Source organism: Lissotriton helveticus, chromosome 12 (genome assembly GCF_964261635.1).
Source record: "Lissotriton helveticus chromosome 12, aLisHel1.1, whole genome shotgun sequence".
NCBI lineage: Eukaryota > Metazoa > Chordata > Amphibia > Caudata > Salamandridae > Lissotriton > Lissotriton helveticus.
This window is the reverse complement of record NC_136073.1, coordinates 24,336,036-24,476,461: the sequence shown is the minus strand read 5'-3', so window position 1 is coordinate 24,476,461 and position 140,426 is coordinate 24,336,036. Positions and strand designations below refer to the sequence as shown.

The 140,426-nt window shown below is 47.4% G+C and overlaps 4 protein-coding genes across 5 annotated transcripts; 2 read left to right on the top strand and 2 right to left on the bottom strand.

Annotated features, from left to right (window-relative positions):
• Positions 1-19,413: 19,413 nt before the first annotated feature.
• On the top strand, positions 19,414-32,689 carry LOC144799904 (transmembrane protein 221-like). The gene is made up of 3 exons (XM_078671517.1): positions 19,414-19,694; positions 25,834-25,919; positions 32,136-32,689. Exons 1-3 carry the CDS (start codon positions 19,414-19,416, stop codon positions 32,687-32,689), a joined length of 921 nt encoding a protein of 306 aa, XP_078527643.1.
• Positions 32,690-40,276: 7,587 nt separating this feature from the next.
• Positions 40,277-61,979, bottom strand: LOC144799905 (BLOC-1-related complex subunit 8-like). The gene is made up of 4 exons (XM_078671519.1): positions 61,851-61,979; positions 47,946-48,058; positions 47,522-47,586; positions 40,277-41,085 (listed from the first exon to the last, which is right to left on the bottom strand). The coding sequence occupies exons 1-4, from the start codon at positions 61,885-61,887 to the stop codon at positions 40,974-40,976; spliced, it is 327 nt and encodes a 108-aa protein (XP_078527645.1). The 5' UTR covers positions 61,888-61,979; the 3' UTR covers positions 40,277-40,973.
• A 3,666-nt stretch (positions 61,980-65,645) lies between these two features.
• RFXANK (regulatory factor X associated ankyrin containing protein) lies at positions 65,646-90,141 on the top strand. Of its 2 annotated transcripts, none has more exons than XM_078669001.1 (9): positions 65,646-65,866; positions 69,939-70,166; positions 71,294-71,374; positions 71,989-72,054; positions 73,160-73,260; positions 84,990-85,115; positions 86,123-86,189; positions 87,928-88,008; positions 89,163-90,141. In XM_078669001.1, exons 2-9 carry the CDS (start codon positions 69,950-69,952, stop codon positions 89,213-89,215), a joined length of 792 nt encoding a protein of 263 aa, XP_078525127.1. In that variant the 5' UTR covers positions 65,646-65,866; positions 69,939-69,949; the 3' UTR covers positions 89,216-90,141. The 2 variants fall into 2 exon arrangements, with proteins under 2 accessions (XP_078525127.1, XP_078525126.1); XM_078669000.1 differs by having other exon boundaries at positions 65,648-65,866; positions 71,291-71,374; positions 89,163-90,138.
• Positions 90,142-99,956: 9,815 nt separating this feature from the next.
• Positions 99,957-113,052, bottom strand: NR2C2AP (nuclear receptor 2C2 associated protein). Its single transcript, XM_078671516.1, has 5 exons — positions 113,015-113,052; positions 108,110-108,200; positions 105,297-105,402; positions 104,715-104,782; positions 99,957-101,134 (listed from the first exon to the last, which is right to left on the bottom strand). The coding sequence occupies exons 1-5, from the start codon at positions 113,050-113,052 to the stop codon at positions 101,018-101,020; spliced, it is 420 nt and encodes a 139-aa protein (XP_078527642.1). The 3' UTR covers positions 99,957-101,017.
• Between the last annotated feature and the right edge of the window lie 27,374 nt (positions 113,053-140,426).

Genomic DNA, 140,426 nt, shown 5'->3' with positions numbered 1-140,426 from the left:
CCACCACGTCCACCACCAACACCACCACATCCACCACCACCACGTCCTTCACCACCATGCCCACCACCTCCACATCCACCACCACCACGTCCACCACCACCGCCTCTACCACCACCGCGTCCACCACCGTCACATCCACCACCACCATGACCAACACCACCATGTACACCACCAATACCACCACATCCACCCCAACCACCACATCCACCCCCACCACGTCCACAACCACCATGTCCACAACCACCACTACCACGTCCATCACTACCACATCCACCACCACTACGTCCACCACCACTTCGTCCACCACTACCATGTCCACCAATACTACATCCACCTCCACCACCATGCCCACCACCACAATGTCCACCACCACCATGTCCACCACCACCACCATGTCCACCACCAACACCACAACATCCATCACCACCACCACATCCATCACCACATCCACCACCACCACGTCCACCACCACTACGTCCACCACCACCATGTCCACTGCATCCACCACCACGTCCAACATGTCCACCACCACCACATCCACCACCACCAGATCCACCACATCCACCACATCCACCACCACGTCCATCACCACTACATCCACCAACACCGTGCCCATGTCCACCACCACCACCCCACCCACCTCCACCACCACATCCATCACATCCACCACCATATCCACCACATCCACGACCATGTCCACTACCACCACCATGTCCACCACCATGTCCACCATCACAGCCACCACTACGTCCATCACAAGGCTACTACCACGTCCACCACCATGTCTACCTCCACCATCACCACATCCACTACTACCACTACGTCCACCACCACCATGTCCACCACCAACATGTCCATCACCATGTCCACCACCACGTCCTCCACCACCACTTCCACCACCACTTCATCCACCACCACCACATCCACCACCACCACCAGGTCCACCACCACCACGTCCACCACCATCACGTCCACCCCCACCATGTCCACCTTCACATCCACCATCACCACGTCCACCACCACGTCCACCACAACCACATCAACCACGTCCACCACCACCATGTCCACCACCGACACCACCACATCCACCACTGCGTCCACCACCACCGCGTCCACCACGTCCACCACCACCACATCGACCACCACACCAACCACGTCCACCACCACATCTACCACCACCACGTCTACCACCACCACATCCACCACATCCACCACCACTACGTCCACCACCACCATGTCCACCAACACCATGTCCACCCCCACCATGTCCACCTTCATGTCCACCACCACCACGTCCACCACCACGTCCACCACCACCACCACCACGTCCACCACCACCACGTCCACCACCACCACGTCCACCACCACCACATCCACCACCACCACCATGTCCACCACCAACACCACCACATCCACCACCACATCCACCACCACCACATCCACCACCACCACGTCCACCACCATGTCCACCACCATGTCCAACACCACCACATCCACCACCGTGTCCACCACCACTGCATCCACCACATCCTCCACCACCACATCCACCACCACATCCACCACCACACCCACCACCTCCACCACCACGTCCACCACCACTACGTCCACCACCACCACGTCCACCACCAACACCACCACATCCACCACCACCACATCCACCACCACCACGTCCACCACCATGTCCACCACCACCACATCCACCACCACCACATCCACCACCGTGTCCACCACCACTGCATCCACCACATCCTCCACCACCACATCCACCACCACATCCACCACCACACCCACCACCTCCACCACCACGTCCACCACCACCACGTCCACCACCACCACATCCACCACCACTATGTCCACCACCACCATGTCCACCACCACCACGTCCACCACCACCACGTCCACCACAACCACATCCACCACCACTATGTCCACCACCACCATGTCCACCACCACCACGTCCTCCACCACCACACCCACCTCCATCACCACCACCACCACATCCACCACCACCACGTCCACCACCACCACATCCACCACATCCACCACCACCATGTCCACCACCACTACCACCATATCATCCACCACATCCACCACCACCACGTCCACCACTGCGTCCACCACCATCATGTCCACCACCACCACATCCACCACCACCACATCCACCACCACCACATCCACCACTACCACGTCAACCACTACCACGTCCACAACCACCACCATGTCCACCACCACGTCCACCACCAGCACATCCACCACCGCCACCATGTCCAACACCACCACATCCACCACCACCACCACATCCACCACCACATCCACCACCACCACGTCCACAACCACCACCTCCACCACCACCACATCCATCACCACCATGTCCACCACCACCACGTCCACAACCACCACCTCCACCACACCACCTCCACCACCACGTGCACCACCACCTCCACCACCACCATGTCCACCACCACCACGTTCACCACTACCACACCCACCACCACGTCCACCACCACCATGGGCACACTGTGTGATCTTGGGCATACCAATTTGTTTGCCTGTCTTAGTTCTAATATCAGCAAACATTAACGAGCATTTAGAAATGGCCTACACAAACAACTGAATATTTTCATTACTGCATGGTACCCACACATCCACCCCCACCACATCCACCACCACCACATCCACCACCACCACATCCACCACCACTACGTCCACCACCACTACGTCCACCACCACCATGTCCAGCACCACCACGTCCACCACCACCTCGTCCACCACATCCACCACCACCACCACGACCACCACCACTACCACCACATCATCCACCACCACCACATCCACCACCACCACGTCTACCACTACGTCCACCACCATCACGTCCACCACGTCCACCACCACCACATCCACCACTACCACATCCACCACTACCACGTCAACCACTACCACGTCCACAATCACCACCATGTCCACCACCCCCACCATGTCCACCACCAACACCTCCACGTCCACAATCACCACCTCCACCACCACCACCACCACATCCACCACCACGACGTCCACCACCACTAAGTCCACCACCACCATGTCCACCACCACCACGTCCACCTTCACCACACCACCTCCACCACCACGTCCACCACCACGTCCACCACCACCATGTCCACCACCACCATCTCCACCACCACCATGTCCACCACCACCACACCCACCACCACGTCCACCACCACCATGTCCCTCACATCCACCACCACATCCACCACCACCATGTCCACCACCACCATGTGCACCACCACGGCCACCATCACGTCCACCACGAGTACACCACCATGTCCACCACCAAGTCCACCACCACATCCACCACCACATCCACCACCACCACGTCCTTCACCATCATGTCCTTCACCATCACGTCCACCACCGCATCCACCGTCACGTCCACCACCACCGCGTCTACCACCGCCACATCCACCATCACCACCACCATGACCACCACCCGCATGTACACCACCACCACCACCACCACCACATCCACAACCACCACCATGTCCACCACCACGTCCACCACCAGCACATCCACCACCGCCACCATGTCCAACACCACCACATCCACCACCACCACCACATCCACCACCACATCCACCACCACCACGTCCACAACCACCACCTCCACCACCACCACATCCATCACCACCATGTCCACCACCACCACGTCCACAACCACCACCTCCACCACACCACCTCCACCACCACGTGCACCACCACCTCCACCACCACCATGTCCACCACCACCACGTTCACCACTACCACACCCACCACCACGTCCACCACCACCATGGGCACACTGTGTGATCTTGGGCATACCAATTTGTTTGCCTGTCTTAGTTCTAATATCAGCAAACATTAACGAGCATTTAGAAATGGCCTACACAAACAACTGAATATTTTCATTACTGCATGGTACCCACACATCCACCCCCACCACATCCACCCCCACCACATCCACCACCACCACATCCACCACCACTACGTCCACCACCACTACGTCCACCACCACCATGTCCAGCACCACCACGTCCACCACCACCTCGTCCACCACATCCACCACCACCACCACGACCACCACCACTACCACCACATCATCCACCACCACCACATCCACCACCACCACGTCTACCACTACGTCCACCACCATCACGTCCACCACGTCCACCACCACCACATCCACCACTACCACATCCACCACTACCACGTCAACCACTACCACGTCCACAATCACCACCATGTCCACCACCCCCACCATGTCCACCACCAACACCTCCACGTCCACAATCACCACCTCCACCACCACCACCACCACATCCACCACCACGACGTCCACCACCACTAAGTCCACCACCACCATGTCCACCACCACCACGTCCACCTTCACCACACCACCTCCACCACCACGTCCACCACCACGTCCACCACCACCATGTCCACCACCACCATCTCCACCACCACCATGTCCACCACCACCACACCCACCACCACGTCCACCACCACCATGTCCCTCACATCCACCACCACATCCACCACCACCATGTCCACCACCACCATGTGCACCACCACGGCCACCATCACGTCCACCACGAGTACACCACCATGTCCACCACCAAGTCCACCACCACATCCACCACCACATCCACCACCACCACGTCCTTCACCATCATGTCCTTCACCATCACGTCCACCACCGCATCCACCGTCACGTCCACCACCACCGCGTCTACCACCGCCACATCCACCATCACCACCACCATGACCACCACCCGCATGTACACCACCACCACCACCACCACCACATCCACCACCACCACATCCACCCCTACCACGTCCACCCCTACCACGTCCACCACCACCACGTCCACCAGCACCACCACATCCACCACCACTACCACCACTACCACCACCACGTCTACCACCACCATGTCAACCACCACCACCATGTCCACCACCAACACCACCACATCCACCACGTCCACCACCACCACATCCACCACCATGTCCACCACATCCACCACCACATCCACCACCACCACCATGTTCACCACCCCCACACCCACCACCACATCCACCACATCCACCACCACGTCCACCACCACAAGCACCATGTCCACCACCACCACACCCACCACCACGTCCACCACCACCACCACCATATCATCCACCACATCCAACACCACCACATCTACCACGTCAACCACCACATCCACCACCACCACTTCCACCACAACCACCAGCACATCCACCACTACCACGTCCACCACTACCACGTCCACCACCACCACCATGTCCACCACCACATCCACCACCACCATGACCACCACCATGTCCACCACAACACCACCATATCCACCACCACCACCACATCCACCACCACCACGTCCACCACCACCACATCCACCACCATCACCTCCACAACTACCACCTCCACCACCACCACATCCACCACCACTACGTCCACCACCACTACACCCACCACCACCATGTCCTCCACCTCCACCACACCACCTCCACCACCACCACCTCCACCACCACGTCCACCACCACTATGTCCACCACCACCACACTCACCACCACCATGTCCACCACCACCAAGTCCACCACATCCATCACCACATCCATCACATCCACCACCACCATGTCCACCACCACCACCACCATGTCCACCACCACCACCATGTCCACCACCACCACCACCACATCCACCACCACCACGTCCTTCACCACCATGCCCACCACCTCCATGTCCACCACCACCGCATCCACCACCACCGCCTCTACCACCACCGCGTCCACCACCGTCACATCCACCACCACCACCACCAAGACCAACACCACCATGTACACCACCAACACCACCACATCCACCCCAACCACCACATCCACCCCACCACGTCCACAACCACCATGTCCACAACCTCCACTACCACGTCCATCACTACCACATCCACCACCACTACGTCCACCACCCCTTCATCCACCACCACCATGTCCACCAATACCACATCCACCACCACCACCATGCCCACCACCACCATGTCCACCACCACCATGTCCACCACCACCACCATGTCCACCACCAACACCACAACATCCATCACCACCACCACATCCATCACCACCACCACATCCACCACCACCACCACATCCACCACCACCATGTCCACCACCACTACGTCCACCACCACCATGTCCACCGCATCCACCACCACGTCCACCACCACCACATCCACAACCACCACCACCACATCTACCACATCCACCACATCCACCACTACGTCCACCACCACTACATCCACCAACACCATGCCCATGTCCACCACCACCACCCCACCCACCTCCACCATCACATCCATCACATCCACCACATCCACCACCATGTCTACTACCACCACCATGTCCACCACCATGTCCACCATCACGGCCACCACTACGTCCATCACAAGGCTACTACCACGTCCACCACCACGTCTACCTCCACCATCACCAAATCCACTACCACCACTACGTCCACCACCACCATGTCCACTACCAACATGTCCACCACCATGTCCACCACCACATCCTCCACCACCACTTCCACCACCACTACATCCACCACCACCACGCCCACCATCACCATGTCCACCACCACATCCACCACCACCACCAGGTCTACCACCACCACGTCCACCACCACCACGTCCACTGCCACCATGTCCACCTTCACATCCACCATCACCACATCCACCACCACGTCCACCACTACCACATCCACCACGTCCACCACCACCATGTCCACCACCACATCCACCACTGCGTCCACCACCACATTCACCACCACACCCACCACGTCCACCACCACATCTACCACCACCACGTCCACCACCACCACATCCACCACATCCACCACTACATCCACCACCACCATGTCCACCACCACCACGTCCACCACCACCACGTCCACCCCCACCATGTCCACCTTCATGTCCACCACCACGTCCACCACCACATCCACCACCACGTCAACTACCACGTCCACCACCACATCCACCTCTACCACATCCACCACGTCCACCACCACCGCATCCACCACCACCACCATGTCCACCACCAACACCACCACATCCACCACCACATCCACCACCACCACGTCCACATCCACCACCAGCGCATCCACCACCACCACCATGTCCACCACCATGTCCAACACCACCACATCCACCACGGTGTCCACCACCACTGCATCCACCACGTCCTCCACCACCACATCCACCACCACCACCACACCTCCACCACCACACCTCCACCACCACGTCCACCACCACCACGTCCACCACCACCACATCCACCACATCCACCACCACTATGTCCACCACCACCATGTCCACCACCACGTCCTCCACCACCACACCCACCTCCATCACCACCACATCCACCACCACCACGTCCACCACCACCACATCCACCACGTCCACCACCACCATGTCCATCACCATTTCCACCACATCCACCACCACGTCCACCACCACCATGTCCACCACCATGTCCACCACCACGGCCACCACCACGGCCACCACCACGTCCACTACGAGGCCACCTCACTCTATCTATCTTTCGCCCTCACTCTATCTATCGCCCTCAATTTATCTATCTATCACCCTCAATCTATCTATCGCCCTCACTCTGTCTTTCGCCCTCACTCTATTTATCTATCACCCTCACTCACTCTATCTGTCTATTTATCTATCGCTAGCAGACTCCTGCAGGATTACCACCACACCCACCACGTCCACGTCCACCACCACCACCACATCCACCACTACATCCACCACCACTACGTCCATCACCACCACGTCCACCACCACTTCATCCACCACCACCATGTCCACCACCACCAAGTCCACCACCACCACCACACCCACCTCCAACACGTCCATCACCACCACACCCACCGCCACCATCACATCAACCACCACTACCACCACCACATCCACCACCACCACGTCCACCTCCACCATATCCACCACATCCACCACACATCCACCACCACCGTGTCCACCACAACCACTTCCACCACCACTATGTCCACCACCACCACCATGTCCACCACCACCACCACCTCAACCAGCACATCCACCACCACCACGTCCACCACCACTACGTCCACCACCACCACTTCCACCACCACTACCACCACCACCACATCCACCACTTCTACCACCACCACGTACACCACCACCACCACGTCCACCACCACCATGTCCACAATCACCACCTCCACCACCACCACATCCACCACCACTACATCCACCACCACTACATCCACCACCACCACGTCCACCACCACCACGTTCACCACCACCACCATGTCCACTACCATCACCACATCCACCACCACCACATCCACCACCACATCCACCACCACCACCACCATGTCCCCCACCACTACGTCCACCACCACCACGTCCACCACCACACCCACCTCTTCCACCACCACGTCCACCACCACCACCACGTCCACCACCACCACACCCAACACCACCACACCCACCACCACCACCACCACCACTTCCACCACCACCACTTCCACCACCACTACCACCACCACCACTTCTACCACCACCACGTACACCACCACCACCACGTTCACCAACACCATGTACACCACATCCACCACCACATACACCACATCCACCACCACGTCCACCACCATGTCCACCACATCCACCACCACCACATCCACCACCACCATGTCCACCTTCACATCCACCACACCCACCTCCATCACCACCACGTCCACCACCACCACGTCCACCACCACCACCACATTCACGACCACCACATCCACCACCACCGTGTCCACCACCATTTCCACCACATCCACCACCAAGTCCACCACCACCATGTCCACCACCACCACCACGTCCACTACGAGGCCACCTCACTCTATCTATCTTTCGCCCTCACTCTATCGCCCTCACTCTATCTATCTATCGCCCTCAATCTATCTATCGCCCTCACTCTGTCTTTCGCCCTCACTCTATTTATCTATCACCCTCACTCACTCTATCTATCTATTTATTTATCGCTAGCAGACTCCTGCAGGATTACCACCACACCCACCACCATGTCCACTACCACCACCACTACCACCACCATGTCCACTACCACCACCACCACTACCACCACCACCAGCACTACATCCATCACCACCATGTCCACCACCACTACATCCACCACCACCATTTCCACCACCACCATTTCCACCACCACCAAGTCCACCACCACCACCACCACACCCGCCTCCAACACATCCACCACCACCACACCCACCGCTACCATCACGTCAACCACCACTACCACCACCACATCCACCACCACCACATCCACTCCACCATGTCCACCACGTCCACCACATCCACCACACATCCACCACCACCTTGTCCACCACAACCACTTCCACCACCACTATGTCCACCACCACCACCATGTCCACCACCACCACGTCCACCAGCACATCCACCACCACATCCACCACCACCACGTCCACCACCACTATGTCCACCACCACCATGTCCACCACACCCACCACAACCACATCCACCACTACCACAACATCCACCACCACCACATCCACAACCACCACGTCCACCACCACCATGTCCAACACCACCACATCCACCACCACTACATCCACCACCACCACGTCCACCACCACCACGTTCACCACCACCACCATGTCCACTACCATCTCCACATCCACCACAACCACATCCACCACCACATTCACCACCACCATGTCCCCCACCACTACGTCTACCACCACCACGTCCACCACCACACCCACCTCTTCCACCACCATGTCCACCGCCACCACACCCAACACCACCACACCCACCACCACCACTTCCACCACCACCACTTCCCCCACCACCACTTCCACCACCACCACTTCCACTACCACCACCACCACCACATCCACCACTTCTACCACCACCACGTACACCATCACCACCACGTTCACCAACACCATGTACACCACATCCACCACCACATCCACCACATCCACCACCACGTCCACCACCATGTCCACCACATCCACCACCACCACGTCCACCACCACCACGTCCACCACCACCATGTCCACCTTCACATCCACCACCACCACATCCAACATCACCACATCCACCACCACCATGTCCACCACCACATCAACCACCATGTCCACCACTACCACATCCACCACCACCACATCCACCACCACCACGTCCACCACCACCACGCCCACCACGTCCACCACCACCATGTCCATCACTACCATGTCCATCACCACCACACCCACCACCACCACGTCCACCACCCACCACCACCACCACCACATTCACTACCACATCCACCACCACCACATCCACCACCACCACCACGTCCACCACCACATCCACCACCACTACTTCCACCACCACTACGTCCACTATCACCATGTCCAGCACCACCACGTCCACCACCACCACCTCCACCACCACCACCACCTCCACCACCACACCCACCTCCACCACCACACCCACCACCACATCCACCACCACGTCGACCACCACCATGTCCACAATCACCACCTCCACCACATCCACCACCACCACGTCCACCACGTCCACCACCACCACATCACCACCACCACAACCACCACCACCACGTCCACGACCACCACGTCCACCACATCCACCACCACTACGTCCACAACCTACCAGCACCACCACCACACACACCTCCACCACCACCACGTCCACCACCACTACCATAACCACCACATCCACCACCACCAAGTCCACCTCCACCATGTCCACCACATCCACCACCACGTCCACCACCACCATGTCCACCATAACCACCACCACATCCACAACCACCACATCCACCACCACTATGTCCACCACCATGTCCTCCACCACCATGTCCACCACCACATCCACCACCACCATGTCCACCACCACATCCACCACCAACATGTCCACCACCACTACATCCAGCACCACTACGTCCAGCACCACCATGTCCACCACACCCACCACCACCACACCCACCACCACCACACCCACCAACACCACCACATCCACAACCACCATGTCCACCACCACATCAACCATGTCCACCACTACCACATCCACCACCACCACCACGTCCACCACCACCACGTCCACCACCACCATGTCCATCACTACCATGTCCATCACCACCACACCCACCACCACCACCCACCACCACATTCACTACCACATCCACCACCACCACATCCACCACCACCACCACCACGTCCACCACCACATCCACCACCACTACTTCCACCACCACCATGTCCACCACCACTACGTCCACTATCACCATGTCCAGCACCACCAGGTCCCCCACCACACCCACCTCCACCACCACACCCACCACCACATCCACCACCACGTCGACCACCACCACGTCCACAACCACCACCTCCACCACATCCACCACCACCACCACGTCCACCACCACCACGTCCACCACCACCACATCACCACCACCACATCCACCACCACCACGTCCACCACCACCACGTCCACGACCACCACGTCCACCACATCCACCACCACTACGTCCACCACCTACCAGCACCACCACCACACCCACCACCACCACCATGTCCACCACCACTACCATAATCACCACATCCACCACCACCAAGTCCACCTCCACCATAACCACCACCACATCCAAAACCACCACATCCACCACCACTATGTCCACCACCATGTCCACCACCACCATGTCCACCACCACATCCACCACCACCATGTCCACCACCACATCCACCACCAACATGTCCACCACCACTACGTCCAGCACCACTACGTCCAGCACCACCATGTCCACCACACCCACCACCACCACACCCACCACCACCACACCCACCACCACAACATCCACCAACACCACCACATCCACAACCACCATATCCACAACACCACCACATCCAACACCACCACGTCCACCACCACCACGTCCACAATCGCCACCTCCACCACCACCATGTCCACTACCACCACCACATCCACCACTACATCCACTACCACCACCACCATATCCACCACCACTACGTCCACCACCACCACGTCCACCACCACACCCACCTCTTCCACCACGTCCACCACCACCACCACACCCACCACCTCCACCACCACGTCCACCACAACCATGTCCACCACCACCACATTCACCACCACTACGTCCACCACCACCATGTCCACCACCACGTCCTCCACCACCAAACCCATCTCCATCACCACCACGTACACCACCACCACCACCACGTCCACCACCACTACGTCCACCACCACTGCCACCACCACCACCACTTCTACCACCACCACCACATCCACCACTTACACCACCACCACTACCACCACCACGTCCACCACCACTACCACCACGACAACTACCACCACCACCACCATGTCCATGTCCACCACCATGTCCACCACCACCACGTCCACCACCACCACATACACCACCACCATGTCCACCTTCACGTCCACCACCACCATGTCCACCTTCACGTCCACCACGTCCACCACCACCACTCCCACCACCACCACTACCATGTCCACGTCCACCACCACCACGTCCACCACCACCACCACCACCACTTCCACCACCACCACATCCACCACATCCACCACCACACCCACCACCACCACCACATCCACCACCACCACGTCCACAACCACTGCGTCCACCACCACCGTGTCCACCACCACGTCCACCACCACCACATCCACCACATCCACCACCACCACATCCACCACATCCCCCACCACTACGTCCACCACCACCATGTCCACCACATCCTCCACCACCACACCCACGTCCATCACCACCACGTACAACACCACCATGTCCACCACCACGACATCCACCACCACGACATCTACCACCACCACGTCCACCACCACCACACCCACCACCTCCACCACCACGTCCACCACAACCATGTCCACCACCACCACATTCACCACCACTACGTCCACCACCACCATGTCCACCACCACGTCCTCCACCACCAAACCCATCTCCATCACCACCACGTACACCACCACCACCACCACGTCCACCACCACTACGTCCACCACCACTGCCACCACCACCACTTCTACTACTACCACCACATCCACCACTTACACCACCACCACTACCACCACCACGTCCACCACCACTACCACCACGACAACTACCACCACCACCACCATGTCCATGTCCACCACCATGTCCACCACCACCACGTCCACCACCACCACATACACCACCACCATGTCCACCTTCACGTCCACCACCACCATGTCCACCTTCACGTCCACCACGTCCACCACCACCACTCCCACCACCACCACTTCCACCACCATGTCCACGTCCACCACCACCACGTCCACCACCACCACGTCCACCACCACCACCACCACTTCCACCACCACCACATCCACCACATCCACCACCACACCCACCACCACCACGACCACCACCACATCCACCACCACCACGTCCACAACCACTGCGTCCACCACCACCGTGTCCACCACCACGTCCACCACCACCACATCCACCACATCCACCACCACCACATCCACCACATCCCCCACCACTACGTCCACCACCACCACGTCCACCACCACCATGTCCACCACCACCACGTCCTCCACCACCACACCCACGTCCATCACCACCACGTACACCACCACCATGTCCACCACCACGACATCCACCACCACGACATCTACCACCACCACGTCCACCACCACCACGTCCACCACCACCACGTCCACCACCACCATGTCTACCGCCATTTCCACCACATCCACCACCACCATGTCCACCACCACCAAGGCCACCACCACGTCCACCACGAGGCTACCTCACTGTCTCTATCTATCGCCCTCACTCTATCTGTCGCCCTCACTCTATCTGTCGCCCTCACTCTATCTATCTGTCGCCCTCACTCTATCTATCTGTCGCCCTCAATCTATCTATCGCCCTCACTCTATCTATCTCTCACCCTCACTCTATTTATCTATCTATCACCCTTACTCAATCTATCTATCTATCTATCTATCTATCTATCTATCTATCTATCTATCTATCGCTAGCAGACTCCTGCAGGATTACCACCACACCCACCTCCACCACCACGTCCACCACCACCACCACATGCACCACCACATGCACCACATCCACCACATCCCCACCACGTCTACATCCATGACCACCACCACATCCACCACCAGTACGTCCACCACCACCATGTCCACCACCACTACGTCCACCACCACAATGTCCACCACCACACCCACATCCACCACCACATTCACCACCACCACACCCACCACCACCACACCCACCACCACCTCCACCACGTCCACCACCACTACCAGCACCCCCACATCCACCACCACCACGTCCACCTCCACCATGTCCACCACATCCACCACCACGTCCACCACCACCATGTCCACCACAACCACATCCACCACTACGTCCACCATCACCATGTCCACCATCACCACACCCACCACCACAACATCCACCACCACATCCACAACCACCACATCCACAACCACCACGTCCACCACCACCACGTCCACAATCACCACCTCCACCATGTCCACCACCACCACGTCCACCACCACGTCCACCACCACCACGTTCACCACCACCACGTCCACCACCACCACATCCACCATGTCCACCACCACTAAGCCCACCACGTCCACCACCACACCCACCTCTTCCACCACCACCACATCCACCACTTCCACCACGTACTCCACCACCACCACGTCCACCACCACTACTACCACCACCACCACGTCCACCACCACGTCCACCACCATGTCCACCACATCCACAACCACAATGTCCACCACCACTGCCACCACCACATGCACCATGAGGCCACTACCACGTCGTCCACCACCACCATGTCTACCTCCACCACTACCACCACCACGTCCACCACCACGTCCACCACCAAGTCCACCACCACATCCACCATGTCCTCCACCACAACATCCACCACGTCCACCACTACCACGTCCACCACCTCCACTTCCACCACGTCCACCACCACCACGTCCACTACCACCATATCGACCACCACCCCGTCCACCACCATGTCCACCACCACATCCACCACCACACCCATCACCACCTCCACCACTACGTCCACAACCACCACCATGTCCACCACTACCACATCCACCACCACTACGTCCACCACCACCACCATGTCCACCACCACCACGTCCTCCACCACCACCATGTCCACCACCACCATGTCCACCACCACCACACCCATCTCCACCACCACCACATCCACCACCACCAGTTCCACCACCACCACCACGGCCGCCACCACGAGGCCACCTCACTCTATCTATCTATCTATTGCCCTCACTCTATCTATCTGTCGCCCTCACTCTATCTATCGCTCTCACTCTATCTATCTCTCTATCTATCTATCTATCTATCTATCTATCTATCTATCTTTCTATCGCCATCACTCTATCTATCTATCGCCCCTCACTCTATCTATCTATCGCCGTCACTCTATCTATCTATCGCCCATACTCTATCTATCTATCGCCCTCACTCTATCTGTCGCCCTCACTCTATCTATCACCCTCACTCTATCTATCTATCGCCCTCACTCTATCTGTTGCCCTCACTCTATCTATCTATCTATTTATCGCCCTCACTCTTTCTAACGCCATCATTCTATCTATCTGTTTATCTATCGCCCTCCCTCTATCTATCGCCCTCCCTCTATCTATCGCCATCTATCTACCTATCTATCGCACTCATTCTGTGCATCACCACGGCATCACTCAGCACCACCACAGCATCACTCAGGGGCACCACAACATCACTATGCGCTACCACAGCATCACTGAACGCCACAGCATCACTCGTCGCCACTACATCACTCAGCGCCACCACTGCATCAATCTGTGCAACCATTCAACAACAACTGGTTCAAATATGTTTTCTCAATGTTTCAAGCTTTATTAAAAATGTCACAAAAAGATATTAATATTTCACTTCTGTTCTTGGATTTTCATCACAATAAAATACACTGAACATAATCTTCACAAAAGTTATTTACAAAAGTTTAAGCTATTGCCATTATAAATTACAATCACTTTTATTTAAGTATTAATTTAAAAAAAAAAGCCATTGTTATTTGTAATATCAATACATCTAAGTCACGTAAATACAACACATATTGCATTACAAATGCTATAGGTGTCACATTTGCAAAAGTTAAAACTATTGGCATTGTAAATGACAAAGCTATTAATGTAGCTATTTTCAAAACCAACACATAAATAAAAAATGTGTCAATTACAATACCAATAGCTCAAACTTTCCTAATGCGAGACCTATTGCATTGCAAATGCTTGTGTTAGGAGGATATGTGCTAATGTGATCTATGTGGTGCTAGGAAATGTGATTTCTCTGCTATAATTTATGCACCCTGTTTTACGCCTCTAAATGTGGTTTTATGATTATGAGGTTTTGCATACTATGTTTATGTTTGAGTTATTGTCTACTGTGGTTTAGGTATTTAGGGCCATATGTATCATTGAAATTCACATTCGCAAAGGCCGAAATTCACAGAATTTCGGCCTTTGTGAATGCGAATTCTCAATATGGTATGTGTCATGCAAATGTGGTGCACAATAAGGAATCGCCCAATTTGCGATTGCATTTAAGGAATCGCAAAAATTGTGATTCCTTAAATGCAATGTATGAAGCAAAAAAAATTGCAAATTGACCCTAAGGATTCGCAAATTACCACCAACTTCAAGTTGGTGGTAAGTTGCAAATTCCTTTGAAAAAGCATTTTTTTTTTTAAAACAAAAGGTGCCATGTGACGCTCATACATGCCCTTAGGGCATGTATGTGCGCCATATACGCACACATGTCATTTACAGGGGTGCAGCTGGGTGTCCTTTGGACACCCCTGCACCCTTGAAAATATTTCCCATTTGCGATTAGCTAATAGAAATGAATGGGAAATTATTCCTTAATTGCGATTAGCAATTTGCTAATCGCAATGAAGGAATTGTAAGAAATCGCTAAAAAGAAGCCGATTTCTACATACATACCATTTTGCGATTTCTAAATAGCGATTCCTTAAAAATCACTATTTAGAAAGCGCAAATGGTGATGATGATACATATGGCTCTTGGTTATTTGGCTACTGTGGTTTATGCTAGTGAGATTATTCCCTAATGTGAGTTATGCTTAGGAGGTTATGGTCTAATGCGTTTAGATTTATGAGATGATTGTATAATAGGTTTAGATTTATGAGGATGGCGTGGGATGTATTTCACGCCAAAATGTGATACTGTGCATAATATGATTTATGGTACAGGATTATGCTGAGTACAGTGTTTGCCAGTAAATACTCGTTGTGTTCTACGTCTATTATATGTTCTACATTTACTATCTTTACTAAGTGATAGTGCTGACAGTGGTCCAAGTTGCCCTGTCAGGTGTATATAACCCCCTGTAAATATTGCCCGTGCCAGGTGGCACACTGTATATTGTGTGATTACTATTCTGTTGTGTTTTATTATAATACAAAGGCTATTTTTGATCTAACCTTGTGTGGTGTTCCTTTTGTGGTGCGCCTAGTATGTTGTTGCTGCTGTGTGTGTGTTGGGCAAACGCTTTACACATTGCCTCCGGGATAAGCCTGACTGCTCGTGCCAAGCTACCAAGGGGGTGAGCAGGGGTTATCTGTGGCGTGTAACTCCCTTGCCCTGACTAGAGTAGTGGCTTCTTCCTGGCTTAGGCGCAAGCCTTAGCCAACCAGAGATCCCATTTATAACACTCCTCCAGTGGCCTTAGTTATGGCGGATGAGTGCACTAAAGACCCTGACCTGTCCTTCTGGGAGCTAGGTTAAAGCTCCTCACTTTTCATTTGTGGATTTTAGGCATCTGGTTAGTTCTTCTGCCTGCGCCTAGGCTCGCACCGGTGCCCCGCACTCAGTTATTTATTAAACTTTAAATGAGATGCAGTGAGTCCTGGATTAGTTGAAGTCTCTGGCGCATCACCCATATTTTTTTGCACCCACCCCTCCACCCTCCTGCTGTTGTAACCCCCCCCCCCCCCCCCCCATGTTCAGCTTCCTCCACCCTTTGGGTTGACCTTTGACTGAGACGCCTTTGCCCCCCTGTGCTAAGTCCCTCGTTACCAGGCACAGATGCCCTTAAGTGCGTTAAAAAATGGGTCACTATTGGATGAAAAAATGCTTATTTTCAAATGCACCTGCCGCTGGGGAGAGAGGCTTCGAGCGTCCAGGGCCCCCCTCCCTTGCTTTCAGTTTCCCTTGTGCTACTGAAAGGCTGAGCCCCTGCCCCCCCTCCCCGGAGCCCCCACCGCCTGCTCCCACATTCCAGAGAACAAAAGTGCCGTGGGGGCGGCGGTAATCCCCCCTCGGAGGGTCACATGGGCTCGGCCGGGCACCAGGAGGAGGCAGGACATCCACCCGGGAGCAGCACGGCGCCGGGGCCCGCTCTGCCTGCTCGACCCCCGGAGGATGAGGAGGGGAGAGGCCCGCACGGCCCGGAGAGAGGGGCAGCCGGAGCGAGAAGAGGAGGCGGGGTCTGAAATCAAGACACGGTGTTAGAAGAACCTGAAATCAGGACACGGTGTTAGAAGAACCTGGCGACGGTCCTCGGAAGAGAGCGAACTTGGACAGCGCGGAATTCATAACTTTGCGAACTTTGAGCGGTCGTTTCGCGAACTTTTACGCATCCTTCCTGCCCTGTGATATCTTTCAATCGGTGGTACATCTGATGCGCAGACTTTGGGCTCTTAACGGCGAATACAGTGGCGTCAGTGTGCCCCACAGCCCCCGTGTGCCCAGGCATTGAAACATCTGTGCCTGGGGGGCTGTCACATGTCCTCCGAGGAGGGCACCCCCGCGCCGGTGCTCGCTGCAGGACTTTCCCGCGCCCCGGCCTTTGTCCTGCCGGCGGACTCTGAGTGGACACTGGCCCTGGAGTGAGGGGCCCGGGGCCTGCAGCTGGGGGGTTGATGCCCTCTTAGCACCTCCCACCTCTGCTCTCCTAGGACTGGACCCTGCCCTGACCCCCTGGCCTTGGCACCGGAGTGACCCTGCAGGACTAACCTGTAGAGAGCCATCAGTCTGCAACACTTGTGCACTTTCCAGAACCTGTGACTGTGCTATTTTCCGCATCTCCTGGACCCGTGACCGAAAGGAGTGTTTCTGTGGCTGGAGTTTGGCACCCTGGTCTGTGTGCCCCCGCCCCCAGTGCTCCCCAGTCCGCACTGGTCCCCGTGCCACCATGCCCCCGGGGTACAGCCAGCGCTCCCTGACCGTGCTGCTGCTCCTGGGGGTGCTGGCCGCCATCATGTCGGTGCTGGCCGCCACCCTGGTCTTCCAGATCCAGGCGCAGCAGGGGGCGGTGAAGGAGGCGCCCCCGCTGCCCCCCGGGGTGCTGCTGCCCGCCTGCACCGGCCTGGCCGCCCTCTGCCTGACGCTCAACGCCTGCTGCGTCATCGTCTGCCTGCTGCATGCCTACTTCAGCACCGAGGTGTGCCGGGAGCAGGGCCCGGGGCCCGAGAGGTGAACACTGCGACCGCACTGCGGCGGGCCGAGCCGAGCCGAGCCAGTGTACTCATAGGGGGTGCAGCGACCCGGGGTGACAGCCAGGGACAACTGAGCTGGGCCCAGCGCCTGCTCAGGGGGTTACACAGGGAGTGGAGAAATGCATAGGGAGGAAAGTCACATACAACATACTGCAGGTGTAGAGTTACACAGGGAGTGAAGAAATACATAGGGAGGAAAGTCACATACAACATACTGCAGGTGTAGAGTTACACAGGGAGTGGAGAAATGCATAGGGAGTAAAGTCACATACAACATACTACAGGTGAAGAGTTACATAGGGATTGATGAAATATATAGGGAGTAAAGTCACATACTACAGGTGTAAAGTTACACAGGGAGCGGAGAAATGCATAGAGCAGATCACAACATGATAGTACATGCGTACAGTACACAGGTGGTTTACATACCATTCTTCTCCCTGTAGTAAAACACAGTGCTGGATTTTACAGTAGGCCAGACAGGAGTACAGGTACATAGGGAGTGGTGAAATGCATAGGGAGTAAAAAAGTCACATTACAATATAGAACAGGCCTACAGTTACACACACCATCCTTCTACCTGTAGTGAAACAGTGCTGAATTTGACCGTAGGCCATCCAGGTCTACAGTTACATAGGCAGTCGTGAAATGCATAGGGAGTAAAGTCACATTACAGCATTCTACAGCTGTACAGTTACACAGGTGATTTACACACCATCCTTCTACCTGTAGTAAAACACAGTGCTCATTTTTACCATAGGCCAGCTAGGTCTACAGTTACATAGGTAGTGGTGTAAGGCATAGGTAGTAAAGTCAAATTACAACATAGTACATGCGTAGAGTTACACAGGTGGTTTACATACCACCATTCAACCGGTAGTAAATCCCAGTGCTGGATTTTGCCGTAGGCCAGACAGGTGAACAGTTACATAGGCGGTGTACAATGTATCTTTCTATCTATAGTAGAACACACAACACAGTCGCATGTGAAGTTTGTATAGGCATAGCTAGAGGAGCTTGGGGTACAACTGTACTCACTGTATATATAGGGAGGCTTTGGGTACCGCTCTACTCCCTATATATAGGGAGAACTGGGGTACCGCTGTACTCCCTAGATATAGGGGGGCTTGGGGTACTAACGTAGTGTCTATTTATAGAGGGGCTTGGGGGTACAGCTGTAGTTCCTTTAGGTTGGGGGTACAACTGTACTCCCTAGGGAGTCTTGGGGATCCACTGTTCTCTCTATATATAGGGATGCTTGGGGTACCATACTCAATAACCTTCCCTGGATCCCATTGGCCAGCTCCTCCTTTGGGGGTTCTGCTAAGCAGATGGAAGTAGTTACTATAAACACATCCACCTTCGATGACGAAGAAGGTGCTTTGGTTGCTCCTCAAGGAGAATTTAGGAGTGGACTCAACACTGAGTTTGCGGTGGTCTTGGCACTGGGTGGGTCAGAGGGGCTGGGTCAGAGGGGGTCTCTCCTCCTGGGGTTCATGGACCTTTAGTTGATCGTTCCATGTTTGTCGATTGGCTATCTGCTGTAGGTATCGGAGATAAAGCGCTATATTGGCATGCCTCGTATGGGCTAGCGCTTGTAGGATGGCGGAACTGTTGTCTGAATGGTTGAATGTGCATGATGTGGTGGTCAGGAGGGGGTTCATGGGGACGCCTGTGTGATCTGTCCAGTCCAGGGGTGGGGGTTGGGTGGGAGTAATGTTAATTACACCAGAGTAATCAGAGTAACTTTGGCAAATAATTTACCGTTATTAATGTAATTACACCTACTCGCATAATTAAGAGTAATTTGGGGGAAAAATCCTATATTGAGAGCACATTTATCGAATGTGAGTGGCTACTCACACTGCTGTTTATGTCCTGTTGCATTTATTGCTATTTTCTTATTGCAAAATGCAACCTCACATTCATTTTGTGCGCTACAGAGTATTTTGCACTAAGAAACTTGGGCTAAATGCCGGGAGTAAGTTGGGGAAAAATCCTAACCACATGCACATTTATCGACAGCAATCGCCTGCGCGCGCTGCTATTCATGTGCTATAGCATTTAGCGCTATTTCTTAGTGCAAAATGCATCATCATGTAGGTAAAGCCGCGTGACTGCACTACATGGAATTACGAGATTTACGCCCACCCCTAGTACTGGGAGGCAGCAGGATATGAAGGTGAATACGAAGCTATGGGTCCTGGGCGAGACATGCTACCTGATATCTTTGGGTACTGGCAGGCCCCCTGGAAGTATACAATTGTGCGGCTGCAGCGATGTACGCATACTTATAGATTTGCCGATTTCCAACATAATTCATCATCTCCTGCATAATCTGCTGATTTTAACAAAAAAAAAATTCTACCTCAAACAGTTCAAAAGTTACAAAAAATGTAGCAACACGTGTTGCAGCGCAGAGGAAGTCCTTTTAGCAAATGTACCCTGGCCACCTTTCTGTTGCTTAATGCTATATTTGTGTTAAACGGGCACTAAAGAGGTGCAATTTATACCCAGTCAGTGTTACCAATTTAAAAAATGCTGAAAAAATGAAGTAATACTGTTACAAAATTATGCAGCATATTGGCTTTTTCTGGCTGCATAATTTACTCAGTCCTGCCGCATAATTTGGCCCTACCCTGCCACATAATTCCAGTGGCCCTGGCAGTCGATGAGTGCTTCTAGGTGCCAACAATGCATTTGGAGACTGTGGGTCACCTCACCCCACACCTGACACTGAGGGTTCACTGGCACTGAAGGCGGGGTGGACAGGCCTGCTTGAAGTTACTCAGAGACAGTAACACATTCCAAAGCTGTGATGCATACTGCTGTCACACTCGACGGGGGAGTTGTTAAAATTCTGCAGCTGCAGGTGTGGCATTCGCACCTGGGTGGTGTGACGTCACACTGCCTTCTGGAGGCGCTGGCACCAGGTTCTTGATAATACCATATATTTGGCAAAGAGGTTCGGCTGAGATTCTCAACTCCTGAGATGTGGGACACACACAGGTATGTTGTGCATGAATGTGCCCTCAACAGGTGTGTGGGAAGATGGAGCCGCCTCTAGGCGCTTTCCTGCAGAGCCGCCAGTCTCTGCCAGCTTCGGGGTGCATGTATTTACTTTACCGGGACGCCCCTTTGCTGGGGCAGCTGTGCGCTATACAAGTCCTGATAACATAACATACATAGATTTTGGTGCTAATGCAGCTGGGTTCTGGTTCACCTGTCTCTCCAGTGGTTCTGGTTCACCTGTCTCTCCAGTGGTTCTGGTTCACCTGTCTCTCCAGTGGTTCTGGTTCACCTGTCTCTCCAGTGGTTCTGGTTCACCTGTCTCTCCAGTGGTTCTGGTTCACCTGTCTCTCCAGTGGTTGTGGTGTTGCCTGGCTCCTACACTTACGTGCGAAGTCAGACAGGGGTGTGTGAGGGCACACTCATGGGTGAGCAGACCAGAGTCTGGGATGCACTCTTCCCTTTCAGAAGCTGGCTGAGTTTTTAGGACCCGACCCAGTCCTCTCCACGGGCACCCAGCGAGCTCTTCACCCAGCCTTGCATCCCTAACAATCCTCAGCCATAGGCATTCTAGAATGCTGCTCTCTTCAATGACGCCTGGTTGGGTTTGATAGCTGTAGTGACATCATTCACCTGATGGACTGTTTAAAAGTTAATATCTGTTATCAAGTTTTCTCCAATATCTTTCTCGTCATCTGGTTGACTGCAGCACTACTCGCCAGGTTCAGAAGCCAGTTATATATGTTGCAAGGTTACATCAATGCTATTTCTATAGTACATGTTCTTATTTATTTATTTAGAAAGTTTTATATAGCGCGAACATGACCACCGAGGGTATCAGAGCACTTTACAGATTATGCATCATAAGGGTATAATACAGATTATGCATCAAACGGTATAAACCTACAAAACACTAGGGATGTATGACGTTACAGCGCACACTTTTACAACGCATACCTTTACAACGCATTTTTTACAACGCAACATCCATTACAACGCATTCCATTACAACGCATGCTATTACAACGAAATTTTAAAAACTACATTTACAACGCATTCCATTACAACGCATAATACCTTTACAATGCACACCATTACAACACATAACATTACATTGCATGTTTGGTAAGTGTTGGATAGTGTAGGGGTAAAAATTACTATTCTAACTCCAGGGGGTGCAACAGTAGGGTAAATGTTGGATAGTGTAGGGGTAAAAATTACTATTCTAACTCCAGGGGGTGCAACAGGAGGGTAAGTTTTGGATGGTAATGTTATGCGTTGTAATGGTATGCGTTGTAATGACTGAGTTGTAATGACACGCGTTGTAGTGGTGTGCGTTGTAATTGCATGCGTTGTAATGGATGTTGCGTTGTAAAAGTTTTGTTGTAATGGTAGTGCATTCTAAAAGTTGCGTTGTAAAGGTTGTTTCCCAAACACAAGCATTGCTTCAGTGAGGTTGGGTAAGGCCCGGGAGACTGCATTCAGTCTTCTGATTTTGGACATTATTTCTTCCATATGTTGGACTTATGTTCGTTACATGGCCTCCATATAGGGGGTTTTGTATTGTCACCCTGTGGTGCCCTGGACAGTTTTAGAGGGACTCACCCCTACTTGCTTCATGGCATGGATTTCCCTCTGTTTCCACAGTGTGGCAAAAACTGCACCAGCTCTAATGCAAGAGCCAAGGGGCAATATAAAACACATGCGTTATTGTAATGGTAAGAAAGTGAAACACTGACTTTAGAAGCACCAGGAGAGAAGCCTCCCCCACTCTCTCATCCAAAGGCCCTTCAATGGGCCTGTCAGCGGCAAGTGACTACCCATAAATCTGCATACATTACCCTTTTGCTCCATTGTGTCGGCCATGTTTGAGTGGTGTCTTTCTGGAGAGGCCTGCTCTCGCGGGCTCATTAGCCTCGCCGCTCACGTCGGCCCTGTCGTTCCCACGTCCCCTGTCTGTCACACTGAATTACTGGCCTACATTTCTGTGGCTTTGGTGAATATACTGGGTAGAGAGTTGCACAAAAGCTGATCGCTGTTCGATTGTGCGACACCGCAACAAAACAAGCTGCTGCTCCGCTGTCCTAGGCAGTGGTGCCAGAAACTACAGCTGATGCAGAAGGGGTTCAGAATTCCCAAAAGTGTATTTCATTGGAAACCCCTTCATACACAGGTGTTAGTAAAAATATTCTGTGTGCAATAGTTTCATGAGAATTTTTAATCTTTGTCTAATGTTGACACCTTTTACGCAGGTCTGACCTGGAGAAAAACAAGTCTTTTTTTTTTTTAATATCACATCATGTGGTTAGTAATGAAAAGAACTGGTTTGGGGGCCACTGTCTTAAATAGTTATTTTATTGGTGGTAAGGATGCACGCACCAATTTCCGTTGAGATGGTACAAACCTGTTTTAAAAAGGAAGCGTGGAGTGTGGCCATCCCAGGAATTGGCTACTTTTAAGATTGCATGATCTTTTTTGCACCTGCAGTTTCTTACAAACATATCTCCTGTAAAGCACAGGATTTCGAGTCAGGTTCTAGTCCCATGGGTCCAGGTGACGCTACGTTACCATAGATACCAGTTGATGGACCTTTGGTGGATGGGGTTGGACGTCTCGCTAATGATGCACCACGATATGTTCTTGAAACAGCAAATGTTTTCTCTAATCTCTGACTCGTTAGTTATTCCTTCCTCCTGAAGAGAGTGCAGTCTCTGTCGGATGGTTGTCGGCCCATCTTCTGATGGTTGAGCGCCGGACCAACAACATTGTCCTTGGCATCATCTTCAGGGCTCCACGAAAACTTCAACGGACCATTTCTTGGCCAAGAAATAGTTGTACTATCTTACAGTCAAATATGTAGCTGCCTTATCCATTCTATAGGGGGTGCTGTGGTCCCTAATGTGGTTAGAATGGAGCGGTGACATTTGTAAAACAGGGACCCTCCACGCCGCTGCATAGTCCACCGGCACCACCTCCCCACAGCGACCAGTTCCAAGTATATGCCACAGACCACTTAGTTTTTAGCTTTATCATTATATCTGAGAAGGGAAACAGAACTAAAAAAAACAAAAATAATTATGTTTTTCTTCTTTGTTTCAATGTTTTAGGGGCGACTGGTTCCTTTTGGACACTCGTATTATTCGACACGTAGCGGTTGGTCTCTTCTGCTTCGGCGTGGCTGTGTATTTGGCAGGTAAAAGTTTGTTCATTTCAAAGACTTGCACTGTACAATCCCTTTCAAACCAAACAAGAGATGTCTGAGTGGTACTGGGCATGGAGAAAGATGTCCACGTTTACCGGTGGAGAAAGACGGCCACTCTTTGAGACTGACCTCAAGAAAGCAGGATGAGACATCGTTCCATTTACTCCGATGAAACACAGTTGTCCGTTTAGAAATACCGGATTGAGGCATATCCACCGGTGTCCCTACATATAAGCCCATATCTCGATGAACACCAAGGAACCTATTTCCTTTATTGCTTATAGTTTCTAAATTCCAAAGATTCTTCTGCACAACATCAATTAAAGGAGCCTTTCAGTGAAGAGAAAAAAAGGCAGTTCCATTTAGCCACTCCTACACCACCCACAATTCCTAAGAGAAGGGATTCTAGAGTTTGTCTTTTATTGACGATGTCTGCTTGGGTTCTGGACCGACTGAAGCATTACTCTTCCGTTAAAGGCCATTTACACCTGTCTCATTAGTTTGTTACTGATCTTGTAAAATTTATCAAAGAATGACCAACTTAATTGGAAATTTCCCCCAGTAGAAAATTCACATCTTCAAAATTTTGTATCCGCTAAATCGTAAAGGTACATTTTTCAAAAAATCTCTTTCCTTCCTTTAGTAATATATTAGATAACATCCTACACTGTTCACACCCCGGGTAGCTAGAAATATACATTCTTTGGGATTTCTATGTTCTAATGATCTCTGAGGTTTCATTGTAAGATTTGCCCTTCTAGAGATAAGCAACATTCTCAAAAATTGCTTCCTCTGTCTCCATGAAGATTAGGACACAACGTCTTGAAGTTAGTGAAATTGCAAATTTTCATTGCATACATTTGCCAGATAATACAATACAAAAAATTGGATTTGCAAATTTAGTATTCATAAAAAACTACTACTAAATAAATGTAAAGTTAAAGTTACTTAGTAGTTGCTAGATAAATTTGGCCACCTATCCTGTTGGGCAATATTTTGTTTTGCCGGATAGTAAATGCTGTACGTCATCTCCTCGTCTCAACGTATTAACTCTTCAACTGGTCCCCCCTATGGTGATCTTCCAAGGCCATCTTGAGCACATGGTGGCCATTTTCAGATCTTGAAATCCCTATGCTTTGTTTTTTGCTGTAGATGGTGTCAAGAATAAACCACAAAAGTTAACTACTGAACCCACCGCCTCGTCTGAAATGTATGTGCACCCAGATTAAATCTGGTCAGAACTGCATTCTGTAACACTGCTTTTTATTTAGCAGTGCTGATCAAAAACCCTTTTATGTCTCTAAAATACTTCCAAACTGTGTAAATTGAGGTGCGCTCACACTCTAAGCTCACATAATACAGGCAAAAATCCTAGTAATAAGCTCTGCTTTTGGTTTGGTTTTTAATACCTTTTTTTAAAAGTTAAGGCCTCTGTTTCCAGTTATCGTTGCATACTTTTCTACTCCGTTCTTGCTGGCCGTATTGTGAGGGTCAGCTGCTTTCCGCTATTCTATGCTGATCTTAGAGGGGAGCAGAAATTTAGCAGGCCATTGCTTATTTGTAGAATTTTGTAGATTCAGGCTTTCAGGTTGAATAACATAAACCCGGGGCAAGGTGCACGATGAAAGTGGCCACTTTAAGAGATTGCAAAAACAACATTTGATGGACAGAATGCAGAACAATCATACATTCACCCCAGTACAGAGATCTGGGCCTAAATCCATGGTTTTTTTGCACCCCACACCACCCAGTTCAGACATGGCCATATGCAAATCAGCTCTGACCCTGTGCCTCATGGGAACAGTCCAGCCCGAACTGCCAAGCCATGTCTTTCCTGGACCGGAATCAAGCATCCTAGGACCGGTTTCTGGCTATCAGCCCTCATCAGCCTGGATAGCTTAACTCCAGTGGTGTGAAGAAGTGTGAAGATCTTGTTTGTTTCCCTTGAAGAGATTGCACATTGCGGACCGACTTTTGCGGCCAATATTTTCTATTGTAAATTAACCTACGTGTTAATAGGTCAGTTCACATAATAACACCTTCCAAGGTGTCGCAGAATGACCTGCCTTTTTAATATTCATTATGGAGGCCACAATTTGAGACCCTGTGCATTTTGCTACAATCAGAGGTATGGTGGCCTGCATGGGACAGAATACCATCACCCATGCAATTGCATTCCCTTGAGAAAGTCAGGCTGCTTTAAAAAAAAAAAAAAAAATCCATTTTGGAAAACCTCAGTGAGGGCAGGCAGGGCTCCTGTGGCCCCCCTAGAAGATGCCACCCAGATTATAAAAGGTGAAAGGGTGCAACAGGTTCTCCTCCCCTTTGTAAATCAGTCACCACATCCACTCATGAATCGGTGAGTGATCAGTCGTTTGTGACTCAAATGACAGTCAGAAACCATTAATTCATAGGTTACCGATTAGCAATTTGGAAAGAACGCCAATAACATCCTAAATTGCGATTTGATAATTATTCCGAAACGCATTTTGCGATTTGGAAATACTTCTCTGAATCGCTCTCCTTATATTGATTCCAAGCCCCACACATCCAGTGCACGTGGCTCCAGTGCTTGATACTGGCTGTTTATGTACCTGAAGCCCCTCCTACTGACTGTCCACATGCCCAAAGCCCCTCCCCCTGCCTGAGCTACAAGCTCACCCACACTAACAGTGTTTGTTCATCGGCGACTACCTCCTACGTTGCCGGCCAATGTGCCCCAGGCCCTCACACTGCCTGTTCATGTGTCAAAAGCGCTCACAGACCTGTACATGTGACCCAAGCCCTCACAGTCCCTGTATATGTGACCCAAGAGCTTAACACTCCAAGTACAAGTTCAAAGTGAAGGACACTGCCTGGACACAGGCACCAAGTCCTCACTGCACCTCTCAATGTGCCCCAAGTGCTCACACTGCCTGTACACATGCCGCAAGCCCTCACACTGCCTGTACACATGCCGCAAGCCCTCACACTGCCTGTACACATGCCGCAAGCCCTCACACTGCCTGTACACATGCCGCAAGCCCTCACACTGCTTGTCCATGTGCCGCAAGCCCTCACACTGCTTGTCCATGTGCCGCAAGCCCTCACACTGCCTGTCCATGTGCTGCAAGCCCTCACACTGCCTGTCCATGTGCCGCAAGCCCTCACACTGCTTGTCCATGTGCCGCAAGCCCTCACACTGCCTGTCCATGTGCTGCAAGCCCTCACACTGCCTGTCCATGTGCCGCAAGCCCTCACACTGCCTGTCCATATGTTACAAGCCCTCACACTGCCTGTCCATGTGCCGCAAGCCCTCACACTGCTTGTCCATATGTTACAAGCCCTCACACTGCCTGTCCATGTGCTGCAAGCCCTCACACTGCCTGTCCATATGTTACAAGCCCTCACACTGCCTGTCCATGTGTTACAAGCCCTCACACTGCATGTCCATGTGTTACAAGCCCTCACACTGCCTGTCCATGTGTTACAAGCCCTCACACTGCATGTCCATGTGCCGCAAGCGCTCACACTGCCTGTCCATGTGTTACAAGCCCTCGCACTGCTTGTCCATGTGCCGCAAACGCTCACGCTGCTTGTCCATGTGCCACAAGCCCTCACACTGCATGTCCATGTGCCACAAGCGCTCACGCGGCTTGTCCATGTGCCACAAGCGCTCACGCTGCTTGTCCATGTGTTACAAGCCCTCACACTGCTTGTCCATGTGCTGCAAGCCCTCACACTGCTTGTCCATGTGCCACAAGCCCTCACACTGCTTGTCCATGTGCTGCAAGCCCTCACACTGCCTATCCATGTGTTACAAGCCCTCACACTGCTTGTCCATGTGTTACAAGCCCTCACACTGCTTGTCCATGTGCCACAAGCCCTCACACTGCTTGTCCATGTGCCACAAGCCCTCACATTGCTTGTCCATGTGCCACAAGCGCTCACACTGCTTGTCCATGTGCCACAAGCGCTCACGCTGCCTGTCCATGTGCCACAAGCCCTCACACTGCTTGTCCATGTGCCGCAAGCCCTCACACTGCTTGTCCATGTGCCACAAGCGCTCACACTGCTTGTCCATGTGCCACAAGCGCTCACGCTGCCTGTCCATGTGCCACAAGCCCTCACACTGCTTGTCCATGTGCCGCAAGCCCTCACACTGCTTGTCCATGTGCCACAAGCGCTCACGCTGCCTGTCCATGTGCTGCAAGCCCTCACGCTGCCTGTCCATGTGCCACAAGCCCTCACACTGCTTGTCCATGTGCCGCAAGCCTTCACACTGCTTGTCCATGTGCCGCAAGCCCTCACACTGCTTGTCCATGTGCCACAAGCGCTCACGCTGCCTGTCCATGTGCCGCAAACGCTCACGCTGCCTGTCCATGTGTTACAAGCCCTCACACTGCCTGTCCATGTGCCGCAAATGCTCACGCTGCCTGTCCATGTGTTACAAGCCCTCGCACTGCATGTCCATGTGCCGCAAACGCTCACGCTGACTGTCCATGTGCCTAAAGCACTCACGCTGCCTGTCCATGTGCCACAAGCGCTCACACTGCCTGTCCATGTGTTACAAGCCCTCACACTGCTTGTCCATGTGCTGCAAGCCCTCACACTGCCTGTCCATGTGTTACAAGCCCTCACACTGCCTGTCCATGTGCCGCAAGCGCTCACGCTGCCTGTCCATGTGTTACAAGCCCTCACACTGCCTGTCCATGTGTTACAAGCCCTCACACTGCTTGTCCATGTGCTGCAAGCCCTCACACTGCCTGTCCATGTGTTACAAGCCCTCACACTGCCTGTCCATGTGTTACAAGCCCTCACACTGCTTGTCCATGTGCTGCAAGCCCTCACACTGCCTGTCCATGTGTTACAAGCCCTCACACTGCATGTCCATGTGCCGCAAGCCCTCAGGATGTCTGTCCATGTGTTACAAGCCCTCACGCTGCCTGTCCATGTGCCGCAAGCGCTCACGCTGCCTGTCCATGTGTTACAAGCCCTCACACTGCATGTCCATGTGCCGCAAGCCCTCAGGATGTCTGTCCATGTGTTACAAGCCCTCACGCTGCCTGTCCATGTGTTACAAGCCCTCACGCTGCCTGTCCATGTGCTGCAAGCACTCACGCTGCCTGTCCATATGTTACAAGCCCTCACGCTGCCTGTCCATGTGCCACAAGCGCTCACGCTGCCTGTCCATGTGCCGCAAGCGCTCACACTGCCTGTACATGTGCCGAAAGCGCTCACGCTGCCTGTCCATGTGCCGCAAGCGCTCACGCGGCCTGTCCATGTGCCACAAGCGCTCACGCTGCTTGTCCATGTGCCACAAGCGCTCACACTGCTTGTCCATGTGCCACAAGCGCTCACACTGCTTGTCCATGTGCCACAAGCGCTCACGCTGCCTGTCCATGTGCCGCAAGCACTCGCGCTGCCTGTCCATGTGTTACAAGCGCTCACACTGCTTGTCCATGTGCCACAAGTGCTCACACTGCCTGTCCATGTGCCGAAAGGGCTCACGCTGCCTGTATACATGCCACAAGCCCTCACATTGCCTGTCCATGTGCCGTAAGCACTTACACTGCCTGTCCATGTGCTGCAAGCGCTTGCACTGCCTGTCTGTGCCTCAAGCGCTCACACTGCCTGTCCCTGTGCCGCTAGCGCTGCCTGTACATGTGTTACAAGCCCTCACACTACCTCTTTATGTGTCTGTAGTGCTTGACACTGCTCGTCCATGTGCCCCTTTCCGTCACACTGCCTGTCCATGTGCCACAAGCGCTCACGCTGCTTGTCCATGTGTTACAAGCCCTCACACTGCTTGTCCATGTGCTGCAAGCCCTCACACTGCCTATCCATGTGTTACAAGCCCTCACACTGCTTGTCCATGTGTTACAAGCCCTCACACTGCTTGTCCATGTGTCACAAATTCTCACACTGCCTTTCCGTATGCCCTAAGCCCTGACGTTGCCTTCACGTGTGCCACAAACCCTGAAACTGGCTATCCTTGTGCCCTAAGCCCTCACACTGCCCCCATGTGAAAACAGCCCTCAGACGGCCTCTCAATGTTTCTCTAGTGCTTGTCACTGTTTGCTCATGTGCCCACATCTCCTCCCATGACCAGTCCATGTTTTGAATGCACGTACAGCTAGTAAGGACTGTGTACAGTCACGTTATGCAGGACATAAAACGCACCCCCTTGGCCTCTAGAGAACTGATGCTGTTTTTTTTGTCTTCCAGCCCTGTCCATCTACATGTTACTTCTCTTCGAGATGGAGACTGGCGTCACCAGTGCCTGCATCCTGTCCTCCGGGATACTCGTCCTTATGCTCACGGTCACCCACGCCATCTTTAAGGCCTCCCAGGCTCGGCGGCGAGGACACAATCAACTGGCCAACACTATGTACGAGAACGACTCTGCACACGGAAGCGAGACCCCGGCCAATGGCCTCAACAACATAAAAGAAACCCCAAAGCCGAGACCTCGCCCGGAGATCCACAGAGAATTCTCCTATCCACCATACATCGAGAAGGCACAGCCCACCTCACCCGTACTCAGCGACGTGACATCCGCAAGTAGCCACGGGACGGTCCCCCATGGGACGGTCCCTCGCCACCAAAGCAGCATGACTGAGAAAGATGGCTACACCATCCCACGCATGCACCGCACTTTGTCGGCCGAGTCGGGGCTGCTGCAGTCCCACAGTATGCCCTGGAATGGGATCACCCAAGAGATGCGGACCATGGTAGGGCGTAAACAGGGCGCCACAGCCAAGGACTCAACTTTAGTCTAACGAATAGCAGCGTTCCCCTCGATCACCTGGTCGAAGGACCGGACAGAAGACTTGAGCCTGAAGCAGAACTCTATATGCTCCTATGTTCCAACAGCACCAGGTCGTCTTACGACAATAACATTGTGGGGTGCTTGCATTTACTGCAAGTGTACCTTTAGTACAAGTGCAAGACTTCTGGCTTAAACAAGCTGCACAAAATATCCTATAAGTCCATGGACATGTAAATCCGCCACGTTCGTTGCAGATGTACAAAACACCGGTGTTCGAATATAGTTGAGCGAAACTGCATTCTTGTATATACAAGTGCAAAAATCCCTAATAGTAGTCAGATGAGCAAAAACTGCCTGCTTGTGCACACAGGTGCAAACACCCTGTAAGGACATGGAGGTGTAAAACTGCTTGCTTCTACAAAGACTTGATAAAAACATCCTATTAGTACATAGATGAGCAAAACTGCCCGATTATACCTGGATGCGTAAAACTCCCTATTAGAACTTTGATGAGCAAAACTGACCACCTGCACACTGGAATGCAGTGCAGGCTGTTACTAGGTAGATAAATTCAACCACCTGCTGCCAGATAATCTGCAAAACATCCTGTGAGGACGGAAAATCTAACACTATAGTTAATAGATTTAAATCTACTACATCTACAGCAATTGATGAGCAAAGCAGACTTAATACACAGACCTGAGAGCATCTTAAGAGTATCGAAACCTGCAGAACACCCACCTTGAACTCCGACGGACAAGCCCATTGGCTGATTTAAATGGGGTGAACGGTGGAAGTCGGCTGCAGAAGCGGGTTCCAGGAGGCTCTGTCCACCTCCGCTCCAAGCAGCCTGTACCAGAGCTTTTGACTTATGGCAGTAAAGAATCGTGAGCTAAGGCATCAGTGATTGGTTGCTTAATAGAAATCTTTCAATAAACGGGTCTTCTGCTAATTTCCTGTTTGTGAAGTTTATTGGAGGAGGCCTTATAGAAAACAAAGTAACTTGGAACACTTCAGAAAAGTGATTTCAGTCGCACAGATAAAGCAATCGTTATCGACATAAACATCTGATCTATTTCTTAACACATTTATTATAGCCCTGAGTGGAACAGGGTGATCCCATTTTTTAGAAGGAGTAATCAAGTTTCTTTGAATGCAGTAATCCGGTTTCTTTGAATGCAGTAATCCTGTTTCTTTGAATGCAGTAATCCGGTTTCTTTGAATGCAGTAATCCGGTTTCTTTGAATGCAGTAATCCGGTTTCTTTGAATGCAGTAATCCGGTTTCTTTGAATCCAGTAATCCGGTTTCTTAGAATGCAGTAACCAGAATTCCTAGAATGAGGTAGCCAGGTTTTATTATGCAGTAACAAGGTCTTAGAAAGCAGCAATCAGATTTCTTAGGAAGCAGTAGTTGGGTTTCTTAGAATGCATTATTCAAGTTAATTAGAATGTAGTAATCAGATTTCTGAACATGAAGTAATCCGGTTTCTCATAATGCAGTAACCAGGTCTTAGAATGCAGGGACCAGGTTTCAGTAATTGGTTTTCTTAGAATGCACTAATCAGGTTTCTTAGAATGCATTTATCAGGTGACTTTCTTTGAACTCAGTAATTAGGTTTCTTAGAATGCAGTAACCGGGTATCTTAAAATGCAGCAATCTGGTTTCTTAGAACTCAGATTTAAGATTTCTAAAAATGCAGTAATCCGGTTTCTTACAATGCAGTAAACATGTTTCCCGGAGTGCCGTAATTTAGTTTCTTGCAATGTGACAAACAGGTTTCTTAGAATGCAGGCACCAGCTTTCTTAGAGTGCAGAAATCTGGTACAGTAATCGGGTTTTTTAGAAGGCAGTAACTGGGTTGCTTAGAATGCAGTAACACTGATCCAGTTTCTTACAATGCAGTAACCGGATTTCATAGAAAGCAATAATCAGGTTTCTTAGAGTGCAGTAAACAGCTGTCTTTATACTCAATAATTTGGTTTCTTAGAATGCAGTAACTGGGATTTTTAGAATGCTGTAACCGGGTTTCTTAAATACAGAAAACAGGTTGATCAGAATGCAGTAACCAGGTCCCTTCGAATACAGTTACCCAGTTTCTTTGAATGCAGTAATCAGCTTTATTAAAATGCAGTAAACATGTTTCATTAAAATGCAGTAAACTTGTTTCTTTCAACTTAGTAATGTGGTTTCTTAGAATGTAACAACCAGGGTTCTTAGAATGCAGTAAACCGCTTTCTTTGAACTTAGTAATTGGGTTTCTTAGAATGCAGGAACTGGGTTTCTTAGGACCCAGTTACTCGATTTCCTGGAATGCAGTTACCAGGTTTCTTAGAATGCAGTAATCAGTTTTCTTACAATGGAATACCAGGTTTCCTTTTATTCAGTAATCAGACTTCTTAGAATGCAATGATCAGGATTTGAGAATACAGTATTCGGATTTCTTAAAATGCAATAAACATGTAATTTGTTTTCTTAGAGTGTAGGAACCAGGTTTCTTAAAAAGCAGTAATCAGGTACAGTAATTGGGCTCCTTAAAATACATTAACGAGGTTTCTTAAAATGCAGTAATCTGGTTTCTTAGAATGCTGCAACCGAGTTTCTTAGAATGCTGCAACCAGTTTCCTAAAACGCAGTAACTGGGTTTCTTAGAATACAGTGACCGGGATTCTCAAAATGCTGTAAACCACTTTCTTTGAATTTAGTAACCCCCTTTCATAGAATGCAGTTACCAAGTTTCTTAGAATGCAGTAATCGTGTTAAAAAAAATGCAGTGACGGGTTTCCTAGAATACAACAATGGTGTTTCTTACCTTTCTTTTAACTTAGTAATTAGGTTTCTTAAAATACGGGAACCAGGTTTCTTACAATGCAGTAATCAACGTTCTTACAATACAGTAACCAGGTGACACAGAATGCAATAATCAGGTTTTGAGAATGCAGTAATCAGGTTTCTTAAAATGCAATAAAATATTCTTTGAGCTTGGTAATTTGGTTTCTTAGAGTGCAGAAACAACGTTTCTTATTAAGCAGTAATCTGGTACAGGAACCACGTTTCTTAGAACGTACTAATCATGTTTCTCAGAATGCAGTAACTGGGTTTCTTATTACACGGTGACCAGGATTCTCAGAATGCTGTAAACAGATTTCTAGAATTAAGTAATTTGTTTCTTAAAATGCAGTAACCCGGTTTCATAAAATGCAGTAATCTGGTTTCCTAGAATGCAGTTACCAAGTTTCTTAAAATGCAGTAGCCAGGGTTCTTCGAATTCAGTAATTGTTTTCTTTTAGAGTGAAGTAACGAGGTTCCTTAGAACACAATAAGCATGTTTCTTAGAATGCAGTAAACAGCTTTCTTTGAACTTAAAAATGAGGTATATTAGATTGCAGGAAACAGATTTCGTAGAACGCAGTTACCAGTTTTCTTACAATGGAATACCGGGTTTCCTTTTATGCAGTAATCAGGTTTCTCAGAATGCAATTATAGGGGTTTGAGAATACAGTAATGAGATTTCTTAAAATGCAATAAACATTTAATTTGATTTCTTAGAGTGCAGGAACCAGGGTTCTTAAAAATGCAGTAATCTAGTACAGTAACCAGGCTCCTTAGAATAATTAGCGAGGTTTCTTAGAATGCAGTAACCAGGTTTCTTAGAATGCTGCAACCAGTTTCCTAGAACGTCCTAATCATGTTTCTTAGAACTCAGTAACTGGGTTACTTAGAAAACTGTGACTGGGATTCTCAAAATGCTGTAAACCGCTTTCTTTGAATTTAGTAACCTCGTTTCATAGAATGCAGTAATCCGGTTTCTCAGAATGCAATTATCGGGGTTTGAGAATTCAGAAATCAGATTTCTTAATATGCAATAAACATGTAATTTGAGTGCAGGAACCAGGTTTCTTAAAACTGCAGTAATCTACTACAGTAACCAGGCTCCTTAGAATAGATTAACGAGGTTTCTAGGAATACAGTAACCAGGTTTCTTAGAATGCAGTAATCTGTTTTCTTAGAATGCAATGTCCGGCTTTCTTGACCGGCTTTCTTAGAATGCTGTAATCAGTTTCCTAGAACGTCCTAATCATGTTTCTCAGAATGCAGTAATTGGGTTTCTTAAAGAAGTGACCAGGATTCTCAAAATGCAGTAAACCGCTTTCTTTGAATTTAGTAACCCCATTTCACAGAATGAAGTAATCGGGTTTCCTAGAATGCAGGTACCAAGTTTCTTAAAATGCAGTACTGGATTTCTTATAATGCAGTAATCGGGTTGATTAAAATGAGGTGCCGGGTTTCCTAGAATACAATAATACGGTTTCTTCCCTTTCTTCAGACGAGTAATTAGGTTTCTTAGAATGCATTAAACAGCTTTCTTTGAACTCAGTAATTAGGTTTCTTAGAATGCGGAAACCAGGTTACTTACAATGCAGTAATCAACTTTCTTACAATGCAGTAACCAGGTGTCTCAGAATGCAATAATCTGGGTTTGAGCATGCAGTAATCAGGTTTCTTAAAATGCAATAAACATGTTTCTTTGAGTTTAGTAATTTGGTTTCCTAGAGTGTAGATACCAAGTTTCTTATTAAGCAGTAATCTGGTACAGTAACCAGGTTTCTTAGAACGACCTAATCATGTTTCTTACAACACGCTGACCAGGATTCTCAGAATTCTGTAAACCGCTTTCTAGAACTTAGTAATTTGTTTCTTAACATGCAGTAACCCAGTTTCATAGAATGCAGTAATCGGGTTTCATAAAATGCGGTTACCAAGTTTCTTAAAATGCAGTACCAGGTTTCTTAGAATGCAGTAATCAGGCTTCTTAAAAAAGCAGTGCCGGGTTTCATTGAATACAATAATCAGGTTTCTTACCTTTCTTTGAACTCAGTCATTTGTTTTCTTGGAATGCAGTAAACAGCTTTATTTGAACTCTGTAGTTAAATTTCTAGGAGTGCAGTAATGGGGTTTCTTGGAATGCAATATCAGGCTTCTATGAATGCGTAATCGGATTTCTTAGAGTAAAGTCACCAGGTTTCTTAGAAAGCAATAATCAGGTTTCTTAGAATGCAGTAAACAGCTTTCTCTGAATTCAGTCATTTGGTTTCTAGGAAAGCATTAACCAGGCTTGTCAGAATGCAGTTACCAAGTTTCTTAGACTGCAGTAGCCATGGTTCTTAGAATTCAGTAATTGCGGTTCTTAGAGTGAAGTAACAAGGTTTCTTAGAACACTCTAATCATGTTTCTTAGAATGCAGTAAATAGCTTTCTTTGAATTCAGAAATGTAGGTTCTTGGAACGCATTAACCAGGCTTCTTAGAATGTAGGTACCAAGTTTCTCAGAAAGCAGTTATCCGCTATCTTAGTATGCAATACTAGGTTTCTTCCAGTAACCGGGGTTCTAAGAATGCAATAATTGGGGTTCTTAGAGTGAAATAACAAAGTTTCTTAGAACGCAATAAAGATGTTTCTTAGAATGCAGTAACCAACTTTCTCTGAATACAGTAATTAGGATTCTTGGTATGCAATACCAGGTTTCTTACAATGCAGTAATCAGCTTTCCTACAATGCAGCATCAGGTTTCTTAGAGTGCAGTAACCGGGTTTCCTAGAATGCAATAATTAGTGTTCTTAAAGCGAAAGAACAAGATTTCTTAGAACACACAAATCATGTGTTTTTTTAGAATGCAATAAACTTTAAAAAAAAAATTATTTAGTAATTAGTTTTCTTGGAATGCAGTTACCAGGTTTCTTAGAGTGCATCAGCCAGGGTACTTAGAATGCAGGAATCCGCTTTCCTACAATGCAGCGCCAGGTTTCTTAGAGTGCAGTAACCGGGTTTCTAAGAATACAGTAACCAGGCGTTTTAGAATGAAATAATTAGGGTTCTTTAAGCGAAGAAACAAGATGTCTTATAACACACTAATCGTGTTTTTTTAGAATGCAGTAAACCGTTTTTAAAATTTTATTTAGTAATTAGGCTTCTTGGAATGCAGTTACCAAGTTTCTAAGGCACACCGGCCAGGGTTCTTAAAATGCAGTAATCAGCTTTCTTACAATGCAGCACTGGGTTACTTAAGAGTTCAGTAACCGGGGTTCTAAGTATTTAAATTGAGGTTTCTATAGTGAAGTAACAAGGTTTCTTAGAACACAGTAATCATGTTTCTCAAAATGCAGGAAACCTGTTTCGTTGAGCTCAGTAATTTGGTTTCATAGAGCGGAGGAGCCCAGTTTCTTAGCGCGCAGGAATCCGGTTTCGAAGAGCACAGGAGCCAGGCTTCCTAGAATGCAGTAATCTGGGACAGTAACCATGTTTCTTCGAATGCAGATATTGTGTTTTTTAAATGTTCCAACAACCAGGTTTCTTAGAATGCAGTAATCCGTTTTCTTAAGATCGAGTTACCAGTTTTCATGCAATGCAGTAATCAGGTTTCTTAGAGTGCAGTGAACATGTTTATTTGAGCTCAATATTTTGGTTTCTAAGAATGCAGGAACCAGGTTTCTTCGAGTGCAGGAACCAGGTTTCTTCGAGTTCAGGAACCAGGTTTCTTAGAATGCAGTAATGTGGTAGAGTAAACAAGCTTCTTAGAATCCAGAAGTTTTAGAAGCCATTAACCTGGGACAGAGGGAGGTAGGTGACAGTGACAGTGAGACAGGAAACTGGACACGAGAGACAGGTGCCAGTGACAGAGAGACCGCTAAGGAGGCACCAGGGACCTAGAGAGAGGGAGACGAGGAGCACCACGGACACCAGAGGGGAACAGTTATAGCTTCTACCATTGGGTTTGAACCCAATGCTTTGGGCTAATTGATAATAGCAAGTCCCAAACTTTGGTGCACAGTCTGAGTCATTTGACGTGAATCTCAGTTCTTGCAGCCTTAGATCACAGTCTCACTCCTGGCCATTCATAACAGTCTGAATGTAAACGTGCACCGGGGTTTTGGTCAAGCACCCTCAAATCTTATTCAATGGGCCCCTGTCTTAAAATCTCTGCATTGGCTTGTCCTAGGTGGCCATGGGTCTACCTGTGGAGTGGAAAGAAGTACAGCAGCTACAAGGACAGAAATAAAAAACACTCCTGCCAAGAAGGGTGGTTTCGGTATGCAGGACCCGCCATGAACAGCCTATGCAGAGGCGAAAGGTGGCTAGGGGAGTCACAGACGAGAAGAGGCAGTGGGTATCTGAGGAAATATATGGAAAGAAAAAAAGCAATAGAGCGAGGACAACCTGCAGGAGGGCCCACTGACCACAGAACCTCTAGTCTGCGGTAGAGCAAGCGTGCCAGAGACGATAATGCCCTAAGGAAAATGGGCTCCCCCAATATTCTGGTTGGGAAATAAAAGACAGACATTACTGGGGTGCAGTGGGCTCCCAGTGTCCTCAGCCCCCAGTGCCACTGCACCGGCTTCACTAAAGATAGCCAGGCCTCTGGACCCAGCACGCCGGATGCCAGGCCGCCGGGGAGCCCCGCCAGATGGAGTGTGGAAAAATGATAAGTAGGTGGTCATCAAGTTTACAAACCAAATTGTGTAATGCAAGCAAAGCTGTCCTGGGCTTCTCGGCTCTATGTTCACAGTCGGTCAGCCACACATCAACAGCTTTAGAAACGGACTCAAATCCCCAGGTTTATTGGTTAAAGTCATAAAATCAACAGGCGCCTGAGTTAGCAATTCAAAGTAAACCGTGACAAATACAGTTATACAGCTTTATACACTTCAGTGAGCTAAGCTAGGATAAAACCTACCCTCGTGGTCAACACGGTCACCCAAGAGCCGAAGACCAGGTCGCGTTGTGCAGAAATGGCACTTTTATGAAGTGTAGCAGAACGGACTGCGGTCTACCAAGACCTTACTGTTTATTACTCATGCTGAACGTTGAACATGTTACCTACACTTGCAAACAGTTACTCCCACTGTGTGGGCCAGCTGCGCACTGTTCTCTCTCTGTTGTTCAATGCCTTTTGTTAAGCGACCAGACAGTAAGCGCATATTCCATGGAAATGAAAAATATAAAAAGCTTGCAACAGCATGACAGCACAGGGACGTTTGAACCAGACCCCGATCGAGGTAAAAACACTGGGAATATCCACATACAAAAGGGATGGTTTTTGTTACTGCGCATTAACAGATGATAAAGAACTTGTTTGTTCTTCAGATCTTCACACTCCCTTCTCAGAGCACGTCACCACTGTGCATTTTAGGCAAGCCTTTCATTGTGCATTGCACATTCATGAGGTAACAGGAATTTATATGCAGTCTGCCATAATCAAGGCCTCCGCTCTAACAGGCGACAGGTGAGTTCCACGTGGTCTACCTGTGGCCGGGTGTCGAGCCCATACGGTCCTTGAGGCTTATGGCTTGCTTGAGTAGACCCTCGATGCTCCTGAAGTACGCGCCGCTGTAGGTCATGCTGCGGATGGCGCTGCAACGAAGAAAGAGTCTGAGTCAGATGCGACGAGCATCACAGAGAGAACAAAAGTAGTACACATTTTCTCTCTAACCTTCAGCATCAGAGACCTGAGTTACTTTATCCTGCCACTGACCCAAGAAGTCTAAAAACAGCTTCTCTTCCTCTCTTAAAGGCTTTCTATTGCAAATGATTTCACCCCAAGTGCCATAACAGTGAAAATAATCGTGGCGTAATTAAACATGTTATTTTGAACAAGTGTATTATTAAAAAAAGCTTCCAACATGTATTATTACAGTGCAAAGGTCAAATTCCATGTTAATGCCACAGTAGAGCTGCATCTTCGGAACCAGAATCATACGCTAGAACTTCTCCGAGGCATGGAAGGGGCATGACAACTCAATCGACGTTTCGCCTCACTTTCGTCATTACCCTTCCTCAGGCTCAAAAAAGGTTACAAACAGCATGTTGCGCTCTGTGCATCTGCTTATAGCCTCTAAATGAATAAATATATATATTTATGTGCTTATACTGAAACACAGTTAACAGTTAGTTATGGTTCAGCAACCCAAACCAAAAAAACCTACGAAATGACGTTTGTGGCTTGCAACGCACAGCACAATTCACAATGTTTTGCTCTTCGTAGGCAGCTTCTTCTTCCTATGTCACTGGCCAAGTGGTCTAATGAGCGTGCTTGCCAAAATGTTGTGCGTTGCCTACCATAACTTGAATTTCACTGTTTTTGTTCTTTGTGTCTCAGAACCATAACTAACCTTTAACTAGGTTTTTTCTGGTTTTTTAAGGTGTACTGTATGCACCTAACATGCACCTATTTGGCGCTGCTCCCAGCCTTTGGCCTAAGGTTAGCTCTGTGCTGGACTTTTGTTTTGATGCGTGAGGTGGGATTTGTTAGTGCATGTGATTGGTTGTGTGGAGTTGCCCTGGGGGTCCTTGGGTTTACCTATGATGATGGGTGACTTGGTGCATGATGTTGCTTGTGTTTACTTATGATGGTGGGTGTGCTGGCGTATGATGTTGGTTGTATAAAACTTATGATGGTGGGTGTCTTGGGATATGATGTGGGTGTGCAGGTGTATGTGCTCCCACCTCCTTGAAGTCAGTCTACGGGCCATCCGGCCCTACCACTGATTATTCGCCGTCTCTCCCACCCTGTGCAGCGGGCTCTCGCTGCTGCCATGGCCTCACTCCTGCAGCCCCTCAGTCAGAAGCAGACTTCTGCGTCACCAGTCCTCGTCTGTGCAGTCGCTCTGCGTGCGGTTATATCTGCCCTGCATCGGCCTACACCCCACTTGCAGCTCCTGTGTGTGTCCATCACCTACTCTACATACCCTCTTTGTGCTCCCAGACACTCTGCAGCACCTCTGCACCCCACCCTACCTGCAGCCAATGTTTGCTGCTCTGATTGATTGATTGTGGGTTTCTAAAGCGCTAGAATCAACTCCCGAAGGAGTATCTCTGCACTGTAGACCGCTGCGGAACCCGTCCTGGCTTTCCCTGTGAGATGGTCCCTACTGGGTATCTCCAAGGTGAAACCAGGCATCCCCGGCGTCTGTGGGGGGCCGTTGTGGAGATGAGGCAAGCTAATGCCCAGAGTAGCCGAGTGTGATCCCTGGTTAGAGTAGGCACCGAGGCGAGAATTATCGAGTCCGTAGACCCTGGTCCAAGACCCTGCCGCGTTGGGAATTGAACCCTGGTCCCGGGCCATCCTCTGCTCCCGGGTCTGCCGCCTCTCACCAGTGAGCCGCACCACTCTGCTCCATCTCAGCTCCCTTCGGTGGGCTTCTCCTCCTCCCTTCAGCCATAATACACGCCATGACTGCCAACCGCCCCTCTGAGTGCTGTTCTGCTTCTTCCTTCCACCTCACTTTGTACCCAGTCTCCTAGGAAATTAAGGATTCTGCTGCCCCTCTGTGCCTCCCCTACACGCCCTCTTTGTGCCCCCTGGCCCAGCAGCCCATTAGTGAGCTCCACTCCCCGTATACCCGGTCTTCTTGCAGCCCCTCTATGTGGCACCCTTCCTCACACCGGATGCCCTCCGCGCTGCCATGCCTTTCCCCTACATCCCCTCTAGGTGTGCTAGGCACCACTACAACTTCTCTTTGTGCCCCATCCCCCTGAACTGCCTCTTTCTCCACTGCATCCTCTCTGTGCTCTCCTGACTACCTCCATTTTGTGTCCCTTGCAGGCATTTTTAGGCCACCGTCTCCCTACAGCCCCCGTGGGTTCCTTTGTTCGCTCTGCAGCCCCCTTGTACTGCCGTGTCCCTCATAGCCATCCACGTGTGTTCGTTTACCCCTCTACAAACCTTGTTTGCCCGCCTTCCTGCCGCCCCTCTTTGTAGCCTTTTCTTGCCCCTGACCGCCTGCAGCCGCCTCACCCCATGTCTCCCCTCTATGTGCCCCTGCAGCTCAAGTGCTCCATCATGCCCACCCACCCAACACTCTGCACCCTCTCTGCCTGCAGCTCTGCCGTCCCTCTGCAGACCCTTACGGTTCCCATAGCATGCAACATTCACAAAGCCTAAAGGCTGAGCTTCCAACTTAGCATGATGCAACCCTGCACCAAACATTAGTCTTTGCTTTTTTTTAAAAATAAAACCTGAAACAGAATTTTCTTTCCGAAAATAAAACAAGTAATGTTGCCCTTACCCACTGGAGTCATCTCTTGTGTCAGGGGGAGCATTATTTGGTTTTTACTGTCCCTCCGCTGTGACAGGAAGTAAAACAAGCATTTGCAATGCAATAGGTCTCACATTCCTGAAAGTTTGAGCTATTGGCGCTGCAAATAATAATGCAACGCCAATAGCTCAAACTTTCAGTAATGCGAGACCTATTGCATTGCAAATGCTTTTTTTTTTCTTTTTTAGGCCCCGAATCAAAGGACGTCTAGCATCCCTGCCGAGACTCAAAGCTGGTTCCCAGGCATCGAAGACGACCGCTCTAGCCGTTAGGCCACATCCTCTCCTACAACTTCAAAGATATTCTAAAACAAACAACCCTTTAGCTCCATGTTCAAAACCGGTTAGATGCTTATCAACATATAGGTGATCTTTGACGCACCAGCTGAAATTCAATTTTAAAGCAACCATGTTATAATCAATAACATAGGCCTGCTTTTTAAAATATCACAATCACGTTGATTCAACAATTAAAAGGGGGAGTCACGGGTTTTAGATGCAGATCACGTTCTACTGCTCTAGCGACACCTACAATGGCTTAAAAATTACGTATTTGTGAATTTTTTACACCTACAATGACTTAAAAATGGTCGGGAAGCAAATTGTGAAACGTGAGGAGTATTTCTAATGACCCCAGCAGAAACGCAAATAACGGTGGGCCGCCGTATAGCAATAAAAAAAAAAAGATAACTAATTGTCACATATCAAATGTAAGTTTACACATGGGAAAATAAGCAGCTGCGCCATATGCCGATCCGACCCGCATAATAAAAAAAATAAAGCAGCAGGCAGTAATTCACCACGTTGCGAGATTGTTGCTGGCGATAGCCCTTAAAGGCTTGAAAGTTTCGCGGTTTCTTCCAGTCTCGTTGCCAAGAATGTTTTGTCATTTGTGAGACTGCCTGCATTAGTGCAATTTGTCTGGTTTTAAAGTGGCTCCCTGCTAGAATGGGCCTTTTTTCCTGTTTACATCAGACTGAAAATATTTTAGCCCCATTTATGGTTGCTCTGCAAATAAATAAAAAAAATTAAAAAGCGGATGCCATTACTGAAGCTAGCGTCCCACCAGTTCTCTTTAGATAAAGTGAGCAAAGAGTTCTAAGAAGAGCTAATAAGTGAAGGACAAGGTAAAAGGTCCAGTCCTCAAGGGTGGTTACAAATGCAGACGAGGAGGGAGTGACAAGCCTGGTAACAAATCAGAAGCAACCATTTGGAAACGACAGCAACAGGAGCCAATTGAAAAGATGGGCGGAGAGTGGGCAGAGCTTCAAGTCCATACCAGAGTGCATGCGCTGCCCAGACTCGACCTAAAAAGGCTTATATGTCCCCCATCCTGATTGGGCAGGCAAACATGTAGCCATTTCTCGGACGGACTGTCGGAGAGGTTTGGCTTTGGTACTGACAGAATAGTCGCCGCCATAGCCAAACCGATTTTCTGCCCACATTTAAAATCGGGTGGGTGGACCTTAATGCTGGCGGTAAGTATACACTGTTGCGACAAAGAATACATACAGCCAACATATAAATGAGGCCCTATGTTTCCGCAGTAAGTGCTCTCAACATTGGCTCATGGTCAAAAAGTGAGTCCTGATCAAAGCACTAATAATTGTGTGTAAATCAACTGTATTTAAATCTATCACCCCAAGACCCCGGACTTTAGGAAAGCAAGTCCCTGCCTGACAGAAGTGAGGTCAGCTCACCTGACACAGATTTAGCAACCTGTCATTCAGTCAGCAAGAATGGGGAATTTGGCATATTTTTTGTGGTATTGGAAAGGACGTGACCCTGTGGTCCAAACCTATACGAATATAATTGAGAAATGAATGTCATATTGGCAGTTCATTTGGGCTCCATGAAACATCAGTAAAAGTGTGTTCAATAAATAAATTAACACAACGTAATATCATTTTAATTTTTTTTTTGGGGGGGGGGGGGTGGCAACACCCAATATGCAGGGCCTTGCAGGTTTTTTTTTAATGTATCAGAAGGAAACGGGGAGCTTTCTTCGATGACATAAGGGGATACAAAAGTTCTCTTAAATGTGAAACGCGTCCTAATTTGGAGGGGTGGAATCTGATGGAAGATAACTGCTAATTATCCCACCAGTCTTCACGGTTACCTCTTACACATCGTAAATGGCCTCCTGCTTTCTCCATATCAGTTTACCTTTGCATCCGTCCTTCTTTTTAGGACTTGTCTAAGACACTGCATGCGCGGTCTGCAGGTAACATTGGAAGCATAAAGCCTGCTCATTGCTTACCATTGGCTGGCATCGTTGTCACTCTCATTTGCTTGCCTCTTATTTGCTAGCTCTGTGGGTTTTCCTGCCTCTGTGTCTGTTTGTTCCGCCCCTGGAGCATGCACCCATTATTGTCCTCCCACTGCTTTTTTTTCAGGCGCTACTTTTTCCTTTTTGTCTAAGCAGCCTACGAGATCGCATAGGTTTCCTTTCTGTCTCCCTCATATGATCCTCCCCCACATCCCTACTGCGGTCTGCTTTCCTCTCGCTCATTCATGTGCTTCTCCACTCCCCCAAGTTACCATCTCACCTCCGCTTTAAAAAAATATATAGCCTTCCCATCAAAACTGTTTGATAATATTTCAACAGTGCAGTTAACAAACACTTTAATTCAGGAGTGAGGTGCAGAGCAACAGAGGCCTACAAGAAACACAGCTACATGACATTAGGGGCAATGCCTGGGCCAAAATGAAAGCCATTTGAAGCAATTGAATATGTTGTAATACAAGTGTCATACCAGCAAGTGAGTTTTATTATCTGCGTGAGCTATTTGGGGAGGGGGAGAGGCGGTTTTCACAGCAAGCCCATTGTGAAAGAAATGTTGAACAACAATACAAAATCTAAGCAATATTATCAATGAATACAACTAGTACAAAAAGAAAGTAACACCATTGTTTAAAAATAAAAAAATATACAATCTGGCTTGCCTTTTCAACCTATTGGCTTTTCCAGAGCTGGTTGCTGAGGCTGTGAAACAGCAAAAATAAAAAAGCACTTGGTGACAACCCAGCATGCACGTGCTCATAAATGGGATGACGCAGCTATAATTTTGTTTTTTTAAACTATGTAGGCTGACAGCAAATGGCAGCTGTAGGGCTCTCCCAAAGAATTGAAACCCCAACCCCACCCCCCTTTTTTTACGGGTGTGTGTCATGGGGTTTAAGGAGGAGAGAGCAACACAGGAGCAGGTGGAGGGAGAAGTGTAGCAACCGGGAGTAGGCGGGGAGCAACAATGGAGTTTGAGGTAGGGGAGAAGAGAAATCAAACAAACGAAAGAAAATTAACTAGCCGAGTTGAGGTAAGCAATGGACGAGCTGGGGCGGGAGGAGGGAGCAATATGGATTTCGTGGGATTGGTCATTTGAGAGGAGAAGCAGGGACAGAACAAGACAACATATGCACTGTCGTGGAGGACTGAATCTAAATGAAAAAGAAAACACAGCAGTTCCCTGAAAGTGAAGAGTGGAAAGATGCAAGTCATCCAAACCAATAGGATGGTAGGGAAACTATGACCCAAGGTAGGGGCAAACACGAGTAGAGGAAAGAACGCCATCAAATAAGAAGCAAGCAATTTATACTGACAAGAAACCCAACCAATTGTAAGCAGAGATCTGGCTATACACCCACTGTAGGTTTTGGTGTGGTCCACAAAAAGCCTATTTGATGGTCTCTGTAGGCAAGACATAAAAAACAAAGGACCATGCAAATAAATTCCTTCCATGCCATTAGTTGTACCTGCAGGCGTACTCCACCGAGTAGATCGCTCCCTGGGTCTGCTCCTCCCAGCTCTGCATATCGGCCTGCAGCGAGACAAGAGATCAGAAATACACTGGATTATAAAATGTCTTTACTACTTGAACACATAAATGAAGGGGGAACTTTATATCTACCCTCTAAAACAGGGCCCCATGTATCTTGCTGTGGTGATCAGGTACCCTTTATGTGTCAACATGACCTCTAGTTAAGCAAAATTAAAATGTGGTCAATTAAAATCTATGATTGCGTCTCGGTCAACGAAAAACATTGTGCAATCAAGAACCCTGTCCATGCTTTAGTCAATCAAGATTCTATACTATGTTTTCATCAATCTGGTTATCCATAGACAGAAGCAGTCGACCTAAATCCAAGATGTAACACACGGGTACCAAAGTGCACTTACCTTGTGCTGTGCCAGCTCTGGGAGGGATCGGCGGACATGCTCCTGAAGGCGATACAAAGCAACCGATGGTTCGTTTGCCAACACGTACATGCTTTCCGTGAACTTATCTGTAACTAAATTCGAAGACAGAGGTATGAAGCAAAGTGCGTTCTGAAAACTCTACCAAGAAAACCATCAATCAGTAACAGTTACAAGAACGATAGATTAGGGAAAAAAAGTCCACCACACTAGCAGCAACAGCTCAGGTAGAGATAAATCATAAGAGTAAAGAGAGAATTAATTGAGGCATAGAAACTGCAAAGCCAGTGGTTGTATGACAACATGATTTGTACCACATCCCACTCATACTGTTGCTATGTCCAACTTTGTTCCTTGTCACATAGATGGACCATCCTGTTTCACGTCCCAATTGGAAAGACCCTCGCCTGTAATATGCCGAATATAAATATAATCAATGAGTAGCCTCACTACGTGGCAATAAGGGGCGGGAACTGGATTTCTTATTAGCACTTGGGCAACATGATGAACCTTTGTCATTAATCTGCTTGGGGAGGGACAAACTGAACAAGCTCAATCATTTGGCTAGATGAGACTAGTTAAATTACCTCTAAGACACCTGGGAAGGAGAAACACTCTTCCATTTAGTTCTGAACAACAGGCCAAGCCATTTAATCGAAGAGGAGTGAGCCGTACTGTTTCACTTCACAGGAGAGTACAGGACCTACTTTTTGGACAGTTCTCTCATTTGGATTCTGCATCAAGATCTTCTGATTTTCACATTCCGATCCTGAAGTCGCACAGAAAGTATCTCCATTTTACGGTGGGTTCGCATAGTTCGCATAGATGCCATCCTTCTTGGGGATCAGGAAATACCGGGAGTAGCATCCCTGACCCCTTTCCTGCTCCGGAACCACCTCTATTGCACCCTTTCTGAAAAGAGCCAGGACTTCTTCCTGCAAGAGAAGCAGGTGGGCCTCTGAACAATAACCTTGACATCTACTTCTCCTCCATCATGGCGACGAGCACATGGATTGTGCTGCACGGGGCAGGCGCAACCTTTTGGCCATACAGGCCTGCCACCAATACTATAACAACACACATGATTTATTTGGTTGACATAAAGACAAATGTTCAAATGTAGAGGCGCGAGTATGACGTGAATGAGAGCTAAGAAAATAAGATGGGGGTAGGAAAATTAGTAAGGGAAATGCCCAAGGGTTTCCATTAGTTTGGGGTGCCTGCTCTTCTTAGCGAAGGCATTTAATGGGGTCACTATCGTGTTGGGACCCACCAGATTTGATCCACGCCCACGCCGTGGTGCATGCACGAGGGCCTGTGCCAGGTGCAGTCTCCACAAGCCAACACTTGCACTATACTCGCCAGTCTCACATCCCGCATTGGCAGCCCCCGTACTCGAAGCTCATTTCTGCCAATGTCCTTGGAAGGATTTAGGTCTGGGCAGGGATTAGGCTCGGAGGGAAGCGGTGCCCACGCTGAAGGCTGAATAGAGGCCTTTGTCACTTGCAGGTTACATGCTCCAAGCTCAAGCAGATAGCTCAGGGGCTGAGTGTTTGCAGCAGTGATCTGTGGCTGGTCACGTTCCAATGCCATGCGATGGCTTGGTTAGTTAAATCACCTATTAAAAGAGAGAACAAACCTCCACCTCAAATTTATTCTATTTCATAGGCTGCGTTTTTTGGATGTGAATTGAAGAAATAAATCTGTTGTGAACAAGAAGGTCTGGCATACTGGACCAATATATGGACCTTGGATTTCTGTGACTGTGTCATCTTGATTATTTTGTTCATTTTGAATTTAATGTTGACAGACAGTATGAATATATAATTGAGTGCTCGGGGAGAACGGTGTATGTTTTGAATTCACTTTGGTGAATCGAGGTGGGTGTTGTATGGTAACCACACCTTCCCCCTTAGTAGCACCTGGAGTGTTGAGCTATTCTAAAAAAGATTGTTTCCCTATAAATTGCTGAGCGCCCGTTTGCCTGTTGGTTACCATCTAGTATTATTTTCATTCTATTTCATGCTTCAAATTCTATATTACATCATGTGGCAAAAAAAGACGCCAGGAAAGCAAAATATATCCCTTATTCAAGTGTTTCACTGAATGAAAATATTCAGTTTAAATGACCCTCGAATCTGATTGTAGACAAAAAGTAAAAAAAGTTTTTTACAAAAATAACGTGATTCACACATGTGACACTATATTAATGTGTGAGAGGCAATGAGGCCAGGAGTGAGAGGGTTCAGAGGTGTCAGGTTCAGCTCCCCAGAGAGATGATAGAGTTATTGTGTGCATCTGTATCTACAGGCATCAGAAAGGGTTAAATATTCTACTCATATATTTCTTAGATTCTGCTAATCCTTTCAACCAGTCTTTAAAACCACTACTGACATTCCAAGTGCTCTACAACTATAAAATTAATAACTGCATCCCCTGCCTCCAACCCGCCAGCTTATCACCCCTTAGCAGAAACTTGCAGGCTCCTGTGCTCATCGATGAAATTCAGTCAACCCAGCAAACACCAATGTCCACCCCCTCAATTAAACTGGGATGCTCTAAGGACAGGGGTGATAGTGACTGTTTGCTTAATTTGAACGGGTGGTTTCCGGTGCTCGGCACCAGCACTCAATTGTCAGCCCTAGTACATAGGACAGTCTGCCACGTGGTGGCACTGTTTGTTTAATTTAGAGATGAGCACAACAACGGTTGTTTATTAATTCAATGTACATTAAGAATGACTAATGCCTGCTGCCAAAGCCATTCGTTTTACTTTGGGGTCCTGAAATTGTCAGAATTGTAACACTTGTAGGAGTGTAACTTATTAGTAATGCTGTTACTGTGATTGACAGCGGCAATGGGGAGTGCAAGCGGATGTGGGCTGCTGACTAGAGCCCTGGCACTTAATTTTTAACAAAGTAAGCTATTTTCAGAGGTTGCACTGTCGTTTAGATCCGTATGCTATGGCTGCTACGTTTTACAATGATACGAAAAAATAAATATAAAACTTTATAACACATAAAGATCACGAGTACTCCGAGTCTTCCACTCTTTGTGAAAGGTATGACTGTATTCGAGGAGTCTTTTTATTCCACCTTTTCCTTATTTTTAATACTTAATTACATTTTTTATAGAGCTACAAACCCAAAACTTAGGCAGTGATCTCAACTGTGTTGCTTTAGCATTGAAGCAAGTATGAACAATTGAGAACATGGCAGGAGAGGGCAGGTTTTAGGTTTCTCTGTAAGAGAAGAGTGGGGGGTAGATACAGAGGATCAAAGTATGATAATTCCAGTTTTGAAAGGATGCAACTGGATAGCACTGGTTTGAAGCTTTCATACTTCAGAGATGATGGTTTAGAACACAGGGAATGTTTTGCTGCGGATCTTCCAGCATGCTGGGCAGGTTCAGAGTTTCAGTGATCTTAGGGTTTCCCTGTTCTAGCTCATCTAATACATGTTTTCTTTCTTTACATCCTGTGGCCTGTAGTCCTGACTTTGCATTGGGCTGAAAAAAGAATACGAAATTCAGGATGCAAAGAAAGAACCTGGACTGAAAGGGCTGTCACACCTGGAACTTGTGAATTTGAGAGCTGCATGCATGGTAAAATGCAAGTGATGTGGCTTAGTTTGAAATTAGTTCTGGTCTCAAAAGAGAGATAATGAAAATCTTTAAAGATGGGGGTTGTCACATTATTGGTATTTGTGGAAAACCCGGCAACTTATCGGAAGACTGCACTAAGAATAGTAGAGGTAGATCAGGGCTCGAAAATTCCACTCGACCACTTGCATAGTCGAGCTAAATTTAACACGGTCGAGCTGGTTTTAGGTCCTACTCGCCCTTTCTGGCGAGTAGGAAAAGAAACCAACTTTTGTCCTCCATATGTGAAAACGGAGCAAATGTGACTAAATAAGATTTAAAGGCATTTTTATTGCTCACAAAGTTAATGAGCAATAAAGAAGCCTTTAAATCTTGTTATCTTGTCACATTTGCTCCGCTTTCAGAGACGGAGGTCAAGTAGGTTGCAGTTAGGTCGAGGACATTTTTTAAGGTACTAGTCCTGCAGGACTAGCACCATTTTTTTGATTTTTCGAGCCCTGTAGATTTGGGAAGGTCTGAAACGAGAGCAAGAGCAATGTTCATGCTGGACATGAACAGTTATGGCATCCCGTCGTTTGTGCCAAACCAACTTCAGTCCCCTTTCCAATACAATTCATCCTCTTTTTCATCTCTCATCTTCTACTGCTGCCACACCTTTTTCCTTCACTTTTTTAATTAATTTCCCACTCCTACTTCATCTCCTGGCCCTGCCAACTTATGCTTCCCTTATCTCTTCTTGAGCCGTCTTTGGGCCTGCCCTAAACTCAGACACACCTTTTTGGGCACTGGGTGCCTTGTTATTTACAGCTGCCTCTTTTGGCTAGTTGTTTGTTTTTGGGAAGTACTACCCATCCTCCTTGGTGTACTGACAAAGACTAGTGTTTTAGTATGTTTATGTACTTTGTATACGTTTCCTTTTTAAACTATGGGATTACTTTTAGTGTGTATTTTTAATGATCTTTGTGTTGAGATCGAATAAAAACAGAATTGAATCGACAAAGACTTTCATATACCGCCCCTCTTTAGGATTCACTGCAGCTTTTTAGGTCGAGCCCAGCGCAGCGAGCATGCGCTGCACTAGAAAATGACCTCCTGGAATCACTTCAGATTTTCAGCACACTCGTGTGTGTGGCTAAAAAAAACCACACGCACAAGTTTGCTGAAAAGATGAAAAGTGATTGGCCATTGCATGTGGCTTTCAGAAATTGAAATCTCGCAATTGGCCAAAGGCGGTTGCATGTGATGCCTTCTCTCGAAAAACGTTAACTCCCCTGGCCTAGGGAGCTCGAGAGCGAGCAGCAGCGCAGCCGGGTGCCAGCTGCATTCCTGACATTCCTTGTGTAATTAGCGCAGTAGCTTTAACTTTCCCGGCTGCGTTTTTTTGCTGAATCGCGCGCGCGCGCATAGGAGAGGTGTCGCAGTTCTTGTTTACTTAGCAATGACATGCGATGTTGAGCATCCCGCAGAGACTTGTACCAGGTTAGTTCACAATACATGCTGGTGTTTCGTGCTTGTTATCCATGCTCCTTGTTACTAGCATTTCTGTGTTTTATTGATAGTTTTTTTCTTTAATTTAACATCACTCTTTCCTCGAGGCATCTTCAGCAGGATGCCAGATACCTTTCTAAACAAAAAAAGAATTCTCTGGAACTGCACAAACACAAAGGGGCCGATTTACAAGCCTTTTCGCACCCTAAATGGCTGGGTTTACTGCTATGTCATATCTACTATGGATGTCTCGTGCCGGAAGTGACAGCATTTACTCCTCCATAATTGCAGAACTCTCCAATTACACAAGTCCACGAGCAACCGCGTAACTCTACCTTGTGTAGCAGCTTGATGGGTGAGGCTCTTAATGCTAGAGGGAGTCCCTCAAACTATTTTTAACTAAGAATGACCCTATTTTACCTGTCGATCTTCTCTTTTCACCCTCATATTTAGAACCTTGGTGGCTAGTATACACGGATTACAAGGTGTGTTGGGTGTTTAATTTGTAAAAGCACACGTGCCGTGGCTGTGCAGCCCACGGCCGGCGCTACTGAAGGTCAGGATGTCAATCAAACACGAAGGCGGTTTAGTGATGATTCCACCTCGTGACACTCTGACCCAGCATCAGCCCCTCCCTGCCCTCTAGCTCACTCTTGCAGACTCCTGATTTCTCCTTTGCCACTGATTTTGTGTTTTTCTCTTCCTTGTTCCTTTTCTTTGTTTCTTTCTCCCTTGGGGTCAAAGTCTGATGGGAAAAAAAATGTCCTGGTCCCCATAGATGAGTGTCAGTGGGCTCACCTGCAACCACCGCCTCAAATTAAGCAGGGACTACGTCAAATGTAGAAGAGTGGTGTTAATTCTGACCATGTCTCTGTCTGTTACCCTCAGCTTCCAGCTGTAAAACTGCAGGATTCAGATATGGCTACATGACATGAACCTTTGGGAAGCATTCCCACACCTTCCCTAAAGTAGCAGTACATCTGTTTTACTTCCTGTGACATGCTATGTACAGAGCAAGTTATTGGAGTCAGTGGCACCCATCAGCAAGGCAGATGAGGAAGGGATGCTGGTGGGTGCAAGGCCCCAGGGAAGGTGAGCTGAGAGGCGTGTGTGAGCAAGTCATCCAGTGTACGTCCTTTGCTTTGTGGTCTCTGACTCATTTCCTGAATTTATGCTTCAATTAACAAGACTACAAGACCCAGAATGCAAAACAGAAAACCTGTACTGGATCAGCTACTCACACGTGGGCTTGGAAACCTCTGGGAGCTCTGTAATGCACTCCACAATGGGGTACAATGTTCATGAGTAACCTCTGGTTCCTGGCAGACTGTGTGTAAAGCTGTCACTAGCTCCGGTGTCCAGGCACACCACTGGGAGAGGCTGAAAGTTACAAAAGGTAGTAAATCTGCCTCCGTCCGTAGGCATATTACTAAGAGTGCAGATTTAATCGTTTTTGTAAATCACACCCAATGTCCACGTATTTCCTCCCTACACGGACACCCTAATAGGCAGCAGGACTTTATGCTAGCGAGTAAGATTCAGGAACTGTGTCTTTGCCGTCTCCTTGTGTTTTACGACAATAACTGCAGTATCACTGGCTCTAAATAGATTTGTGAGTTGAGGACATGTAACACAAACTGCCATCTTCAGGTTACAGCCTCTAATTCCAATAGTATAAATCAGGAGGTTGAGCGCCTGCTGCAGTGATGTGTGTGTGCAACCCGAAGCTCACAGTTGCCATTGTCAGTGTGATAGCTCAGTGGTTTAATACACCTGCTGTAGTCTTGTGGGTTTGCCTGAATGTTTGTGCTCTAAGTGTTATTTGGTTTAATGTTACATATTCGATATTAACATGAACCTAATTCGAAGGAGCAGCAGGGTGCTTTACAGAAAACATTTTAATGTCAGCGGGAGTTTCTCAAACTAGAAATGCTATACATAGAACAGGATTGTGTGTAGGTGTGTGTGTGTGTGTGTGTGTGTGTGGGGGGGGTTAATGGGGAGGATTACAGACCAGATCAGCCGTTTCCAAGGTCCGAATGAGGACAAGTGAACATGGAAACAGTTAAAGCCGTTTCTCAAACGGATAGGTAGAGAGTGTTAGTCTGCTCACATTACTCGTTCACAGATCTGCTCTACAACAGTAAAAAATAAGTGATGTTTGGCACTATCAACAGATGTTTGAATGGCTTCAAAAACACTCGATATGTCCCTTGCATACACAGAGAGATGTTTTCCACTTTAATTCTAATGTTACTCTCCACTTTTCACCCCCTTCCCCTCCCCAAAAGGAGAAGAGCTGTCAAACAGTTGACTAACAGTATTTCTTCTCACTCCCCCTTCCCATCACACAGACAACAAATTAATCTTAATAGATGTCTTCCTTGATGTGACTGATCAAAAGAAAACAATCCCACTCAGACTAGCATCCCAGTCTGTAGGAAGGGCTGAAAGTTGTGTAGTTTGAATGATTGACAATGGCACATTTAGAGTCTAGTGGGTTCATTTCAAGTGCCAGGCAACCTGCCTGCCTGCCTGGTCGACGGGCACGCTGGCATCCAGCACTGGTATAGAAACACCTGTCACTTTTAGAGATATGCCTGACAGAGATCTCTGTGCCTTCAGGGCCTCAGATGCTTGAAGGCATAACTAAAAGCCAAGGGCAAACCATGTTTGGCTGATTTGCATTTAGTAGGCAAAACATTTTTTTTAAATGGTCTTGCCTTGCAGGGAGTTTTTTCGCTGTCCATCATCCCACTGTACCCTCCCAGGTCTGCCATGCCTCGCCTGGCAGACCCGACCAGGGAAATTTGCATTGAGCGAGATGGCGAGTAAATTTCTTTAGCGCCTGTCCGGAACAAATGACCGAAAGCAATTTCCAAAGCGAATAGGTCCCAAAGGCGAGACCTATTGGGCATGCCAATGCTTGTTAAGGTCAGCTGCTGCTCTACTACTAGGTTTACCTCTCTTTTCTCTGCTCCCACTGCCCAGAGTACTTGAGCATATAATATAGTCCAATCAAGCCTCATCTGGAGTTTGTCACCCTCTTTTCAATGATACCGAATAATGATATAAACCTGCACTAATGATGTAAAACTGCTACATTCGTGTATCAAGAGAGAGAGAGAGGACCAGAAAGCTAGTCCATATCCCCCGGTTTATATGTAGTTAATCAAAAAGAGACTTGCTCGAAATAGGTAAAGATAACAAAAATTAAATTTAATTTTTAGTTCAAGGACTCTAGTATGCTTTGTCACGGGTTAGTGGCACCTGGTAGGTGTGCTCATGAAGCCCTCACCCACCAACCTAGTTGGTGGCATGCTTCATCAAACGGCTTGACTGGGATCCCCGCCAAGCCGTTTTAAACTCACTTTCCATAACACTCTTCACCGCACACTCAGCGACATACCTGCTCCGCTGTAATCAGGCGTCGAAGCACACCCGGGACACGCTAGGTGTCACTGGGTGGGCCCGATGATGAAGCATGCCACCAACTAGGTTGGTGGGTGAGGGCTTCATGAGCACACCTACCAGGTGCCACTAACCCGTGACAAAGCATACTTGAGTCCTTGAACTAAAAATTAAATTTAATTTTTGTTATCTTTACCTATTTTGAGCTAGTCTCTTTTTGATTAACTACATATAAACCGGGGGATATGGACTAGCTTTCTGGTCCTCTCTCTCTCTCTTGATACACGAATATATTGGCAGCGCGCAGCTGTGAGAGTATATACTCAACCATGGCCGAAAACCATGGCCTAACCTTTTCTGAAAGTGACGTGACGGATATATTATCTGACCCGTCCTTCCAAGTGGACTTCAGCATCGCTAACACCATCGCACAAACCAATGACTGGGAGACCTTAACAGAGAGAAAACGCAACAGAATACGGACCATCCTGCATGGGACAATCCTGGCCCAGTACCTTAGAACCAACACAGCTCCGAGGGGACTTCTAGTAACCAACGCACCCAGAATATTCCTTGATAACCCAACCTTCAGGAAGGACTGGGCCCAGATCGCCTGGCATTGCACCAGGGACTGGATGATACTAATCATAAAAACCTCAAAACGACTATCTGATGCCATCATGATCGAAATCCAGACCACAGAAAGCCACTTCAAAGCTACCATCACTGCGTTTAAGAAAAAATTGGATGACCAAAACAGAGACATTAATGAGTATAAAGAGTACCTAACTCAAGCGAAAATCAAAAAATTTGATAAAGACTTGAAGAAATTTAATTACGCCAAAGTGTACCCTTACTCAGAAGAGGACTACACACCACAAACCAACAACACTAAGATGTCAAACTCTTCTGGTGATGACAGCTCCGTTTCCAGCAATTCAAGCAACGGCTCACAAAAACGAGGAGGAGGAGGTAGAGGAAGAAGAGGACAACACTGGCCAAACAATTGGCAAGGAGGACAACAGGGCAATTTCTTTGGTTTTCCACCAAACCTGGGTCACATGCAGAATCCCTACTATGGCTTCCCTCCCATGTACCCCCCGGGACCAATGCCTCTATTTGCGGGCAACCAGGGCCCACACATTCCTTTTTTAGGACAGGGCCGAAGAGCTCGGGCCGACGAAGACCAAACCAACAACACACACAGGTCCAGTGGGCCGGGGAAGAGAACCCAGTGAGCTCGAACACACGCCAGAAGGCGAAGGAAGCAACCCCAGGACCGAGCAAACCCTAAACCATACCAACCGACCATCGCTGGTATTCAACCTATCCAGCACCCCATTGTCCCACAGAGAACAGTCTGTCCTAGAGAAGGGACTGTCGTTCGTGCCGACCACCAGACTCGACAAATTCCAATTACATGTTGAATTGGCACAGTTTTTTAGAAAGCTCAAATTGAAGTCCTTCTTTGAAAAACCAACCCCAGAAAACGAACAACCTCACCAAAACCCCAACGTCACCGGTCTTAGAACCAAATCTACATTTGTCCCTCCTCCCTCCACCATCCCTCCCGAGATCACAACGTTCGAACAAGCTGTGTACCATGACATTGAGAATCTGAACCCAACCAACCATTTCAACAACCTGTCCTGGGAAGACAGACAAACAATACAGCGCCTACAAAACAACCCCACACTTGTCATTAAACCTGCAGACAAGGGGGGAGGCATTGTCCTACAGGACAAGAAAGATTATGACACCGAATGTCGCAGACTCTTAAGCGATAATAGGAACTATCGCAGATTGGAACAGGACCCATACGAAGAACTACGGACAACTATCCATGAACTTGTCAAGAGGGCAGCGGATGCAGAACACATTTCCAAACAGGAAGCCGAATACCTATGTCCTGAACACACGAGGACCCCGTACTTTTACACAGTACCCAAGGTACATAAGGGAAAAATTCCCCCTCCTGGCAGACCCATCGTGTCAGGCATAAACTCCCTTTTGGAACCATTGTCACGATACTGTGACTTTTTCTTAAACCCCTTGGTGCAAAAAACACCCACGTACATAAAAGACACCAAACATTTGTTACAGGTCATAGACAAAATGGACTTCAACCCTGACACGCAACTCCTGGTGGGGTTAGATGTGGAGAGCCTATACACCAGTCTCCCACAGGACGCCACTTTGAAAGTTCTTCACGACGTCCTAATGGCATCCCCCTGGCCCTACCACACCCCTAGGGATTTCATACTGGCGTGTGCCACCCTGGCCCTTAAACGAAACTATTTCGAATACGAAGGCAACTTCTATTTACAAACGAATGGAACGTCCATGGGCAGCGTTTTTGCCCCCAGCGTGGCAGGATTGTATGTACACCACTTTGAAAGCACCAACATCGCTGCGGCCACTAACCCGTTCAACCATCATATCCTGAAATGGCACAGGTACATTGATGATATCCTGGTTATTTGGCAGGCTTCACAGATTGACCTTGACAGATTCATGATCTGGCTCAACACCAGGGATCAATATCTGAATTTTACAGGGACAGCTAGCAATGAACTACTGCCCTTCCTGGATTTGGACATCAGAGCAAAAGATGGGACCCTGATCACGACAACATACTACAAACCAAGCGCAAGGAATGCTTTGCTTCATTTCACAAGCTTCCACCCCCGTCCTCTCAAGGAAAACTTACCGTTTGGCCAGTTCCTAAGAATCCGGAGAAACTGCACCAACGTGAGTGACTACAAATCACAATCAGCCGATCTGGCCACAAAACTAGAAAACCGTGGCTATCCCAAAACCATCGTCCGTAAAACCCAGAAAAGGGCGAGAAATCAGAACCGTGATGCCCTTCTCGAGACCCACGTAAAGGAGGATCAGGAACAACCAATCACTTGTGTCACCACCTACAATACGGCGTCAAACGAAGTAGCGAAAATCATTAAAAAACATTGGAGGATAATCAACTCTGGCCATAGGAAATGGGACACACCAAGATTTGCCTACAAGAGGAACAAGAACCTCAAGGACCAACTGGTGAGCACCCGACCCAGACCACCGCCCAAACAACCTACGAACACCGTTCTGAATGCGTGGGGACTGCCCAAAGTCATCGGACACTACCCCTGCAACGACTGCAGTGTATGTCACCTGACCTCACACACCAAAACCCTGAACCATGAGCCCAATAAAATCTGGACCCAGCTCAACCACACCAATTGCAACTCACGCAATGTAATATACCTTCTAACCTGCACGTGTGGCCTCCGTTACGTGGGGATGACCACACGCAAAATCAAAACCAGAATCACTGAGCATCGAAGTACCATAAGATGCAAGAAGAATGTGAGCAAACTAACTAACCACTTCATCACCCACTGCCACACACCCAATGACTTAAACTGGACAGTGATTGAGCAAATCCCCGAAAGTACCATTGAGAATGACAAGAAGCTCCTGGGCAAAGAACAGCGATGGATATATCGCCTTTCAACAGCTACCAATGGCCTTAACGATGCCATCCCCTGGAACTCCCTGGCATATACGTGACCTTTGGACCGTGTTGCCAACTTCCTGACCCAACTAGAAACCACTTGTATGGTTCCCCTCAAAATACTGTTGTTACAAATCCCACCTTAATCTAGGGCCCTGACTCTGTGCCACCAATGTCTGAACATATCATGATATGTACCAAGGCGGCACTCATTAGATACTTAGACACTTGCGAATGCCTTAGCCACCTCCCTACATATGCGCGAATGCGGCACACATTAGATAATTGTGATCGCGCATGCGCGAATAAATAGCGCACGCACGCTCAATGAGGCGCACATGCGCAGAGATAACACTTTTCCGCGCATGCGCGATGCTAGCGCATTGTACCACTCATGCGCGAAGCCCCACCACTGCTCCTCGCACACCTGAGCGCTCGCGAGCGCGATGACTCGGCAGATCGAGTCTCTCTACCCTTTCCCCTACTATGCAGGTGATAACAATCATACAATCAACAACAGTATAAAACCTCCACCACTATGGCCATTACTCACCGGTTCTGCGAAGGAGGCACTACAGGTCCAAAGCAGGCTCTGGCCAACAATTCTGTGAGTATCATGATCGACCATCCTCATCACTGGTAAGCGCTTTTCTCTCCCACAGGTTTCCTCTTAATCTAAGTGGCAAAACCCTTGTTTTTTACCCCACCGGGTCAATCCTTGCCACTTCTCAACCTTGAAGTAGCACATTTCTAAAACTAGCGTAAGAAAGAATTCTTGTGTTTTCCTTTTCTAGCACTATGCACTATTTATGTACATACCGTGTTTTAGCCACTTCACCTTCGAAATCCAGTGGGAACCCCGCAATAATGGTATCACCAATACCATTACACTATAGCCGCTTATAGCCAGCACCAACAACGCTATAAAGTCGGCAACCAGATGTATACATTGCTATACAGTCAAGTGACTCTATTTTCTCCTTGTATGTTTTGTCCTTGTTTATATGTTATATGTACAGGTGTTTTGAGATGGGAATCCCCCTCTCACACATAGAAAAACACTTTAGGGCGTGTATACACATAGTCTGAAATATACACCCACTAGTTTTAATCACACACACGTATTTTATCCGTCCTGAAGAAAGCCAGCTTAGTCATAAGGCACTGGCTGAAACATGTTGACATATCCCAGGATGTGGGAGGTCGTAACCCGCCTCTAACATCCAACAGCCTTATTTTTAACCGCTGACGGTGACCCAGCTATTAAAGTATAATTTGCCCCCGGGCACTGGGATCCCCGCCAAGCCGTTTTAAACTCACTTTCCATAACACTCTTCACCGCACACTAAGCGACATACCTGCTCCGCTGTAATCAGGCGTCGAAGCACACCCGGGACACGCTAGGTGTCACTGGGTGGGCCCGATGATGAAGCATGCCACCAACTAGGTTGGTGGGTGAGGGCTTCATGAGCACACCTACCAGGTGCCACTAACCCGTGACAAAGCATACTTGAGTCCTTGAACTAAAAATTAAATTTAATTTTTGTTATCTTTACCTATTTCGAGCTAGTCTCTTTTTGATTAACTACGTAAAACTGCTACACCCATAACGGTTTTATCCTCCATTCACTTATCGGGATCACCCTCTTACATATTGGAATGCCACCCCCTCACCCACGAGCCAGCATCTGGAAAGACAGGTGTGCTATATTTACAATCACTTTCTCTGATTTTCTGCCCTTCTATTTAGGCCTGATGTCCTTACTCCAGGCAAACTAGTTTACTGCCTCCTCTTATGTTTTTAAGTACCCGCCCTGCCTGGGTTTACTGCTCGCCTCCTACGTGTCTTTATTTGTCCCTGCTTCTTGCCCCCTCACCTCTCTTCACTTTCAGCTGCATCTCTTGCTCCTCCATGGCTGCTCCGGGAAGCTGGGATAAAGGCTGATACTGTGCACTGGATACAGTGTCCACTGATGGGAGCAGGAGCTGCTACCAGCACTGACAGCCTGATGCACGTCACTCACGCGCGGAGGGAGCCAGCGCCACCGCCATCTTGGAACGGAGCCGTGTCTGTGAAAATACTGCGAGAATTCAGTAACAAGACCACAAAGGTCCTCGAGTGCTCGTTATTTGTATTATTTTGATAAGTTACGTAATTCTATGTAGTAATGCGTCAGTTAAACAATGAGAACTGTTTAGCAGATAGATGCTTTTCAATCACCAGTATTTTTTAGTTATTTAGACTTTTTATTCGGTAAATAGTAGCGTGTTAGCTTAGGTTTATGTTTTAGTCTTACGTTGTGGCTCCGTTCGAGGCAAAATCCACGCCTTCTTGCTGTTGTTCACACGACCCTTTCCCATTCTAAGATGGGCGCCAGAACAGCGGAGGTCCAGGCAGGTCACGTCGGTTATCTTTCCCGGCAGCCTCCGCCAGAGTCCGGCGGCCATCTTGAAATGGGCATTCTTAAGGGTTTTCTCTGATAGTGCGAACTTCTGCCTACAGCAGTCGTTCTTGTCTGCCAACGCTTATATTTATGTCCTTTAGGACTTTGCTGCAACCAAAGGCGGCGCTTTAGTTTACAACCCTTCGCATGTGCTATTTTATGTGCATAATACTCATAACCATAGTACCCATATGATTGCTTTACTGATGCTAAATGTACCTTGTCCTCTTGTCAGCTCTCCACTTGTGAAGTAGTTCATCTCTGTGTCAGTGCATGAAGTTGACATACAGAAGTGCTGGTGCATACATTGCAACATTTTAGAAGAGGAAAGAAAGAGAGTGTAATAAAATAATCAGGAGAATGTATTTCCCCCTTTTACTTCTATTGAAGTAGAGGCAATTGCAGGCGGGAGACAGCCAAAACGAAGTCATTTTTTGCTTTAAAAATTCGGATTATCCCGCATGAATCGGTCTATTGGCATGTATGTTGTACTTACAATTCAGTACACCTGTCTGCGCCCATGAAGTACCACTACTGTCCCATCGAAATGAATTGCAGCAGAGCTGAAAAGTGCAGATACTCTCTCTTTCAATTTAAAGAATTGAGTGTACTTAGTATCAACAGAATTGGCCCATATAAAGCACAGCGGTACACAGTCTTATCTTTTTCAGACCACACGTGCAGAAAAAGGCACCTTTGGACAGACAACTTGAGCCTACAGTTAGAGACAACAGCCACACAAACAGTAGCTATCTTATAAATCATTTTTTTAATGATCTCAGCTGATGTCTTGCAGTGATCTCCAACAGTAAACTGAAGTAACGTTTTAGCCTTTGGGCTGAAAGGTTGACGCTCTATAAGTTGAAATACCGTTAATTTATAAACTGTGTATTTTCCTGAGTAGGGTAGCCATCTTTCTTAGAAAAAAATACCGGCCATTTAATTACATTTTGCTATTCTGGAACAGGCAAGCGGTAGCAGGTGAAAAATGATTTGTGTAAAATCATTTGGATTATTTATTAAGATAATATTGATTCCTCTGTTTGCTCTAATAAACATTCTGAAACCATGAAGACAGCTGTAAAAATACTTTCTAAAAGATTTAATCATGTGTTTGCTATTTTAGGTTTATGTTTCAGATGGGTAAAAGCACCAGATTTCACTGCTTATCTCAATATTTTACCAGCCTGGAGTTAAAAAATAATGGCTAGGCGAGTAAAAAAAAACAACCAGGTGGCAACCCTTTTCCTGGATGAAACCTTCAGTAAGGTTATCAGCTAACGCCATGTCAACAGTGACAGTGTTTCAGTCCTGGGCTTACCTATTAGAAATCTTTGTTTTAAGCTGCATTCGTCAACTGGTGCAGTTGAAATGAGCCAAGACAACAACTACCAGAATGCACCATGTTGTTGACAAATTCCTATGACTGGGAATTGTTGTGCCTTGTGAAATGGGGTCATATGATTTATCTTCAATCCATTATGGCTTTTATCAAATAGCACTTTGCTCTCCAGATCAGGAGAGACATGGCTGTCATGGGAAATAAGAGCCTTGCATTTGATTCGCATTCACCAACCTGGGATGCATACATTTCACTAGATTGGTGTGTGAACAGGGATGTAATTTATGATGCGACCCAAGTACTAACAGGTTGCTATGAAAATTGACCATTCACAAGGGGACTGGAAAAGAAACTGCCTAATGAAATGGGCTGCTTCCTGTGATTGGTTGTAATTGCGAGGATGGAGGCCTGCACGGACAGCATACCTATGTCCCTGTACGTGCATTATTTAATGGGAAACTTTTGTTTTTAAAGCAAGATGTGTTCATTAAAGTGATACAGCCTGCTTTAATAAAAAAAAATGTGTCCATTTGGTACGAAAGCACCCATCTGAGGCTACCCCCTGTGATTCCCAAATGGAGAGCTGTCCAATGGGGACAGTCTCCCCTTAGTGAATCAGTTACCTCCTGCTGTGGGTCAGTCCCCGGTAATGGTTTGCCACTGCAATTGCGATCACACACTGTAGATACATACTTTCTGACTTGCAAAAAGGGGGCTGCCTCTTTCATGCCCCATCTAGTTCCTACTTGGAAAGAGTTGCAAACTCCCTTTTACAAGTCAAAAATACTTCTCTGACTCATAAAATCACTTTTGTTCATTTTAAAAAGCCATTTAGCAGTTGCAATCCTGTGATTTAGCAAATTGTAAGATTTGCAACTGCAATGGGGCTTTCAAGTGGACCTCTGAAACTACATTACTCGGGAAAAACAGGTCCAGTCAATGGTGTTGCACGTGTCAAGGGCTGTTCACTAACTATGTTAATTGAACCAACAACAGTTATCACACAGATATTTCTATAAGCTTTCAGGATCTCAGAAGTAAGTTCTTCGGGAAAGAAGTGCTGATATTTCATTTTATGTGGAAAAAGTTAATGTACCACCAGAAAAAATGGCAATCCCCATGTGCGAGACTCCTAAAAGTTCCAAAGGCCACAACTGACGTTGGCCACGAGCCAGACTGCGACACAAATAAGGCTCACATTCAATGAGCGAGACTCTAAGTATGCAGACGTGAGTAGCTCACAAAATCCGCTCTTTTGATTTGTATTCTGTAATATGGATGTTTGTCCCTCTACCATTCAGAACTAAAAGTACAAAGACGCACAGAAAAAAAAAATCAGCCTTGCATTGGCACCTAACCACTACCTATTGAGGTTGGAGGTATATGGTTTATTTATTTAATGCATTTTTATATAGCGCAGACTTTAACCAATGGTGTCAGAGGGCTTCACAATAGAACCAAGTACATTACATGAGGAGAATTTTACACATTACAGATACAAAGGAGAAGCAAGAAAAAGTAAAATAAAACAATAGATGGCAGTCACACAAAAAAACACATACTGTAACGTATTGATGGCTATTTTACAACAAATAATGGCTTTATCCACTCTCAGATGTCTGTCACATGTCATGTTCGCTTCAATGAACATTATTAAACTCTACAGTACTTCCATTCAAACACTAGCAGGAGAAATGTGTAACTAAAACAGACAACATTGATTTTTATATGCAGCCAATCAGAGCGCTCGTGACCCTCTATTAGGCATAAGAGCAGCCAATAGCAACTACGGGACGCAGTCACAATCCCATCGCCGCTGGCGGCGGCCAATCAGAAGACGGGCTGCCAGGGCAGGGGGCTGCCCTTTAAACTTCAGCAGCCAGACCTGCGTGGACGGATGCCTGTCCCTTTAAACAAGGCGCGCGCCCATTGGCTGCATCCGCTGGCGGCCATTGGCTGGAGGCTGCCCCAAGTCAGGAGGGTCGGATAGAGTTGGGGTCCTGCGGCACCCATGGGACCAGGGGCCCTTGGTGGGTGCGCCCCTGCATCCTAGGGCAGGCACTGCTGCTGCAACCCCAGCTGCACAGCGCCTAGAAGGCTCTCTCGGGTAGGTGGGCGCTAGATGGCTACAGGGAAGGAGGTGCATTGTGGGAATCCAGCCGGAAGAAGTTATTTATTCTGCAGTTATGAGTTTGTAGCATGCACAGCTGAGAACCAAATGTCCCCCTGGGGGTCTGTGGACAGAGCGATCGAGGTGGGAGGGGGGCTGGCCTATCCGGACCGGCCTCTGGGAGTGTCAGCCAGGCACCTGGAAGGGATGGGGCAGAGTCAGTCACAGCCTCATAAGACTGACTCCTCCCCAGCTCTGCATGTTTATCATGAGCTTTAGGTCGTCTAAATTCCATATTTTCCAGGCAGTCCTAATTTAGAACTATGTTCCCTCTTTGTTGATGCACCACACAGGGGCACAGCGTGAACGTTTAGTAGTAAAACCTGAGCAGAGAGGGTGTTCTGTCCGTGCACAGATCCAGTTGTGCACAAGTGCGCCTGGAGGCAGTGCTGGCGCTAGGGGGAGGGGCCTCTGACACGCATATGGCCAGTGCTCCAGCACTTACTTGCATCCTTCGTGGGCCAGCAAAGTGGCCAGCTGTCAGTCACCAGAGAACCACTGTGTGTTTTTTGCACAACCTTTTATTCTGACGTCACAGGGCGCACTTTTAAGCCCTGGGCAGTTTCATCTGCCGTTGTCCACTCCCAGAAATAATTCTTAGAGACATTACTGGCTGCAGGCGCATTAAAATACGCAAAACATCGCCCTAACTCGCCTCGACAGTCTACCTGAACCAAAGCCTGCAGTCCCCAAACCACAGTCCCAGACACGAGCATAAAACATACTGTCTCTGGCCTGTCAGAAGGCCCTCAGCCCAGGGCCTGGTCACCCCCACAAAACCTCCCTAAACACCCTCGAGCGGCGGAAAGTCACCCAGGGGCGCAGCCTCGCCAAGTCCCAGAGGCTAGAACCCGAAGGGACTGCTGGAGAGAGCCCAGTTCTGAACACTTATAATCCTGCCTCATCGCTTCCCTTGCCTCACTCTGTGTGATCTGCGTCTCATCGCTGGACTTCTTCCGTGGATGCACCTGAACCTCTTGCACTAACCGCCATATGTATCATCAAACTATTTTGCATTTCCTAAATAGCGAATTTTAAGGAATCGCTATTTAGGAAATGCAAAAACGGTATGTATGTACAAAATCGCTATTAAATAGCGATTCTTTACCATTCCTAATTTGCGATGAGCAAATTGCTAATTGCAAATTACCCATTCATTTCCATGGGCCAGGAGGCCCATAGGAATGAAGGTGCAATTTGTGATTAGCAATTAGCTAATCGCAAATTAGGAATTTTTCCAAGGGTGCAGGGGTGTCTCAAGAACACCCTGCTGCACCCCTGAAAAAGAAATTTGGGGGCATATGGCGCACATACATGCCCTAAGGGCATGCATGGGCGTCATATGGCACCTTTTGTTTTTTGGAAAAATGCTTTTTGAAAAGAATTCGCAAATTACCACCAACTAGAAGTTGGTGGTAATTTGCAAATCCTTAATGGCATTTTTTGCATATTTTTTGTTTGATACATTGCATTTAAGGAATCGCAAAATTTGCAATTCCTTAAGTGCAATCGCAAAATAAGGAATAGCAAATTTTGCAATTCCTTATTTTGCATCAAACATGTTTGATACATACCATTTATCTAATTAGCATTTGCAAAGGCCGAAATTCGCAGAATTTCGGCCTTTGCGAATGCTAATTAGCTTGATACATATGGCCCATAGTGCCATTCTTATCTGCTAATTGTGAATGCTACGTTGATTGCCACCTGCAGCTACTAAAACTCTTGCGCCCCATTTCTTCTATGCACTGTTTTTTTTCTCCTCGCCTCAAACGTGGCAAAGGCCTACTCACGGGCACCATATTGCAACCCTCACTGGTACAACAAAATCCCACCTAGCTCCCCTCAAAACAACACTCAACGCAGCAGCCAGAATGGTCACTGGAATTAAGAAATACGATCACATTTCACCAGCACTCATAGAACTAAAATGGCTCCCAGTCGAACTGCATGCCAGCTTCAGAACTGCCTGTCTCTCGCACAAAGCCCTACACACAGGAAAACCCGACTACCTGGCCGCCAAACTCAAGAGGGCTGGTCAGACAAGAAACCTCAGGGGCTCCAATACCCTACCTCTCATCCCTATGAAAACACGCAAACAAAAAACCGCTGAACGGTCCTTCGCCGTAAACGCGCCCAAAATCTGGAACTCATTCCCAGCAGATATCAGAACTATCTCGTCCTTCACAAAATTAAAAAAACACCTAAAAGTCCTCTTCCTCGACCGCTCCCTCCCGAAAGGATAGCCGCCGCCTTAACGCAAATCCCTACTCCCCGTTGCTCCCTGACATTGTATCACAAAGACCTACCTCCTCCCTGCTCTTTGACTACCTCCTGTTCCTCCCCCCTTCCTAAACGATTATCCCAAGACAAAGTTCACTAATCAAGGTTATCTCAGGACTCCCGTACTACCTCAATAATGCATAGCACACTCGGACTTCTGAACCAATATGTGTAACACTGCTCTATTCTATGACTCTCGCGAAAAACTTCTGTAAATCGCTAAGATACCCCCGGGTCCGGCCTGCGCTATATACAACTCCTTAAATAATATGATTGCTGTTAGTGCAACACTCTGTACTGCTCATGAAGCGCTCTTCTGTTTATCCAAGGATTCTGATCACCCCAGCCCTCTGCTCATACACACCACACATAAGGCCACCAACTGGAAACTCGTTGCTCTCCAAGCCACACTTTTATTCCCTGCCATCGTAGGGTTACCCACCTTTCACAGAGCCCAATTCTGTGCGAACCCCCTTTCTAAAGGCCACTCTCCATACACATGTACACCAGCATGTAATCGCTGTTACTCTAAAAACATACTAACTGACGCACCCCAACCCCTGGACTCCGACTTCTAAACCTCCCGACCTGTCTTGGCAATGTGCAGTCAAGTGTCCCATAAATGCGAGGTAAAGCACGTTTTGGGTGCCATTAACCCGTGCATCTCTACAGATCACGAGTGCCCAGAAGCCATTCGACTGGCTTGTGCGCTATACAGGGGCGTAACGCAGCCCCCTGCAGTGCAATGAGGCCCTCTCCTTTCAAGGGGGGCCCTCATTCATCCTCAGGATCAGAAATCTGTGACAGGGAGACTTAGGGGCTTATCAGCACATTCTGCAGGGGGGGGGGGGGGTACCATTTTCCATTACGCCATAGGCACTATACAAACTACAGAGGCGTAAGTCACCAGAGTCATTAGCAGAAGGGATGTCTCATGAGGGTTCTGACACCAATCCACCTTCTACACTATTTATTTGGTTCTATTAGTGCCTGGATTCTATTGTGGATTTTCCAGCTAGAGATACACAAGGGGTTCTGCCTTCCCTACTGTTCTTTAATTAAAGCTTTCCCTGTATTTTTAGGTCTGGCGTTAGCCAACACTTTATGGAAAAAAAATTGTACTAAAGCTACATATTTAACATAGTTACTTATAGGAGCTTTCAGCCAGCTCTGTACGTCCATTGGTTAATTATTGCTTCATTCACATGTTCCTTTCACCCACTACAACGTACAACATGAGGCAGTGGGTCTGCCCACTTCAGCCATTGGCTAACTTCAGTGTGAGTGACAGTATTCTTCCCTTTCACAAGCACATCCCCAGACAAAGTAGTTCCATGAAGTTCAAGGGACTACTAAACCAAAGTGTGCTTGGAAGACCTACAAATATGTTTGGTTTTCGCCATTATTTTCACGATTGAGGGCCTGGCGGCCTTTTTGAGAAACAACATCTTGCAAAAACCATGGCAAAACAAGCACTGGCAAATCCAAAAGGCAAGCAAACAACATGACACTAACTGTGTTTGCCAATGTTTGTTTTAACTTTGGATATTAGTGGAAGCTTTTTCATTTGCTTAAAAAGTCGTTTGTTTTTTAAATGCAAGCATCCCTCGGCAGTATTCTCCCAAACCACACAATCTCATCTCAAAGCTCTGACCTGAAACATTTTAAGGCAGACCTTGAGTAATTGGTGTTTGGTGACCATGCCTTTAATCTCCTCTTTCGTTAGGATCCGGACTCATGGAGTTAGCAGAGTCGAAGGAACCCCCAGATTCAGAGGGTGCTGACCTCCACATCGCCAGCTCACCGGCCTTGCAGGACTGCAGCCTTGAAGCAGCCAGTGACGACACAAGCGACGACAAGTCTTCTGCGCTCGAAACCATGATCCTTCACCTGTATCCGTGCACTCTCGATCAAGGGGCAGAAGACGTGCACCCCAGCGTGAGTCTGCCCAATGGTAAGAGGGGGCGTAAGGTCCCAGAAGTGCCCCAAGTCACCGTTTACAAAAAACCCCATGAAAACGTACATTTCTAATTCTTTTTCACTTATACCTCATGGTTGACTATGCACCAGCCCCACTAGGAGTTCAGAGGCACCAGCCTAGTTGAAAATTATTTGTAGTTTATTGCTGCGCCGATGGCCCTGAGCGGCACTGCTTTCCATTGCAAGCTGTGCTCTAGCGTTACCCCTCACTTGCCTACTCTAGGTTTTAGAATGTCATGATGATCACTAATTTGCCATACCTGTAGGCCATCTGGTGAAAATCACAAGCATTATTAGTGTCTAAAATATGAATTTCTTCACTTTATCATTCAGAGCAATTTATTATTTAGATAACATTTTGATTTCACAGAATCATATCAGATTCAAATATAGGTTTTCATTTTCACTCCAGAAATAAACATTTGCACGTCCTCTTGTGAAAATCACAAGCATCATTAGTGTCTACAATATTAATTTCTTTACTTCATCTTTCAGATAAATTTACCATTTAGATAATCTTTTGATGTACCGAAATTCTATATCAGTATAAGAAGGTGTTTCCCTTTTCTCCACAAATTCAGTAGTCGATAAAACAGTAAGTAGTGCAACACACCCATGCATCGTTTCTGGAAATGGGATGTGAGATTGTTGCCAGCCAGGATTATTGGGACTTATAAAGAAGTATAAATTACTTCCATTATTATTATAAAGGACTGTTGCATTTCTACAGGAAAACCATTGTTATTCTTAAGACCTATATTTGAAACAGTAGTACGTCGCAGAGCTTTGATACAGTGACTGGACCGCAAAACACTTGTCAGCTGTATTTGTAGAATGAAAATGAAACCCCATATTTGCATCCGATATTTGATTCTGTTATATTAAGCTCAGGATGAAATATTGAAATAATTCGTATTATAGAAAGTAATACAATTTGGATTAAAATTCAGTTGTTGCTTCTACTATATTTGAGAATCCTAATTATAAAACTGCCTCCGTTCTAGTATTTATAATTTTGATATTTTAACTACACCAGTGTGGTAACTGATAGATTCTAATACTTCTGACTGGCTGCTTTTTCCCCCTCCTCCCCATCAGCAGGCAGCTCACTGAAGCATTCAACTACTCTGACCAACCGACAGCGTGGGAACGAGATGTTTGCCTTGCCCGCTACTCTCGACTGTGAGTATCAGACCACAGTGTTAATTTCTGCATGTGTGGGGCAAGAAAAACCAGCAGGGGATGAGGTGTGAGATGCATTAACAGGAACAGCAAGGAACCGAATAGTCATTTCTTCTATGAAACAAGTACATGTTGCAGAGCATTGCTTATTTTCCTTCCTAATTCGAGTCGCTTGTGAACATAGCACTCTGCGCTTTCTTAGAACTGATTATGAAGTGACCACAAAGTCTGTGTTAAAGTATTGGAAAGCCAGGTAAAAAGAAATAACCCATTTCGCAAAGACCGGCCTAAAAAAAAGGTTGTAAATGTACTCCAGCGTTTCCTCCTGTGTGTAGAAGGCACTGTTGACTAATGAGGATTCACAGACCCTTGGAGGAGCACTTCTGGTCATTCGTGAACGGTGTAGAGTTCAGAAGCGTTCCTACTTGCTGGCATTTAGTCATGCTTATTTTCCAGTTGGAAATCTGCATGCATAAGTAAAGTGAAAATGTGTGCTTGCACTATTTATTTTTTCCCCTTTTTTCTCCACAGTGAATCTACTTTTCCTTGTGGACACCCCCCTCCTTTGTTCCTGACATGTTGTGTTTTTAATTTTTCAATTTTTCCATTAACAGCCCTCTCCGTCCACCAGCTGGCAGCGCAAGGCGAGCTCGGCCAGTTGAAGGAATACCTGAACAAAGGTGTGTTACCTTTAAGCCTTTTCTGTCTTTGTCATTTCTGTCTGGGGCGCCTTTCGAGTAGCTGGGTGTCCCCTGTCCTACAGTTTCTTTAATAATTTGTGGTTCGACGCACACTAAAAGTACACTCCTTAAATCAAGGGTTTATCCAAGTAATATTCTGATATGGCTCCTGGCAATACTCGCATGTCGCGTCTTTCAGTCGTTGTATAGTGTGTACCATTTAAACTGCACCCTCCACCCCCTTGAACTTGCTCACCCATAAAAACATGGCTCCTTAATCGTGTGTCTGGCAGCCTGTTTTTCATCCCTTATAGGTAAGTCACTCCACAAAAACAATTTTTTTTAGGGTGTAACGATTATGCAGGAGTCCGCCCGCGTCCATTACTGCAGCTCCTTGATAATAAAAAGAATGATGCAGTCGCAGCTGGTACCACAAGAAGGCATTCTATTATAGTTTGTTCTTTTTCTGAAGAAGGTGTTTGAGCCACAGCAGCCAGGCGTCCTGATATAGTGAGTAGTTCCAGCTGAGCAGTTTAGGTTCACGATTACTGGCTCAGAAAATTGCCCCAGAGCCCATGTGCACATCTGTCCTCACTTATTAGCTGGCAAAATGTGCATTTCCTTTTCCATTGGCGATAACCACAAAAATGCATGTCTAATATCTGTTAAATGTCCATAATAATGTCTCTGAGATCTGGCATTAGTCTTTCTTTCTCATCTGTGAGTGTTTCTTCGTTACACACTTCCTGAAGGCCTACTTCCTGTTTTTATTTGAGAATGTGGTCAGTCTGTGTAAGCCACAAAAAAAATCTTTCCGATTATTGGTATACTGGCTACAATGAAACTATGAATTTCACAAAACAGTGTTGTTTTCGACCAATTATATTTTTGCACTTTTAATACTAAAGCACGAACAGGAGTTATTCTTTTAATCAATAAGAGAAAGTTTTTACTTGAATTTTCAAAATTATTGAGAAAAATATTCCCACGTGAATATGCCATTTGGAACCCTGACCGGTGTACATTTTGGGCTGGGATGGGTCTCCTTGTAATGAGACTACATTGTATTTTTTTACTTCTGTTTTTTTAATTTTCTTTATATCAGACGGAGGGCTTCTGGACCGGCCTGATGAGCGAGGCTTCACGCCTTTGATGTGGGCCTCTGCCTTTGGAGAGATTGAAACAGTCCGGTACCTGATAGAACTGGTGAGGAACCCACGTTAAAAAACGAACACTTTGTTTTAAAAATATATATATATATATATATTTGATAAATCTTTTATTATTTTAGAACTAAGGTGATTTGTTGTGAGCTGGGTAGCACAAAACTGAACCTTAGCCACAATTCTTGCTTTTGTAACTTTTTTTTTCACTACTAAATCGTTTGGTGGCACATTCTTTATTGAAGAACCAGGAGACCCGAGTTGTAATTGTCTCCTCTTTGCTTTATCAAAATTGTGTGATCCTTGGCAGGTCACTTAAATCTTCTATGTTCCATTATTTGAAACTTGGAATGCATACGATGAGATTGAGCAGCAGTATTGGAAGTAAGTGAATGTTTAGGCCTATGCAATGGATTACATGGTGAATTAACATGCCTAGCCAATGAATTACATGGTAAATACACATGCCTAGCCAATGCATTACATGGTAAATACACATGTGCATTACATGGTAAATACACATGCCTAGTCAATGCATTACATAGTAAATACACATGCCTAGCCAGTGAATTACATGGTAAATACACATGCCTAGTCAATGCATTACATGGTAAATACACATGCGCATTACATGGTAAATACACATGCCTAGTCAATGCATTACATGGTAAATACACATGTGCATTACATGGTAAATACACATGCCTAGTCAATGCATTACATGGTAAATACACATGTGCATTACATGGTAAATACACATGCCTAGTCAATGCATTACATAGTAAATACACATACCTAGCCAGTGAATTACATGGTAAATACACATGCCTAGCCAATACATTACATGGTAAATACACATGCCTAGCCAATACATTACATGGTAAATACACATGCCTAGCCAATGCATTACATGGTAAATGCACATGCCTAGCCAATGCATTACATGGTAAATACACATGCCTAGCCAATACATTACATGGTAAATACACATGCCTAGCCAATACATTACATGGTAAATACACATGCCTAGCCAATGCATTACATGGTAAATACACATGCCTAGCCAATGCATTACATGGTAAATACACATGCCTAGCCAATGGATTACATGGTAAATTCACATGCCTAGGCAATGCATTACATGGTAAATACACATGTGCATTAAATGGTAAATACACATGCCTAGTCAATGCATTACATGGTAAATACACATGTGCATTACATGGTAAATACACATGCCTAGTCAATGCATTACATAGTAAATACACATACCTAGCCAGTGAATTACATGGTAAATACACATGCCTAGTCAATGCATTACATGGTAAATACACATGCCTAGCCAATACATTACATGGTAAATACACATGCCTAGCCAATACATTACATGGTAAATACACATGCCTAGCCAATGCATTACATGGTAAATACACATGCCTAGCCAATGCATTACATGGTAAATACACATGCCTAGCCAATACATTACATGGTAAATAAACATGCCTAGCCAATGCATTACATGGTAAATACACATGCCTAGCCAATGGATTACATGGTAAATTCACATGCCTAGGCAATGGATTACATGGTAAATACACATGCCTAGCCAATACATTACATGGTAAATACACATGCCTAGCCAATACAGTACATGGTAAATACACATGCCTAGCCAATGCATTACATGGTAAATACACATGCCTAGCCAATGCATTACATGGTAAATACACATGCCTAGCCAATACATTACATGGTAAATACACATGCCTAGCCAATACATTACATGGTAAATACACATGCCTAGCCAATGCATTACATGGTAAATACACATGCCTAGCCAATGCATTACATGGTAAATACACATGCCTAGCCAATGGATTACATGGTAAATTCACATGCCTAGGCAATGGATTACATGGTAAATACACATGGCTAGCCAATGCATTACATGGTAAATACACATGCCTAGCCAATGCATTACATGGTAAATACACATGCCTAGCCAATGGATTACATGGTAAATTCACATGCCTAGGCAATGGATTACATGGTAAATACACATGCCTAGCCAATGGTTCACACGGTAAATATTTCAAACTATCCAACGTCTCTATTTATTTCCCAGGTTCTGGCACCAGAGCCGACTCTCGATTTTTAAAACAACATTTTTATTTTATTTTATTTCACACCCAAGACCGGTCATTGTTGCTTGTGGCATGAGGGCATCGGGTAAAACCTTATAATTGTGGCCACTGAAAAGCCTTTATTGTGGCAACAACGTTTCAGTATAAACATGCCATACTTGTGACATAATCCCTCATCTTCTGCATAATATTCAGATTCTAACCAGCTCAAATAGATCAACAGTTACTAAAAGTTTCTGCACAATGTGTGCAGTGCCAGCCAGAAATGTTACAAGAGTTATCATATCGCCTTTTTGCTGTAAAATACCTATTTACATAAGTGACCACGTGGTTAGGATGCTGTAAACACCCCCTGTCCGTTTCAAGTACACGTGGAAGTTTTTTTTCTATGGCAGAAATTAAAAACACGACACATTGAAAACTACAGTTAGTTTAACGTGGCAGTCGAATTTATAAGAATAACAAATATGTTGCATCTCTTTTTAAGGTCCTATGTCTTGACTCCTAAAGTACCTCCTGGTGAGATCCAGATGGTAAATGTACCTCCCTGTCCTGCAAAGCTGCTTTATTGAAAAGAACTGTTAAAATAAATTGTCGGGTCGGGGACAATCGATATTTGCCCGGCGGTATTGCCTCTGTGACCCTCTAGTTATTTAATCAATGAAGAGGCAGGCGCTGGAGACTGGAAAGCCGGAAACAAGGTTTTTATTCTCTCCGGAGGAGAACACAGCAAAACGGACAGCAGGTATCGTTCTGAGGTGCTCTAACTTATGTTTTGAGGCCTGGCCCCTTATATACAGTGTTTGTGGTTTTTATTACAGTTTACATACATATGATAAAGCTTTGATGTACGGAAAGACATTCCCGGAATCCCCCCTTCGGGCCCGTTCCCACACACATTTACAGTTGAAGTCCCCACCCTAGTCACAACAGGTGATGAGTATCGCGCAGCTGGATATTCCGCCGATTCGTGGAATGTGGGGGTCGATCGGATCTCATGGGGAGGGGGCTTTGATCAACCCGGGGATCCTTTGATGGGGGAAGCTTTCTATTGTGCGGGGAGGGGCAAGGAATAGTATCGGCAGAGCTGGGTGTCGGTCTGGGAACGGGGAAGACAAACGGGCACACGGGGAAAAGGGGGGGTTTGCATCTAAGGGCCGGGGATCATGAAAGGGAAGAAGGGAGGTGTCGCGCTGGGAACAGGATGAGGGCCTGGGGCAGAGCAGCGCCGAAGAGGGGTTTATGATTCAAGGCAGGTGCAAGCAGGGGGTTGGTCAGCGTGCAGGCTTAGTGAGGGCGAAGGGCGGCATGCAAAAGGGTTCGTTCTGATCAGGGCATCTTAAAATGGCGGGTGCGCACGACAAAAGTGTGGCATCAGGGGAAGAAGCAAGATGGCGCAGATAATGTTCACCAAACCGCACTAATTTTCAACAGTCCTCCCTTTAACATATTCAAGACATCTTGCTGGTTCATTTTCTACTCAGTTCTATGGTGGTAGGCATGAGAAAGAAAACGGTAGGAACCCTAGATGAAAGAGTTGTAAACAATACATTTTGAGATTTCTAGTTTTTTTTTTTTTAGGAGGTGGACCTATTTGATAAACTTTGATAAACTTGTTCAGCAGGAAAGTCATAGAAATGCAATACAAAAACGATTCTGTAGCGAGAGCAGCAAGTATATTTCATAACGTGGACTGGTAGGTTATTACATATATCAGATTCGGATTGGAGCATGATCAATACAATGGCGGCTGGGAGAGAAATGAGGCGCAGCAGAAACGGTGATTGAGGACGTCAAAATGTTCGTAGTTAACGAGTTCTCAGTATTCTTTGTTGTCTTTCGTTGGCGCTGTGGAGCACCGGCGATGGAGCTACGGGTCCAGCTCTATTCTAGGTCTCGCGTTGCAGGGCACGACCTTTCCCTCGTATTCCTGGTCGGAAAGGTCCTTTTCGCCCTGTGTCCTTTGAGGTGATTGTCAGAAAGTTCAGATGAAAGAAGAGCGTACAAAACAGTCCATAGGGTAGGTCGGAGAAAAAGGGGGATGGAGCGAGGCCAAATTAGGAACAAACTAGGGGAACGAGAGACTTCAGATGGGCGGGCTCATGACCGAGTCTAGAGAGCGGGGACCTTTTGGCACACATTCGAACATAGAGCGGGGGCATCAGGTTAGCCCTTTCTTCTCACTTTGCTGGAGGTAGTGCCTCGTCCTGTAGCTCTGTTCTGTCGCGGTCTCGCCTTGGCCCATGTCGCAGGTGTTCCATAGTCTGCAGTCAGGCCTCGTGCTCCCACATCCGGTCCTTCTCTCTCCTGACAGCCGTACCCTTAAACGAGTTTGAAAAGACAGTCTTTAGAGAATTTGCAGAGGAAGGTAATCACAAAAGTCTATTTCTCTCCCAGCTTCAGACAGAAATGAAAACGTCCGTTATTTTAGGGTTCACAACTAACATGTAAATGACCGATGACGGGCCTGTTGGATGTACTATGACTTTCCTTCATAATTATTTATTACAGTTTCGACAGTTTATCTGATGGAGACCCACCTTCGTAAGACGAGCTTGACAAAGATATGCCGTTCTCTAGGGTTTTATATTTACCAAGGGTACTGTGTGCTATCGACATGGTACTAAACAGGTATTTTGCTGAGGGACGAACATAGGCTAAACATTTCTTTTTATCAATGCGTCCTGTTTTTCAACTAAACATTTTTCACTTTCGGCAGGGTTCATTTCAACGATTTCTTCACTTTGGCCTAGTCTTTTAACCTTGTAAAACATCATTCTGGTTCCTACGTAGCTTCCTACGGCCTGATTACTAAATCAGAAAAGACAGGGGTTTTATGGGAAACAACTAGGGACATAGAAAACTTATGGTAAGGGCGTAAATCGACCCATCTCTCACAACCGGGAATGAGGGGTAGTTTCATAACTCCAGTTTGGAGCGGCTGATACAGGGGATGTAACAGGGGTGATCATTTTTCCTGTTTGGGTATTGCGACAATTCGGGGTGGGGAGGGTCGCGTATTCTGAGGTCCTTTTTTTATACCATAGGAGCCGTTGACATGTAGTTCCCTTATTACGGGCCAGATTAGGGAACCTCTGTCGTCTTACCTGTCCTTTCCCTTACGGCCCAACCTCGGTTCATTGACTTCTAGCGGAAAAGGAGAAGTAATGACACGATCTCAGGGTGATTGTATTAAAGACAAGTTTTTGTGCAAATACTGACGGTATTTGAAGCCAATTAGGTGGTGTGCTAGGGGTGGCAGTCTGCCAATTTCGGGGCTAATCGCTCGGAAGAGTGGGAGTGCGAAAAATAGAGGGAGAGAGAGAGAGAGAGAGAGAGAGAGAGAGGGAGAGGGAGAGGGAGAGGGAGAGGGAGAGAGAGAGAGAGAGAGAGAGAGAGAGAGAGAGAGAGAGAGAGAGAGAGAGTGCAACGGCAGGCTAAATAGTACACGTGCAACAGAGAGGGTGGCAGTGTATTCAAGAAAGGCTATTTAGTGCATTACACAGTAAAGGACATTCACGGGTCGGCGTTAGAATCTTGTAATCATGTAGTTTGAGCATTAGACAGGGTAGAGGGGACGTGCCTTGAGAAAAAGGAAAGAAGAAAGGAGGTACCATTTTGTCGCATTTTCTCGCATTCTCGGTCCTTCGACCAGTTGGGTCAACGCCTCAGTCACACACACACATTCTCTCATAGTTTCGCATCATACGTGACATGGGTTCATTCGTGTGGTCTGGTTTAAGGATGATCACTTTTTATCAGGTCATACTAATTTTACGGGTTTGCTCGATACGTGAGTAGTTAGTAGGCGTGCTTAGGCACCACCTTGCAGCGCTAGTCTGCTTCGTATATTAGACACGGCGAGGCTTCAGGTCTTCGCCACACCTCGGCTGTAATCTCTGATGTAACCTGCAGAGGGAGGAAAAAGGGGTGGGGGGAGACAGCATTCGCGCATATTCAAATACATGGATTCATAAGTCCTTTACTTACCTCTTACTCGTCTTTCCTCCTCGGGGCAGAGTCCCGGGGGTATGGTTTCTGGGGTCGGGAGGGGAGAGGGGCAGTGTGCCCTTATAGGTCGGGTGTAGGAAAACGTTAAGAAGAAAACCAAAGATACCTAGTGTGAGGTATCCAGTTGGTAGGTGCGTCTAGCTATCGGGGTCCTTAAATCTCCTTCAACGCTGTGACATTCTGCGGTTCATTAGTTCTTTGGTCAACTCTGTTCCCTAGTACCTTCGAGCGTTGTACTTCATAATATTTACATCATTTCATTTCACCCTTCTTTTACATTCCCTCATTTACACCGTTCGTTTTACCCATCCTTGGAAGTCGAGGTCTTCCTCCATGCGAGAGTTCATGACTCAGTCGCGTACTTTGAAGGCAGAGTGTCGTGTTGTCGATCCGATCCGACCTCCAGGGCTGGGCAACCATCTTCTTTCAACCTTAAAGAGAGAGCAGAGTAGGGTGCACAGAAAAGAACTTTCCCACCGATCCCACATTTTTAAAATAAAGCATGCAATACCCGTCCATAGTTTCGAAAACCTTTATTTTACAAAATCATTTCAGTACGTGGATTATGAGGGTGCGGTCGTATTTGGCCGGACGTGGCAATGGCTAAAGTGCGTACAGTGGGGGTGTCGTCTTGCAACAATAAATACATTGGAAAGTTTTATTCATTCATTTGTAAGAAACTAAAACGTCTATTAATTGGCTGAGGGTTCGGGGGCATTTATTTCATAATTTAGAAGCATAATCATAATAGTTGCAATCAGATTTCCTATATGCATACCGTATGTGTGCGTCATAAATGGGGTTATACATCAGCAACGAAAATATAATACACCGCACATTTGTAATCAACATTTTTAACGGGACCCTTTCACAATGTTCGTCGAGTGAACTCTCCTTGTCTTTTCTAGCCAAGTGTACGAAGGATCATATAAGTCTCAGAACATCAAGTTTGTATTAGTGCGAAGGAACACCACGAGGTGTTCGTAAGTTCCTATTGATACCAGCGCCATTTTGGGCGGGGCCGGCTCAGTCCGGAAGTAGCATCAGGGAAAAATGTTTCCTACAACCGGCAGTTGGACCAGAGTCCTTTTCGGCAGTTCTAGAATTCATGCTAACAGAAGGAGTGGCAATGTCATGCTTGTTTCGTTAGTGATCAAGGCAGTCGCCCCTTACCGGAAGCCTGCAGGGGCCGAAGGCTCCGCCGGGGACCTTTGTACAATCTTCAAGGCTGCGGAGATGCTGTCGGAGATGGGGGCTCGTGCCTCAGTGGGCAAGTGTCCGAGTCATATTGCTGGTCAAAGTTACTCTAGCGGCCGGGGCCCGCCTTCCAGCGGACCCAGACGCCATTTTGAGGCCCTACAGGGGCCACTCTCGTCGAGTTTGCAAGAGTGGAAGAGATCCTTCGGAGTGAAAGGAAGAGGGCTCTGTTTTGTGAAAGCAGGACGTTCGGCTGGGGTGCAGCTGTGATGCCCCCACCTGGGGGGGGGGCGAGGGAGACTCGTTTGCGCCGTCTCCTTCTTCCGGTGCACCCCATGCTGCTCTTTTTCATCGGCTCGCACGAAGGTCTCTCCCCATCCGGTGCTCCCCAAGTCTCGTGCTCAGTGCTGTGGGAGTATGGCCATCTGTGGCGCACACTCGGTGCTGCGCAAGTATCGGTGCAGTCATTGCATATTCGGTGCTCCGAAAATATGGGCACCATTGCACGTTCGGTGCTGCGCAAGTATTGGGGCACCATCGCCTGACTGGGGGTGTTCGGCGTTGGGCCGGGGGCTGGGAGACCTCCTATCGGTGGAGGTGGGAGAGGCTCGTCCGCGTCGCCTCTCCCTCCCAGCCCGACCTGGACGCATTCCTGCAGAGGTATGGACAGGGCATCCCGCCGCCCAGAGCTGCTGCGGCTGTTACGGAAGGGAAAAGAAAGAGGTGCCTCGTTCTTCTCTGGACATGTGGCGGGACTACTTAAGTCTATCCAGGCCCGTTGCGGCTGGGCCGAGGAGGCATGTGGCGGGACTACCGGCAACTACCTAGGGCCGTTGCGGCTGGACTCCGCTGGCCCCTGCCTCTCCTCCGGCTTCCCCATATGTTAAGATTTCCTGACCAAGAGTTGGCAGCGGGGCCCGCCTTATATGGGTTGTCGCTGGTTGGGCGTAGCCGTAACCCTGCCCTATTTTGGAAGGTTCCAGAATGTGGGGGGGCGAATGTTCTATTGACTTTCATGTTCTACAGTTTACCGTTCTTGTTTTTCTAGCGTTATTGTGTTTTCCCTTGCCTGTTTATGTTAAAATAAAAGTTCGTGTTTATCAGTGGCTTACTGATTTCGTTTCCCATTTCTTTCTTTCCAGGTTGTTTCATGCTAAAATTTCTATTAACATAGTTTATGTAACATGGAAGCACGTGCAGGGGGATGACGCAGATTCATATATTACGTACACACAAACTCAGACGGGGGGTAGTAAAAAAGTATGACACGCAAGACCCGAAGACAAACATAAAACAGTGATTATTTGGCCAAAATTATCTTTTTCCGTCTGTTAACTTAGAACTAGGCTGGGTTCCCGTTTTTATATTGTCCGACCTAGGAAAACTCGAACATGCCGCTGAAATCGTTCTGGCGGAACCTGTGCCATCGAGCATAATCAAACGTGGTGGTTCTATCTGGTCTGTCCGTGCGAGTCAGATTTTTCTTTGTCTCGCGCTTTTTCTCATTCTGCTGGCCTGTCATTCCTGTCGGCCCTTTGCCTTTACTCACGCTCAGTAGAGTCGGGCATTGGGCTTTCCAGTGTCCGACATATCTACAAAAAGCGCATTGGTCTGGCCCTAAGTCTGGCCGTCTTTTGCGTAGTGTCGGGGGATAACTTTTGGGTAGCGGTGTCCCGGGGTTGTTCTGTCGGTATATTTCTCTACCTGGTTTGTCCTCGTCTTTTCTCTGTCGTTGCATAGCCTCTCTGCGCCACATACCGAGACTGTCGAGCATAATAGGCGTTGTCTTATTATTGCGAAGGGCTATTTCCAACGTTTCTATTTTATCAAGGTCAAAGGATCCTGCCAGTGGCCACTGTTTGTCTTGACTTTCTTTGGTATACCTGTGCCACAATTTATTATAGGCTATGGTAACTAATCCATAGTTTATGAACATGTCCTTATTAGGGGTGCCTTCTAGTGGAGCTATATGGTCCACCTCTAATACACGGTCCGGGCTGAACCAATTATCAATCAATGGGGAGAAGACAGACATGACGGCTCGTAACGAGGGACTAAAAAGTCAGCACTGCCTATCTTATCACTAGGTGCAAAGACTAGACAGAATATTCCTATTCTTCGTTGTTTGCAGGCAGTGAATACCTCATGAACAAAAATAAAAAAGAGTAACCAATAACGAGGAACAATCAAACAATCAAATAAATAAGATAGAGAAAGGACAATGGGGAGAGTAAGTAGGGCGCAAAAGTCTGCGTCCTCTACCCTTTCACTAACCGCAAAGAGGAATCTGTTGTTTCCGGTTTGCAGACAGAGAATCTCCAGAAGACAATCTGCGAACAGTAGTTCGGGGTTAAAGAACCTAGTTAATCAGTGAGGGAGAGGGGAGTCTCCCAAAAACCGTTAAGAAATAATAGAGTCAGTGGGGGAGAAAGATAGGCGCGACGGTTACGTTACCTATCCTTCACCGTTTGCAAAAGAGAAGGAGCCTACTGTTTCTCCGTGTGCAGACAGTGAATCTCCAAATAGGTCAAAAAAAGAGTAATACTAGTATATATTTTTTTTTTTTTAAACAATCAAGCAATCAAGCAATCATTTCGCAGCTTGTCGTGATTACACGACCTTACCCGAACCGTGTGGACAGTTTCTTGTCTTCCGAATCCAGCGCCCGTTCGTCCTCTTTTTCTCGTCTTTCTCACGGCACTCCTAATGGTCCCCAGTCAGGACCGTAGATCACTCGAGAGAGGTCTGTTTGGAACTAGTGAAGTTCGGATGATCGGCTGCCAGACGAGGGTCTATTGGGCAAGAGCTCTCCCGATCGTTGCAGTCGTTCACTCTGTCGTCGGGACCTCTCCCACTGGATCCACGAGTCGCTGATGGGCCCCACGCTTGGGACGCCAATTGTTAAAATAAATTGTCGGGTCGGGGACAATCGATATTTGCCCGGCGGTATTGCCTCTGTGACCCTCTAGTTATTTAATCAATGAAGAGGCAGGCGCTGGAGACTGGAAAGCAGGAAACAAGGTTTTTATTCTCTCCGGAGGAGAACACAGCAAAACGGACAGCAGGTATCGTTCTGAGGTGCTCTAACTTATGTTTTGAGGCCTGGCCCCTTATATACAGTGTTTGTGGTTTTTATTACAGTTTACATACATATGATAAAGCTTTGATGTACGGAAAGACATTCCCGGAATCCCCCCTTCGGGCCCGTTCCCACACACATTTACAGTTGAAGTCCCCACCCTAGTCACAACAGGTGATGAGTATCGCGCAGCTGGATATTCCGCCGATTCGTGGAATGTGGGGGTCGATCGGATCTCATGGGGAGGGGGCTTTGATCAACCCGGGGATCCTTTGATGGGGGAAGCTTTCTATTGTGCGGGGAGGGGCAAGGAATAGTATCGGCAGAGCTGGGTGTCGGTCTGGGAACGGGGAAGACAAACGGGCACACGGGGAAAAGGGGGGGTTTGCATCTAAGGGCCGGGGATCATGAAAGGGAAGAAGGGAGGTGTCGCGCTGGGAACAGGATGAGGGCCTGGGGCAGAGCAGCGCCGAAGAGGGGTTTATGATTCAAGGCAGGTGCAAGCAGGGGGTTGGTCAGCGTGCAGGCTTAGTGAGGGCGAAGGGCGGCATGCAAAAGGGTTCGTTCTGATCAGGGCATCTTAAAATGGCGGGTGCGCACGACAAAAGTGTGGCATCAGGGGAAGAAGCAAGATGGCGCAGATAATGTTCACCAAACCGCACTAATTTTCAACAGAACTACTGGTGAATTCCAGTGGACCTGCTCGATAGTCCCCTAGTCACGGGGCCCTATTCCTGTTCATAGCTGGCTCTACAATACCCTTATGTTTACTTCAAACCTCTGAACACAGAGGTTAAAAATTGGTCCTCAACCAACCATCCCATCCAAACTTGTCTTTGGTTCCACTCTCTATTTTATTCAAATCGTCTCGCCCTCTTCACGCGCCAAGTGGTGGTCGGTGCTGCCTCTGTGGCCTTCATGAACCACAGACTCTCCACTCCCAAAACTCTTTAACCCCTTTGCCGCTGGGGTAATTCCCCCGCGTGCGGGGGGGGGGGCGTGCGCGGTGCTGCGGTGCTCATGACGAGTCCAGTTCGTCATGCTGCCTCATCATGACTCCGCCCACTCCCATAGAACGGCCGCATAGGTGTGGAATTCGCTGCACGTGGGAGTGCCACGGACGTTATGACGAGCCCAGCTCGTCATGAGCACAGCTCCAGTGTGCCTCATGGCGAGCTGGGCTCGTCATAAGCATGCAAGGGGTTAACTTTCCAGCACATTGAGCAGAAGGCCTGTGGATCCCCAAGCAAGCTGTGAAGAACCTCTCCTGAGGCCAGGCTGACTGCCCAGGAGCGCAGGAGGTGTGCGTTGTGCGGGTCTCATTCTACTTTTCTTTTGCAGGGCGCCAACCCCCGCGTGCTGGCGATGGAGCGAGAGAGCGCGGTGTCTCTCGCCAGCTCAGGAGGATTCACAGATATCGTGGTTCTGCTGCTGGACAAGAAAGTCGACATAAACATCTACGACTGGGTAAAGTAGCGGTTTGGAGGACGCGTTTGACTGCACTGCCTGCGAATCAGAGCGAACGGTTGTTCATGAATTGTTTGTTAGCTCTGAAACGGAGCTTCCATGTACACATTGAAAGCAGCAGAGCTGAAAACAAGACTCCACTCGTCTCTGCAGGATAAATGCTTAAGATGTACTTCAAATGCAAAACCAACAGTATCCTGGCTGAAGACGGCTGATAGCCAGAAACCGGTCCTAGGATGCTTGATTCCGGTCCAGGAAAGACATGGATTGGCAGTTCAGGCTGTACTGTTCCCATGAGGCACAGGGTCAAGGCTGATTTGCATATGGCCATGTCTGAACTGGGGTGCTGTGGAGTGCAAAAAAACGATGGATTTAGGCCCAGATCTCTGTACTGGGGTGAATGTATGACATTGTTCTGCATTCTGTCCATCAATTGTTGTTTTTGCATAAGATGTACTTCAAGCAGACCAGATGTGCTCAGTGCTGACTTGTCTGGCAGGTTTATCCTTCCAAAAGAAGGCGCAAGTGTTGGGAAATGTTCCTAGGTCCACGAGTCATTGCTCAGGGTAAAATTAGGACATGAAATTTGTAGTTTATTCGTAGGTGGAAGGGGTAAGAAGTCTGACTCTTCAGAAAAAAAGTGACCAGATGTTAGGTTTTTTTTTACCACTTTTAAGAATTCTTGAGGGATAGATGAAATCAAGAGGTTTACATAATGAGGTTTCACCAACGTTTTGATTTTCTTGTACAAGAAGTGTTATTCTGCTTCAGAAATCCAAGGTTGTGCTGATTGATGCTGTTGCAGAAAATGGGCGGGTTGTACGTATTTTGTAAAAAAAAAAAAAATTACAATTGTGCACCAGTAGAAATCTCTGTTATACTGGAATAGATAAACCAAAAAAGGCTATGAGTACACCAAAAGCAATGGAGCTGGGCACAAAACAATTATTTTAAACAAATGCAATGTTGTTGTGTTAACCTAGATGTACATTTATTTCTCTTGACAGAATGGGGGTACGCCACTGCTGTACGCCGTGAGAGGGAATCACGTCAAGTGCGTTGAAGCCTTGTTAGGTAAGGATAAACCACTTTGTTTATAAAAATAGCCTGCTATGCGCTGGATTCGTTGCTTGGAACTAGTTGAAAGGATCTGTTGTGGTGGCTCTTAATGCACCCACTGCAGGCGTCTGTGGTTGCCCCGTTGGGGACAGGTTCAGATCTGAACCCACTCAGCCTTTCATTCTTCTGAGGTTGATAAAACGAGTAATATTGAGTTTGGCAACAATAACCATCTGCTGGTGGTCAGTTACACCAAGGGACCCTCTCAGGGCTCACCAGGCTCTCTATAAACACTCCTGTTTTGGAAAATCCATGCGTTCCATTTCTCCCCTGTGTCGTAAACCGCAGAGACCTCCTGGCTGGGAAGATCTATTTGGGTTACCCTGGGTTTATGGTTTTACTCCATACAGTGATCTGCTTTTAGTTAAAGCACCGCCACCATTTTGGGCGACTTCTGACGAGTTAGAATGGCGCTTCATTCCACATCTGCCACGTGAACGGGATGGCTCGGCTCTGTGTTTGTGCCCACCAGGACACGGGAAAGCCATTCACCACGAGTGAACAGATCATATACTTCAGATTACGTGTCGGCAGTATTAGTGTCTAAAATATTAATTTCTTCACTTTATCATTCAGAGCAGTTACCCTCTGGGGGCCCATACGCGAGGGGTTTGAACGTGTGTTTGGAAGGTTCAGATCTGCAGAGGTGAATCAGTTAGTGCAGTAGTTGAGAGAACAAGGGCAGCTCTTGCAAACCCCTCAGTGTAACTGCTCTGACAATGGGTGTAAGATTGGTTTAATTGCACAAGACATCACTTCCTGCTTTTGAGTGGCCAGTATTGTGTTTTACAGAGTTAAGATAAATCGTGCTAGGGCAGCTCCCCGTTCTGCACAGTCATGCAAATTAGTACCCTGGCGGACGTGCAAAATCGCTATCTACTGTCAACATTACGTTTAAACTTATGTCCGCTTCTAGGCAAACTTAAGTATTTCCAAACTTACGCCTGCACCAAATACGCCATCAGACATACACACTCTTTCATGTTCAAGCTTGCACTTACTGTAATGGAAATGATACGCGCACATGCTGCCAAACGCACTTTTGTACCAAGTTAGCCAACAGACCTGTACACATCGAAATGCATGCATTCAAACATGCATATCCTGTGATGCATGAGTTGACACCCACGTGTGTCAAAGGACAACTCACTGATGGACACACAGCCCGGCATACATTCTTGCCTGTACATAATGACATAAAAACCAAACACTCTTACAGACTGATATTCACTCACAGTTAACTGCATATACTGATGCAGGTGTCCCCCCATACGCATACCCACATATATGCCAACACCCTGTCATGCGTGCTCATGGTCACCCTCATACGTACTGCCACAGTCTTAGTTGCACAAACTATCACATGTCCTTAGTGTTCACTTCTGCCCAGGTCTATGCTTTTGCTCACACACACGCATACATTAGAGATGTTCACACTATCGAACAGTGGTACACCCTTATGCAAAAAGACACTGCCACACAAGCCCATATTTCCACATTCCGCCACTCACAAGCACTCCTACTACCGCGCCTTATATGCACAAGCTCAACCCTGTGCGGAGCGCCACAATTGTGCAAATCACAGGCCTCTTTATGCTCATATTGCAATGACCCAGACCCACAGGTACCTTATCCAAGCACACAATTTTCTTCAACCTGTTAGCCCGCCTGACTTCTGCCTTTCTTCTTCCAGCCCGCGGGGCGGATCTAACCATGGAGGCGGACTCCGGCTACACCCCCATGGACCTGGCTGTGGCCCTGGGCCACAAAAAAGGCAAGTATTATCACACGCTTTCTGGACTATGATGACTCTACATGTCCAGGCTGTTTGCCGAATGCTCTAATAATACTCCCAGGCAGCCTCACTTTATTATGAATAACAATGAACAAGCTTGGAAACCTGAAAGCAAGGGGTGTCTCATAGAGGTCTTTGTGTTCCGTATTGGAACCAAGCGCCCAATAACATATATGTAGCCTACCCTTATTGACCGGTCAATCTTGGTCAGGCAATTGAAAAGGTCAGAGATACAGAATGAAATTTAGTTGGTCCACTGGAACTATGCGGCAGCAGAGGACCAAGCAGGGTTCACTAAACAATGCGGAGATAAAATTAAAATTATGTGGCACAGCATGTAAAAAAAAAAAAAAAAGAACTGACCCAGTTTAGTATCCGTTTTGAACACCTAAAAAGAGCACTGAGCAACCGAAAGATAAGGTCTTCAATTGCAGCGTCTGCCACTTGTCTGGTTTTGAATGTCTATTAATTGTTATATGTACCAGCTTACTTGTCTGAGCCTCACGATACTACTTTTGTATTAAATAAAGAACTTTTTATATGTTTTTCTTAAAAAATTCGTTTTTGTATGTGGGCCGTACTTTCTATTAGCTTCTTGATTTTCACTATTGGGTGTTTAGGGTTGTTTGATCTAAGTATTTGTGATTTAAATATGTCTGTGCTATGATAATTCTGTGAACCACTGTTTGGAGAAAATACTGATTGCCCCTGGTTTAGGTGGGTAGGGCTGCCCCTGTGGTGGTTAATTGAGCTAAATATGGAGCAGGTGGTGGATTGTGTGGCAAAACCAAAATTATCAGAAAACCCAACAGGCCCATAATACCAGTGGCCTGATTATAAGTTTGACAAAGTTCATTTAACTTTTGGTAGTTTGGAGACTTCGCAGAACAGCTTGCACAAGGCGTTAGTCGCAACCTGTAAAGTTGCGTGCAGACACTCATTTGAATCTCCGGTGTGCTTCTGTCAGACTTGTTTTTTGAACTGAGAGAACACACAGGTCATGAAACTGTGCGATGCAATGATTTGCTAAAGATCCGCTGCGGCTTGGTCGAAGCTGTGCTGTTTCTAGATAGTCCTTGTTGTAAGTTGTACACCGCAAGGTTCACGCACACTCTTGTTTTCTCCTTCTCTAGTGCAACAAGTCATCGAAAACCATATCCTGAGACTGTTTCAGAGCAAGGAGTGAAGACGAGGTGGGTGGCTTCACAGGAAGAGGAGGAATTGTGAAGCCAGGTGGGGACGGTTCCTGCGTTTGTCCTGTAGTGAAGGCCAGCCCTGAGTCGCAGATATTGTCGCACTACAGGCATGCGTCTGGGACAAGCGATCAGTGAACTATATACAGAATCGCAAGTGAATTCAATACTCCATTTCAAGATGGAATTGACAAGACTTGAAAAAGCACAACTTCACCCGAGGCCTTGAGGAGAGCATGGGAAGGGCAGCTTGCTTCTGGATGGGACCCGTGCAACGGAGATGCTTCTCGTGGGCTTTAAGCTTTGGCACGAGGTGGGCTCGGCCCAGGCGAAATACTGGGTGAAGGTATGAATGACTAGTACTTCTCTTTGTATTACCTCTGAGGTGTGTTACCAACACCGCTGCATTCTAGGGTTTCCGAGCCTATCTTGTGCACACTAGGAGTATGCATCCACTGGTGTCAGAGTGACATAAATTGAAACAGGCGCATTTCCCAATAAGGCGATGTCGCTGAGACCGAGATAGTGATATGTCCAATAATGTTGGGAAATGTCTTTACTTCCTTTTTTTCCTCCAGGCTGCCTCCAGCTCAGTGCCGTAAGTGGATAAGTCCGAAGGGTAGGTTGCTACAGCACTTGATGGAAGTACGTAGCACACCAGTCGCGGTTTCTCTTCGCCCACAAGCTCAGGCTCCTGCCTTCGCTGTAGGTTGTGCAGTCCCAAGCGGTGACCTTTGCATGGTAGCACACAGGCTTATTTTATTCACAAAGGCTCAGGTATGGCATCTGGACAGTAATATGTGACTCAGTAAAGTCATTTTTACTCTCGTTTAACGTCACCTGGGTCATCCCAAGGTGTGGGCATTAGCATTTCTAGACTGTTTTGCTGGAACTGTATTGCGCTAATCCAGAGATCGGAATGGGGGGGGGGCGGGGGGTTAGTACACCAAATGTGCTCCGTTTTCTCAGGGATTTGGGCTGAGTGTCTGTGGCACTATTGCCAAGGTTGCCTCTTTCCTTGCTGTTCAGCTGTATTTCTTATTTAAGCTGGTTACGTTGCTATAAGTGGGTTGGAGGCTGCTGGCAGAGAATGATAACTGGGAGTAAAATGTGCCCTTTTAAAGCGGTGTGGAACCCCTTCTGTAATAAGCCAAAGCATTACCGACCAGTCTCTGTGACGCCACTCCACAGCCGGCAAACTTCAGGGCGAAGTAGGAGGTCACTCGTTGTACGCGTACGTACGACAGGTTTCTGTCCTGTGTCCTGCTTGTGTCGGAAACTCAGATCTACCTGGTCTCCAGTCATGCTCTCAACTCCACATCATCTGATGGTGGAAAACAAAATGTTGGCTGCACATTATACCAACCACAAACTGAGAGTCCCCAGGAGTGTCCCATGGGGGCTGCTGCAATATCCTGGACCCATTGCCCAGAATATCTTACAGTGCCTGACCTATCATGTGGGTTGTGATCTGCTTTAGGACTTTGCACACCCTGGCCACATCGAGAATTTTCAGCTGGATTGGGCTGCATCGATGGGCGCTTCCATGTGTTGCCGAAAAGGTCCCTTGGATCTCACACTGGCCAGCTGTTTTGTAAACTCACTTGACCTAGAACCCAAAATCTTTTGAATCTAATAAAATGCATTAAATCATTAAAACCTTCTGTATGGTGCACCATCCCTAAATCACCAAGACTTTGTTAAGTCCCATGGTCAATGAGTGGAATTCCATTTACTCAGGGGCTCTAACGTGACAGCAGCATCTCTGACCTTTTGGGAAATATTGGCGACTGCATCGAAGTTTGAATTTGTGCTCCAAGAATTAGTATACTCCGCCGGGAAGCATTGATGTGAGTCTTTGCTGAGCCATGGGCTTGACAGCGGCGGGCAATCGATACGTTGCGGACCTGCAAGGAGTCTTCACCTGGTGGATACTTGGCAACCTTGCTTGGCTGCAAAGACCTTATTGTGCACAATCCCTGGAACCCCTCACAAGTGCTGCTGTTGGAAAAGGCCGGAAGCTAGACCATGCATCCCTCTACGTGCAGTCGACGCCGTCCTCTTTGTGCTTCCACCACCATGTCCTTTTATGAAATGTATTGCATAACCAAATATTTACACGTTTTAGGTCAAAGTGATATCTTTTTATTCTTTCAAATGTTAAAAAATATATATAATTTTTAAGAAAAATAATGTCTGTCTCAGTTATTTGCCAACTATAAGTGTCGTGCCTGTGCAGCAGGAAGTAATGACTAGAAACATTTTTAGAAAATAAGTAATTACTCCCACCTTCCCTTCTAGGCGCTACAGAAAAGGACAGTAATTACAAGAGCCCTAAATACGCAGCGGGTTGGACAGGAAGGTACTCATTGTATACATCCAAGGATACAGGGGTGCTGAACCTTAAATCCAAACAATTGCTGTGCTTTAACTGTGCACACTGCAGCCAACCTTGAACTCGCTTCCTCTGTATGCGACTGTGCGGCTGAAGAGTCACTCGCTCCTATGCCCGGACCCTGCAGCCCTGTCATGTAGATATGCACTGGAGAGGCCGGTGCATGGTATGTGTGATGCTTATAAGTGCATTATTTACTCTAGCTATCTATTAGTGAAAGTGATAAACACACCTTCCTTTTAGGGAAAGCCGCTGCCTTCGGCGAGACTGTTCTGTCCCTGGTGGAACTGCCTGTTCTTTCTAGCCCTGGAGTGCATTTTACATCAAAGCCTTCTTTCATCATCTTTCAGTACCTTTGTCACCTTCCAGACCCCCCACCCCCTCCGTCCTGGACATCTCTGGCTTTGACCTCCTTTCTGGAGGCTTTGCCTGTTTTCCTGTTCTTCAGGCCTTTCGTAGCCCTGAATCCTTGCTTGATGTTGGTCTCCTGACGATGCCACCAATCTCTGCTCCTGGCAGCTTTTCCAGCCATCAAACCTGGAGCTGGACATTTGGATGAGAAGGCGGTCAGACACTGAGACGTTTCTCGGAGGTCTGTAAGACTTTAGTACTGAAGGGGGGCTGCTACTTTATTAAAAGCGTTGGTTCATAACAAGTATACCGGTCTGGTCGCAGACTTGTTTTGTGAGTTTGTGAAGGACTGTTAGCGGGGTGTTTGGGGTTTTTAATGGCACTTTTCAGAAAACAGCCTGCAGGTCTATAGAACACCGAGGTGGGTTTCTAGAAGGTCAGAAAAAATGGCACGGTCCACGCTGATGAGAAGACCCAAACGGTGTATTCCAGAAGAGATCCAAGGTGGTACATCTGAGTTCACTAACCCTAAAACCATGTCCTTAATGAGTGCGTACTCATGTTTCGATCTTATTTGAGTAAAAGCTACCATTATTTCGTAAAGGTGACTAAATTTAGGGTGGTAAGTTGGGGTTAGAAGGAGAAAAGGCAGGAAACATAGGTTGTTCCTAGAGGTGGACCTTTGATGTACGGTTCTAGTGCTCCTGTATGTTCTTGCAGCAGACCCGTAAGGCCAAAGCCACTGGACGACTCTTTGTCTTCAGTAGAAGTCCAGGAAGACGCCAACATGCCATTGAAACATTGTGGGCAGCAGCATATCACTGGTAAATACAGAAGACCATGTAAGCCGTCATGTAAAGTAGGGGCCAAAGCAATGTCAATGTTGACAAATAACAACGAAAACCTTTGTAGCCTCAAAACGTTAACAACGTTTTCTGTTCTGCCCCATAAAGAGTGTAAATTGTGACGTTTAAAGCTGTTTATTTTATTTGTGAAGCGGGCACCGCAGAGCTAGATTGCTTTGTCTGTAATTGACAAGGAAGATTGGTAGACTTTGCTTCTTACATTTGTAGGAGTCCCATTTCGGAAGTGAATTGAAGGTTGGAGGTCGAAACTAGGTCGGATGTATGACGGTACAACGTGTACCGTTTCAACGCGTGCTTTTACAACGCGTCTTTAACAACGCAAGTCGTTACCACGACTTGCGTTGGGGGGGCGCGGATAGTGAATAGTATAATTTACTATTCTAACACCAGTCCCCGTGGATAGTAGGGATGGTGTTGGAATAGTAAATATACTATTCTTTATCTTTTAGCGCCCTCCAGCGCAAGTCGTGGTTACGACTTGCGTTGTAAAGGACGCGTCGTAAAAGCACTGCGGGGTAACATCCGCGTTGAAAAGGATGTTCCGCACCTAGTTGGGTTGAAACTGTCCAGGTAGGTTTGGTCATGGTTATTATGTGGTCGAAAGCTGGGGTGGAGGTGTAAGTGAGCCAGTTCTCGATGTAGAGTAGGTGACTGAGCTTGGTATTAACGATAGGATTGTCCGTGCCAACGGCACCCCTTATTGACAGGCCCATACTGATCCTGGTGAAGAACTTGGCCATGGGGACCCTGGTGGGCAAAATTGAAGGGAAAATTGCTGAACTTCCCCTTGAAGGAAAATCATTAAGTTCGAGTATGCAGCTATACCCCATTAGATAGACACTCCTGACCATGGATTATCTGACTTAGACCAGCTTAAGTTGAGCCCCCCCCCCCAACTACGGGCATTGCACCGGATATTTATGTACAAACCTCGCCGCCAACTTCCAATGATGTAAAAAGAACAAAGTTGGAGCCAACGGAATCCTGCTGGACTTTGAAGGAACTATGTCCAAATGGACTCCATATGACGAGCAAAGTCCCCAATTCAAGCTAAGCTGGGATGGGGGGGGGGGGCATCGTGCTGAACATTCACAGCTTTTTTTTGCCTGCTGTCCATACTGGAGTATTTTATTTATGTTTGTCCCTGAAAGTTTCCATGTATTTTTCAACCACCAACTCTATTGGTCCCCAACGGATGGGGTGCGTTGGTGGGACAAGGGGAACACCCAAAGGGTGACCCGTTCTATCCCTAAATCGGGCACCCCTTTCACACCATTAATTGTGGGTACTGGCTGTTGACCGTGCGTTTTGGGTGTCACATTGTGGCTCTACCACCAAGGCATATCTACCACCCCCCGCCCCATGTAGAGAGCAGTAATCCCTTTTCCCATGTGTGGAGTGGCGTGTATGTGAGCCCTGTGGTCTTTGTGTAAGAGAGATTTAACTGTGATTGTCCCGAATTAAAAAGTTTTATTTATTGAATATCAACTCTAAATAGCATGCCATTTACATTTTTTGTCTACACAGTTCATTAAAAGGCGTCCTTAAAACGTGTTTTCATTTTAGCTGAATGCACCGACCCTGGTCCCTCCACCCTATGTGTGCACACTCAATGTTCGGTCCCCAAACACTGCTTCTCTATACATTTTAATCTCCCCCACCCCAGCTCCTCTTTTAATGAGGCACTAATCTTTGAATAGTTTGTTAGCCTTTCCATGACATTTTGTTTGTACATTTTCTTTTTTTCAAAAATGTTAGTCCTATTTCAAGCCTATGCTTTTTAGGTTTCGCCTCGACTAGTGAAACCACTGCGGTTTCTTCACAGTGCATGTGAGTCAAAGCGGGTCACGTGACCACACAAGCACGAGCATCTCCCTAATCCTTTTGCCACACTTCTCCTCCCCTCGCTCACATTCCCGCCCCCCCATCAGGCTCTCCCGCCCCCATCCGGCTTCCCTCCGCGCATCTGCCTGCCACACTTCTCCTCCCTGGCTCTCCCGCCCCCATCCGGCTTCCCTCCGGCCCTTTCCATTTTTGAAAGAAATCAGCCGGGCTTCCCAATGCGATGTCTGCTCTCCTTAATGTGCATTTAAATCTACAGTTGCGGTGATCTGGGCCTCATGATCCGGCAGGCCACCCACTGTCGGTGGGGGGATGGAGTGGTCACACAGTCCTGTTCAGTTTGGCAGCACCCAGTAGCGGCCGCCGTTCCTGTTTGCTGTGCTGACCCTGTCCCAGCCCTCCTGGCGCCACAGACCGACAACACTTTTCAGACGCTACCCCAATTAGCCTGTTGATAATAAATGTGTGTCTATTCAAACGCAGTAACCGCATAGCAGTACAGCGCCCAGTACCTTGTCGTTGCCTCTCCGGTCTCAGCCCCGTAGCATCGCTCCAGCCCCACAGCGCTTCCTCGGCCCCACAGCACCGGCGGAACACTGCAGCCCGCGCCCTGGTTGCGCCCGGATCCCTCATCGAAAGAACTCCCAGTTTCCAGTCAGGGAAAACGCCCTTTCCTGTCCAGTGTACTATAGGCTTCAATCCGTTTTTCCTTTCACTGAGTCGGGAAAGCCCAAGGCACCAGCAGATATTTTGAACGCCTCTGGAGTCTACTGTGACACAGCAACAAGAGGCGGTGCCCTCCGGAACTCGCACACAACAAGTGTCACGTGCGAATACAAACACTGCAGGGACGCCGCCTGGACATGGGACGGACGGTCTATAGACGTAACAACAAGCAGAAATCTATCTCTGTGTATCTCTCACTGACACGCGCCCACTCTTGATCGCTACCGAAACACACAAGTACTTACACCTGCAAAGACACAGCAACACCATCACCTTCATAGAATGCGAACACTCGCACAAATATATACATGGACACACACTATACACACACACAGATATGCAGAAATATACATTTACGGAGGCATGCTTACATTCAAAAGGCATACACACATATGGACAGGCACAAACAGGCACACAAAGAACAGACAATCACAAAGGCACATACATACACACGCAGGGCCAGCCACAACATTCAAGCATTCAGGCATATATGTAGACAAAGAAACACACACAACACAAAACACCAAGGCACAGACCATGCACACAGACACTGTCAAAGAAGCCCGTGACAGACACACATCATACCACATTCTTAGAATGCTCTGTTCTCCCTGTGTGGTGTCCTGAGGGTAATGGAAGCTTGCACTTTTGTGCTGTAATGTACCTTTTGTGACTGAAGCTTATGTGCTGTTGTCCGTGTTGCTTTTTTCTGTGTGTGGTGAATTAAGTTTCCACTGATGCTACCTAGACTGCGCATCTCCCTAATCCGCCTCCTCCCCTCGCTCGCATTCCCGCCCCCCCCCCCCAGGCTCTCCCGCCCCATCCGGCTTCCCTCCGGCCATTTGCCAGCATACACTCTCCAAGCGCATCGCGCTTTCGCACACAGGCTAACCCTGCTAACTCTTTACCCTCTGTTCTGCGAGCCCTACTTTCTCTCTTCACTGATCTCTTACCTCTCTCGCGTTGGCCTTTCACCCCAGCCCTTCTTGCCCTTTCCCCCACTCTACTCGGCCCCCTTCCTTCTCTCTGTCTTGGGTTGTTTCGTTATTTCTAGATTATCCTCTCACTTTTCGCCTTGTTCTCTTTTCTCACATCCCTAGCTTGACTCCGCCTTTCGCCGTTTCCTTCCTTCCTCCCACCATTTCCTTCACTCCCAGTGCATTTCCTCACCTCCTTCCTTCTCTGTCCACCTTCCCTTCTATATGTACTCTCGCTCTCCTCGCTTCCTTCCCTTTTGTTACTTTTTTCACCTCCCCGGTGCATTTTCCTTTCCCTTCCAACCTTCTACTTTTCCTCCTTTCCCACAAACCCGTTTTACAAGTTCCGTGTTATTATTGGGCACAACAGTCGGGCACTGTCCGTTATCTTGCCTCTCTCCTCTCAGGTCGTCCCATTCCTCCTGCACACACTCCCGCCCCCTCCCAATAATTCCCTTGCACATAACATATCACCACGGCTCGGCCTAAACTGGTTATTGAATATAAGCACCGCATCACTACACACTGTATGATACCTATTAATGTGATTATTGTGAGTGTCGGCGTTATTCCTGTTGTCACGGTCACCGTGATGCGAGTTACTTTCAAAGTTACAATTGAGTTCTATGTTGAGATGTTTACAGCGCCGTGCCGCCATTAGTGTGCCTCGCAGATCTGTGCTGCGTACTGTTTTATTATGGTCATTATTCGTATTACTAATTCAATTACTGTTCTCCTGTTCATGTGGTATACCATTATAATTAGTATACTGTAGTATAATATACTGAGTATTCTTTCAATATTTCTGTTAAGTTTTTGCTTCCACTAGGAGTCTTAGTTTCTTTCTGGGGAAGTATGTGTCCCTAAGTCCGCTGAACTTGCCCTAATGATACATGTAGGCTTAAAAGCAAGGCTACTGGAATTATACCATTGTGCGGTCGCGTGATTTTCGCATAATTATAGATTTTCCGCATTTACAACATCGTCTGCATATTTTAACAACAATATTTTTTGTTTCTTGCGCAAACGGTTCCAACAATACTAAAAATGCAACAGCGTGGTGTTAGGTCCTTTTCAAAAATTGTTAACTGCGCTAACTCTTACATATTCACTTGTGCAGAGCACTGTTTTCACCGATCACTTACGTTCACCCGTATTTACCTCTTTAACCAGCAGGTTTTATGTGCGGCATCACTTGCACTGATTGTCGTGCTGTTTCTTGTTAAGCTAGGTTAGATTTTACTAATGTTTGTTTCCACGTCCATAGGTAAACAGGACCATCTGCTCGTGAATGCTGGCACATGCATTCTTTTGTGTCAAATTTTTTTACACCCTTGCGGCTCCCATTTCACCGCCACGTTTATGCTCTTAACGTTTCCCCACAGCTCTCACTTTCTTCTTAGACGCCGCGGCAGCGCGTTGTCTGTTTTCTACTTCTTGTGACCCCGGGGCTGCATTCCGGGTTTTGGAGTACTTCTTGTAGTCACCACACCGCTAACTTCACCCCCAACGGCGTTTACTAAACACCGACATGGTTGGCTTCGGCAATGTGAGCTTCAAGCACTAAGGTATGCCAGACGGCCATATTTCTCTGAACTTTTTAACTGCGCTAACTCTTACATATTCACTTGTTCAGAGCAATGTGTTTTCACCGATCACTTTCGGTCACCTGTATTTAACTCGGTAACCAGCAGGTTTAATGTGCGGCATCACTTGCACTGATTGCCGCGCTGTTTCTTGTTAGGCTAGGTCACATTTTAATAATGCTGGTTTCCACGTCCATAGGTCACTTTTTTTTTTGTCCGTGTCACACATCTAAAGACACGTTTGCTTTTTTCAGCAAAATTCCTTCTCTTTGTTTCGAGAGCTCACTCACTGATTAGTGTCACAGATCCATTCAAGTTCTTAACCCTCACGTTCGTGTGTCCTAAGCCCATTACTTTTTCTCCTGTTTTCCGTGCATAAATGCCTCTGAACATGTGAATTCACTCGGGTATTTTTTAGATCTAGTATTTTCACCCACACGCTTGGCGCATCACGGGGCGCCCTACTCTGCACCTTCTCCTAGAGTCTTTTACTGCTGTAGTTTTGTTTTCTTCACCCCAGACTTTGCATTTTGCTACAGTTGAATATTTTTGTCTTGCTCGCAATCTGTCTTCTTGGATTCAGACACGTATTTCATTTGTTTTACTTCCCAGAAAATCCCCCCCCCCGATGAATTAGCATCAACACATGTGATGAACTGTCCTATGATTTAATCGGGCTGTATTTACAAGGATTGAACATTTACGTTTACATTAACTCCCACGAGCAGAAGGCAGCTATAGAGCGACGTCTGGCATCCATCAATGAGGCCTGGCAAAATTCTTGCTGGTGTCATCTTATCTCGAGTGGTTGCTTGTCACTGTAATTCACTTTCGAAAGTGCACACACACCGGCACAGCGTGAAGGATGCAGAAATCAACTGCCAAGGATAGAGGATGTCCATGCCAGAGATTCAGGTTACTACTACCATATTATCCACACACACAGTTTGCCACTGCAGCACCCTAAGTGTTCTTTCTGTGTTTAAAGTTGTTTGTCCTGGCCCCAAAAAAATTATGTATCATGAGTCGGATCAGATGTAAAAAGAACCGCCATGGAATACGGTTTAACAACTAGTATGTATTGTGGCTAGATTAGTGTTGAACTATGTGATACTAGGGTTCAGCTTGACAATGCCAATAACGATATATAAATATAAAATGTAATTTACAAAACCAATAGCTCCAACTTTCCAAATGCGAAACCTATTGGCAACGCCAGTGCTTGTTGTACTTAACTTTCTTACTGTGCAGCTTCTTTTTTTTTTTTTTTTTTTTTTTTGCACAACAGCCTTTTCCTTTCACATTTTTACAGCCAACCTTGGATTCACATAAGAGAAGATACTTTATCGCACTCTGCATGCCACCTGTCACCTTTGGGCTTCTGTGTGGCCATGAGCCATCTTGGGTTTAGGAAGCGTTCTTTGTGCAACTCTGTCCTGCGCCTATCCCACAATTCTTCCTGCTTTCCGGCCTGGGTGGAATTCAGACCTTTCCATCAAGTTGGCTCAACTCTAAGGGAGCTCCGTCCATCATCCCCTTTTGTATCAACTCTAAGGGAGGCTACAAATACTACGCAGCCGGACATTTAGAACTTATTTCACACAGTCCATTCAGCTCTCGACACTCCAGGGAGATATATTTCAACCCCTTTGGCTGAAGCCAAAATCTTTCTTTATCACAAACTACCTGCTTAGCATAAAGAACAACCAGTAGGAAGCTTTTCAGCTGCCACAAATATAAAATATAACCTGAAGCTCCACTGCAACAATTTGAGGGGCTATGTTATACCATAGTTGTGTGGAGTCTTAAGTGCTTCTTGCCCAAGCCAGAACCCCTGCCCATGGAACAGATAATGTCTGCCTTAAATATTTCACAAGAGCCAAAAAAGTACCAAAGAGTTGACGCACTGAGCTGAATTCCCACCCCCTGAGAACGCTCCCGAATTATCTTGCTGATACTGTGCCCCCTCCCCCCCTTGACTCATTTTAAGGATTCCCCTTCTTTAGGCCTCACCTGAGCCATGAGAGCAAAAAATGGGGCAACACAACATCCCTAGGAACCTGTTCTCACCATCCAGTTGTTGAATTCCCTTTGTCTGGTACTCTAGGGTACCAATTTGGCACCTTCTGAGGTTGGAGGTTACAAAACAAGGGCTCATAATATCTCCATTCCTGGAATGGTGAGACTTATAAAAAAATGTGAGGCTGGGGGTCATTCACACCAACTGAACAGCCAACCTGAAAAGCAGCAGAGGGCTCAGTAACATTTAAAATGGCAGGATGTGCAAGTTGAGGCTTTCCTGTGAAGTTGACAGCCCGTTCTGTGATTCTGCACCACACGTCAGTGGGCTGGCTCTTTGTCCATACTCTTGTCACTTGCTACTACAATCTGCATTTTGTAGTGCAGTGTTGGGTTATGTTGTGGTTTGTTACATTCAGAAACTGAAAAGGCACCTTAATGGAATACATGTGCATTTTTTAATGCATTTTATGATTTTTCTGAGTATTTTACTTGGATAGAGATACTTGTTCTGTTAAACCAACTTGTTGTTTGTTGATTGCCCAGTCTAACAGTGTGGTCCCGGGGTACTGGAATATCCCTGGCTGCACTGGCAATCTGCAGGGTACTATACATTCAGGTATACGTCATATCATCGTAAGCATGCACTCTGCAAGTCCTTGTCCTGACCGCGCAGTTCCTTTATAGTCCTCCGTTAAATGTCATTGTTCGATTAGAGGGATTTCGTGTGTATTCATTGGTTTGTGGCAATGCCCTGTTTTGCTTTCGAGTGAAAGTAGTTCATCGACAATCCCTGTATGAACACCAGTTGTTCGTCAACCGAAGGTGTCATTTTATTCTCTTGTTGTTGTCTGGCGTTCCTGTAGGTACACGCTGAAGTCCACAACGACGCTTCAGCCATCATATTCCAAACCTCTTGCAATCCTACAGTATCGTCCCATTGGGGTGATTGTGATAGGGGCTCCGTTTTCCTGTGTGTGCGAGGTATTCCCCCGGATAACACTGGCTTAGCTTGTGAGGTTTCAACGAGAAGCTACAGTTTATCGCCCAGGACGTCAAGGTGATAGACGATAATCCTCCCAAAAAAATCTGTGCTCTCCTGGAAAGTTATCTTCAGTTTATCGATGGTCGCCGCTTCCATGGGAAATCTGTGACTACAGCAGTGAAGGAAACACAGGTGGAGGAACAGAACATTACGCAACAATCAATACATTATTACTTTTGTCAATCAGATTAAAATGTTCCTAGAATGACTTTAAATATTGACGAATGACAGAATAAAAATCCTGGCGCTGTCTAACTTTGAAATGATGAAGCCTTTGTCGGTGCCAACGAATTTAAGACACCTGACCGGCAGACATTGTACGCAGATCTTAGCAGGCGGTACTCAACCCACCTCGCTATCTTAAAGGGTGTGAGTTCACAAGTGCATAGAGAAGTAGGACCTTGGTGAACCACTTAATAATAATAGTGCAATTTGTATAGCGCGTAGCTACTTCAGACAAATTGTCCCAGGGCGAAACGTCCAGCTCCCAGAAGGTCATGTCAATAGCGAAGAAATTATTAAATCAGCCCGAACAGAATAACTAGCTGTTTAAATTTTACGAAAAAGAGATTCCATCTGGGCCTGCCGCATTCGAAGAGGTAATGAGTTCCACAGTTTTGATACTAGAAGGGCTGCCCCCAACACATAATTTTTGCCATGGGGATACAGGCCAGCATGAAACCAGAGAATCAGGGGCTCCTCACAGGAAAGTACGGCTTGGTAAAAGGATGTAGATAGCGAGAACCCTTGTTTGTAAAAGCCTTGTAACAATACCAGAGGGCCTTGAAGGAAAGTCTTCTTCGGAGGCAACAAATGCAGCTTAGAAAGCGCAGTCCGCATGGGGGCCCTTCTTGGAAGGCTACTGAATCCTGCATATGCTGAAGTCTCATCAGCCGTGATAGTGACACCGCTAAGTACAGGACGTTTCAGTAGTCCAGCCTGGATGTAAACAGTGCCCATGACTGTTTTTTTTGGGGTGGGGGAAGCAAAGGATTTTTTGAGGGTTTTTAAAATCCCAAAACAATTTCCGGCTAAGGCTGTGATTTGGCTGTCACGGGTGAGCCTCTTGTCGAACCAAATGTCTAGGTTCTTAACCTTGGGCATAGGAGGAGGTAAAGGACCAAGAGAATCTGTCTACCGTGCAGAGGACCAGATAGAGGGCTATTTGCCTAGAATGAGGACCTCTGTTTTACCTGCGTTCAGCTTAAGACAGCGGAGATCCATCCACTGAACGACCTCCATCAGGCCTGTCCTCAGCCAGATAGTCGTGTTAACCGAGCTTTGTGACAGGATGGTGATCTGTTGAGTATCATTACATACGTTATGGTGTTAGATGATCTCGGCCATGGAGCGTATATATAAGTTGAATAGGGTCGGGCTAACAGAGGAGCCCGGAGGTACTCCATGCTGTAGCAGAAAAACCTGAGGATAGAAAGGTTTTTAAAAACCCCTGAAAGGTGAGTTTCGGCAGGAGAGTGACAACCCACTGCAGGGCTTGGTGGCCGACACTGCAACTCCACAAACGCTTAAGATGTTGTGGCACATGGTGTCGAAAGCCGCACGAGGACCACATAAGCAGTGCTGCGGTGTCACCCCTGTAAAGGACTTAGTGGATGGATTCAGCAAGAGGGTAGACTCCGTACTAAGGGAGGGGCCGAAGCCCGACTGCGTCCTGTGAAGTAAGTCCTTCGCCTCAATAAAGCTAGAAAGCTACTGGTTGACATACTTTTCTGCAACCTTGGAAGACAAAGGGAGCAGCGAGGGGGGCCGATACTTTTTGGCCTTCAGCAGGTCTAGCAGAGGTTTTTTGAGGAGCGGAACTACCGTAGTGTGCTTGCAACGCAGCAGAACCCGGCCTGACACGAAGGAGCTATTAAGTACCCCGTGAAGCACAGGTTGCACGGCTTACAGCCCTCGCTCCAAGACGGAGGGAGATGCTGAGTCAAGTGGAGAGCAGGACTTTAACAACCCAATTATACGGGACAATTTGGTGGGTTCAATAGGTTTGCAATGTAATAGCCTGGTGCTGTCAACTGAAGGTTCAAACCATGAATTGAGACACAGAGCGTCGCTGGGAATCTCAGGAAAAGAGTAATAGATAGATGCCCCCAGGGCCGGACTGGGAACCAAAACCGGCCCGGGCAAACAGCTTTGCCGGCCCCCCTGGGTGTGAGGAGGGGGGTGCAGCTGAGCTGTTTGCTACGGACGATTTCGGGCAATTTTGTTATAGGGGGCTGATATTGCCGGCTCCCGGTAACAAAAACGGCCCCCCCAGACCTAAATCCGGCCCCTACCCTGGCGGCCTACTGGGTAAACACCTGATGCCTGTTATGGCCAGTCCGGCCCAGGAGGCCCCCTTGTCCAGAAGAACTGGGCTCGAGTTTTACAGCCCTCTTCTGAAGGCGGGGTGGAGGCTAAAACTCCGGCCAATGAGGATAGAGTCTTGACTTCACTGACTGTGATCCGGACAGTGGTTTCTATTTAAGGAGACAATTGATTTCCAGCTTCTCACAGTCCCTGTTCGCGTCACAGGCATATGGGTGCTATGTTTAGGCAGCAGCAATTTTTCTTCTTTTTTTTATTTTCGAGGCACATTCATCAAATAAAAAAGGTCTCAGCGGCTTGCTAAGACCAGACTATTGACTCTGCCAATGTCTGTTGGTTGTATAGCTGAGAAACAAGTAGGATTTTGCTAAACTTTATGCTGAGCCTATAAAATACAAAACATGTGTGCCTAGACAGTGGTCTCCGTTTCCCTAGCCATGTTTAGATATTGTATATCAGCCTTCGCCAAAATGTAGCTTATGAGCTACTGGGAGCTCTCCAGCTGACTGTAAGTAGCTCTCCTGTGTGCCGACCAGCCTACAAAATTAGAACCCTTTGCTTGTCTGAATTAATATATGAATACCAAAATTTGGAGTGTATATTTGAGATCAAAATGTGTGTATATTCAGAAGATGTTTGGAGGAAAAGGGCTCAATTTTCAAAATATATTGAAAGCTGATATTTGAATGATAAATCATGAGGTTTTCGGCAGACTTATCACCAATGTTATATAAAACATTGGTGCCACAGTCACTGCAGATATGACTGTCATGCGTTTTTCGTGCAGAGGCATGCAAAACTCAAAGCTTTTTTTTTTTTTTTTTAACATCGCTGCTGCTAACCCTGCCTGCTGCGCGGAGGTGATCGCTGCTGGCACTCTTGCACAGGATGGCCACTATTACAACACTAATATTAGTAGCTCTGAATGATTTTCACTGAACATATGTAGCTCTTGCTATAGAAAGGTTGGGGCCTCTTGTTGTACATTGTGGGGACTGACATACAGGTCTGACCAGCCAGAATGAGCGCAACAGAATTTACGTGCCAGGTACTAAGTGGCTGCCTCTGTCACAGTCCCACGGGCCTCTCCGCGGCCCTGGCTGCAGATGTGGACTTCTAGCTCAGTGCTCTCAAGTATTATCCTTACCCAAGCGCTTAGAGGCTGTTTAAGACCTCCTGCGTCCGTTGTTCTCACTCAAAACACACCAGACATGTCCTTTTGCACTATGCATCTTCCAAAGAGGCTTTTTGTGATTCCATCAACTTTCTGTATCACTATGCAGATTCTGCCAATGGAAACGAGCCACGGAATCGCATCTCCTGACCAGTGAGCGCATTGATGAACATGAGCAAAGGATATCTGCAAAGCGTTGATATCTTCAGGATAGAAATCCAGGATTTTCACAAAATCTTCATTCTTTCTACTGCCTGAAAGGAAAAAAAAAAGAATATGTGAAAATCAGACATCTGTTCTCGCTTTGCGCTCGAACACTGGTTTCTAAGCACAATTTCCGTGTAGTGCACTCTGTGCTCCAAGATCTTTGCACATTGAACACTTCATTTTTCCCCAACTTCACTGCAATGTTGTGTTTGAGACGTGTGCACCTTCACAGATCTGGATACACAAGTATCTGTGATTCTCTAACTTTGTGATTTGCACTTCATCGCCTCCTGTGTTGCTTGTGGCGATATGCGACCAGACGTACTAAAGTCTGTGTTGAATCGTGCACACACTGTTTTCACAAGTGTAACACAAAGCAGTGTCTGATGTCCACCTGAAGCACTAAACTGGCTCAGTACATTCACATGGATTTGTCTAACCCATGCTGCCAATATATTGTTTCTACAGCCAAAGGTGTGTCGCTGTACGTTGTGCCTGTACACTATACAAGAGTCAAACCTATTGGCTTTTTCAATACTGATTAAACAAACCACTGCTTACCTTCGAGTTTGGCTGTCCGACTAGCGAATCCCCCTTGAAACTGAATGTGAAGTTCAGAAACCTGCACACTCGTTGGAAATTCCAGCAATATCCACTGGGAGGCGCCCTAGGACAAAAAAAAACGAGTCACCCTAAATAAATAAGTATACACACATATATATTTCCATTGAAAATAAAGTGACATTGTAAATAGGTAGGATACTAAGATTTTTACTTACATTAAAAGACTCTAGACATTCAATAGAAAAATCAAAGGTTAAAGTGATGTTATAGGTAGGCCTTGTAACAATATAAAAACTATTGTTTAAAAAAAAATCGCCAGTTATAGTTTGAGATAACTACAATGTGCGCCCTTGCCATGCACAGCTTTAGACCTTCACATATTTAATTACTCGTGACGTTCAGTGACATCATTAATGACATTGGGATACTGCTGGGTCCGCAGTAAAAATATTTTTAAATGTGCCCTCAGGTGGGGGTCCCTCTGGGAGGCCCCATCCAGAAAAAAAAACTCTTTCCTCCACAGCAGCCAGTGGGTCATGAAACCCCTACCCTGGCCCCATACACCTTAAAGCAGAGGTCTTAAAACATTTTTTGGAGGGGCGGGGGGGGGGGGGGGACTCAGAGCAAAACAGTTGGAGGTTGAGTGCCCCCTTCAAACCTTTACGGCAAACATTGGGGGAGTAGGAGAGGCAGGGTTGAGCGCAGGGGCGGAGCTTTTGAGCTTGTTTCATGTATACTTTTCCTGGAACTCATCTATATTAAATGGGAAACAACCTTTACAACGCAGTCTTTACGTCGCACTACCTTTACATGGCAGTCATTACATCGCAACATACTTTACATCGCATGCCATTACAACGCATGTTATGACAATGCATGTTACTACAACGCAGATATTACATTGCAAGTCATTACAACGCATACCATTACAATGCATAGTACCCTTACACTTTCGACACTTACCCTACTGTTGCACTCACTGGAGTTAGAATAGTTATTTTTACCCCTACACGATCCAACACTTACCTTAAATGCAATGTAATGGTATGCAATGTAATGGTATGCGTTGTAAAGGTATAATGCGATGTAATGGAATGCGTTGTAAAGGTAGTTTCTGAAAATGCGATGTAATGGCATGCTATGTAAAAGAAAGCGTTGCAAAGAATGTTGCGATGTAAAAACTGCGTTGTAAAGGCATGCATTGTAACGTCATACATTCAATTTGAGTGTTGTGAGCCCCTCGCACTCATGGGCCCAAATAGAACTCCACTAATGATAGTCTGCTACTTAGGGCCACAGCCGTCTCCTCTGCCTCTTTCACCGGTTCTCCGCCATGCCTGGTCGTCACCCCAATCTTGAAACAGGCTACCTGTCCTTATTTTTATGTACAGTGGATTTGCCCCTAGGGCACTGGAACACTTTACGTTGCCCAGGATCACAGTTGATGCAGAGACCAGAACCTGGTTCCAAAGTAGGCAGCTCTTGCCCGTAAGCCACACCTCCTCCCTTTTAGAAAGAAAATGACCTCCAACAAGTTTCCCCACCTCCTTGCAACTCTGCTACCAAGGAAAATTAACCTCTATACTCTTGTTTTTAGAGAAAGACATTCATAAATGTGATCTAGTGGATTCCTCAGACCAGCTTCACTAATGATAGCTGCTGCCTTGTGGAGTAGGCTTTTTTCTTTGCCAAAAACATGGGCTCCCGTATTGCCCACAACGCTTGCTGCCTCCGGGCACTTACTCCGAGACCTAGTGAAACACTGACACAGAAAATGTGCACTCTACCCCTTGCAAGCAAGGATAGTAGGGTGTATGTCGTTACAACGCATGCTTTTTCTTGCGTTGGGGGCGCTGGATAGTGGAATAGTTTAATTTACTATTCTAACTCCAGTCCCCGTGGATAGTAGGGAAGGTTTTAGATAGTAAATTAAACTATTCCCTATCCTACAGCGCCCTCCAGCGCAAGTCGTTGTAACGACTTGCGTTGTAATACCTGCGTTGTAAAGGTACTGCGTGTAAAATGTTTCGTTGTAAAGGATGTTTCCCGGATAGTAAAACAGCCTTAAGTGGGGTTTAGTCAGGGTCATTGGAATTATATGATTTCGTTGCAATGGTGTTATCTGTATAATTCGCTTTTTCTTGCCTCTTTAGTCAACCCTGCCACATGATTTGGTCCTCTGCTGCCACATAATTCCAGTGACCCTAGGTTTAGTTTGCCACACAGATATCTGCAATCATTGCATTAGCTCACTGAAGTTTATAATGTCAAAGAGTACATTTTCCACAGATTAGCTAAACTTGCATTGATTTTTTTAAAATTTAATATGTGTGTATTTTTTATATACAATTACCAGAGGCTGAGAAATAAAATAGTTACTGAATATTTTGTTCTTTTTAGCCACATGTTTGTCCCGGTCACACTACTTACTGACTATGGCCAGAGCACTCAGGAAATTGCACACTTTTTATGCACTTAAACCTCTGCATGTAAAAGAAAGCAGCCTGGAAATGTGCCAAATTAACGATGTTGCTTCGACCAGACCTCCTGCACTTACAAGCCCTTGCAGACGCATTTGCGCCCCCAGTGAATGTAGTTAAGGACCCCAGGGGCGTGTACAACAGCTTAAAGGCATGTGCCTTACAGGTATAAGGAGGCGGGGCTTGCGTCTTGAACTTATCTCTCTGGTTCAGGCCCTGTAACAACCAGCATAGCCCTCGGCAGTGGGCTTTAAAGTTTTATCAAAGATCAGGTTTGGTTGTAGCCCACTTATGTACTGAAGTTTGATTTTTGCAAAGTCACTCACTCACCTGGTCGGAGTTCCAGCAGGTGTCCTCATTCCCGTCAAACAGGTACTTTTTGCCAAATTGTTTCACATCCCTATTCAGAACTGAACTTACGCTGCAAGCAAGAGGGAAATACAAGGGTTAATGGTCTTCGAAGTAGATGGTTTTCCATTTTGCACAGTGAAAACGCCACAGCAGCAGTGAATTACAATTCAGAAGGGTCAGCTGTCAAAAATAAAGTGTGATGGACTGTTCAGAATTCCGAAAGTAAGTAGCAAAGGACTGTTAAGTCAAAGTTGATTCTGTCCAAACTCCTGAACCCAGAAGCATAACTCATCAAAGTCTCAGACAGATCTATAGAAGCAGCACTGAGAGGGGAAGGAAGGCTACTGTTCAGACCGCTGGCAGAAGGGTTACCAAATGCTGTAGCCACCAGGACCCACAGATGCAGTCCTGGGTTCTCATTTTACAAACCTGGAAAAGGGAATTAAGACTACAACTCCCAGAATTCATTTGTTTGCAGAAAGAAAACCCAGGACTCGAATGTGTGACCCATGTTAACATGAAGCACCTTCTCTCATTTGGTGGGACCAGATATTGATGCCCGGCTTTGTGGTAGTGTCACTTATGCCTAAAAACATACTTTTTTATTATTATAAAGTGCGAATTGTTTTTTAGGTCTCGCCTGTCGATGCGCATGCGCATCGAGCAAGCGAGACTATGGGGGCTTATCCACTCTTTATCCACTGCAAGGAATCGTGGCGATTCCTTGCAGTGCCCGTGACTTTTAAGCTCAATGCGCATGCGCATTGAGCTTAAAAGCGCGTGCACGTCCGTCTTGTTTTACCCGCTCCGCCCCCTCCCCTTCCCGCTGTGTACCATTTCTCCTCCCCCCTCCCCTCTCCTCCGTCCGTCTCGTTTGTTTAATTTAACCCGCTCCGCCCCCTCCCCTTCCCGCCGTGTCGCATTTCTCCTCCCCCCTCCCCTCTCTTCCCTCCGTCTCGTTTGTTTATTTTACCCGCTCCGCCCCCTCCCCTGCCCGCCGTGTCGCATTTTTTTTTATTCGAAGCCTAGTTCAGACTATCGAGGTTCCTGCCATTGTGCCGAGGACCGGAGCCGCACACCGTTGCAACCTCCACGAGACTCCTAAGAGGTTAGCCCTTATCATCATGCTGAGCGCACCCTTGTGCTCCCCATGCCTTCTACCTTTCAATGGTAAAGGATGGCACCGCTGACACAACCTACACCCTTTCCCACTCCCCAGCTCCAACAGCAAGAAACCGCTAATCAGCGAGGTTAAGCTGCCCTACCAGCCACTCCGAGCAAATACGAACCATGGAACCACTTCCAAGGACCGCACTGAGCGAAGAAAAGGTAATGCTCAACCCTTGGCTATTCACATTCTTTTCTGACGCCATATGCCCGGCAACCAGCCCTGACATTCATCACTTTCTTTCAAAAGGAATGACGCAGCGCTCTATACACCTTAATCATTCGGATTCAAGCAATATTTCGCTTGAACTAGGGTAAGGCAGTCCATTTACGAAGTTCCGCCCATTCGTTCACTTTACCCTGCCGCCTTGCAAACTTCTCTTCCCACGTCTCGCCACTAAATTAATTGACCCTCCGCATACACTCGATCACCCCCATAAATCCATTAGAACATAAGTATCACCTTCTTGAACACTTGTGAAAACACTTGCACAGTATACCTCGCCACGAATAACACAAAGCTAGCAGTTTTCCTGACATGCACAAGTGCTATCTAGGAGCACACATCTCACAGGTGGCACGAGTACCCGACTCCAACATTGTTTTAACTTATGTTGTCTACAAATATGGTGGCACTTGATCCCTACACCAGTTGTTGACATATTGAAATGCAACTATTACAGTAATTCTGACAGGTCGCTGTTGTCTGTTTTTCCTCCCCCCTTTTTCCTGTTCCTTATCCCAACAGGCTCCAACGATAGACACCAGGCAATTGTATTTAAATTAGTCCTGATGATGATCCCCCTTATCTAGGAGCTAGGGATCGAAACGTCGACTGTTCTAAAACAATGCCACAAACTGACCATTGAGTGACATTATTGTGGACATTGTTTGGCAAAGCTTGCTTTACTAGATTTCAAGTGCAAGCCACCGTGGCTCCAAAGTTATTGCCTGATATTTTGTATGTTTTGCACTACTTAGTTCGTTCAGCTGTTTTGTAACTGAACAATTCTTGCCCCCTTTTGTTTGGAAAAAAAAAGTTTAGAATACAGTTATCTCGCACCGTCTTTAACTGAGTTCTTGCATTGCCTTACTTCTGGGGCACTTTAAAATAGAATTAATGGATGACTCCCAGGGTAGAAACTATATTCATTTTGCCTTCTGGTTTGATGAGCATTCTTTGCAGAGATGGCGTACTTACTCCTGCCTAGCGCCAATGTGACATGTCTGGGAGCACTATTTCGAATTACTGATTCGATTCCCTCTGTTCCAACCCAGCCTCACCTCCTTCGGAGGGCCCAACAAGTAGGGTTGAGTTTGACATAGTAAGGGGCCTTGTAAAGCTCCAGTACGCTTTATAGAAATATAATCTTCGCAGGGCCTGATACACTTTCTCTGACTGTCGCAACTATTCACCCATTTATCTACGCCCGCTGCATACTTCCTGTAAGACAACTGGAGTTCAGTTTTCGAGTGAATGCTGGGCTCACATTGGCAGGTGATCTTCCTCACTCTCACTCATCCTCACTCACCCTCAACCCCTCACCCTCACTCACCCTCAACCCCTCACCCTCACTCACTCACCCTCAACCCCTCACCCCCTCACTCACCCTCACTCTCACTCATCCTCATCCTCACTCAACCACCCTCAACCTCACTCACCCTCAACCCCTCACACTCACTCACCCTCAACCCCTCACCCTCACTCACTCACCCTCAACCCCTCACCCTCAACCCCTCACCCTCACTCACCCACCCTCACTCACCCTCAACCCCTCACCCTCAAACCCTCACCCTCACTCACCCACCCTCAACCCCTCACCCTCACTCACCCTCAACCCCTCACTCACTCACCCTCACTCACCCTCAACCCCTCCCCCTCGACCCCTCCCCCTCAACCCCTCACCCTCACCCTCACTCACCCTCCCTCACCCTCAACCCCTCACCCTCAAACCATCACTCACCCTCAACCCCTCACCCTCAACCCCTCACTCACCCTCAACCCCTCACCCTCACTCACCCTCAACCCCTCACCCTCACTCACTCACCCTCAACCCCTCACCCCCTCACCCTCAACCCCTCACTCACCCTCACTCTCACTCACCCTCACTCAGCCTCAACTACTCCCCCTCACCCTCACTCACCCAAAACCCCTCACCCTCACTCACCCTCACCCTCACTCACCCTCAACACCTCACTCACCCTCACCCTCACTCACCTTCACTCACCCTCAACACCTCACCCTCAACCTCAACCCCTCACCCTCACCCACCCTCACTCACCCTCACTCACCCTCAACCCCTCACCCTCACTCACCCTCACCCTCACTCACCCTCACCCTCACTCACCCTCACCCTCACACAGTGCAATAGTTCTCAGACCATTTCAGTTAGAGCTTTTAGAAATGTTTATGGCTTTTTTTATTTGTAATACTTTAGCATTGGCTACAGGAAACAAAAATGCTAAACATTTACAAAAAAAACCCATAAACAATTCTAAAAACACTAACTCTAATGGTGCGAGACCTATTGCATTTCCAATGCTTGTTTTAGTAGCAACTGCTGTATTCTACAATCTTTAGTTTAAGAGGTTTTGTTGAAATACATCAACACAACCTTATTTTACAGGGCACTCCATTGAATGACTATACCAGAGACACGAAACCACACCCACAAAAATCTTGGGTGAATACACACCCGGCCTTAACTCCGCAGCAGACAGCATAAGCCTCTCTCCACTCCACAGCTGTTCCGAAAGGCTCTGGGTCCCGAGGCGCATTCAGATTGTTCTGGAATGCCCACTCATCCCCAGGTTGGCCCCAACCCCAGACTGTTCTGTCAAATGCTATATATACAAACATGTTTTAATGGGCCCCTGTTTAGGCTTATTATATGCCTCCACGTCACCGGGACACACCTTTCCCAATCCCGAGCTTACTTTTACAGAGCATTGCTTCCAGTCCTATTGCTTTCATATAAATGCACTAAAATAACAACTTTTAAAATGCACGTATCTGTTAACAGAAGACTAGGGCTGGTATTCAGATCGGTGTTCATCTTATAACCCAAGTGTGAATTCTGAGAGAAATCTTGATGTGGACTTTAACTTCTAGGAGCTATGTTGCCTCAGCAGCTTACAAGATGGCTCAGCCAGTTGAACACTCGCGGCTAAAACAAAGTGATAAGCAAGTCCCCACGTTTTCATGTTCTGGCAGGGCCAACACAGGCTTCCATACTTAGGAAGTCAGCATTGAGAGTGGCATTGTGTGTTGCCAAGCCTTGTAAACAGAGGTGTGGTATAAAACACTAGATTAAAAATACCGGCTATTACCATTAATAGACACATAAGGCACATTTTATAGTTGATCTGGTCTCCAGGCCGGTATTAAATATTACCCAAATTAACAGTGCGCATTTTATCGACATCAGAAGGAGGAAAGTCTGTGTGGCCCCACCAGGAATTGAATCTCTAACACTGAGGTTTCCGACACATATCTGTACAATGAAATACATTAACCCTTTGATTGTGCTATTTTATTTTAACAATACAATAGTTCGGGCTCTGGGAGTGTGTCCCCGTGCTCGAGAACACTTGCACCTTATAACTCTGATCAGCTCCAGAACTTTCCCAAATGTATCCGATTCTTCCCTAAATATCATAGATTTACCCTGAGTGCCCCCCGGACCCTCTTAGGACTCTTCCCCTCACCCCCCTTACCGGCTCACGATCTCTGCACACAGCACGGACGCCGCCATCTTGCTTAGGGTGCCGTAAAGCAGGCTTTGCTCTTCACGACAGCATGCGTCACGTTATGGCGGCCATATTGGGTGAGGCAAAAACATAGCTGGGTCTCCTTCTTCAAATCACCTACCTCCAGGAGAGGCTTTGGTTTCCGGGCGGACTTTGCTCATAGAAGCCCTCATGCTTTGGGATTTGGGCTCATTCTTGAACACACATGAGTGACAGTCTCAGACCAGATATTGTCGCATTTAGAACAAAGGCCTTTAGAAGAAAATCCTTCCTTTGGGGAGGAAGCCTCTATTCTCTCCACAGGGCTGTGGTCCCCTCTTGAATGGTGTTTTGTCCTCAATTTGGTTCCTCTCTGGTCTGTGAGTAATCTCGTGAAATCCTTCCTGAGGTTTAATTCTGATGGGGACTGATTTAAAGGTCACCGCAATATGATTTTGCACTGGCCTGAAACTAGGGTTGCCACTTAAGCGGTTTTCTGCCGGCACCACCAGCATTTTAATATCCCGGCTGGTTAAAAAATAAGTCACATCGCCAAAAGCCAGTATCTTTTGTTCTTGTCTGTAGATACATCAAAGCAAATAAAAATCACTTTTAAATGTGCTTTAGAGCCAAGTTGATAATTGATGACTAATAATTACTGTAAACAATGACAGAAAAGCCAAGTTACAAATGAATACGTACCATTTCGTTTAAAGTTGTGTTTAGTATCGTATCCTGTCCTATTCAGACTTAAAATAATTTGCGGGTATTTTTCTCTTCAAATGGTGCCAACCCTACCTGTAACAATTCCTCGTTCCTTCCCAGCTCTATAATGGCTTGGAACTATATGCCTGGTTCCCTTACAAATCGCAGTTGGAGCTTCAGAGTGTGGCTGCCACGTTCTCACCATTAAATCAGGATAGAGCGTTGGTGAAATTTATTTAATGGCAGCAAAATGTGCGTGATTTTACGATATGCTTGTTGCGTGAAATTTCTGACACTAGGCCATTAAGCCAGTTTGTATAATTATGTACCATTTGTGGTAAAAACTTGATCACAAATGCTGCAATTGGTAGATGCACGGAACAACAATGCGAATGTCTGTTGTTCACGGTGCTCTTGTTTAAATACATGTGTGTGCCTAAACTTGATGTACGGATACATTTTGGTCTAAATATATCTAATTTTTGCAATCGTGTTGCATAAGTGCGCGAAACCAAATTGAGGGAATTTCGCACACACCTAATCAGGATCTGCCCCAATACAGTGTTTAAGGAATCCAAATCCTCCCAGACCTCTTTGTTGGCTTTGAGTAGCAGAAATAAGTTATGATCTACATAACTTTGGGGTGTGACTACAGCATTTCGCGCAGCCACCGATTCATGAAAGTTTTCTTCCACACCTTCATTGTGTCAGGAATATTTAGATTATCTCCTCATATGTGTAATGTACTTGCAAACTTTACCTGATGGCCCGGGGAACAGCGTTTACAACGCAACTTTTACAACGAAGTACCTTTACGACACAACCATTACAACGCAACTTTTACAACGACTTGCGCTGGGGGGCGCTCTAGGATAGGGAATAGTTTTAATTTACTATCCAACACCTTCCCTACTATCCACGGGGACTGGAGTTGGAATAGTAAATTAAACTATTCACTATCCAACGCAAGTCGTTGTAAAACTTGCGTCGTAAAGGCATGCATTGTAAAAGCATGCGTTGTAACGACGTACATCCTGATGGCCCATGTGTGACTTCAATGGTTGCATACAGGATGTGCTCTTCATTGAAACAGAGTCTACACATGGGTCAATTTCTGAAGCGGAATACGTGATTGGAATGGTTTTTGTGATGGTGGGATAATGGCATTGTGCATTTGGTGTCTACACAATCACTGCAATCTCTGCTGGTTTCTTGCTACAAGTTAGTTCCGGGTACTTTCCACAGCACCCAGCCACGACCAGCCTTTGCTAACGCCTGCTGTTTCAAGGTCTAGCGTATGTGTGGTACAAGCGACTGCCCTGATGGTGCGATACCGAACATTGTTGTTACATTATTGTTCAATAGAAATATTATAGCCCAGGTAGCGTCTTAAAAAATATCGCCACATGCGAGTAGAAAATAGAAAACCTACACTCAGTGGGATGATGATTTTTTCTAAGCAATATTTAGAACAATGGATTTACAACACACAATATTTATGACAGCAGTATTGTGACATACAGCCAGTCTGATCTTAACACAAGGAGAGATCTTTCCCTTGCAATATTTCGGTGGTCGAAATACATTTAGGGGGAGCTGGATAAGTAAGAGACATTTGAATACCTTAGGGGAACAATAGAGTGGAGAATGGAAAGTGTGTGAGACATTTAAATTCTTTGCATTAGAAATATGGCACAGATGGAGGGGACTACACTGAGACATTTAAATAGACAAAAGGTAGGAATACAGTAGAGGTGGAAAGGAGGGTAAGAGAGACATTTAAATATTAAATGGCAGAAATGTCACAGAGTTTGGAGAGTGGGATGAAAGAAACCATTACAAATTCAAATTGTAGAAACAAAGTAGAGGTAGGTGAAGGAGTGAGAGAGACATTTAAATATTTTAATGGTAGAAGCAGAGAGGGAATGAGGGAGACATTTTAATATTTCAGTGGTAGGAATGCAACTGAGTGGGAGAGAGTTATTTTAATAGTCAAATGTTAGAAATAGAATTGAGTTTGAAAGGTAAACGAGAGAGATAGTTACATGTTTCAATGGTAGCAATGCAACTACTATGAGGGGGTTTGGGTATGGAAAATACATTTGAATATCTGTGTTCAAATGGGAGGTGGGGATACAGGCGATACATCTAAATACTTCAATGTCAGAAATACAGCAGAGGTGGTCGAGGATATGGGAAAGATACTAAAATATTTTAGGGGTAGGAATATGGCTGAGGAAGATATTGGAAGACATTGAAATATTTCTGGGGTAAGAGTTTAAGATATGGGAGACACATTAAAATATTTCTGGGGTACGAATTTAAGAGAGGAGTATATGGGAGAGACAGTGAAATATTTTGGGGGTAAGAATTCGAGAGAAGAGGCTATGGGCGAGACGGAAACAGCGGCGTAGCGTGGGTTGCCAGCTCACGGGGCAAGGCACTTATCCTTCCACTTTTCTTTTGACATTTTGTGCCCCTAAGAATGCCCCAGCGCTCTTAAGAATATCCCTAAGAATTTTGCACCTGGGGCAACCATTCATGTGGCCCGGCCCACGCTACGCCACTGGACTGAAATATTTCTGGAGTCAGAATATGAGAGAGGAGGCTAAGGGAGAGGCATTTAAATTCTATTATTAATAGTGTGTCTTTGACATTCTAGCATTTTGCAAATGAATAATTGATAGAAAGTTTAATATAAGGATGAAGGGGTATCTATATGTGCAGTGGAATTGACGTATAATGTTTTAATTTTTTTATAGTGAAAAAAACTGAATGTTTTGCTGGAAGAAAGAAAAATGGGAGATTGAGCTGAGCTCACACCTTTATTTATGCTTCAGTGGGCACAGAAAGGTTAAACATTGTCCAGAAACCAAAATATCTTCTATTTTGATTAGGGGTGGAATTCACGGTTACACTCTGCAGAATTCCTCAGAGTTGCTTGAAAACTCAGGGAGATTTCGCGAGATCAACAAAAGGGCGGAATTAGGGACGTTGTGCTGATTTTAAGCACCGGAAACTCGTTTTGCGCTGAAAAATCACTGCAAATGGCATCACATGGCGTGCCAGAGGGCGCTACTTCTCAAGTTGATTTTGTTTCCGTCCGAGTAGATTTCTTAACTCCAGCAGCAGCTTTCTGAGCACAAACTGTTGCAACCGCCCGCGTTGGGAAAATAACATAACGTGTATTTGTAAAGCGCACGTTCACCCGGAGGTATCTTGGCGCTGAATAACAGATGTGTATTGTTACCCAACTCAATGGTACTCATTTAATCGACCTCAGAAGGATGAAAGGCTGAGTGGACCCGCCGGGATTTGAACCTGTGACCATGAGGTCGAACACAGGCCCCTGCAGTGGAGGCATTGGTCCACTTAGCCACCAGACCCGGCTCTTCTAGAGACCAGAAATCGCGCTAGGAGACGCCAAATCTCGCTTGCGCTCACCACCTTAACGTTGGTGAGCCATGCATGAGAAAAAACTTCACCATGCTGCAGTTGGCGAAATATGGCCAGCACTCCGCGTTACATGCTTAACGCTGAGTGGCCAAAACTCCACCAACTCCGCTGGTGGAGCAGAATTTATCCCTCACCCCTAGTTTGATGTCCATCTTCACTATAACCAGTTCACTAATCGCCAAATGCATTACTTTAGAAGGCCAATGTTGATAAACTGCTTTGTGTGATTCAAGGCTGAATCAGCAGGTGGCGCTCAAAGACAGGACTGAAAATCTGTTTTATCATTTCCTCTGAGGCGAGCCAGTGCTCAGAAGAGTGAACCAAGACAACGTTGAGATAACAAGCATTTACAACTACAATAGGCTTTGCCTTTCCCTACCTTCTAAGCAAAGGGCAATCCATTCTATGTTTTGGAGAGAGGGTTGGCTATGCGCATACACTAACGTACAGCATGAATATATGCTAACTTGCTCTGAGTCCAGTCGTATAAGCGCCTCCGTGAACTTTAATATGTTTAAAATTATTTACATAGGTGCTTTGACACAGGCACATCACGCTGCCCACATTATTCTGGGAGTTAACTCCATTAAGTCAGGTTTCTAAATGATGCCAGGGTGGGCACTTTCATGCCATGCCTTCCAACAAGATCATTGCACCAGGTTCTATAGTTTGCCACCAGTTAGCAACATGCATTGGACGTCCTCAAGTTGACCCAAAAATTACCACTGTGCCAGGGTCCATATTTTACCAGGAGTTGGCATGATGCCACCGAAGCCCACATGTTGCTAGGAAATACCACCATTAAGCAAGGGGCAGCATTTTACCTGGGGTGGTCAAGGGGTATCTTCTCATGGGGTAACAGCGTTTACAACGCAACTTTTACAGCACAGTACCTTTACCATGCAACTTTTACAATGCAAGTAGTTACAACGACTTGCGCTGGGGGGCGCTCTAGGATAGGGAATAGTTAATTTTCTATCCAAAACCTTCCCTACTATCCACGGGGACTGGAGTTGGAATAGTAAATTAAACTATTCACTATCCAGCACCCCAGCATTGTGAAAGTTGCGTAGTAAAGGCATGCGTAGAAAAAGCATGCATGGTAAAAGCATGCGTTGTAATGACATACATCCCTTCTCATGGATGCCCAGAAGATGACAAAAGCTTTGTTCCAGGTTAAAGTTTTTACCATAGTGGGATGGGCAGCTTGCATGGGTGGCCACCAGTTGTCAAGAATTAACGTCATTTTGCAATGGCCAGCATCTCACCTGTGATAGGCATCATACCAGGGATATAAAGCTCTAAATACAAAGGAGGGTCCCTGGGTTCCAAAATATAGGGAGAGGAGGGCAGGGAAAATCACAGATCAATAACAACAGACATTCCCCTATGAATTAATTAATTCATAGGGGAATGTCTGTTGTTATTGTTCTACCATACCAGGGATATCCACAAGTTGCCAAGAAGTACAAACATTGTGCAGAATCAACATCTGACCAAGGTGGCATGCTCTCACCCCTCAGATGTGTGCACAAACTCTAAGATAAAACATGCATGCATGTACACAAAAGCATGTGTGAGCAGATGTACGTTGTTACCACACGATGTATTACATCGCAGTACTTTACAACGCGTCTTTTGCGCTGTAGGGGTGCTGGACTTAGAAATAGTTAAATTTACTATTCCAACACCAGCCTACGTACAGTAGGGAAGTTGTTGGAATAGTAAATCTACTATTCCTTAGCCTAGAGCGCCCTCCAGCGCAAGTCGTGGTTACGTCTTGCGTTGTAAAAGACGCGTCGTAACTGCACTGCGGGGTAACATCCGCGTTGTAAAGGATGTTCCCCTGTGTGAGCATATGCACACTTATGCGCATACACAGAGATACTTGCACGCACACAAACAAAGCATCCGCTAATAAAAAGGCTTCCCTCTTGGCTCAGCTGCCATTAGACTCTTGCTACTACCTACTCTGGGCAGCCTTTTCTCTCCTTTGCTGTGGCTGGCTCCAGCTCCCAGTCAGTGCTCCTGGGGGGAGGGATGGACAGGAGCACATTGGGCTGCCGAGGGGTGGACAGGTAATCCACCCGGACCTTGGAGGGGAAATTGACCGAGTGGGAGGCCTCGGGGCACGGGGGAGTGTGCAATAGGGAAATAGTAATGGAGTGGAGTTGGGCCATCGGTGGTGGCGCGGGCCACCCATGAGCCGTGCTTGGGCAGCCAGCGCTCTCATATTTTTCATAGGTGGGAGATTCTCTGGTGGAGCTTTTCACCTCTGGTGGGAGGTTCCTTTTATGGTTTTCTTTCCACTTGCTAGAGGGGACAGCTGAGGGAACTCTTGTTAACACTTGCTGCTCTGCAGGTGGAAAGTTTCTTCCTGGACAACAAGTTGCCTATGTTTCCCTTGATGGTGTGGCTGATGTCCTTTCAGAAAAGCAGACACACTGGATCCACCTCAAGGCCACGCCTGTTATCGCTGTTAGGATGAAACCCAAAAATAAGAAGGAGCAGCAGAGAGCAGGGGAGAAATTCTAGCTTATTTGGCATTTGTTTACAGTGTTTCTGCCACTACTGCTGTCCCGTAGTCTTTTTAAGTGCTAGTCATTGCGAACGTTGCAGCTTCCAGAATGTGAGTTCAGAACTGCTCTTCAAGCCATCATTCGCTTGCATCTGGATGGTTGTAATGCCCTGCTCTGTGGCCTCCCAGACTCTACACTTGCAACCCCTTGAGGGCCTGACATCCTACACAGTGCAGCATGTCTCATCCAAGGCCTGGAGGAATATGGTCACATCATCCACATCCTGATGGAACGTTGATGGCTTCCCTTGCTGGCAAGAACCATCCTCAAACCGGTTGCATAATTTTCAAAGCCATCACCAGCCACTCCAGCTTATCTGGCAGACAAGCTCACCACCTCTGGGGGCTCTCGGCACACCTGCAGCCAGGGCACCGTCAGGCTGCAGGCGAAGAAGTGAAAAATGACAAAAGGGCAGCCGTCCTTTTCAATCTTTACACTCAGGATCTGGAACAACATCCCCGTATCCATTAGAACTTAGCAAACCGTGCTCCCTTTTAGGAAATAATTAAACATGCACCTTTTTAAAGAACACTACATCACAATTCATCAATAGTCCACAAACCAACTGGTCTATCATAGCAGCATTGGTGCTCATGAGATAGAGACAGGAGGTGTAGGGGGTGGAAGAAAGAGGCGTGAGGTGGAATCAAGACCAGGCAGCCTCGGTATTCATGGGATAAAGTGACAGGAAGTGTAGGGGGGAAGAAAGAGGCGTGAGGTGGAATCAAGACCAGGCAGCCTCGGTATTCATGGGATAAAGTGACAGGAAGTGTAGGGGGGAAGAAAGAGGCGTGAGGTGGAATCAAGACCAGGCAGCCTCGGTATTCATGAGATAAAGAGACAGGAAGTGTAGGGTGGTGGAAGAAAGAGGCATGAGGTGGAATCAAGACCAGGCAGCCTCGGTATTCATGAGATAAAGAGACAGGAAGTGTAGGGTGGTGGAAGAAAGAGGCGTGAGGTGGAATCAAGACCAGGCAGCCTCGGTATTCATGAGATAAAGAGACAGGAAGTGTAGGGTGGTGGAAGAAAGAGGCATGAGGTGGAATCAAGACCAGGCAGCCTCGGTATTCATAAGATAAAGAGACAGGAAGTGTAGGTGGTGGAGGAAAGAGGCGTGAGGTGGAATCAAGACCAGGCAGCCTCGGTATTCATGAGATAAAGAGACAGGAAGTGTAGGGTGGTGGAAGAAAGAGGCGTGAGGTGGAATCAAGACCAGGCAGCCTCAGTGTTCATGAGATAAAGAGACAGGAAGTGTAGGGTGGTGGAAGAAAGAGGCATGAGGTGGAATCAAGACCAGGCAGCCTCGGTATTCATAAGATAAAGAGACAGGAAGTGTAGGGGGGAAGAAAGAGGCGTGAGGTGGAATCAAGACCAGGCAGCCTCGGTATTCATGAGATAAAGAGACAGGAAGTGTAGGGTGGTGGAAGAAAGAGGCGTGAGGTGGAATCAAGACCAGGCAGCCTCAGTGTTCATGAGATAAAGAGACAGGAAGTGTAGGGTGGAGGAAGAAAGAGGCATGAAGTGGAATCAAGACCAGGCAGCCTCGGTATTCATGAGATAAAGCAATAGGAAGTGTAGGGGGTGGAAGAAAGAGGCATGAGGTGGAATCAAGACCAGGCAGCCTCGGTATTCATAAGATAAAGAGACAGGAAGTGTAGGGGGTAAGAAAGAGGCGTGAGGTGGAATCAAGACCAGGCAGCCTCGGTATTCATGAGATAAAGAGACAGGAAGTGTAGGGTGGTGGAAGAAAGAGGCGTGAGGTGGAATCAAGACCAGGCAGCCTCAGTGTTCATGAGATAAGGAGACAGGAAGTGTAGGGTGGTGGAAGAAAGAGGCATGAGGTGGAATCAAGACCAGGCAGCCTCTGTATTCATGAGATAAAGAGACAGGAAGTGTAGGGTGGTGGAAGAAAGAGGCGTGAGGTGGAATCAAGACCAGGCAGCCTCGGTGTTCATGAGATAAAGAGACAGGAAGTGTAGGCGGTGGAAGAAAGAGGCATGAGGTGGAATCAAGACCAGGCAGCCTCAGTGTTCATGAGATAAGGAGACAGGAAGTGTAGGGTGGAGGAAGAAAGAGGCATGAGGTGGAATCGAGACCAGGCAGCCTTTGTATTCATGAGATAAAGAGACAGGAAGTGTCTGGTGGTGGAAGAAAGAGGCATGATGTGGAATCAAGACCAGGCAGCCTCGGTATTCATGAGATAAAGAGACAGGAAGTGTAGGGGTGGAAGAAAGAGGCATGGGGTGGAATCAAGACCAGGCAGCCTCGGTATTCATGAGATAAAGAGACAGGAAGTGTAGGGGGTGGAAGAAAGAGGCGTGAGGTGAAATCAAGACCAGGCAGCCTCGGTGTTCATGAGATAAAGAGACTGGAAGTGTAGGGTGGAGGAAGAAAGAGGCATGAGGTGGAATCGAGACCAGGCAGCCTCGGTATTCATGAGATAAAGAGACAGGAAGTGTAGGGGGTGGAAGAAAGAGGCGTGAGGTGGAATCGAGACCAGGCAGCCTCGGTATTCATGAGATAAAGAGACAGGAAGTGTAGGGGGTGGAAGAAAGAGGCATGAGGTGGAATCGAGACCAGGCAGCCTCGGTATTCATGAGATAAAGAGACTGGAAGTGTAGGGTGGAGGAATTAGGAGGCATGAGGTGGAATCAAGACCAGGCAGCCTCGGTATTCATGAGATAAAGAGACAGGAAGTGTAGGGGTGGAAGAAAGAGGCATGGGGTGGAATCAAGACCAGGCAGCCTCGGTATTCATGAGATAAAGAGACAGGAAGTGTAGGGGGTGGAAGAAAGAGGCGTGAGGTGAAATCAAGACCAGGCAGCCTCGGTGTTCATGAGATAAAGAGACTGGAAGTGTAGGGTGGAGGAAGAAAGAGGCATGAGGTGGAATCGAGACCAGGCAGCCTCAGTGTTCATGAGATAAAGAGACATGAAGTGTAGGGTGGAGGAAGAAAGAGGCATGAGGTGGAATCAAGACTACGCAGCCTCGGTATTCATGAGATAAAGAGACAGGAAGTGTAGGGTGGAGGAAGAAAGAGGCGTGAGGTGGAATCGAGACCAGGCAGCCTCGGTATTCATGAGATAAAGAGACAGGAGGTGTAGGGTGGAGGAAGTAGGAGGCATGATGTGGAATCAAGACCAGGCAGCCTCGGTATTCATGAGATAAAGAGACAGGAAGTGTAGGGGGTCGAAGAAAGAGGCGTGAGATGGAATCAAGACCAGGCAGCCTCGGTATTCATGAGATAAAGAGACAGGAAGTGTAGGGGGTGGAAGAAAGAGGCGTGAGGTGGAATCAAGACCAGGCAGCCTCGGTATTCATGAGATAAAGAGACAGGAAGTGTAGGTGGAGGAAGAAAGAGGCATGGGGTGGAATCAAGACCAGGCAGCCTCGGTATTCATGAGATAAAGAGACAGGAGGTGTAGGGTGGATGAAGAAAGAGGCATGAGGTGGAATCAAGACCAGGCAGCCTCAGTATTCATGAGATAAAGAGACAGGAAGTGTAGGGTGGTGGAAGGAAGAGGCGTGAGGTGGAATCAAGACCAGGCAGCCTCGGTATTCATGAGATAAAGAGACAGGAAGTGTAGGGGGTGGAAGAAAGAGGCATGGGGTGGAATCAAGACCAGGCAGCCTCGGTATTCATGAGATAAAGAGACAGGAAGTGTAGGGGGTGGAAGAAAGAGGCGTGAGATGAAATCAAGACCAGGCAGCCTCGGTATTCATGAGATAAAGAGACAGGAAGTGTAGGGGGTGGAAGAAAGAGGCATGAGGTGGAATCAAGACCAGGCAGCCTCGGTATTCATGAGATAAAGAGACAGGAAGTGTAGGTGGAGGAAGAAAGAGGCATGGGGTGGAATCAAGACCAGGCAGCCTCGGTATTCATGAAATAAAGTGACAGGAAGTGTAGGACAGTTTAAGAAAGAGGCATGAGGTGGAATCCAGACCAGGCAGCCTCGGTATTCATGAGATAGAGAGACAGGAAGTGTAGGGTGGAAGAAAGAGGCATGAGGTGGAATCAAGACCAGGCAGCCTTGGTGTTCATGAGATAAAGAGACAGGAAGTGTAGGGTGGTGGAAGAAAGAGGCGTGAGGTGGAATCAAGACTAGACTGCACAATGAGTTGGTAAACTCAGCATTTGCCAGCGCTGGTGGCGGGCTCCTAAGAGAACCTTTTGACCCCTGCCCTTGTTGTTTTCCGCATGAAGCACCGCTTGCCTGGCAAGGAATAGCTCCTTCATTGAGTGGGCCACCTCCGCCTCATGGTGGGGTTGCGGTGTATCAGCAGAGGTATGCACACTCCCTATCTTGCACTACCTCAGTTCACACACATCCATCCATTTACTGAGCAATAAAACTCGCCCAAGGAAAAAACAAATAAATTAATCCAACAATTCCTTCTAGCCCGCGGTTTTGCCACCCGTCCCTAATGGTACGCAACACAACCGCGCTTGCTTCACTATTAGGCCTGGCGCTGCCTCTCCGTGACAGGTACCGCTCAGTTATACTTAATGAACCTTCAAAAAATAAACCCCGCGCGCTACAGGTGTGTGATGGCTGTCTGCAAGCCTAGCAGCGGGCTCCGGCTACTGCTGGTGGAATACTAATATGGCAGTCTTCAAAGGAAAGGACCCTGCCAGCCAACATGTCTTCCCAGCTGCCTTGTGGGACCGCGCAGCGGATTAATTCAAACTCCAGGAGCTCAGCGAGCAGCCTCAAGCGCCTCTGGGCACTCCGCGCCCCCACGGATGAGCGCGTTCTTTTTAAAATTGCCATGCATTAAACAAAGAAATTCTGTTTGAGATAGAAGCCTGGGCCTCTGAGCCTCCCTGCAACAGGCAAAAATCATTATAACATATATAAAAAAAAGTTGCTTTTCCAGTATGGAAGGCCTATAGCGAATATCAGAGACGCTTCCACGTGTGCAGAATATTTGATGCACACATTGGTGCTGTGTACATAGAATCACGAACTGGCGGTGAAAGGGTCAAAGGATGAGCAAAGACCATGCCTAAAAATATATCATTTAATTGCAGGTGAAATTGGGGGGCTTCCAGAACCAGCCTTGTACACTTGGGATTCAGAAAAGGGGGTGGTGATGAACAGAGTGTCTGAATTAAGCAGACCACTCTTACCCAGTCCAAAGATCAGGGCTTCATCCATCACCGTTATTTAGCTCACTGCCCCATCCCAGCTCAGAACCTGGCTATATGCAAATTAGTCTGTCCCTGGCCCAGTGCATCATGGGAACAGGGCAGACCAAACTACCAAGCCAATTCTTCACCAGAAAGGAGACAAGCTTCCGGGGACCGGTTTCTGCCATTTCAGGCGTTGTCGGCCCGGCTTGCTTGAATCCTGATGGAGCAGTGAGCAAGGGACTCATGTCTGAGTATACCCTGCCACACCTATAGTGGCCAAAAACGATTCAGAAAAGGGGGTGGTGATGAACAGAGTGTCTGAATTAAGCAGACCACTCTTACCCAGTCCAAAGATCAGGGCTTGATCCATCACCGTTATTTAGCTCACTGCCCCATCCCAGCTCAGAACCTGGCTATATGCAAATTAGTCTGTCCCTGGCCCAGTGCATCATGGGAACAGGGCAGACCAAACTACCAAGCCAATTCTTCACCAGAAAGGAGACAAGCTTCCGGGGACCGGTTTCTGCCATTTCAGGCGTCGTCGGCCCGGCTTGCTTGAATCCTGATGGAGCAGTGAGCAAGGGACTCATGTCTGAGTATACCCTGCCACACCTATAGTGGCCAAAAACGATTCAGAAAAGGGGGTGGTGATGAACAGAGTGTCTGAATTAAGCAGACCACTCTTACCCAGTCCAAAGATCAGGGCTTGATCCATCACCGTTATTTAGCTCACTGCCCCATCCCAGCTCAGAACCTGGCTATATGCAAATTAGTCTGTCCCTGGCCCAGTGCATCATGGGAACAGGGCAGACCAAACTACCAAGCCAATTCTTCACCAGAAAGGAGACAAGCGTGGAAGGGTATACTCAGATGTGAGTCCTTTGCTCATTGCACCATCAGGATTCAAGCAAGCCGGGCCGAAGACGGCTGTAATGCCAGAAACCGGTCCCCGGAAGCTTGTTTCCTTCCCAGTGTAAGAATTGGCTTTTGTAGTCTGGTCTGCCCTGTTCCCATGATGCACTGGGCCAGGGACAGACTAATTTGCATACAGCCAGGTTCTGAAACTGGGATGGTGCAATGAGCTAAAAAACGGTGTTGGATCTAGCCCTGATCTCTTGACTGGGTGAGAGTATTCTGCTTAATTCAGAGACTCTGTCCATCACCACCCCTTGTTGTAAATATTTTTGTACACTTGGGGTTTCTTTTTCACCTGCCTTGTGTAATTTTTTGCTTCCATTTTGTACAATGTACTAGTCCGTCCCATAACAGCTATTTTTTGGTGGGAAACAGCGTTTACAACGCAACTTTTACCACGCACTACCTTTACCACGCAACTTTCACAACGCAAATCGTTACAACGACTTGTGCTGGGGGGCGCTGTAGGATAGGGAATAGTTTAATTTACTATCCAAAACCTTCCCTACTATCCACGGGGACTGGAGTTGGAATAGTAAATTAAACTATTCACTATCCAGCGCCCCCCAACGCAAGTCGTTGTAACGACTTGCGTTGTAAAAGTTGCGTGGTAAAGGCATGCGTTGTAAAAGCATGCGTAGTAACGACATACATCCTTTTTTGGTAGTGAAAAACACATTTTTTTCTGGGGCCATTTTGACTAGTCTTGGACCAGGGCATGGTTCCTGGTCTGTTCTTAACCCTTTGTATGTCTGTTAGTCAGACCAAGCTAGAGTCGAGGCGCTTTCCTCAAACGCGACCCAGTTTGCCAATGGGCTTCATTTTGGTACGCTTGCAAGTGCTGTGAGGTCCCCTTTCATGCCTTGCTGTTCTGCCTTGAGTGGCAAGAAACCTTGAAGGTGACGGCTGTGGGCAACGAAGGCTCCTTAGTGGCACATATAAGGCAGACACTGACTCTATAGGGGAAAGCGCTGAGAAGCCAGGAGCTAACACCTATTCCCCACAGTGATGATCAGGTTATTAAATTTGTGTTTTATTTTTCTCACCCCACTGCTTCTTCACTCAATGAACTGGCAAATCCCATTTTAACTTTTCCTTGTAGAATAATGCTTGTAAACTACTACCAGTTCATGAGCCGAACTGTGTGAGTGCGTAAAGATATAGGCTCCATTCCATAGGGTTCCTAGGGAAAAAGGTAAGCGTTTCCTCACAGTGGCATGAGCCGGGCCAGGTAGAGGCGCAGAATGGCCACCGCGCAGGGGTCCAAACTTCCGCAAGCAGCAGCTGGACAGTCCGCAGAAAAGCGACATGAGGGACCCTTTGTTCCACTTCAGTGTAGCCTTTTTCCTGTGGTGTAGTGTTTCGAGGCACAGCATTACGATGTCATGATGCCCTACTCTGCGGCCCATGGTTGACCATCGCCAATATGAGACTTTGTGCCCCTCAGTCCTACGTGTCCCAAGGGATTTGCGATGAGTGGTCCAATGGTATCTTTTGCCCTCCGAATGTTCTAATAATCGCTATTTACAATCCTGGGTTTCGCTATTGAGTATCGACACCAAGAGTATTGTGGTACAAGAATATCGAGGGCCGAATATTGGAAGGTTGGCGCATATAGGGAAGTATAGATGCACTATTCCTAACTCCATATCTACATATCTTGAAGATATATGTACGTGTAGTACATATATATGTGGTAAAGGTATAGAAAATCTAGACTTGCCTAACTCTCAATATAATTTTTGTGGGAGGGGAGGAAGTTTTATATAGTGCTAACTCGACCCGAAGGTATCGGAGCGCTTTACCTGAGCACCAGTTGCGTTACAGACGGACACATTCTTTTCTGTTGGGCACAGGGGAGATTAGGTCATTTGCCCAGAATCACAGGATGTTGAGCGTCCCTGCTGGGACTCGAACCCGGTTCCCCAGCTTCGAGGTCGGGCCTCTAGCCGTTAGGCCACATCCTTTTATTTTTGATAGTCTGTCCTCGATGTTGTTGCCCCATCCACACTGTGGTTTCCATATTCAGGGGGGGGGCACCCAATGCTAGAATTACCTCGAGTTGATTTTCTTTACTCAAGAGGAAGAAACAGGGTAAAAACACAACCAAAAACACTGTTCCTTTGTGTTCCCGGCCTCTCCGGAAGATGACAGCGGATCCACAACCCCATCCCAGCATCTGTTGTGATGAAAAATGCATCACAAACAAACCCGGTGTCATGTCCCATTTGTTCGAGCAGCTCCCGCCCTCCCCCTCTCCCCTGCTCCGTCTCCGGCACTTCATTAGAGCCGAATCACTGTCAGGAAGAAAGCTTCCGCGGCCGACGACAGACGGGCTCCTGGGCGTGCACAGTACACAGGGGAGGTGCCCCCCCCCCCCGCCCCTGCTCACAGGCACATGTGTAAGATATATGTAGGGAGTCACTTAAACATTTGTGTTTGCCAATGCTCCATCGCCAGAGCTTCATCTGCAAACGGAATCGTTTTGTTTTGTAAATTAGAACATCTGTTTTTGTTTTTGTTTTTTTTTTGTCTCAGTTTCTCCCCCCTCCGTCCCTTGGCTGTGGTTATATCCGACAATGAGGAGAGCTCTCCAGAGGACATTTGGCAACATGGATTTATTCACAGTTAATGCCCTTTGTTCTTCCACCCAGGGTTATTTTTACTCACCTCCTGCCCTTCTGCCTCCTTGGTTGCTGGTGAGTCACAGAAAGCATCCAAGGCCCCTTACCGACGGTTTCACTTCCATATAGTCCTCACTGAGCTCTGCTAGTGTGAATATATTAGATCCTATATCTGGTTATTTACTGCTAGGACATAGAAACAGTGGGAACAGAAGTTGTTACCCACTGTTGGTGCATCATAAGGGGATGCCAGTCTGTCCTGCAGGGCTCTGTGGGAGCCTGTCTGGACTGTACTGCCTCTCTGCTCTGATGGAGTGCAGAGAGCACAGCTTGGGGGTGGCTTAAGGGAAGGCACAGAGGGGGGTGGCTGGAGGGGACCAGTCATTTATAATTTTTAGATTTTGGATAGGGAGGAGAGACTGTGTTATATCTGGCTTACCTCATTACTCCACTTCGGTAAGTAACGTTTACAGCGAAATTTTTACAACGCACTACCATTACAACGCAGGCATTACCACGCATACCATTACAACGCATTGCGCTGGGGGGCGCTCTAGGATAGGTAATAAGTTTAATTTTCTATCCAACACCTTCCCTAGTGTCCACGGGGACTGGAGTTGGAATAGAAAATTATACTTACCACTATCCAGCACCCCAAAGCGCTATGCGTTGTAACGGTATTCGTTGTAAATACCGCGTTGTAAAGGTATGCGTGGTAAAAGTATGCGTTGTAACGTCATACATCCCTCCACTTCCCCTGCTTAGTAGTTACAAGCAGGACAGAACATTTAGGGGCTGTACATAAAATAAAATAAAAACCTAAAAAGGCGGATGTAGCCTTGCGGTTAGAGCTGTCGACCTCGAATCTGGGGAACCGCGTTCGAGTCTCGGCAACGACGCTCAACATCCTGCGATTCTCGGCAAATCACTTAATCTCCCCGTGCCTAACAAAAATGAATGTGTCCGTCTGTAAGGAAACTGGTGCTCCTGTAAAGCGCTCTGATACCCGATGTCTCGGGTCTAGTTCGCGCTATATAAAACTCTTTAAAAAAAAAAAATGATATTTTTCACCTCGGGGTTCTGAGTGACATCATAGACAACTTTGAGCTGTATCCTTGAGGGGAAATTTGATGTCACTGATAACATCTCGGCTAAAAACGCCCCATTTATTCACTGTTACCCATCTATAATTCTATATATTACTGATCGCGAATTCCTTCTGCCGTTGGAAAGAACACGAGCCCTGTGGCCCGTAGGGGGCTGTAGAGTGCCAGAACAGAAGGCCTGGGAGGCTTCGGGGAGGGGGGAGATCTCTGATAGGTTGTGTGAGGGGGGGGGGCAGGGATGAAAACCCATCAGCATTTCAAAGGTGAAGCAGCGGGGGCGGCACAGGGACGCAATCAGGGGGTCTCCGCAGCTTTCTTTGTCTGATGATCTCTGCAAATGACAGCTGCATTATGTGCTTCTAAGTGGCACCCCCAGACCTCAGGCTCTGATCAAAGGGATGGGGGGGGGGGTAGACACATGAGGTTTCAGGTGGGGGTGAGCAGGGGACCCTCCTTTCTCCTGAGCAGCGGTGTCTGATTAATAGAGATGTCTGTAGAGTGTCTGTCTCATATATAGGCGCCTTTCCCTGTAGAGAAGGTAGACTGGACACTGCTGAGACCAGGTCGCTGGTGTCAGACGCAGACCGACCATGTCGTAGTAAGGATGAATGTCTGATGGGCTAGCTGCATTACAGACACTATGGGTACTCCCCTGTTGGCTCAGGGCCCCTTCACTGATGGTGTACGTATTTCTTCTTATTAGCATCTCTAAAGGTGATACAATTCCTAAAGCTGTGTAGCAGAATAACATTTTAGCTACAGTCCACCCTTCCATAGGGTAAAAGGTAAGCATGGGCTGAAAATTCGTTACGCTCGCGAAATGTGCGGATTTTTGGCAATTTTGCGTTCCGCGAATCGCGTGAAATTGGCAAACAATCCGCAATTCGCAAATTTGCGAATTTATTTTCCTTGTTCGCACTTCAAAAATACAATCTCGCGCGCGCTGCGTTGACTTACTTTGATTCTGAGTTTGCCAAGTTGTTTTCCTCCCGCGAACAAGATGGTCGCGCCTAAAAACGACCGCATGGGTAAGTTCGCGGTAGCCGCGCTGAAAAACCCCCCCGCGAACACGCCAAACCAAATAAAAAAATTCGCAAGTTCGCACAAATTCGTTGATTTTGCGAACCGCAAATTCGCTTTCGCGCGAATTCGCGGAACACAAATTCGCAAATTTCGCCCATACTTAGTAAAAGGTGCCAGGGTCCCTAATGCAAGCAAGAAAGTGAGTGCCTCTAGCACCTGTTTAGGTAACAAATAAAAAGCTATATTTGGGGCTCATTTGGCCCCTCACACCCCTGGAACCCCTGCACCTGCTCCACTAATGAAAGCTACACTCTGCTCCTCTCTCATGCCACCTTGTAAGAAAATGCTGAACCCTAACAGGCTCCCCTTCACACCTCATGTTCACAATTCAAGGGGCGTAGACCTCCCAGGTTACATTCAGCCCCGGAAGCTCGAGGGGTACTCGAGGGATATTCATCAGAAGCCACTTGAGGGACAGTCAGCCGGGGCCACTCAGGGCCTCAAGTGGGATGAAAAAACTGGGGGGGGGGGGGGTCTCTCGAAGGGGTGTGGCCGATGTAACAAAGGGCGTGGCTTAAAACACATGAGCTAAAAATCTGTGCTTAGCATAGTGTGCCACCCGACTGGTATTTTGCTGCTTCTGTCATTTCATCCAGACACATAATACAACAAGTAACTTTACAACAAGCCAGAACTATTAGCTTTGCAAATGGTTGTTAGTTGCGTAAGATTAATAAGCAACAACTATGGCTTTGTTACATACAATATTGAAAATGCTTCAGTTCCCAAATGATGAGACTGTGAAAGAACTAGAAGGAGTCTCTTTGAAGTTGCATCAAAGGCAGTGAAGGGTGGTACCGCTGCAGAGTGACTATTTTTGTTCTTCACCCTGAGGGTGAAGATGGCGAGCCCGATAGGGACCCGTCTCAGCACCTGCTTTTTAGGTCTCGCCCTGGAATTAGCATCCAAAGGATGCTTCCAGGGACGGAGACGTATAGTCAGCTGTCTGGAGGGAAGGACGGACGAGAAGGTGCACGCGCTTCTCCCCGGCTGGATTCAGCTGCTTGCACGCGCACGTCGGCTCCGTCCACATTCACAAGAATTCCCGCGCCGTGCACATCCCCACACATACACACATGCATGCATGCGCATACACACACAGAGACACTCGCTCGCACACACTCTCTCCCTCCCCCCGCAGTCATCACACACGCATACACACACGCACGCATACACACAGACTCCAAGACACATACACACACGCACGCTCACACACATACAGAGCCCCCCGCCGCCCCACGCACACACACATGCCCCCCGCCCTCGCAGCTCAGTAAAGGCTCAGTAAAGGCCCCCACTCACCGGTACTTGTCTTCAGGCGAGGGCTCGTTGCAGGCGGCGGCGGTCTCTTCCTTCTGTGCGTGCGAGGCTCTCTCACCTCACGGGAGCCCGCCCGGGCTTCCGGTGTGTCTTCACGTCCCGCCCCCGGCCTGCCTGACTTCCGCCCGGGATTGAAAACCTTGTTTTTTTTATGTGCGCTGTTTCGTTTTTACGATGTTTTATCTGCTCGTGATCTCTGGAAAGCACCAATGAGTTTCCTGGTTTTTATTCCGGCCCCATCGCCGTGCTCGCTGGCATACGCGGGCCGTTATGTGCCCTCGAAACACGGAGCAGAGAAAAATCCGGAGGGGGGCTGCCAAACTCGGAGCAGGTGCCCGCGCTCCGCAACAAAACCCTAATATATAGGTGCAGCGGGGATGCAGAAACCCATGTTAATCCATTATAGGGGTGTCTGTGTAAAGCTGTGTCGAAACCCATACATATACTGTATTACATAAACTTTTCACTATGCAAAACGTCGAAAATGCTCGTTGGCGCTGATTGTGCTGCTTATGTAACATGGATTAATGCAAACGTGTCTTCCTTTATCCTTCGCTACTTCGACATTTTTTTCTGGGTAAGATTAAATAAAAATGTAAAGCAAACTAAAACTGTACATTATTCAGTATTTAAATGAATACAGTTCTTAGCAAGTAAAACGACTGCTCCGTGAATGACTACACAAATGAAGCAACCGTTATATTTGCCCAATGGTTGCTTATTTTGTAATAAGAAAGGGAGCTCAGCTAACTGATTTAGCCTCACGCTCGGTTTTAACTTGTATATTTTACAAGTGATGAAAACTGGTTTGCTGCATTTTCTGCTCATGCTTTGAAAATCTTCCTGTAATATTTCCTCGCACAAACAGTTTTGCACCATTCCATTTCATGTTAGCAGGGGAATTATGCTGAATAACATTTCTGTAGTTTTGCATCAGGAAGCTGTCTGTAATCCAGCACACGACCTATTTTTGAAAACTGCAGTGGAGTGGGGCGTCTGTTTGGACATTTGTCATTTGGCTATTTCACGACAGCATTTGTTTGCGTACGTTCCCCAAATTCCCATGATTGTTTTCCCCTGCACCTTCAGGACCAACTCTAGCACGTCACTGTTGAAATTCCAGCCCTTTTTAGGTCTCGCCCTGGAATTAGCATCCAAAGGATGCTTCCAGGGACGGAGACGTATAGTCACCTGTCTGGAGGGAAGGACGGACGAGAAGGTGCACGAGCGCAGTCCAGGCTGGATTGCTGTGCGCGAACGCGCACGTTCCGTCCTGCGCCGCCCTCCCAGCCTACAGCGCATGCATGCATGCACACAGACAGACACAGACACACACACACACGTCGCAGACAGACACTCGCTCACACACACACACCCCCTCCCCCACAGTCACACACACGCACTCCAAGACACATACATGCACGCACGCACGCACATACACACACACACAGGCCGCCCCCGAACGCGCGCGCGCGTACATGCTCCCCCCCCTCCCCCCGCCCGCCCGCCCGCCGCTCAGCAACGCATTCACCGGCTTCCTCTCCTCAGCTGCAAGGCCCGGCAGCAGGACTCTTCTTCCCTCCTTCGGCACCGGGGCGCAGGGTAGGCTCCTGCCTGCTCCGGTGCTCCCTGCTCCCAACACGGCTCCAATCGCGGCTCTTCCGTGGGAGGCGGGGTAGGCTCCCGCCCTCCTACTTCCTGTTTCCGGGTGTCGCGCCGGCCTGCCTGACTTCCTGGTCGCAGGCCGGCAGAGTAACGAGGATGTTTTGCGGTATGTATTTATTTAGTTAATTATGCATTTTTATATAGCGCAGACTTTACCCGAAGGCGGTATTTATTTATTTATGTATTTATGCATTTTTATAAATTATGTCTGCACATTGTGCTAGAGGATCTGATCCCATCTGCCATTTCTGCAATATCATCTATTTTGTAATGCTTTTTTTTCCTGTTAAGGTTTTTTTTCTTGCTGAGCATGTTCTTTTCCCCAGAAATGTGTTTCAGACTAACTTCAGGAGGATTATTGGAGGATCTTTCTCACCAAAGGACATGCTCCGTGCTCCAGGGACAAAATCCCTTTGAGACCCTCCTGCCTGGCAATAGGCTTAAGGGTTTTCCCGTGCTTCACATCTATGCCTACTCCTCATAAGGCTAAGGGCAGTGCTACATAGCTTCTTAATGTTTTGAGACAGCTCAACAGGAGGTGCCTTCAGTTATATCTTCTGATATATTGCCAGCCAGTGTTAATTCCTTAATTATGTCACTGTACTTTGTTATTCATTTCTATGTCTTCAACCGTGAGAACTTCTTTTCCACATCAGGCATTGAACAGAGTAGGACTTAGGGATGACCTTGAGGTACGCCACAGATTATGTTCTTGGGCTCCGAGGTAAATGGTGTGAGGCTGTGTTCTTCGGGTGATAAAGTATGCGCTCCATATGAGGACTACCTCGTGCTTCTACTAAGCCTCTGCTGAGCAAAGAAGCATCTTACACTTTAAGAAGACCCTGGTCATCTAATGAATATCAGCTGTTCTTTAGTCCCTTTGGTGTAAAATAGGTACATTATTTTTCTCATGGTGGGTTGTGCTCCCTGGAACTCCTCTAAATGTTCCACAGCTCCCAAACCACACACCATTCCATAGCCTTTGAATCTGGGTATGTAGTAGTGATACCATTAACCTTGTACAATAAATGTTTTGCCCCTAGATGCAATTTAGTTCATGGACCCCATGTTAAAAATTCAGTGAGTTGAAAATAAAGAGAATAGCCTTCTGGAGACCATAAATAGTACAGCCTGGGCACCGCAGTCCCCAACAGCTGCAGTCCGTCTGTACCAGTGCGTCCCACTCTGAGGGAAATTAAGGCGTGCTGTGTGTGCGATGAGTGGTACTTCTTTTACCACAGGCCCAGTCCCGGGCAGTGCAAAGTGAGCAAATCAGCACCAGCAGCGCGCCCATATTGCTGCGCGCCCATATGTGATGGCCCCTCCTCCTCCTCAGGGCCTGTCAGGAGCAGAGCCGCCTGGGCAACGCAGTCCCCAACAGGAGCAGCACATCCGTATCAACACGTCCCACGCAGTGGGGATTTCAGGGACGTTATATCAGCAGCCCCTCCGCCACAGGGCTAGTCAGGAGCAGCAAGGGCAACACAGTCCCGACACTAACAGCCACAGCAAGTCCGTATCAATTGTCAGTCTGGTCCAGACCTGAAGCTCCACTTAACCAAGTGACCTACCTTGTATTGGGTTTATATGTCCCTTTTTATAAAAACAAAACGTAACTACTGCAAAAAAAAATAGCCAATGCCATTTACAATACTAAAAGCTCAAACTTTGCCTAATGCGAGACCTATTGCATTGCAAATGCTTGTTAGAACTGTCGGTGCTGAGTACCGGCAGGACTCGGGGCCACTTAAAGCCCTGAGGCCACTTGAGGGACAGACGAGGGACATCCAGCGCAGGCCGATCGAGGGACCTGCCCATTCACCACCTTTGACACTGATTTACTCCTGCATTATATTACATGCCCTGGGCTCATATTAAGCAGGAGTAAATGAAATGAAATGAAATGAAATGAAATGAAATTAGATTTATAAAGCGCATGGCTGCCCGGGAGCGTCCCAGCGCTATAGAACAAGGAACAGCTGTGTTGGGAAACCGCCACTTAGGAGTCCTGGGGGAACAGGAACGTCTTCAGAAGCTTTCGAACCCTAGGATAACTTGGTTCAGTACGGAGTCTGACAGGGAGGGCGTTCCACAAGGTGGCCGCATTAACTGAGGATCGACGTCCCCCTGTTCGGGCCTTCTTGACTCTCTGAATTTTGGCTAGATTTTGGCTAGAAATGCATCTGCAAATGCAAGGTCTCCATTTGTGAATACCTAGCAGTTGCAAATCCTCATTTTTCCAAAAGAATGGTATTGTTAGATGGTTTAGTCAGTGCTTTAAATGGGCCGTTACGGAGTCCCAGCTATTTTTAGGTCTCGCGCCTGCGATGCATATGGCGAAGCCATATGCATCGCGCCAGGCGCGATACTATAGTTGCGGAGTCTGCTTCCCAGGAGACAGAGACTGTCGCGCGCACGCTCAGGAAAGCGATCGGCGCCGGCCGCGCGCGTGCGTTCCCAATCTCCTGTCTCTGTGGGAAGCACACAAGCAAGCCCAGCAAGCCCAGCAAGCCCCGCAAGCCCCGCCAAGGCACCACGAGCACGTCCCACGTGGGCACCTACCACGAGGACAACGGCAGCAGCAGGGCAGCCCCGCCGCTCACGGCATCTCGCTCCTGCCCTCCCGCGTCTCTTCCGTCATTTTTTTTTACAATAACGATCGCTCGCAATCACTTTCAGTGCTGTCTGAATGGATGGAGGCGACGCTGGTATCTGTTTTTTGAACTGCTGCCCTTTGTAATGATCACAATTCCTCTCCCCAAGCCACCGCTTTCCCCCAATCCCCAGCCCTATCTGCGACTTTCGAAGTGAGTTCGCTAGCGCCCCCTCCTGCTCACTTTGGAGAGCCATGTTCCACGTCGCTCTTTCTCACGGTATCCTGCCTCCCGAGCTGCCGCTATCTGCATTTCCTTGAGCGATTCCAGCAGTTTGCAGGAAACATGGCTGCTACATGCACTGACATTTTTAAAACAGCACTGCTCCGTCAGACTGTCTGGGCCACCAGAAGGAAACCGCGCAGCCAGGGGCCGGCTGGAGAACTGTATCCTTTACCTTCCATCGGCGATAAAAGATTCTGACTTAAATAAACCTTCCCATACATTATCCACATTTCTACATGTCATGTTTCTTTGATAACTTATTGAAATATATGTATTGAAAACGATTTATATTCTCACTACTTTCACACGATTTTTGTATTCGGTCATTAAAAGACAACCTGAAACATTGACATGAGAATAGTGCTTGCACACCTCTAAAGAATTTGTACTTGCGTCTGTGTGCTTGTGTGTGAATTTGTACTTGCAGTGTGGGTGTACTTGCGTCTGTGTGCTTGTGTGTGTGAGAGAGAGAAAGAATTCGTTTTTAGCACTGCAAACCACACTTACGACTTCAAAGCGCTGCAACAAAAGATGTTACAGTTAACTAACGCAATTCCCTGCAGACCAGATCTACCCCGAGATCACATTTTCTAGACGCTGATACCAGAGCCTTTGACTCCACCGGCTACAGAAGGAGCCTTTAACCTCGCAAGCTGGAGAGATGCGGGGATCGCTCAATCTGATTGAACGAGAGACGGGCGCAGTACTCCAACTCTGCATCATGGTTTGCGAAGCCGCTTAATTAAGCCCAATCCTGCACAAATCGATGTAGGCCAGGTACAGAATAAAGCCCTGCGTGCCCCGTCCAGGAGCAACCAGAGGGCAGGGCGGGGGTGCTCTGTGCAGCTGACGGCTCCAGAGTAAATTTACAACTGTCTCTTCTAGGGTAGGTAAAGTTGTGTCTCTATCATGTAATTTCGATTTATAAGGCATGCACCGGAGAGGGACTGTCCGATTGGAAATACGTGCATACACACATCATCATACACCCACCGCTTCTTAAACGTCCGGGTGGCAGGATAAGGGTGAACCCCATTGGTTGGGCATACTTTATTTATTATTTATTTATACTACAGCGCAGTGGGTTCATGCACTGGCTGAGATCTGCTACCCACACGTTCGGAAGCTTCACCCTGGTTCAGATCTGCTTCCTGACACAGGCTTGTAGTATTTTAGAAAGAGTTACTAGTGTACTTGAGCTCATTTTATCGATATGGGAGACTGAAAGGCTGAGTATGACTGCTAGTCTACAATCCCTGTTCTGCAATTTGCACCCATCAGCAAAAGCATTGACGCGTAGAGCTGTGTAGTCTTGATGCTTCAAACATTCTGTTTTTTATATTACAAATTACATTTCTGTTTATAAAGAAGTCAGTAGACATCTCGTAACCGATATGAGGCTCGTGGCCTGGACTCTAGGCGTGCACTTCACTAGCTGTGCTCTTCATACAGGGTACCCACACCCTTTCACCTAACCTGCAGGCCCAAAAGTAAAAAAAAAAAGAATAAATCCGGGTTTTAACGAATTAATTTACCCTGCGGAACTAGGCGTCTGTCTGCCTAGAAGCCAGGCCAATGTGAAATCCATCGAACATGACAGTACAAAAGTGCAGTGGCAGTGAAATATGTAACAGGTATTTTTGAGTAAATTGTCGCATGCACAAACGGTGACTGATTTAAAATGTTTGCTGTCATTAAGTTAGGATGACGTTTAGACACACACACTTAGAAGCCTGTAATGCTTCAAATCAACTGATTCACAAAGCTTTATGCATACTAAGTTCACTCCCTCGGTGCACACATTCCACCTGTTCCTGTAATTCCCAGATCTCGACTCCAAATCAAACTCTGCAGAGATTTAAGTCTGAATATAGAGTTTACTTACACTGAAAATCCACGACTTTTTAACACATTTCAGCCACATTCACGCTTGTGACTTGCGTTTTTCAAGACCATCCACAGAAGTAAATGTGTGGCTTCAGGAATTCTCTTTAATCTGTGACTTGAATACATGTACATGGTTACTCCGGGTGATTTAAAAAAAAAAAAAAACGACAACTGAGAAATCTAATCAAAATTTAGGAGGAAAGCATCAGCGCATATATTTACAACTTTTGATTGCAGCTGTGAGAATAGGCGCAAGCATTGCTGTCTACCCGTATTATTGTTTACTGAATCATAGTAAACAAAGTAAATCATTTAAGGTAACACAACCCTCACCCATGTTTAGACTGAAATGAGGCCTGGTCCACCTATCAATAGATTGATGAAAGGCATCAACTGGTGACTAACAGTTACATAAGAAGTTTATTTAAACAAGCATTTGCAATGCAATAGGTATCGCATTTACGCAGGTTTGACCTATTGGCATTGTAAATGACAATGGCCTTAATTTGTGTTACAAAAACTAAAACATAAATGAAAGGCAATGTCATTTACAATAAAAATAGCTCAAAATCTCGCAAATGCGAGACCTATTGCATTGCAAATGCTTGTTTATTTTGAGACGGAGAGTACCTGCACGTCAGAAGAGGGATGTAATACTTTTGATTGGAGAGTACCGGCACGTCTCAGAAACAAGCAGGTATTCTGATACAGTGTACCTGCCCTTCTATTTTTCTGTTTCAAGCACTGGCTTTAGTGAATTGGGCGTCTTGTGTCAGCTGTGCTAGCAGGGAGGGTGGGAGAAATGTGAGGGGGGAACTCAAACCCTGAGCCTGCAAGAGAATGCACATGCTCACTCTTCTGACGCATGCAGAACCTTAAAAGATTTATAAAGTCCTTTTTTCACATCTTTTCTTTCTTTTCCACCACTAAAAGGAGAGAAACTAGAATAAAGCTGGGCTTTTTCTGCCCCGCTTGACCTTTTCGAAGTTCTTTTCACAGAATCTATGAAATGACATTTTTCTCTGCTCTCTCCCACAGGCATTTCTTTTTCCCCTACATTTCCTGCAGTTCTTGCACCTGAGAAGGAGCCTGGTCTTTTTGTTTGCTACTGCCAGAGAGATAGATGGATGGATGGATGGATGGATAGATAGATAGATTTAAATGTATTGAAATGATTTGACCACTGAGCGGATCACTATTGTTGCACCAGCTTCAGATCGAAAGCATGGCATGGTGAACCTGCTCTGATTTCTTTTCGCCTGAAGTCATTGGTTGTATGACATCACAACGCATGCTTTTACCACGCATGCCATTACAACGCAGTTTTTACAACGCAAGCCGTTACAACGACTAGCGTTGGGGGGCGCTGGATAGTGGAATAGTTTAATTTTCTATTCCAACTCCAGTCCCCGTGGATAGTAGGGAAGGTGTTGGATAGAAAATTAAGCTATTCCCTATCCTACAACGCCCTCCAGCGCAAGTCGTTGTAATGACTTGCGTTGTAATGGTTGCGTTGTAATGGTAGTGCGGGGTAAAAGTTGCGTTGTAAAGGATGTTCCCCAAGTCATCTTAAGGATTTTGGGGCCCTGGTCAACACATACTTTGTGGGGCATTTTTCTGAAAACATTGATCGGTAGCACCAATTTCCTGCCAATTCAAGCCCACACGATGCCAACAATATTAAGTTATATGTCAAATTCTATTAAATATGGCTGGCCTGGGGCCCCAAAAATGCTCAAAATGGCCACTTGGTAGAAAGAGAGAGAGGGAGAGAGAGAGAGACAGAGTCAGACCTAAAGGTGGGCATATTAGTTTAGATAACAAAATATAATAGACAGAGGTCACATGGAGAGAAAGCTCACCCTCCCAGGGAGCCCCTTGAAAGCGTGCGCCCTGGGCAATTGCCCTTTTTGCCTATTCCTTAACATCTTCGCTGTGGCGGCTATTCCGCCGCAGCGCTAAGGGGACGGGGGGGGGCACGCGGTGCTCACACGCTGGTGACGGAACCGCTCCGTCACCAGCCTCGGGTGAGCTGTGCTGATGACGG

Bases quoted from the DNA above. Each gene is read 5' to 3' on its own strand.
- LOC144799904 (XM_078671517.1), top strand. From the start codon at position 19,414: ATGCCCCCGGGGTACAGCCAGCGCTCCCTGACCGTGCTGCTGCTCCTG. The intron at 19,695-25,833 runs GTGAACACTGCG...TCAATGTTTTAG, and splicing joins CAGGGCCCGGGGCCCGAGAG to GGGCGACTGGTTCCTTTTGG. The intron at 25,920-32,135 runs GTAAAAGTTTGT...TTTGTCTTCCAG, and splicing joins CGTGGCTGTGTATTTGGCAG to CCCTGTCCATCTACATGTTA.
- LOC144799905 (XM_078671519.1), bottom strand. From the start codon at position 61,887: ATGGAGGAGCAAGAGATGCAGCTGAAAGTGAAGAGAG. The intron at 48,059-61,850 runs GTGAGGGGGCAA...CTTCGAATTTAG, and splicing joins GCAGCTGAAAGTGAAGAGAG to TTACAGATAAGTTCACGGAA. The intron at 47,587-47,945 runs GTAAGTGCACTT...GTCTCGCTGCAG, and splicing joins CAGAGCTGGCACAGCACAAG to GCCGATATGCAGAGCTGGGA.
- RFXANK (XM_078669000.1), top strand. From the start codon at position 69,950: ATGGAGTTAGCAGAGTCGAAGGAACCCCCAGATTCAGAGGGTGCTGAC. The intron at 72,055-73,159 runs GTGTGTTACCTT...TCTTTATATCAG, and splicing joins GAAGGAATACCTGAACAAAG to ACGGAGGGCTTCTGGACCGG. The intron at 85,116-86,122 runs GTAAAGTAGCGG...TTCTCTTGACAG, and splicing joins ACATAAACATCTACGACTGG to AATGGGGGTACGCCACTGCT.
- NR2C2AP (XM_078671516.1), bottom strand. From the start codon at position 113,052: ATGGCGGCGTCCGTGCTGTGTGCAGAGATCGTGAGCCG. The intron at 108,201-113,014 runs GTAAGGGGGGTG...TCTTGCTTGCAG, and splicing joins TGTGCAGAGATCGTGAGCCG to CGTAAGTTCAGTTCTGAATA. The intron at 105,403-108,109 runs GTGAGTGAGTGA...TTTTTGTCCTAG, and splicing joins CCTGCTGGAACTCCGACCAG to GGCGCCTCCCAGTGGATATT.